The following is a 143249-nucleotide window of genomic DNA, read 5'->3' on the forward strand; positions in this document are numbered from 1 at the left end:
TCTTCAACATGTGAAATACACAAGATCCCCCTTAGTTCCTCAAAGCTAGCCATTAAAACTTAAACACACTTATTAAAACACCAAAGACAAAGCTGAACTAAACAACTAGGCTTCCCTTAATTACACAAAAGGGTAGACCATACCAAGACAAAGAGCAGGCCGACGATAAGGAAACCCGAACTCCACTTCGTCGGTGGGACAAAGAGATAACCGGTGGCTCAAAGACGACGCCGAACTACCTACGAACCTTGAAACAAGTCACCAAAGGTACCGAAGAAGAAACCCCCAATAGAAACCCTAACCTACCAAAACTCCGAACAAACCCGAATAATATGGATTTGTGGTAGACGAAACAGGTCTAATCAAGCGCAACCCTTTAGAGACTGCTCGCCGGCAATCTTATATGAGCAGCGACGCTCAGGTCACCGGCGGCAGGAGAAAATCACGGTGTGTGGGTGTGGCTCTGTTTTAAGGAGAGAAGGCAGAGCTTTTTTTAGAGAGAGAAAGTTGCGGTAACTATGGCAATTTAGTTTAAATTTTCTTACTTTGATAGCATGAAAAAATACCAATAGTCTTATTTAGGTCAAACTCAAATATAGATTTTTTTATTTTTTATTTTTTTTATCGAACGATTGAGAGAAAAAACTACAATTCGTAATTACAACATTGAAACAAGAAATCATAATGTATACGAAAAAATTGATCTTGAGAGGAAATACTACACTACGTAATAAACTAATAACTAATGACATTATCGAAAGTTCTAAGTGATGAAGAATAAAAAGAAAGTTGCAATTACATAACTGAATGAAGAGAAAAGAGAGCTTACCAGACTCTACGAATTGTTTTTTGAGAATTTCGATCTGAATTTCAAAGATTGAAATATTGTGTGTTTAGATTAGGCCTTATGGTCGATGAGCATATGTATTTATAGGGCTTTGTATGACACAATTTTGGTGAAGTTAAGTTCTTTTACAAGTCATACTAAGTTAAATTGGCTTAGGAAAACACGTTTTGTATTGCTGATCAAATTACCTTGATTATGGAATTGAAACAGATATATTATAAAATTGTAATAATTGGTTAAATGGGTATGATAATATTTATTTTTATTACGAAAAAGGATAAATATTATTCTTTCCAGTGTAGGATTATGTTATCCAATCAAATACAACATGTTAGTGGATTAGTTTGTTTGGCTTTATAAATATAATTAAACAGTTTATAACAAAATTGGAAAGAAAGAATTAAATTAATATTGATAGGTATTATATTTTGTTATACCTCGTATACTTATCAGAATAGGATTACAACTCTTGTAAACTACTATATATAGGAATCAATGATACACACTCCAATCTGAGGAGTTTTCCCGAAATCTAACAAATATATTGAATAAGAATATAGGAATACGCATATCATAGCCTCATAGGAGTATCTATTATAAGTATCACAAAGTTTAGTATCTTTGATCTTTCGTATTCCTAGATCGAGTTATCATCCATTTTGGGATTATATCTTGCTCGTTAAGTTGTAGGTTTTGGGATTATTATTGGATTAATTAATGACTATTTTTGTAAGGAAATTGGATAAATGACGTTAAAAGCAGCCTTAATTAGTTTAATATCTTCAAAAAATAAAGTTTAATTTAATTTCTTCTTAGATTTTTTTTCCCAAGGATTCAATTCCTTCTAGCTGGATATTATGAGTCGTGAGCTTTTTAATGTTGATTTGATTTGGAGACCCCCTTGAGACAGTGTTTATGAATATGCTAATACACATCAAATTGGATATTGCATTTTATTTAATTTTTGAGAAAACAATATGCAAATTAGTCAACCTTTGTTCTACGTTACTAATGCTCTATATATATAATCATTCCTTTTGTTGTATTCGTAATTCGTAACTATTATATGTACCTACCACAATGGCTTGCTCCTCTTTTGCACAAAAAATAAATAAATAAAACCTATTTGATCCCACAATCCCACTATTCCCACATGCTACAAGGCCTAGAACTTTGTAATATGCAAATCTTTCTATTAGGTCAGAATAAACATACCGGTACAGTAAATATGAAAGTTTATATGTTTTAGGCAATTTAGGACCTGTTCATATTTATTGAATTGAGTTGAACTGAACTGATTGGAGCTGAATTGAACTGAACTGAACTGATTAGAGCTGAACTGAACTGAACTGAAAAATTAAAATGCATAAAAATATATGAAAACGTTTATGAAAATTAATGATAATATATATAGTGGATTGTGAAAAATATAAAAGTGTTTTAAAAATAACTCTGTATTTTAAATTATTATATTTTAAATTATTAAATTTTTGTGTATTATATTTTAAATATATATATAAAAATAAAAAGTATTCTTCAATATTTTACTGTAGTCAATCGTTGCTTATTGTACTCTACATAATTTTGTTCGTTTACATGAATTAGGGATTCCATTCACGCACCAAGTTGAAGTCATGGGACCAACACAAGATCATACTATGTACGATGATAACAGAAAAGCAGCTAGGGATATTGTACGAAACCAAATAACTGATCAGATATGGGAGTCAATTCAGAGGAATGCCGAGGTAATGTAGCAACTTAATGAAGAAGAAGAAGACGAAGAACTAACCGATTATGAAAGCTAGTAACTGTTGTGTAGTACTCTCATTTTGTCAATGGGTTCAACTATAAAAAAACATGTGACCATTTTGAACGACGAATATAATTTAAAATAATAATAATAATAATAATAATAATTAATTATTATTATTATTATTATTATTTTATTAGTATTATTATTATTATTATTATTATTATTATTGTCGTTGTTGTAATATGCTAAAACATCTAAAACAAAAAAATTAATAACTGAGCTGAACTGAACTGAACTAACTGAACTGAACTGAACTGAACTGATTAGAGCTGAACTGAACTGAAATGATTGGAGCTGAACTGAACTGAAAATAAGTAAATATGAACATGCCCTTAATGGATTTAAATAAGGTTAGTGAGGAAATTGGAGTATTAAAAATTGTAAAATAAGATAGTGGGGTAATAAGGGCCTGTTCATATTTACTTATTTTCAGTTCAGTTCAGTTCAGTTCAGTTTAGCTCAGTTCAGTTCAGCTCAGTTCAGTTCAGTTTTATGCATTTTAATTTTTCAGTTCAATTCAGTTCAGTTCAGTTCAGTTATGTTCAGTTCAGCTCAGTTCAGTAAATATGAACATGCCCTAAGTTATTGAAAAGGAATAATAATAAAATAAAATAAAAATTAGTAGTGGATTTGAATGGGAACCTAAAAAGAAAAAAAATACTATATAATATTTAAAAGAGAAAAATACGAAATTACCAATAAACTAAAAGAAGCCGAAATGTTTTGTACACTAATCTATATATACGGGTAGGAATCTAATTCGTATATCTATACAAATACGGAAAGTTTTAAAAAAGGAAAGTTTATTATGTTATCTCCTTTTAATCACGTTAAGAGGAGATATTTTTACCGATTATTTCATTAATTATATATTAATTTTTAAAATTTTATTAGTTTATATTGATTATGTGATATTTTTAGAAAGCACATCAACAAAATAGGAATACAGACTTGTAATTAAGGGACAGAGGAAATTTTAATGTTTTATGGACCTCATAATTTGTGTAGCTTCATTGAAAAATATAAATACGAGTGCTTGTATTATCGACTTTATGGTTTGATGTTAGGTGCTGTAGGCTAAATGCTTCCTTAACCTGGATTACTCAATAGCCAAAATTAGTTAAAAAACCACCAATAGTTGAGACTTGAGAATATTAGTGTTGAGTTAAGATATAAAGTTGAGAGTTTTAATTGACATATTCGGTTGATAGTGATTATGGAAGATAATGGCGATCAATTTATAATTAGTTTTGCACATTTAATTTTATTAGGTATTAATTTAATTACATGAAGGAAGTTCAATGTTACCAATAATTTGATTCACTTTCAATAATACTTAACATCTATTCATCCCTTGTCCAGGCCATGATTGAGGCCATGCATTGTTTCTTCCTCTTAAATTTCATCACCACTTGACCGTAAGTGATACACTAATATACATACATATACATGATCGATAAATTACTACCTCCGTTACATATTATTTGTAAAGATTACACATTTTTCGTCTTTATTTTATGTTAAATCGTTGTAAATAATATGTAATAGAGGTAGTATAAAGGATATCACATGTTTGGAGATGGATTTATATTTGTCGACATATGTTCATTGACTTATGATTTCTTTTCCAAAAAATACTTGTATGTTTATCATATTAATTTATTATCAATAAACCACTTGATATAATGTTATCTACATCCTCCAAGTCTACGTAAGTAACGTAAAATTCTAAAGTCTAAATATAACCTGGTCTTTATCTAGTTTAGAACAGCACTTAAAAATTAAACGTGCACAAAGCCACCACCAAATTAGACCTTTTCTAAGCAATTATTATTCCTTTTTTATTTTGATAATATAAACAATTACCCTTATGGAGTATAATTTAATTAAACAGAACTATATAATATAATCTGACTAATCATTCTTAAGATGAACTTGTTTTTATAATAATTGTACAATTAATTAGGAACAGCTAGTAGCTTTAGTTTATTAGAGTCAAATTGTTAACCAAGCCATTTATTGGAATTTCATATATAAATGCATGTAACTTGTTAATGTTAGTTTCCATAATTAAAGCATAATTTCTTGCATCTTCTTCATTCATTATCTTCACCTCCAATTTCAATCTGGTTTTATTGTGTTGAAATAACGTTTATTCGAAAATGGCGGCAATGCCTCAAGCACAAGATCCTCCTTCAGTGATCAAATTCAACAACGAAAACAAGAAGCTTATTACCATCCTTAGCATGGATGGTGGTGGAGTTCGCGGTCTTATTCCTGCTATTATTGCAAGTTTTCTCGAGCAACAACTTCAAGAATGTCGTCTATTTTGCACTTTAAATGAACGTATGTATGTATCACACACGTCCAATACGATTATTCATGATAGAGTTATGCGAAAGAGAAAGTTCAATTTTTTTTAAAAAAAAAACAAAGGCTAAGTTATTGTGATCCATTACTACATTACTATTGATTAATTCTCTTGCAGATTTTATGTTAATTTATTTTATTTCAGTAATAAAAAAAAATTAAAGAAAAAATAATATCAATTAATTTGCATGAAACCAAAAAGAAAGTGTTGATGAAAAAATTTCAGATGTAATAAAATATCAATTTTGGTAGATAAAATTTTGTTTTGATAAATGTATTTTAGTTGTGGCGATGTTAAAAGCATTATAAGTCAACTATAGTTACGGATATTAAAGGTATAAGTCAACATAAATTTTTGTGATTGATAAGAATTGGTTTAATCTTTGAACAACAATTTAATCAGCAGAAAATAATTTTAATGTTTAGCTACAATAATTAATTAATAAGGCAATTCATTAGACAAGGATTTCTCAAAAAAAAAAAAAAAAAAAAAAATCATTAGACAAGGAAATGGAATATAATTTTATTTATATATGCATGCCTACTACTTTTAGAAAATATATTAGAATAAATTTATGTATGTACAATTATTTTGATGGAAATCGGTCTCACCAAAAAGGGAATATATTCACACTAAAATACTCCGTCTCTTAATACAAAACCTCTTTTTAACATTTATTACTCATTTTATAAAGAAAAAAAAAACTTTTAATTTAGGAACGGAGGGAGAATGATTTTATTAATTTATTTATTAATATTTTTTAAAAAAGAAATTGGACGGTGAAGATGCAAGATTAGCAGATTATTTTGATGTGATTGCTGGAACAAGTACTGGTGGTATAGTAGGTGCTATGTTAACAGCACCAGATGAAAATAATCGGCCTCTTTATGCTGCAAAGGATATCGTCCCTTTTTATCTAGAACACTCCCCTAAGATATTTCCACAAGAAAGGTGCGCGTTATAAAATTATTTGAACGTTTGAAATTTTACGCTATTCACATGCTACTCTCATGGTCTAATGTGTGCTCGCACTACTTGTATGTGTCATATTGATTGGTTTTCCTTTGGATGCATTGCAGCGGAGTATTTAGCTTTTTCAAATCAATGACAGGGCCTAAATATGATGGCATTTATCTGCATAATTTGCTGAGAAGAGATTTAAAAGAAATGAAGCTTCATCAGACTTTAACAAATCTCATTATTCCAGCTTTTGATATTAAGTTGCTCCAACCAATTATATTTTCTTCTTTCAAGGTTGGCTTGAATATTTTTGCTACTATTGTATTGTTCATGAGCATAATGCACATCATGTTTTCAGTGCTGTGTCCTTGAGTGCACAATTAACGATATTTTGTGATTCTTTAGATACCAGCTCAACCTTCTATTAATGCAAAGCTATCTGATATATGCATTGGTGGATCGGCTGCCCCAACATTTCTCCCCTCATATCAATTTGGAGATCCAAGTGTTAGGGAATTTAACCTTATTGATGGTGGAATTGTGGACAATAATCCGGTATAAAAACAACGAAACCTTTTTCATATTAATCTTGACTTATTGTATATTATACTAATGATTTAGGTTGCAATATAATTACATATAGAGTAGTTCAACATTATATAAGCTAAGTATGCACAATAACCAGAATGCATTAGGTGAGACAGACTTACAATAACTTATTGTGAGACATTAAAAGTTAATTAGTATAAATCGACACATTTAAGATTTTGACAATTAACAAATATTTTGGTTTTCTTTGTCCAGACTTTGATAGCTATGATTGAAGTGAGCAAACAAATGATAAAGGAAAACCCAAATGCTCACCGAATGCATGATGGAAGGTTGCTAGTGATTTCAATAGGAAGTGGATCAGCAAAAAATGAGGAAAAATATAATGCTAAAATGACAGCAAAATGGGGGCCTCTTTCTTGGATTATGAATGGTGGATCAACTCCTATTATAGATTGTCTCTTTGAATCTGGAGCTGATATGGTTGATCTTCACAATAATGTTCTTTTTCAGGCTACTCAAACTCAAGACAACTACATTCGTATTCAAGTAAGCAGATCGACGCATTACACTGTATCAGTAATAGCTTTATACACCATGAGGCACTCGTGTACACACGGATGATCACGAGCTTGCTGGTATACTAGTATAATATTTATACACCATACACCATGCACTTGAGTTTGGGCTGGTCTGGTCTGGTCTAGTCAAGTCGGGTCATTTTTTTGACACCACTCATGCATGTAACTTGAACTTAATGTGTTCATACACCATGCATCACACATTCACAAACATCATTTGATCATTGATAACATTCCTTTTTATGAAAACAGGATAATAGCTTAACAGGAGTAGCAACATCACTAGATGTATCAACAAAAAAGAACATGCAAAATCTGGTAAAAATTGGTCAAGAGTTGCTCAACAAACCAGCTTCACGAGTTGACCCTGAAACTGGATTTCTCGAAGCTATTCAAGACATGGGCACCAACGCAGAAGTTCTCACAAGGTTTAACCCTAGATATATTCCGAAAATTTTCAGTTCTTGTTATGTACTCGTACTTTGTATTGTATTAGATTAGATCACTGACGAAAATTGATAAACAAACCATCTTTTCTTGTTCGCTAATAGTCATATGCTTTAAGAAAAATTGGGACAATTAAATAAAGTTGTCAACTTTCTTGAATTGGTATTAATTCATAACTAGACAGCCGAAAGTAACCCTTATCTAAATCAAATCTTGTACTAATTATACGAGATTCATATCATCTGATAATTAATTTCGGACCAAGGAACAAATTATTGGTACGTGTACACCTATAACGTGTTATATAAAAATATTATACCTTAATATTACACCTTAACTCATGCATTCTTTAGCATAGATTTAGGGATTTAATTATATATTTATATCTAAAATTGTCAACTAATAGCTGGTAACATGTGCAGGCTGGCAAAACGACTCTCAGACAAAAGGAAATTCCGGAATACCCAAAAATTTGTCATTACAAAAGCACAACTGTAATATTTTTGTGTTTTTATTTAAATATTTATATTTTTTGAATTTACAGGATCTTACATAATTATCAATTACTTTGGAAAGACAAGATGTTTTCTAGCTGGTGTGTATGAACTTAAATCAAACCCCTTTAATTTTTCATTGAAAAGAGGTGTTTAACATTTAAAATATGTTATTAGAATTCCTTTTATCATTCCCTATCTAAACAGCCATTCGATACGGAAACATGAAAGGACGAAGATGAGAAGAGAGCAAAATGAAACTGAGATAATAACAGCCAGAATCATACACTGCCGAAGCACTTCTTTCTCAGAGTTACTTCTTGGTCTGCTGTGCACCAGCCAAACCAATGGCACAAATCACATCACAATTCAGATTTTGCAAGGCAGAAAGAGCTGACTTCAGTTATTAACTTTAATCTTCGAATTCCCACTTAAATTCTGAACTTGGAGCTTGACTTCCTGAGAAGAAAGCAGGAAAGATGTAAGATAGACTTTTTCGCATGCTGAAACAGATAATTAATTTACTAGGCTAGTATAGAAGAACAATGTTCACAGGATGTCATATAAGATGAGTGGCATAAGACAGCTTGGTGCTACACTACAAAACCAGTTCATATACAGCAATGCATAACAGTAATGTATAATCAGACGCCTGGCCAGGCAGCAAATAACATAAGCTTTCTTCAAAAGCCATCAGAAGATCATGTTGCAGATTGATTAGCAGATATCTAATATGATTGTAACATAATACTCTCTTTCTGCAAGCTTTCATTACTCAAGTCCTAAGCCTTGCACAATTAAAAGTTCCACAATACTCTCTTTCTGCAATTAAAAGTTCCAAGTAAGAATCACAGAAAGAGGAAGAATTAAAGCACTACAGAGTGATATTCGATGCATTTATCAATCCCATAAAAATAAAACTTTATGAAAGACAACGAAGTCAATTAAGTATTCTGTAGAAAGATTTGAATTTGAAAGAGAATCAGCAAAAATTCAGAAAATAGAACTCCAAAAGTCCAGACACTGAATACAATCAAATCAGAATAATGATCCACAAGTATCTTCCAGCAACTCCACAAATTAGTTTTCAAGTGCCAACAGCTATAGGAATTATAGGAAGTATGTTCAACCAATTTTAAAACAAAATCAGAAGCCAAAAGACAGTTGAAGAGATCACAAAGAAACTAGCAATCCTTCTAACCTTTTACAATGACGCAAGGTATCCACAGTGCCGGTGGCTGGTACACAAGCCTCCCATGACAAATGCCTGCCTATAAATTGCAAATTAAAATCGAATTAAGTACATAGGCAAGTAGTACATTCAAACAGCAACAAACAGGAGCATCTGGACCATGAAGTTATAAAATTTAACCTTGAGTCCCTCAGAATAGATGTAGGCATGTAGCTTCTGAGTCCTGACTCTAGAAATCATATATGGGTCTACAGCTACAGTACATCCACAAATTACGCTGCTGATTCGCCTACCTGTTAATAGTCCCCTTATTAATCCTAGGGACGAGAGAAGGAGAAATGGTAAGGCTAAAAAAAAAAAACAGAGAATCAGATATGAATATGGAGGGTGCCAGAAATGAAATAATCGTAAAGCTGTTTACCAAACTTAAACTATTCATACAAAAAAGAGTGAGCTATAGACTTTCAGAATGGAAACTTAATAGGGGCCTATACAAATCACTGAGATAGCAAGAAAACAAGACTGCAGTACAGAGATAAAGCCTAAAGATGCAAAGAATGGTCAAAACCTTCAAGAAGTTCCATTTTGAATTTCCAATCTGCTGGATTGCTCTTCAGCTTTCAAGCCATTTGAAGGCATTCAAACTTCCACCTATGTACCAAATTACCAATGTCACAATAGTGTAGTCACTCAGCAATCAATAAAGCATAACAACTTATTACTAATATGGATAATCAGTCGGCACCCAGCAACAACCTTCCTTCCCCCCCCCCCCCCCACCAACAAAAAAAAAGAAATAGAATAATTAAAATAGATTTGCTGCAAGCAAAAATAGGGGATGGAGTGTGGGAAGTCAGCTGAGTAGACACCCAACAGTTAAAAAAGCGGTTTTCGGAACATGCCTAGTTTAAGAGCTGAGAAAAAAATGTACATATTGAAGGTATCCCAGCCTCCCTCCTTTTTTTTTGTACCATACTGTATAGGTTTTTACTCTTTCATATTTGGTGAGACCACAATAACATACAGTACCTTTTAATTTCCCTTTTTCTGAGCCAGAAAAAGACTTGCCATGTCCGAAAATCCTTAGTAACAGAAGTGTATTAACACTGATCGCCCCTCAACGTAACAAAGAAAATCAGCTTCAAGTCCAGTAAGACAGGAAAAAGTGGGCAGCTTACTACATCACTAAGTGCATGAGACTTTTACTTTGAACCAGCACCTGAAATTATGTCATGGGCATCAAAACTTTGCAGTTAAGAATATTACAGAACATACAAATTCTGTAAGGCATAGAATTACTTTGATAGAAGCTTATCTTGGAGCAGGGGATCATAATTAGATACTAACTGAACCAACTTAAACTGCACAACTCCTTCAATTCCATCTCCTCAATTATCACCATGAGATATCTAGTCCATCTGTGTATCACCGTAACAAAGGGGAGTGTATCCTGCATCCTCCATATTAGAAGCTAACTTTGCCAGCATCTCATACACATACTCACCTTCTTGGTGCTTCCTATCCTTAGACACAAAATAGTTAACACGACCAAAAGTCTCTATCCAGCTGCAGCCAACTTCCTTCCTCTCACCTCTCTCTTGCATCTCTTTTCTGACTCTATCAGCAAGGTCCCAATACCCTTCATCTGAGTATAAGTTTGATAACAGTACATGGTATCCACTCCTACTATTTCTAGATTCCATATTGAGTAATTTATCGGCAACAATCTTTGCCAAATCATATTGTCTGTGAGTTTTGCAAGCTGCAAGAAGTGATCCCCAAGCTTGGATTGCACTACCTACCTCGCCCAATTGTTCAGCCAACTCAAAGGCCTCACTCAATCTTCCATCTCTTCCTAACATGTCCACCACACAAGAATAGTGCTCAATAGAAGGTTCAAGTCCATATTTTATCTCCATTGACTCCAGAATACTAAGACCTTCATCAACCAACCCAGCATAGCTGCATGCAGATAATACTGCAATGAAAGTGACTGCATCAGGTTTTACACCTGCACTCTGCATTTCATCGAATAAGGCAAGAGCTCTAGCTCCCATTCCATGTTGCCCATAGCCCAATATCATGTTAGTGTACGTAACAGGACTCTTAGTGGGAATCAAAGCAAACATGTTTTCAGCAGAAGCAATTGCCCCAAGCTTCGAATACATGTCTACTAAAGCAGTGCCAACAAACACATTTTGGTCTAGGGTGTGGCGGGTAGCAAAGGCATGGATTTGCTTACCCAATGCAATACTCCCAATTTGACTACAAGCTGGAAGAATAGATGCCATGGTAACCGCATTTGGAAGAACATTTCTCTTAAGCATCTGGCGAAATACAGCAAAAGCCTCTTCTATTAGCCCATTCTGTGTGTTACTAGATACCATGGAATTCCATGTTGCTTGATCTCTACTTAGCTCATCACTTATTTCAAATAGTAGTTGTGCCTTCTCTATTAAACCAGATTTAGCATACATATCTATTAGATAGCTGTCCATGCCCTGAAACTCAATGCCTTTCCTTATTAGATAAGCATGAGTCTGCTTCCCGATGAACTCACTTCTGAGATTTGATGCAGCTGAGAGTATGGCTATAACTGTTACTGCATCAACAACAAACCCCTGGTTCTGCATCTCATAAACAAGCATCAGTCCTTCATCATCCATCCCATTCTGCACAAGAGCCGTAATCATAGTATTCCATGACACAGCATCTCTTTCAGCCATCCCTTCAAAAACCTTAAAGGCTTCGTGAATATAATTACACCTTGAATACATAACAATAACTGCATTTAGTACAGTGACAGACAAAGTTGTTGGATTCTTCAATACTAGAGCATGCAGCTGCTGACCAATATTCATTTGCTGCATTTGTGAGACAGTGTTTAAAGCTGAAATATAACTAACATTATCTAGTGAAACATGCTCTGAACTAAGAGCCTCGACGAAAACATCAAGTGCCTCAATGTAACAGTTGTTCTGCAGATACCCACCAATCATGCTATTCCATACCTCAACATTCTTGTTCAAACACCCATCAAACAACTTCCTTGCTACATCAAGACAACCAATATCTGAGAACATAACAATTGCTGAGCTGACAGCATACAAGTCATCAACATATTCACCACCAAACTTGACAAGCATCCCATATAAAACATTGGCAAGCCTGTAATCACAAACACCCGAAACAGCCGGGAACACATTAACAAAGCTAACAGGGGTAGGTTTAATACCCATGATCATCATCAACCTAAAATACCTAACAGCCTCACCAAACCTCTCAGTTTTCACAAACCAAGAAATCAAAGTATTCCAAGCAACAACATCTTTCTTCTTCATAGTATTAAACACTCTACGAACAGGATCAACCTCGATATATTGCGAAACAACAGTACTAGCAAGACAAGTAGAGTACATATTCAACAAAGAATTATACACAATTCTACTAGCATGAATATGAGACCTTATAACATGACAATGAACAGCCTTACCAACCCTCAAATTCCGGGTATCAGCACAAGCCTTAAGAACAGAAGAGTATGTATAAGAATCACATTTAGTAGAAGAATTAGACCGCATTCGAGAATAAAACAAAAGGGCATCAAAGGGAAGATTGTTACAAATAAACCCAATAATTATAGTGTTCCAAACAACAGTAGTTGGTTTAGGCAATGCGTCGAACACTTGGCGGGCAATATGGGGTTGACCATCTCTGCAAAGTTGGCTTAAACGGGTACGAATTGTTGGGGTTTTAAGGGCTTTTTGGGGTTCATCAAGGGAAGGTAGAAGTGGATCTAAGAGAGAAAATTGTGAACTGGGAAGTTGCCTGTGAGATGAGAGATTGTTGGGTGGGAGTGGTAAGGGAAGTGGTAAGGATGAAGTAGACATGGGAGATGAAGTTTTGAGGTCTGGTTTTTGTTTCTGGGTTGAAATTTTTCTGAGTTTGAAGTTGCTTACTCCATTGATTGTTATGGTGTCTTCTTAGCTTGGGATTTTGTGAGCCTTAGCCAGTAGAGAGGTGTAGAATTGTGGATTAAGTGACTAGCTTATCCTTCCAAAATCTAATGTCTCTTCTTTTGGGACTACTGAAATTTTGAAGAATAATGAAGGTTAATTACTTGATTAGAAGGGGAGCCAAGCCAACTAGCCAAGCGCGAACTTGGCTTGCTCGACTCGATTCACAACTCAACCCAAGCTTGAACCTGTTGAGTTGGGAAATTATTATCTCGTTTTGAACTTGTGACCCGCTGAGTATAACTTGGTCAAAATTGACATGTGCCAACCTGAGCTTGGATTTGTCGAGATTAGAAATTTTAAAATTGACGATGTGGTATCTAAACTTGTTGAAACATGGAAATAATATGATAATCTGAATGAAAATTTATCAAAATTCACTCGTACTTGATTATCGAATCTATAATACCCAACACGTACCGAATCTCATGCAACCCAAAGTAACCTTTGCCAATTTGACCCCAGATTACTCAATCCGAACGTGTTTGAAGTTTGAACGACCCATTTACGACCACTAGCAAAAGGGCTGAAATCAAATACTGAGTAACTAGTACTACTTTAGTACTTTGCCACTTTAGGCTCTATCAAATGTTATGTTCTTCCCCCGCACGGCCGCGCCTCACCATTTCTGACTTGCAGGAGCTATCAAACACGACAGCAAACAAGCTCTGAGTTTCCATGATCAGGTCAGTTTCAAATCATTTAAAGGTCAAATCTTTCTTTCCAATTTCGTTTCTGGGTAACTTTAGGTTTTGCTCATTTCACCTGCTTTCAAGTATTTCTCTGTATATTATCATTCAAACACAAGGTTAAACCCTAAAACAGTTTAAATTAAGAACACCCTTTTATTAAATTTGCTTAATTCTCAAATTTTGCAATGAAAGTTTCTGGTTTGAGCAATTTTCCTCAATTCTAGGTAATTTAGCAAGAAAGAAACGGAATGTAATTCCAATTCCACATGGAACAATTCCTGAACCAAAAGGTCAAGACCTTGATTTTGTGAATGTAGCACATAGCCATCTTATACACTCTGATTGGGGAAAATTGGAGAAATTATCTAGTGGTTTTACCCCATTTAGATTTAAGCATGTATTGTTGAAGATTAAGAAGGATTATGTTCTTTCATATGAGTTTTATAAATGGGTTCAGCTCAAAAACCCTAAGTTTCACAACCTTGAAACTCATTCCATGATTCTCCATGTTTTGACCAAACACCGGAAATTTAAGTCTTCTCAGTCGATTATGAAGGATATACTGAGTTCGCGGTCTATTGATTTGCCACATAAGTTGTTTGAGGCTATATTGTACTCGTATCGATTGTGTGATTCGTCTGCTCTTGTGTTTGACTCGCTTTTTAAGACTCATGCCCATATGAAGAAGTTTAGGAATGCTACCGCGACCTTTTGCCACATGAAGGATTATGGGTTTCTTCCTACAATAGAGTCTTGTAATGCTTACATGAGTTCATTGCATAGTTTGAATCAGGAAAAAATTGCATTGGCTTTTTATAAGGAGATTCGGAAAAATGGAATTATGCCAAATGTTTATACTATGAACATGGTTATTTATGCTCATTGTAAGCTTGGTAGTTTGGAAAAGGCCTTGGAGGTGTTTCAGGATATGGCAAGTATGGGTATCTTTCCTACTGCAGCATCACATAATATACTTATGTCTGGGTATTGCAATAAGGGCCTCTTCACTTCTGCCGTGAAGCTAAAAGCCTTGATGGATAAGAACGGATTAAAGCCGGATAGTGTCACTTATAACACCCTCATCAATGGATTTTGCAAGCAAGGGAAATTGCATGACGCGAACAAGGTTTTTAGTGAGATGAAAGCTGCACGTGTGCCTCCAAATACTGTAACTTACAATACTTTCATAAATGGATATAGCCAGTGGGGTAATAGTGAGATGGGATATGAACTTTATGAAGAGATGCTGAAAGATGGGGTTAAGGTTGATATTGTGACGTATAATGCTTTGATATTGGGATTCTGCAAGGAGGGCAAGACTAAGAAAGCAGCCATTATGGTTAAAGAACTTGACAAGCAGAATTTAGCCCCAAATTCCTCAACCTATTCTGCTCTTATTTTAGGGCAGTGCAAGAGAAAAAATTCTGAACGTGCATTTCAATTGTACAAGAGTATGATAAGAAATGGTTGTTATCCAACTAGTAATACATTTGAGATTTTGATCTCTTCTTTCTGTCAGAATCGTGATTTTGATGGAGCAGTTCAGGTTCTGAGGGAAATGCTAGGGAGAAGTATGGCTCCTGGTCCAGAAATTCTCTCTGAGCTGTGCAATGGGCTTTGCCAAAATGGAAATGAAGATTTGGCCGTAAGCTTGCGCAATGAGGTGGAAGCTAGATGTCGTAGCTGAGGCTGAGGGGTTTTGGAGTCGCCACAAGGTTCTGTTGGAAGTCTGAAACAGAATGGCTTTACAGCCTTCACCTGATGAGCTCCACTTTTGAGGTTTAATACAAATACCTCTCTTCTGTTCCATTTGCTCTTATATTTATTTTGGCAGTTTTAAGTGTGAAACTACTTTTTCTAGGTGGATGAATAAAACTCAATGTCCCTCCTCACACTCACAAGGATGTATGATTATCGCATATTTCATAATATAACTATATTAAAGGATGAATCAAACCCTGTTGCCACCTAGTTCACATCTATCATACAAAATAAATAAAAAATAAAAATAAAAAAAGTGAAAGAAACATTGGAGTATGAAATGGATGAAAAGTTATACTAAATGAAATCCTCTGTTTGTGTCATTCTTAACAACATTTACTGATATTTATCATTATAGGACATTGGGAGTTTTCGATGTTGCATTGTAGAACTACTAGAGGTCCATTGAGGACCTTAATGTTCCCGGTGTCTATGTTAGGCAGGCAGTCGGGAGATTGTTACATGGCAAGTCTGTAAATGGATATAGCTCTACAACTGGGCTGACAAAGCAGGAGTTAATAGGAGTTGGTCTAAATCAACTCTTCTTATGGGATCTTCTTTGAGAAAACTTTGGCAGAGGGAGCTGATTTTAGAGTTCTTAGAGGATGAGTAGTGCTATTGTATAAGAACCATGATCATCGTAATCTCTAAGCAGTCTACCACAAGTTCACAACTCATCCGTCACCTATTGTTTAAGAACCATGCTCACCATCATTGGATTGTTACGAATCAACTGAGAGGTACAGCAGGCCGGCAGCGTGTTTACCATTTTATCTTTATCTTTTTACAAGGAGGATGGGGATGTACTCAATACCACCCCAATGTTAAAACTTAGAACTATCAAGAGGTGATTTTGATTATGACTTTGTAAGATGTTACAACTTTACTTATGTTATATTGTTACTGTAAAGTTAACCCTTCAAAGTTCATACTGGAAATACCCATATTGCATCAGACAAGAAATGAATGTAGCATGTATTGAATCGATACCAATCTTACATTACAATTGAAATGAAGGGAGATGTGTAGATCATACAAGACTCAAACTCCCAAACCTTACTACAAACTACCTAGCATCTCCGAATCGTTTTTTTTTTTTTTTTTTTTTTTTTGGCATAAAGAATTTGAACTAGCTACAAAATAATGATACTAACAAGTATGGCAGAGTAATTCATATAGCCAGCATTAGAAAACAAAAGGCCTAGAAATTTTGAGACTGCAAAAAATCAGAAAGGGTGACCCTAGAAATGGGATGACGATGATGATTATCCTTCTTTTTCTTGAACTGTTTAGATGTCATCTTCAAGACCTTCTTCCAACCCTGCATTCATCCAAACATAATAAGTTAACACCAATTATAAAACACTCTCCTTTCGGCTCGATTAACTTAGAGTCTCAGACAGTTACAGTTAAATCTCGTCTACATTACTATCTTTTGCGACTTCCAATACAATACTACCCAAATAGCTTAAGTGCAAAATCAAAGATCTTACCTTTTTGGAAGGAGGAGACTGAAACTCGGAAGAATCATTGTTACACTTCAACATCTTCTTCTTTTTCTTATTCTTCTGAATTTTAGCAGTTAAATTCAACCCAAAAGTACAAATCTTCTTCTTAATGTTACTAGACATTGAAATTTTCTCAAAAGAAAGCCTTCTATTCAAATCAGGGGACTTGGGGTTCAAACACGAAAGAGAAGTAAAACCAGGGACTAATGGGGACCAAATTGAGCTTTGCGAGTAGTCGAAACCGAAACCGGAATAATCAGGGTATTTGCTAAGAAGATTGTTTGACATTGAAGTATCTAAGTATTGAATTACTATTGCTTCTTTTTCTTTGAATTCGGGTTCTTTTAATTCTTCTTCCATTTTTTTATTTTTTTTTTGTTTTTTTTTTTTTTGCTTTTTGGGGTTTAATTTTTTACTTTTTTGAGGGTGTTTCATTTTTCTGCTTTTTGATTTTTGGTAGCCGTTGAATTGTTTGGGGTAGAAGATGAAGTGAGAAGTTGGTTGTTGAGGGATGAAACAGGGGAGTTGAGAGAAAAGGTTACCGTTAGAATCACGCCAAAATTGAGCAGTTAAAATATTTAAAAAGGCGGTGAGTTCATAATCTAGATTTTTTTTTTAGGAAATTCATGATCTAGCTTCTAGTACATCTGTACTTGCACAGTTGCATGAGATACACCCCGCTCAGGCTAATTAATTATATATTCCTACACTCTAGTGTAGGTAACATTACCTACACCCCCACTATCCACTTTCCCCAAACAACACACTATTATAGTTTACTTTTTACACCCCAAAAAAATAAAAGATAGAAGCATTGTTTTCTCTCTCTCCTAAAATTAGTATACACTTTTAATCTTCACTCTCCATTCTCTCTTATCAAAATTTGCAAAAATATTTACTTAAAAACTCGAAATTCTTTATAAAAATCAAGTGTGGTCTTTGATATAAGAGATGAAGTCACATAATTGCAAGGATATAAAATCAAATTGTAAGTTATTTTTGGAAGAAAAAAAGTGCAAACCCTAACTTTTTGCCATATTATTCAATTATTTTCAGTAAACATATTAAAATTTTGATAGTAGCTCTTGAATTCTTATACTTTTTTATCATAAAAGTGATTTAATATATATACACTCTTCTGTGTTGAATTAATTTATGGTGTGTTGTTTGATTACAACATTGTTGAACATAAAAATTGAAAACAGAGTTTAATTGTCCTTATTTTATGGATAATATTATCTATTTCGTAAAATTATATAAATGTAAATTTAGTTCATAGTGAAAATTATTTTTTTTATGAATGTTCAGTTTCATTTACATAAATGTTCATTTATATATTAGTAAGCGGTCATTCACATATTAATAAACGATCTACATAATGAATTCTAATAATCTCTTAATGATGTCTATTTTTGGCCGATTTCTTCACATATTTTCTATAGGTATAGTTAATTTAGTTCATAATGAAAACTATTTTTAATGCTCGTTTGACTTTTAACACTTGTTCATGTTCATATTGAAAAATGCTCATGTATATTTTAATAATTGTTCATTTTTATATTGCACTATATATGATCATTTGCTAATAATGGGTCCATATTTGTATGTGTAAATGTTTATTAATGGTTTAAAAATTAGATCTCTTATTACACAGGATAATTGTATAAGAAAATTGAAGACATCGATGTATATATTGAGAAAGGATATGTATTAAAAACAATACACAATAAAGATGATTTTATATATCTTTTATTTATATGAAATATATTAAATGACAATGTATTGAAATGGTAATTGAAGTTCATTTTTCTATTGATATTGTGTTTATATTTACAATAATATATGTTCATTTACATATGGGTAAATGTTCATTCACATATATATATGCAGATAATTATTTTAATAGATGTTTATTTAAATTTTATTAAATGTTCAATTGCACATTAAAAGATATTCATTCAAGTTTAATAATTGTTCATTTTTTATGTTGTAAAATGTTCTTTGAATATTAATACCACGCATTAAATATAAGAGACAATGTTCATTTTAATAGACAATTTTTGACATTTTGGAAGCTAAATAAATGCTTATTTCTATTTTATGAATTTCATTTTAATATTGGTAGCTAGATGATTTAAAACATCTAGTATGTAAGTTATATTTCTAATATTGATTGCTCTTCCTTATGAAAAGTAAACAAGTCGTTAATGGTCAATGATACAAAATTCAATGCTCATATTAGAAAAGCAATATCTTCATAAACAAAAAACCTAATGTTCAAACCGACTTCGTGATAGTCTTTCGATTGCCCAAACAATAATGTTCACTTTCGTGTTTATGAAACAATTACATATAATAGTATAGTTGTATGGAAATGCATTATTATTGCAATTAAATTGAATTTATTTTATATTGGATTTTTTTTTAACAACTCTTTATTTATGTAAATACAATTCTAAGATGTATGTATTTGCATACATCTTACTATAAAACTTACACATGGCTATTGAAATGAAAATTTCATGATACAAAAATGAACATATGTTGAAACATGAATAAACAAAAATGTACATTGGATGATGCAATAGTTCTAATAATAAAAATGTTTTAAACGCAACAATCCATATAAATAAATTTGCTCTCATTTTTATTGATTAAATATTCTTAAAATTCAATTTATAAAATATATTAATTTGAACAAAAACTCTTATATAAAAATGAACATTTAATGATTTATAAATGAACATTTACCAATACAGAAATGAACATATTACAAAAAAATTATAGAAAATTCATAAATGAAAAGAGGCGGGGGCGGGGCACGCGCGGAGGGGGGTGCAGGCAGTGTTCCCTGCCGTAGAGTGTAGGTAAAAATTTGTACCCTCAAGCCCCTCATTTTTAACTAGTCCCAACTCTCAAGTAGGATTGTGCATCGGCCCGCATCGAATTGGCCAGTTTTGCCCGAATTTAAACTAGATTGGACCATTTTATAATTCGTTAAAGTAATTTCATTTGAAAGTTAAGTTGTTTCATAGTAATATGAATCTCATTTGCTATATGATGATTTTAAATTGATTGATTCATAGTAACATACGCTACAAATTTACTTCTTTAGTTACAAGATTATATAATTGTATGTTTTGAAATTTTAAACTATTCATACATTTTCATTGATTATATTTTGTTATGTATACATATAAAAAAAATTAATAATCATGTGAAATTTTTTAAAAATCCTTTCGAAATCTAGTATCATAAATCTTTTGTTTTTTTTAATTTGTAAATAATAATTAAAGCTATTATAATGATATTCGGAATAAATGATTTGTAATGAAGTACAAGTAATTTTTTTTATTTTTTATTTTCTTTTCATGAATCAAATCCATTCTTTAATATACACTGCATAGCACACTGCACACCCATGAAGGGTCATGCCCACTGAAGGCATAACTCACAAGTCACAAACAACATCAAAATATTCCAAAATAGATTTATTCTAGTATATTGTACCATACTACTTTAGAGGAGATTTTTTTATGTGTTTAATGTACAAGAAAAGGCAAAAGAAAAAGGTAAAAATGGCCCTATTTTGAGTGAAATGCAAGCAATACATGAATCAATGAAAAATGGCAATTTCAATACTAGTATAATTTAGATGTAAGTTCTCCCATTTCAAGTAAGCACATATTCCAATCACCATGCTAGAGGATTTGCACATATTATATTCTCCATTACAGTAATTTAATTTTTCTCTATAAGGAGTGCCTTGGTCTTCTAATCCATTGCCTATTTGCCTTACACTCCTTAAGTTGATTTTAATAACAATGGCTGTCTTGTTTAGAGCACGTCCAACTCGTCCTAGCACTCTCGATTTTATCATCGTACTTGTGTCCATATTCGTATTTTCTCTCTTCAACATTTGCGGTATGATTCTTATTGTATATATTGAATTTTTCGATTTTGATTTATTGCTACGAATACCATGCATAAGTGTATCATGCCTTTCCTATGTAACATGATACAATTATTACGTTGGTAAGATTGTAAATTCATTATATCTTAAACAGATGATGTGGTATGACCTGAACTATCTTAGATGTGGTATGACCTTTGTAAGTTATAACTAACTTTTTTGTGAATTTTGATGAATTGATTGTAGATGCCGGAAGATTCCTAGAGAGATTTAAATTAATGACAGGATTGAAATTTTCATACTATCAAAATCCAGAGTCTGATACATTTGACCTACCAACACTTGATGCATATGATGATTCATGGTTAGCACCTTCACCCTTAGCTCCAACTCCCACAAATTTAATATTCAACCCACCAGACAACTCCCCTAGTCCAAGCCCATACGCAGCTCCTCCGATGTCGGGACCGCCTGTTAGCGAGGCCAGCCCAACTCCCGGCGGTCCGGTCGTGCTGCACCCTGGGCCTTCTCAGCTCTCATTACAGCCCGCTGGGCCTCCAAAACACGGTTGGGGCCAACCGGGCCATGAATACGCGGTTTGGTGTGTTGCTAGGCCCACAGTGCCTGAGACCATGCTCCAAAGGGCCATGGACTATGCTTGTGGAAATGGGGCTGATTGTGGGTCAGTTCAGCCCAATGGGCCTTGCTTTGTGCCCAACAATTTGGTGGCCCATGCTTCATATGCTTTTAATAGTTATTGGCAAAGGGTTAAGATTGCTGGTGGCACTTGTGATTTTGGTGGCACTGCTATGCTAATTACTGTTGATCCAAGTAAATATCTCAAATTCATTCTTAAATTAAAATCATATTATACATGAAATTATAAATTTTATGTTTTGAGTTTTGATTTGTGAAATAATGTTCTTTGCAGGTTTTAATGCATGTCATTTCATATATAATTGATCGATAGTTGATGACAAGGTCCGATACTTTCATATGTACTCAAGTATTTTTATTACAAAAGTATTTTCCTAGCACTTGAATTTAGTTTTTGTGTGACGATATAAAGTATGTAAACGTAATATAATTTACTGTTTTGTAACTTTACGGTCATCCTTTTAGCGAGTGATGGAAGTATTTGTACATGAGAAATAAAATAATAGATTTAACGATACAAATTATATGAGTCAAATCAAATAAAATTATAGTTATTTGATTTCATGTCAGATGGAGAATATGTTTGGACTTCTCTGAATAACTTTGATCATAATATCAAATTAGATCATATATTGTCGATTCTACATACGAGCGATAAGAAGGTAATAAGAGAGGTAGTAGGTTAAACAATTGACAAACTAATTGTTTTTATCGAGTTTTGCTAAGGAGACATTCACGACGAATCCACACACAAAAAAACAAGCCTACTTCGAGAATTATAGCTACAATTACAAATAGAAATAATAACACAGCATGGTATATATGGTCCAATAATTGATAATGGTGAATTTTTAATTTTAAGGACAAAAAAAAGTATATAAAATATAATCCTTGATTTAAGAAAATGGAGACAATCTAAATTACTATTCAACAATCAACACCACCTACCTAGAAGATGAGGCAAGGCACCAATTGTCAATAGAAAAGGGCAAACAAAATATTATCAAGGGTTTTGTCTTGTATCAATTTTACTTCAATTTTCAGAAAATATTGGTACATGTATATTCTATTAGGGAATAATCGATTGAACGACTTTTAAAATTAAGACGTGACCTTATCAAGTTGTCGAGTTTTATTTTCATATTTTCGTAACATTTACGATGAAATGGGTTGTTTTGTTCAATTATTATGGAGTATTGTTTAATTTTGTACTACTATAGTTATGACATTTAAAGAATATTGGATGTTTTGTAATCTATAAATGATGATACATACATGTTCTTCATTTTTAAATTTCTAAGGTTAAGAATTTAATAAAAGTTGACTACACAAAATAAAGTGTGAACTATTAAGAGAGTACGGTAGATGATGAGATGAGTTGAGCTGAGCTGAGCTGAGCTATATGGTGTTGCTCGACTAACGTATATCACTTACACTAAGCTAACATCCAAGCTAGAGTTGAGAATTTGGCTTTTTGAGCAAATTTTTGAAATCAATTGAGCTTAAAAATAGTTGTGTTTAGTTCATGAAAATCTGAAATTGTGTTCTTTTCTAAAATACTAAATACTCTGTATAATAAAATCTAATTTCAAAATATTTATTTTCTTGAATTACATAGAATATCATAAAGCGTCAATTCACCATTTCACTATCAGATCTCTACTAATCATCAGGTAAATTGTCAATTCGCCAAGCATGTCTAGTATACAATGAACTATGTACATAAACCCTTATCTAAATTCTCTTTGGCCGACAACCAAGCATGTCAAGTGTACAACTATACATGCAAAAACCCTTATCTGAATTCACTTATATTGTGAGATTATTATTAATACTTCGTACAATATATTATGAACATATATGATCATGTAAATAGCGATTTCTATATTTTTTAAGTACATGAGAGTGAGAAATAGCTCAAGTGGTTAGAGTTTCCCTCTCAATTTCAAGGGAGAATACACAAAATGACAAAGAAGAAGAGAAAAAAGGGAATCCAACCTCCCCTTAGCTAACAACCACTAAAATTATAGGAAAGTCAAGTGACTATTATTTTGTTCAATTTACATATTTGCATGGATATTTGTGTGCATTGGTGTTGCTTCACATGGCTTTAAGACTACAGTGATATGCTAAGTCACGGACTCTATTGTTCTTGTCTTTTAGATGCCATTAAAGGCACTAGCTAAAGTTCATATCTCAATTATTGAGAACATTTCACTAATTAAACTAGGGTGGCTAATGGGGCATATATATTTAGATATGTTTAGAGAGCTTTTTCGGTTTAGCCTTATGTCACAATTTTAATTATTGGTGATATTGGTGAGGGAAAACTTGTAAACAAATTAGAGATATAAATATCCTCACATACACTATTCGTAAGAGTTTATTAAAAGAGGCAATTAATATTAATGAGGGAAAATAAGTAAGAGTACATAAACATTTTAAAAAATATAATTGTCCAAACATTATTAATAAAAGTTATCTCAAACTTTTATAAATTATTAAAGGTACGGTCGTCGTAGACTCATAGGGAATTTGGGACTAGGGATATATTCTTTCCTTCTCAATTCATTTACCCCATTTTCCTTAAGATATTAAGGTTCGTTTATGGTGTATAATTTACTTACAATATTTCTTTTTAATAAAGAATTATACTTGAATTAGATCATGTGCTAATCCACCCATTTTTCAATCTCTACATACATTCAATTTAATTTGTTATCTATATATAAATTGTAATGACTAAGGGACACGTAAATTGAGATGGATTGGGTATTTCTTTTGTCAAATAATACTCCGTAGGGCAGTTCATTGATCCAAGATCGAAAATTAGAATTTTAAGAACCGAAAACTAAACCGACTAAGCTAGGACCAAATCCGGACCAGACCGAAAGAACCGGTCCAAAACCCGGACCGGACCGCTTTGGACCGATTTAAGAATTTTTTAAAAAAAAATTCTAATTTTTTAAGAATTTTATGAAAAACTAAAAAAAAGTAAAGGGAAATCTACACTTTTTTTTTGTATAATTAGTACAAAAAAGCTCATAAATTTAAAGTTTTTTAAGCTTATTAAGGATTATCTTAACCATTATCTAAAGTTTCGCGCATATTTCAATAAAAAAAACGGTCCAAACCAACACTGGTTTTAATAGGGTTTTGGCCCGAATCGGGCCGAAGACCGGAAAAATAAATTTCTAGACCCGAAAATTGGGAAAATAAATCCGATCCCGGGTCGGTCCGAGGTGATCCGCTCCATTTATTCGGTCCGGATCGATTTATGAAAACCCCTACTCCATACTAATTATTGGGTTAATTTTAAAATAGTAGTCTTCACTCTTGACTTGGTGAAACAAGAGTACCCCATTAGCAAAAAAATCCAAAAATTATCCAAGTTGTTGCCCGTCTTACTAATCCCTAGTCAATAAAATTGACAAAGCGTAATTAATCTCATATCAATATATCATTGTTCCATATAAATCCAATGACGGCAAGAAAAGGGGCTCTCAAAAGAGAATTTACTTCTTCTAACTTTTTTTTTTTTTTTTTTTTGGACAAGAGCAAATGTACATCACAGATAAAGCTAAGAAAACTATAACCATTTATCAAAACTAGGGCCAAATTTTAATTTGCTTCACACTAGCTAACGGATCCATTTTTACAGTGTTTGAATTGATATTAAAATCTCTATTTTTTTTACTCCGTTTTTTTTTTCCTTTAAAAAAGTGTGAGATAATTATTATGAATAATATTTTGACAACTATTACCCTCTAAAATATTTATTTATTATTTACCCTTATTACTTATTAATTGTTTTTTTTTTATTCTTAAGAATAGTATGTGGACATTTATCCTCTAAAAATATTTGTCTACATATTTTTTTCTCATTAATGTTTCCTCCATGAGGCAAAATTAAGAGAGTTTTCCGCACATAACTAGTATTAAGAAAAGTAAAAAGTTTTCAAGGGATTTGTAAGAAAGTGAAATTAATTGGTCGGTACAAATATGAGAGGTAAAAGCTGTAAAATTTTCTAAAAGTGTTATAAATAGAGCAAGTTACTTGCATAGATCCTAAGGCACTTATAGTAAACCTCCTACGTACGGAGTTAAAACTTTTTATCTTGTAAAATATCTACACTAAATATAACTATAAAAATAATCGTAAAACAAGTTTGCAAAAGTAGTATATAAAATACTCGATAAACAAAAGTTACTGAATACAAACCAGTCTAATATCGTGAGATGGATGAAGTGTAGTTTTATTTATAGGATTAGTGTAAAGTTCAAATATTAGCAAATCTTTCAACTAACTTTTTTTAACAGCCCCTATTAAAAAAATTCTTATATTATTTTCTTAGTATGTAGTAGTAGTAATGATAGAAGTGTCGATGATAACTGAACAAATTATTACAAAGTACATGACACAATATCATTTTAACACACCATATCATCATTTTAAGCAAAGATAGAAAGTTGGAGTAAAGTAACGTTAAATTTCTCTTATTATTTCTGTAAATTGGTAACAAACTTTTGTACTTGTAGAGTTACAGCTATACCTCACTCCCTCATTCATTCATCTTGTGACTAAATTTCACGTTGGATTTTCCTATAAGAAGGCCACTCTTATTCTCACTCTTATCATTCATTGGTCATTCTAAGCTCTCCAATATGGGACCATATTCATTACTTACTCTTTTCCTTCTTTTTAATTTTGGTACATTTTTCACTACTTTAGCATGCCCTTATTGCCCATATCAACCACCTCCTAAGCCACCCAAGCCAGCTTGTCCCCCTCCTGAGCATCCACCACACTCGAAACCGCCTCATCATTCGCCCTCCGGAAAGCCACCGAGCTACCCTCATAAACCACCTCACCATGATCAACCCCATAAACCACCTCATTCTCCCTCCGGAAAGCCGCCGAGCTATCCTCACAAACCTCCTCATCATCAACCACCCCATAAACCACCTCATCATCCCTACAAACCACCTAAGCCGCCTTCCTCGAAACCACCTCACCATCCTTACAAACCACCTTACACACCTAAACCTCCTACAGGTTCACCACCCAAGTCTCCTCCTTACACTCCTAAACCACCTCATCATACCCCTAAACCTCCTGTTGTAACCCCACCTTACACTCCTAAACCACCTCACACCCCTAAACCTCCTGTTGTGACCCCACCTTACACACCTAAACCTCCGGTTAGCCCACCACATTACCCGAAACCACCCGTTGTAAGCCCTCCATACAGCCCACCTTACACTCCTAAACCCCCCACTGTGAGCCCACCATACACACCAAAACCAAGCCCACCATATAGCCCACCCTACACGCCTAAACCGCCAAGTGTGAGCCCACCATACACACCAAAACCACCAAGTGTGAGCCCACCTTACACACCAAAACCACCAAGTGTTAGCCCACCATACACACCTAAACCACCAAGTGTGAGCCCACCCTACACACCAAAACCGAGCCCACCATATAGCCCACCCTACACACCGAAACCACCAAGTGTGAGCCCACCATATAGCCCACCCTACACACCAAAACCACCAAGTGTGAGCCCACCATACACACCCAAACCACCAAGTGTGAGCCCACCATACACACCCAAACCACCAAGTGTGAGCCCACCATACACACCAACACCACCAAGTGGTAGCCCACCATACACACCAACACCACCAAGTGGTAGCCCACCATACACACCAACACCACCAAGTGGTAGCCCACCTTACACACCAACACCACCAAGTGGTAGCCCACCATACACACCAACACCAACACCAACACCTCCAGTAGTAACCCCACCATACACACCAACACCACCAAGTGTAACCCCAAGTCCACCAACAACACCGGAAACACCATGCCCACCACCACCGCCTTCGAAACAACCAACATGCTCCATAGACTCCCTAAAGCTGAACGCATGTGTTGACGTGCTAGGAGGACTAATACACATTGGCATAGGAAGTGGTGCTAAGGATGCATGTTGTCCCGTGTTAGGTGGACTAGTTGGGTTAGATGCTGCTGTTTGTCTTTGCACCACAATTAGGGCTAAGCTTTTGAATATTAACGTTATTCTTCCTATTGCTCTTCAAGTTTTGGTTGATTGTGGCAAGACTCCTCCTCCTGGATTCCAATGTCCTGCTTATTAGTTCTTTCTTTTTCTTTTTTTAATGTCTTTCTAAGTGATTAAAGTTTTGGTGAATAATAAACTTTATGTTATAGTTTACACTAGTACGTGTTATTATGAGCGGTTATTTGACAATCTGTATCTTTAATTATTTATGAGGTTTGACGAGTTACGTGTAGTATGCCAAAAGGATTGGATTTTATCTATGATCAGATTAGTTGATCATCATGATAATCGACATTTTGATACGAATTCAACAACATCACACATTTGATACATATTATATATAACATACAAGAATTTATGAAGTAAATTTTAAACATAAATCACCAATATGGTCAAATTCTTATGAATAATAAGGGCTTGTTTGGTTCGCCTTATTTTTGCTGGTCTGATCTGATCAGAATATCAAATTTGATCAAACTTTGACCTTGAATTTACGATAATCTATACGGAATAAATGTATGAAGTGAAGTATTGTTAAAAATTCGTAATAATGTAAATTCAAAAAATATCGTAATAATGTGTATTTTTATTAATATGTAATTTTCACAATTTTTCATTATGAAATTAAAGATATTTAGCAATAAAAAACTGCACATAAAATGATGATCTGATCTGAACTTTTTTTTATTATTATTTGAACTTAATAAGTAGAAATAAGGTGAACTAAACAATACTATAAGTGTGAGGGCTTCAAAAAAAAAACTATAGGAAGGTATAATGTAGTACTTGTAGACTGGTAATATGGTACATAAGTAAAAGGATAATGGAACAAGTTTCATATATCAAGAAAGGTAAGGTAATACAAAAGTAAATGACTTTTGTATTGGTTAATTTGTATTATTATTCACGTGAGAGAATCTACAAATTAAATGTCAAGGGGTGTATGATTGAATTGCAAGGCAATATTGTTATCCTTTTTCTAGCCTAGGGTTTTACTTTTTTTCTTTTGAGGTATGATTGATTGAGCATTTGAGCATGATAATTATGGTATTGTGGAGTTTTAAGAGCATCACATGATTGAAGTTTCTCTATATATCAATGCTCACTCGCTTTCTAATAATTACACCATAATATCGACATGTCATTGTTCCTCTTTCTTGTAGTTATTTACGAGTTTTGTATATATAACATTTTTTTAAATGCTTTTGTATATAATAAGTACTCCCTCCGTTTTTAAATACTTGCTCCATTATCCTTTGTATATAATAAGTACTCCCTCCGTTTTTAAATACCTGCTCCATTATCCTTTGTATATAATAAGTACTCCCTCCGTTTTTAAATACTTGCTCCATTATCCTTTGTATATAATAAGTACTCCCTCCGTTTTTAAATACTTGCTCCATTATCCTTTGTATATAATAAGTACTCCCTCCGTTTTTAAATACTTGCTCCATTATCCTTTGTATATAATAAGTACTCCCTCCGTTTTTAAATACTTGCTCCATTATCCTTTGTATATAATAAGTACTCAGTGGTTAAATTTAACATTTTTTTTTATGTATATAATAAGTACTCCCTCCGTTAATATTTGTTACTCAGATGGTTAAATTTAACATTTTTTTTATGTACATACATAATACATTAAAGAACATATTGTATGATGTAAAAAACATATAGTTCAAGGTCAAAAAACATAATGATCAAACTCAATAAACATATATGTTGCGTTCTTTAATGTCTATAATGTTCTTTTTTTCGTCCATATTCTTTAAAATATACATAATGTTCTTTTTTTGATGCACCATACATCCAAGTGTACTGTAAAAATTTCAATGTTCATACACTTCAAAGTCAATATAACAAGTATGTTTAGTGTTTGTTATATATGGGCATATTATTATATTCAACCTATTACAACTATTAGAAAATTAGAAGTGAATTGAATTATCTAGTCATGTCCATGTGCGAGTAAATGCAACAAGTAACAACCGAAGAAAATTTTGGATACAAAAGGCGCACAAAAAGTGTCAAGAGGTAACTTTTGAGTAATGGAGTATGACCCTAATAAACAGCATCATTCAACAAGCCCAAAATATTAGGGACCAGTCCTTGTCCAAATAACTTGGGCCTCCCAGCACCATGCCATATATTTATCATTTTTATGGACCAAACTGCCTAGTCCGGTCCATTTTCATCAAAAAAAGCACTTTTTTTTTTTTTTTTTTTTTTTTTTTTTTTTACACACAAAAAAAGAAAACAAAATAATAGCTCCTCGCATATAAAATATCAAGTATGTTGAAGATTGACCCGATTTGTAATACTTATGTCCAATCACAACTTGATTTGAGTGTATCTTCGACCCTTGATTTTGTGAGAAATCGACTTCTTAGATCATTATTACATATATATTTATAACGGGGATTTTCATGGTTTTAGTATATGTTGAACTTTAAAGACATCCCTTGGAGCTATAGAATGAAAGAAGCTAAGACGGTTGTGTATTGTACATGATTTAATTTAGTCGGAGTTGTCTAGCTTACCTTTCACAAAACTATGTTCATGTAGATCATCCCATTTATGATTAAAAAAAATAAGTACACTCCTGATTACCCAATCCCTATTCTTTAAACAGCCCAATCATTTGATTCAAACATAACCTTATCTGAGCTTGTCTCTACACGACTAATACCTTGCACAAGGGCAAATTAGTAGTTTTTCGTATGCATACTAACAACATAAAGTTGGTCTCACCATCGCATTACTTCAATAAAAAAAAAATGTTAGGGCAGATTGGACTTAACTTCATTTTACAAGAATAACAATTAAATTGACATAAACTATATAGATTGTTTATAACATAGAGTCGCATATTCTAATTTATCAAATTAGACACCGAATTGTGCTAGGATTTCAAATCCTTACATCCTACAAGGATAAGGGTAAAAATTACCGTATTTTCGTTATTACAAAGTTACAAATCAACACATAAGTTTTTTTTTTTTTAAATTTTTTTTAAAGAGCTACAAGGTCAAGTGATAAAATCCCAAAATTGAGAGAAAAGCTTTAACCACTCAATTTAACCCTTACCCTCGCAGTCTCGCCAAACATAAGAAAATGAGAAAATATGGTTTAGACTTTAGAAGCTCGGACTAATCAAACCCAGGTCAGACTAATCAAACCCATTCCTAAAAGTCCGTTGTAAGAAACACAAAACTAAACTAGGGTCCCAAAAAATTTCATTCTTCTTCGCACTTCACCTGTTCGACTTCTCTCACCTTGTTCTCTCCTTCCTTCGTAAGATCGCCGTCGATCTATCAAAAATGGTTAGAGGATCGCTCAAAAACCTCCTTTCTAAATCTCTCTCCTTCGCCGGAAAATGGCCGCAGCAGCAGCAGCAGCTCCGCCGTCTCAACATCCACGAGTATCAGGTATATCGCTTTGTTCGTCAATCATTTCTAATTTTTATTTGGATTTGTAATGATTTTAATCAGTGTTATTAGGTATTTGTTGATTTTAATTTTGTTTTGTTAATTCCATTTTTGTAATTTTCAAGAGTTTTCATATCTATTTTGGATGTATAAATGTAAGGAATTGAAGATATTAAATATATTGCGTAGTTGAATACAAGTTTGAATGTTGAATTTTGAGCTTGTGTACTTCAATGGATGATGTTGATTTGTATTTTGGGATGTTATGTTTATTTATTTTTGTAATTTGTAATACGAAGTATATGTTTGCAATTTTTAAGATTTTTCTATAACCTTTTGGATGGATTAATGGAAATGATGTATAAAAATGTGGTTAGTTTCAGCAAATTGAGCGAAATAAGCTAGGGGAAAACCTAATTTAGTCGAACCGTGTGCTTTACTGGTGCTGAATGTGGGTAGATAACGATTTATGAATAACAATGATGATGATGATGATGATTTGTTCCCGTTGTGTGTTTGTGTACGTGCGCGATTGTGAATGCAGGGTGCTGAGCTCATGAGCAAGTATGGTGTCAATGTTCCTAAAGGAGTTGCCGTATCTTCTGTTGACGAAGTTCAAAAAGCCATCAAAGAATCTTTTGCAGGCCAGGATGAGGTAAGCTCTATGATTTTTATAGCCTTTTAGTCGAGAGTTGATTTCAGTATGCTTTGTGTTTGTCTGTTTGGATATGTTTATGCAATACGGAGTAGTACTTTGGTTTTGGGGGTGGAGGTTGCTATTGAGCTACTTGGGGATCCATCTATTTATGTCGAGAGTTGATTTCAGTATGCTTTGTGTTTGTCTGTTTGGATATGTTTATGCAATACGGAGTAGTACTTTGGTTTTGGGGGTGGAGGTTGCTATTGAGCTACTTGGGGATCCATCTATTTATGTTGTGTGCAAAGCTGAAGTTTTCAACCTCTTATATTCGCTTTGAGTAGTGTCATTGTTTTAACAACATCAACATTATTCAACAGGCTTCTACTGTGGACAGGGTGAAGGGTGGTTATATTATTCAGTTTGTCCCTATTTTTTTGTATATGCCTCCACAACTCCACTTATATTTTGTGGTCACTTTCTTTTCCCTTTTCTTACATACCCTTCCTTGATCCCTAAGTTCATTCCAGATCATGACATAGATAGGCGCATGTTGTGTAGGTGGATTTGTAAAATAATAGATAATCTTGAAGCACATTACAATTACTTGTTTTTGCGATGTACGTAGTATCTTGCAACGTTGCCATAATTTGGAGGCTGAGGAAGTTTAGGATGTTGAATTGTTACTTTGTTAGTTGATTGATTTCTATGTTAATTTTTCACGTCATTCTGGTTGTGAGGCCCTGATATAAATCATTCTATAATAAAATGGATTTCCTTTATTCTGGTGTAGGTGGTTGTTAAAAGTCAAATTCTTGCTGGTGGACGTGGATTAGGAACATTTAAAAATGGGTTAAAAGGTGGAGTTCACATTGTTAAGACAGATCAAGCTGCAGACATAGCTGGTACACACTAGCCCCCTTATTTTTCATTTACATGACCTATTACTTATTTGTGCTTTTGTCTTGTTAGTATGCATTTTGTTGTTTGTTGGAACATCTCCATTTTTGCATCTCATATGTTTCTTTATGTAAACACAGAAGAAGTGATTTACTTATGTGAAATTTATGTCAGTTGAATTCTACACTGCATCTATACCTTGATTATGGGTTTGGGATGATTTCATAGCATTGACCAGTCGTGTGATACTTTTTTATATAGTATATTAAAGCCTATCTATAGCTTATTAAAACATCTATAATTTGTCATGCTGGAGCATGGAGTCATTTTATTTATATATTTAAAGGAGCTACTTGAGTTCGATGCATGATTTTCATTTACTTAAGTTTGGCTGGAGTAGATAACATCCCTGTTTCTTATCTTTGGGAATCAAGATTATCTGTAGTTTTACTTATTGGATGGCTATATGGCATTTAATTTATCTTTTGAAAATCTGTGGAATTACTTATGCCTTTAATTTATCTTTTGATTCTTTTGATTTTAGATATTTTACATACGCTCTAATTATTTCCAGGAAAGATGCTTGGTCAGATATTGGTCACCAAACAAAGTGGGCCTCAGGGAAAACCTGTTAACAAGGTAAAGTTTTATCAACATCTTGGTCTCTAGAATGGGCTGAGGAGCTCTTGGATATATGAGAAGCTAATATGGTTGTTGAAATTTCATTTTAGTAAACTATCTCAGATTCTCAGACATTTAATTCTTTGATTTTTTATGCGCTCTTTTCCTGCTCTTGCCCCCTTCCTTCACCTATGTTTTCTGTCTTCTACATCTGATTTTCATTTTATGACTATGCACAATTTTGTTCGGTTATAACTATGTCATTTATTAACTTCTGCCAATCCCCTGTCCCTATATGTTTGCTTTAATTACCTTAATGGTCCGGTCCGTGCCTTTAAGGCTTTAAGTTTGCCCCATAACACAAATGGTTATATGTCTCACACCAACCACATTTGATCCCACAACTTTTCTCTCTCATCAACTCTTCCCAACCCCCCCCCCCAAAAAAAAAAAAAAAAAAAAAAAAATCTTCCCTATGGGGCAAAAATAAGGGACGGAGGGAGTAGTACATTGGTTGTCGATTTTATTATTCTCAGTTTTTGACAAGGAAGTGCTTCTTTTATTTGTGCTATGGACTGATTGATAACTTTAAAACTTGAAGGCAATGCATTCTTTGTTGTTTTCTCTGTTTTTGCCTTACTTAGAGTGTGGCACATGCCGATGGCACTACACAAAATCTAGGCACATAATATATACTTATTTATGTTGATATATATAATATAGTAAGCTAGGGGATATATATATTAGCTGTGCTATGTTCTCGATTTATAGGTTAATGTTGTTACAGTGTTAGACTCTAAGCAAAGTAGAGTCACTAGAGTGCTTAAAAGATATGCGAGCTTCTGTATTATTTAATTTTCCAATGTATACTTGTCCTCCCAGGTGGTATAATATGTTTAAAATGTCTATTTCATTGCATGTGAAGAGGGAGTAATTTTGTTTTCTTTGAACAATGATGGAGTCATGGAATCAGTTCATATTTTTTACAGTTTGATTTATTTCGATGAAATCTTGATCATTCAGTCATTATTATTTTGGATGGCTTTATCAGTCCTGACTCTGAAATCTGAATTGTCCTTCACTGAGCATTTCATATAGTTATTTTTTTATTTTATTTTATTATTATTATTATTATTATTATTATTTATTTTTTTTTTTTTTTTTTTTTTTTTTTTAACTTTAATGAACTAATTTTTCATTTCTTTCATCACCTGATTGAACCATCTCACTCTTTTAGTTTGTTACTGTCATGAACTGATTTTTGTCTATTAGCACTGATGTTTTATAAGAATTATAACATTATTTGCTGACAACATTTCAAGAACTATGAGTGTTTTTGATGAACATTCCTGTTGATTATTCTGCACTTGTGCTAATATTAGCTGTATTACGAAAAATTTAGGGTTCGTTTGGCATCACTGTAGTTTTCAGTATTTTGGTTTTTTGTTTTTCAAAATCATATATTATATGTCATATAATGAATCAAAAATTATTCAAACTTATCAAAATCATAATAATTTTGAAAACTAACAACATAAAAGTGAAAAAACATTTTTCTTGTTTCCTGTTTTTGGTTTTTAGTTTTCAAAAAAACTGAAAACTGAAAACAAAAAACAATGCCAAACAAGCCCTTTATCTTTCTGTTTATTTTGTATCCATGCTTTCAAATTTTCTGATGTAGTAGTTTTGCTACAGCCTACTGGTCTCTACTCTACAGTTGGATTATTGTATTTCTTGATCTCATAATTTACCTCCTGCATAAACAGCTTTATTTGTGTGAAAAGATGTCGCTGACTAATGAAGTGTACTTTGCCATCACGCTTGATCGTACTACTCTTGGTCCTGTATGTCCCTGAACTTTCTTCATTTCCTTAGAATATACAGTTATACACTGTTGCATAAAATGTCTTAAAGCACTTGTGTTATACTCGTATAATTTTAACTGGGATCCTCTTGATTGTTTTTCCTTCTTGTGTTCCCTATTTGTAGCTTATAATTGCTTGCAGCAAAGGAGGAACAAGTATTGAAGACCTTGCTGAAAAGTATCCTGACATGATCATCAAGGTGCTGATACAATTGTTTTATTTTTATCCTTATATGGCTATCCTTGTGCCAAAATTTGTAATAATTTTGTAATTTTTCTGGTTAAGGTACCTATTGACGTTTTCAAAGGTATTACGGATGAAGATGCTGCTAAGGTTGTTGATGGTCTCGCTCTCAAGTCGGCTGATAAGCAGGCTTCCATTGAACAAGTGAAGAACTTATATAAGCTTTTCTGTGAATGTGATTGCACCATGCTGGAGGTATGCACAAATACATTTTATATATAGCTGCTTGTAATTCTAAGGCTATATTCTTTACATGCTTATTCTCTTTTTTTGGACAGATCAATCCTCTTGCAGAAACTTCTGACAACCAATTGGTTGCTGCTGATGCTAAACTCAATTTTGATGACAATGCTGCATTTCGTCAGAAAGAGATATTTGCTCTACGCGACACATCACAAGAGGATCCTCGCGAGGTTTGTTTCAAGAATCATTAGCTATTATCTATTCAGCATAATTTATTGATTTATTCATTGTCCTTTCTGCAGCATAGATGAAATGGCCTGTTAGAAGTTTCAAATTAACTGCTACAGTTGACTGTATCTCATAAATTTTTTATTTTGCTTAATATATAGTATTGAATTATTCCTTGGCTGTTTGTTGATGTACTTCCTTTTATGTTTATTCCAGTGTGCACTTGTATAGCAAGATCTTTCCAAATTGTTTCTATGCAGATTTGTGCTTTTTAGAAGTTGGTTACTTGCTTATGTGGGAACTGACTAAACTACTTCAGCAATTGTTTTATTGTTTATCTTTCTGAATTTACCTTATTGTAACTGCCCTTTAAAGATTTGGAATATGCTCATTTTCGAATGAAGTGTATCCATCAAGATTATAGTTATACACTGGATTTATAGATTGGGGGGAAGCATGTATTTTTTAGGGTCATTGGTTTGCTACCTTTCATTATTTCTTGTGTGTCATGCTAGATTGCAGTTTTGTGCTTATTCATCCTAATGACACATTCCTTTTTCTGGATTATCTAATTTTGAGTGGGACGGGCAGCCTTTTATTTATTTATTACTACGTAGTAAATATGTTTTTACATTATGTTGTTCACTTGTCCTGTTTATTGCCATGCATCTACTAACTCTTCTCTTATATCTTTTGTTACTATGGGGAAACCAGTTAGTGTTTCTGTGTTATATGATGTCTGATTAGCTTAATTTTTTTATTTTTGAGGGGGCTTCTAACGGTATGACATAAATTCCCCACTTGTTTGGCAGGTTGCTGCTGCCAAAGCTGATTTGAACTATATTGGTCTGGATGGAGAGATTGGTTGCATGGTCAATGGAGCTGGGTTGGCTATGGCCACAATGGATATTATTAAGTTGCATGGAGGAACACCTGCCAACTTTTTAGATGTCGGTGGCAGTGCTTCTGAAAATCAGGTAAATGGTTTATTTGATATATAAAGAACCACAAAGGGCAGTGAAATAGATGAGATTCAATCTTAGGTCTTGGGGTACCATACTACCATTTATTTTTTGTGGGAGTAGGGTGGATAAATTGGTTTAGATGGCTGTCGTTGTTACTGCATGAACTCTTTGTCTAGTTATTAATTACTAATGTGTGGAACAGGTAGTTGAGGCATTTAAGATATTGACTTCTGATGAGAGAGTAAAGGCAATTATGGTGAACATTTTTGGAGGAATCATGAAGTGTGATGTTATAGCCAGTGGGATCGTAAATGCTGCAAAACAGGTAAAATTTCAAACAAAAAACCTTTTTATTTTTATATTTGATACGTCTGACACCATTTTGGAAGCTGTATTGATTCAAGAAATTTTGCCACCCTGATGTACTAATAATACCCGTGTGGCTGTGATCTGATCCCTATTCCCAAGTACTAGATGGGCTGTAGCCTGTAGAAGAGAGGTCTTGAAACTCACCACATAGACGATATATTAATCCTTTGTAGTTGGTGTAAAAATGAACCACATTAGGATGAAAGGAGAAATGCAGGTGGTTGACTTTGTGTATAGATTTAGATAGGTTTGTTTGTAATTAGCATGACTTCAAGATTTGACAGTTGGAACCCTTTTTAGTTTATGTAGTAGCCTTTTACAAGATCCTGAACCAGTTTGAGTTAAGTTTACCCCCCCCCCCAACAGTGGTAGGATCTTTACCTGGCAGTTTTAGTTGTCTTGTCTTTGCCCAATGCAAATAGAATGTTACCCAAGAATTGGCCATATATGGCCTTTTGTAAGGCTGCTTCTTTTGAAGCTCTGATAATATACTACTTTATACTGAGCACTGGACAAGATTTTCCTGTTCCTGGTAGGATATGTCATTGTCTTATTCTGTAAATGCATTTTCATTTTCATCAAAATATCCATGATATATTTTCGGCAAATTATGAATTTTCTGATCTTTATTAGTGTTGGTGATCATGGACTAGAGCTGTTATACGTGATGTTAGGTGAAGGCTCAAAAAATGCTAAATTTTCTTGTTCAATGTATTGTTTCTCTACAAATAGGTTGCTATCTTGAAACATGCTTTTGAAGCTAACTTCATCTCATATTTGAATAGGTCTCGTTGAAGGTACCGTTGGTTGTTCGGCTTGAAGGGACAAATGTTGACCAGGGAAAGAGAATATTGAAGGTAAATTGATCTTGCTTTTTTAGATATATTTTCGTTTTTATTTTCTGAAACATTGAAGCAATTGGGGATTTGTATCCTTTTCGGGTGATCATGAATGAACTTTTATTTGCAGGAGAGTAATATGACCATCATTACAGCTGAAGACCTCGATGATGCAGCTGAAAAGGCTGTGAAAGCAGCTTCCAGTTGAGAGTTTTTCTTGATCTCCATAGTCTGACTTGGTTTCTACATGATTTCCAAGAACTTTTTTTTGAATGTCAGCTCCAATTTTGGTGGAGAAAAATTGCATATAAATTGGCATTGGCACTTGTGAGGTATAAATTTGACAAGGAGAATCTCACAAGGATACGAGTTCTCTCAAATTTTTCTCGTGGTTGTGTTAGTAACAGGCATATATCTGTATCTTTTTCAACCTTTTGTACCCCCCAGGCATCAACTTAATTGTAAAGATGAAACGAAGGGGTGTTTGCCTCGCCGACCAGGTGTTGTGAGTTTGATTCAGGACTCCATTGCATCTGAATAAATTGACATTTTAATGATTCAAGAAAGACATTCTTAGCAAATGGTGTAAAACTTTTACGGGGATTTGAGAGGAGTTTGCCATATTTTAAGGAAAGAGTTCTTACGATGCCAGCGTATTGCTACTGCTTACTAATGCCCACAAGTAGTAAGTGAATGGTGAAGATATCCCAACCCCAGTTTCCTCAGTTCCTCGAAGGCATGGAACCATCGTGGGCTTCTTTTCCAAATCGTACCATGACTGTTCCTGTTCATGGGAGGATCTTTAATCCACCATGAAAGGCATGAACCATCTCAAATCTAACCGTTTAAGTAGTTATTTAAGCACAAAAAGCCTTCTTATCCAGACCTCTCTCTCTTCCACCACAACAACCAGCCCAGTCATAAATCAAACTTACCGCCTTATTTCTTCAGGGCCACTAGAGGTGCTGCCTCCTTTTCCCTGTACTCCTTGGTGGCGCTTAGAAAATCCGGCTGCACTTTTCTGAAGACTTGGTATTTGTAAAACCTCATGTTGGTACAATTTTAATACCAAGTCTAAAATTACCAATGGACATTTGATATTGTCATTAGTGATGAGAGTAATTATAGGAGACTTCTCCATACTGTAATACATACATGCTTATACCAAGAGGAAAAAATAAACAAAATAGTTTATCACAGACCAGCAAAACCCAGATTGTGGGAGTAACCGAGTAATTCTACAGATTTACGGAGATGTACGTTATTACACAGATAAAAAGTGCATATTACAGCAACAGAAGCCCTTAAAATCTTGTGGCTTGGCTGCTTATCCTTTCACCCAGTGTGGGGAAAATGCCAAAATCAGACTACATACAAAAGGAGAATAGAGAGGCCGAGAGGGGGTGGGGATTAGGGCGCAAAATTGCATGTTCAACCTTGAATCTAAAACCACTTAACTTTGATGATTAAATTATCCTAAGCAATAACAATTTCCCTTTTCATGTCAAGGACCCTACACAGATTTTTTTGCTTATTTTGCTATCCATCAAGAACAAAAAACATCTACCAGAGTCCGTATTTCATTCTGTGCAGCTTGATCTCGAAACTAAACACAAGGCATGCGATGCTCCAACGGCAACAGAAAGAACATTGTGGGGCCCCAAGCCATCATCTTCCATCAGAAAGTTCACTTCAACAGGAGATGGATTTATCTCAGGTAACCCAGGAACCCCTAATTGAGAATCCTTTGCGTTTCCCCACATGAACAGCTTCCCTGTCGCTGTTTGAAAACATCAATGTCAGTTTCAGTATCACCGAAGCAGAAAACATGAAAGCGAATGGGCGTCTTTCTCTGGCCTCTATAGCTGAACATTAAAAAAAATTATAAAGCGCAAACAGATGACTCAAAACTGGAGTCTCCAAATACACAACCCACCTTCCCTTGAAAAACTAAAATTAAATCCACCAAGCACATATAAATATAAAGTCACATTGACTCGCTGATCAATTCCTGATTGGGACATTTCCAGGATCTCCCCATCAAAGATAACAATTCTTAAAGAACTTAAAAGTTAAACCTAACTTCCCAAAGTGTTAAATTTGCTTATTATTTCTGGACAAAAGCAAGTATCAGAGGAATGAGGAGTTCCACCTCTCCAATATCGAGTTAAAACAGAGGGGCAAAAGGGTTTGAGAGTTATTTTAGTTACTTTGAAATGCTTGTCAGCAAGGAGCCAAGGAAAAATGCAACCGTCTTAAGCAGTATAAGCACAACAACAAAATTTAATTGTACAAAGTATTCAGCTCAGGCCCACTCTTTTGCAAGTTATAACCCCCCACTTATCTCCCTTAGTCCTTGACCCCTGATAATATAAAAAGGAAGCGTATGCAAGTTATTACCTGTTACAGCTGCTGAAGCCGAGCCTCCACAGGCAATTGAGATAACACACTCGTCAGCCAGAGCCTCGATCATTGTAGGCACCTTCTGATTTTGGATAGAAGCATGACCCAGCTGACCGTGTCCACCGTGTCCCCATGAAAGCACCTTACCACCCTCTGGGATCAAATACTACATGTATTTAGATACTATAAAACAATATTTAGAAAACAAAAAGAGAAAAATTAGAGCGACATTATAGCAGCGTAAGATTCTTGAACTAACCAGTCAGAGCAAGAGAATGATATCCACCACAAGCTATTTGAACTACACGCATGTCTTCAAGGCTAGAATTAAGTCTTGGTTTCCAACTACCCACTTTATCACCTGTTCCAAGCTCATAGTTGAAATTGGCTGCCAGAACAAAACAAAAACATGTAATCTAACGATATGACGTATAGTGGCAGGCTAGCAGCAGGATCATAAGTTCTGAGCACATTAGGATTGTACATAAATTATATCAATGAGTACAAACAGTGAGCATTCAGTAATTTGCAACAGCTAGAATATCTGAAAATCATTTAGGTTTCTTCTTTTTCCTTTCGCCCTAAAAGAGAAAACAAATGTCACATACCAAACTTATACGGAGTATTCTATATTGTTCCCTTTTTAAATATAAAAAGAACTTTAATATTCGACTACGTAGAGATTGGACTAATTTTCATGAAAAAAGCATGTAATACTACTGAGTACTTCACATTATAAACCCAGTAAGATGGAGAACATCAATACAAGCCAGTTGAATGGACAGGACAGCAAACTAGCAAATTGAACACTTCAAGAACAGGAAAGACAGTGGAATACAAAGCAGGCATATTAAAGTATCCTTAACCAATTAACAGATGTATCTATGTCCATTGTAGCAAATCCAATGGTGAGCGAGCAGATAATGAAATCAAGAATGGACAATGCTTTCACTTTGATGGGAAATCTATAATAGAATAGCTATCAATAGAAAAAAATTGTGGATGTGTAGTGAATCATTAAAACTAGATCATAATAAAGAGTAATCTGAGTCCAAGATAATGTCATGTAACTTTCATCAGAAGTCATACAACTCTATATAACAGAATATGTAAATAACAATAGCCTGAAGTCATCTAGATGAGAAAAAAGAAATTACCTCCCCAACACCAAAGTTTCCCTTCTTCTGTCAGTGCCATTGTGAAAAAACCCCCACACGCCACAGCAGCAGCAGGAACCGGCATTCCTTTTACTTTGCCTGGGACGCTAAGCCCACCTGTTTGGTCAGGGCCACGTCCAGGACCGCGACCTAATCTACCGTCTCCTTCTTCTCGACCCCAAGTGTATATCTCACCTGTAATGAAGAATGAACATCAAGAGAGCACGTAAAAACTAAATCACAACCATGCCCTCTTTGCAGCTAGAAGCAAAGAAAAGCAAATTCAGATTATTCACTATCTAAAGAGAATTATCAAGATAGACAAATAAAGTGCATCGCTGTTTTTACGTACAAGTGGCAAACCTTGAAAATATCAAATGGGTCACATGTCAAATTAAAGTTATCAAATCAAGAAAGGAGAATCTATTGCAATACCTTAAATAAGATCTTGTGGACAAGGTATCATGCAAAATACAACCTCATATAACACTCCACAAAACTCAAACAAACAAAATAAATAATAAATAATGAGAAGACAGAACACATACATAGAAAAGGAGAAAATACAGCATAGCCCCAATAGAGCAACACAAGGTAAATTTTCTGCAAGCAATCAACACACCTGATTCAGAGACAGCAGCAGTATGTGTTCCACTAGTCGATATATGTTTAATTTTTTCTGTCCAAGGACCTTCAACTAGCTTAGGAATCAATTCCCTTGTGAAAACGGAATGACCAAGAGCACCAAAACCACCATAGCCCCTGCAAACTTCATTATTCAAAGGTAAAACCATCAAGCTTTGCAGAAATTAAAACAAACTCATCAGAGTTTGTAGAATCAAAACCAATTAATCTATGAAACACACTCCCTTTGTCTAGTGATGATTTAGGCCTTTTAACCCACCTAGGACTTGATGAAGTCATATCCAACAATTCAACAAAGCAAAAGAGTATAATTTGGCTTCATATTACAGTGGACCAAATAAAACTTATCAGTAACTACATGCAATTCTTAGTGTGAAGTAGCAAATTATGGTGCATTTCAGATCAACATCGATTGGAATTTGTAAACAAACCTCACTATTATTGCATGATTAAAATGGCAAACATTTAACCCAAGTACCCAACCAATCCCATACACCGGGCCCAACTTAGGTAGAACTAATGAACTCAAGAGCCTACTAGAGAAGTAAAACAAACTATATTCATTTTGTTGAAGAACTCTCCTATAATTGATCTCATATTTGGAAAAAAAAAAGTCCTCTAAACTCTAAAGTTGTCTGAACTACAACATCTATTGATGCGTGGAGAACTGGCACCAATTGATCCATCCAGATGATCTCAAAGATGTACAATTTATGCAAATCAAGTGAACATTTTGTAATAGAACTGAATATATAATTGAAAAAACTGTTGACATAACTAAAATTCTCTTTTTTCCTAGAACTGTTAGCCAACACAATCGCACAATCTTGATTTATTTTTGCATGTTAATCTCATGATCAACTGAACATTTCCCTGGTAACCATCACACAAACATCCAACATCATGAATTATAATCTTCACCCCATAATCCTACACTAAAACTAATACTTCATGGCTTCATGCAATTATCTTTTGTCCACTCTCCATATAGAATTTCATCAAACTAATCAACTCAATAAACCATTATATAAATCCAACACAAACTTCACTAGTTAGCTAATCATGATACAAGTAACAACAACAGTTCCAATTACTCTCAATTCTCTAACAACAACAATTCCAAGAACTTTCAGAGACGGAAACTACCAAAACTAACCACATAACAAACAACAATCAAGATAGAAAGAAAGAAAACTGACCAAGTAAAGATTTGTCCAAGAGAAGTGAGAGCAACAGAGTGAAGCCCACCAAGAGCCAAACCCTTAACACCACTCAAATGAGGATTCAAAGTAGGAACAAACACAGAATCTTCATGACCTAACCCTAATCTACCACCATCACCTTTACCCCAAACCCAGAACTGCCCATCAATCAACACCGCAGAATGAAACAACCCACATGAAATTCCGACCTCAACCCCCGATTTTTCCGGCAATGGAGGAGAGAGAGACCCAGGAGATAGAGGGAGACGAAACGAAGGAGGGACAATGAGGGAAGCAACTGGGGTTGGGTAAATGCGAGTTTGCTCGGTTCCACTGCCGAGTTGACCTGATGAACCTCGACCCCATGAGAGGAGTTGCAGGGAAACGGCGTCGTTTGAGGGGTTGGTGGGTTTGTAGAGAAGAGGAGGTTTCTTGGTGGTGGTTGGGGTGGTGGTGGGTTTTGGAGTGGTGAAGGATTTGAAGGTGAAGAAGGTTCGAGCATTGGTTATGCGGCGGTAAATGGTGCTGGAGATTGTCATTTGATTTGGGTTTAGGTGAAGTGACTAGTGAGTGAGTCTAGTGATTAGTGAGTGGGTTTTAGAAGTTTGATGACCCGATTCACCCTTTGGACTAATTTGGATTTGGGGCTTAATTTTTGTCGGTTTAATTCTCGTTTTCTTTCAATTGTTATTTTGAAATATTAAACATACACCAAGAATCAATGAGATCATAATGCTTTGTTTGTTTATTTAGTATCGCAAAAACAAAAAAAAAAGGATTGCATTTGTTTAGAGAAATGAAACTGTATATTTCAAAAAAAAAAAAAAAAAGAGAAATGAAACTTTATACCTTAGGGTTCGTTTGACATTGTTGTGGTTTTCTGTTTTTTGATTTTTTAAAAGTATATGATATAATCCCTATAATGAATCAAAAAATATTTAAACTTATTAAAATCATGATAATTTTAAAAACTGACAACTGAAAAGTGGAAACACCTTTTTCTTGTTTCCTGTTTTTGGTTTTCAAATAAATAAGAAATTGAAAACCAAAAATGATGCCAAACAAGCCCTTAATAATGAATACATATAGTCAAATACACTCAATTAAATTCACGGAAAATAATCTTTCAAAATAAGGTTGAGGGTTTATCCTCGTTATTTCATTAGTGACAATTTGAGTGTTTGAGAGTGGACTCATGCTCTCTAATTACAACAAAAATAATGCAATGGGAGTGAAGATACCTCAAATGGTTAGAATTCCCCTCCCAATTTCCGTAAAACATTTATTTTTACAACGTTTTTTCTGTATAACTAGTCAAATTATATACGGAGTAGACACTTGTAAAAAACGGAGTAATCCTTAATTCCTTATAACATTAACCAAATACTCCATATAAAGGTTTTGGTTATGGAGTACTACTTTGAAATGAATGAATAAAAAAGATTTTACCATAATTTAATTTTTTATTTTATTTTTTTATTTTTTAAATCCTGTCATTTTATCAAAGGTTGTTTAGGCAAACTATCCTCTTTCAACCTTCTTCAACATCTATCCTTCCCTCACTTCTCTGAGATATGAATTTTAACTTTCTACTGCGGAGTATCTACCATGCCATCAATCTTCCCATTTCTTGTATGAATTGAGTATTTGAGTGTGTCATGTACATCCTTCAGCAAAATTCTATCTTCTTGCTTAATTTGGGTAAGACCTTTCAACTATTTCATTTCAAGGTTCAATTTTTATTCTCTGTTGTTCAAATTACATTCAAACTCTGATAATTACAAAGAGGGATGTTGCCAATTTAATTAAATTTTGGTGGGTTTATTATATTTTCTTTTATTTATTTTTTGGGGTTGCGCTTTCAGGTGAGCTTAGAGAAGCGGCTGCAATGCCAGTAAATTCAATGGGTTGCATTTCATTGCCAATGGGGTTCATGCTTCAGGCATTTATTCAATATTTTGATAAATTTTTATTGCTTTTTTTTTGGAATTATTTGATGTATTAAATTTCATTTTTTTGGCAGTATAATTTGAAACTATGAGTAAATTTATTGTATACAATTACCTGCTAAAATTAAAAATTCACAGTACAGAACTACAAATTGTATGAATGATTTGTCTGTTGAGCAATTGAGATGTTGATTGTCTAAAATATGGGTATAATATGTAAAATAATTTGATTTATAGTAAAGATTACTAAGGAGTAATATCGAAATTTATGTTAATTGGGCAATTTTTTTGTGTGTAATCTTTATCTGTGTTGCAATTTTCATGTCAATTCATTTTGTTATTGGCATTAATACAGTATATTTATGTATATTATTGTCATTTATAAATTTCAGACACCTGCTATTGGAGTTGTTTCTAATGTGAGAAGAAAGAATGAGCAAAAATTGGTTTTAGTATCGAGGCGACGAAATTATGTTAATAATGCTCTCTCAGCTTCACAGATAGAGAGAGACAATATTGTGGAAGAAGACACTAAATTTAAGTCTTCATTTGACAAGTATTCAAAGGCGATGGAGTCTATTAGGACTGATAGAGAGAAGAAGAAAGTTAAGGGAGGGAGTGCCCCTGGAAAGAAGCAGACTGATGTTGCATTCAGTAAAGATGTTCTACAGCACCGTAAACGGGGTGACACTGTTCAAGAAACGTGGCTTAGAAAGTCGGATTCTAAGGAAGGAGATAGACGCTCTGAAAGGTTTAAAGGAGTTGCTGTAAAGAAAAAGGTGGGTGGTAGGGTTCAAGCAAGAAGCAATGTTGCATTCAGTAAAGATGTCCCACAGCAACGAAAACGGGGTGAGACTATTCAAGAAACGTGGCTTAGAAGGTCAGTTTCTATGGAAGGAGATAAATTCCCTGAAAAGTTTGAAGGAGGTGTTGAAAAGAAAGAGGTGGGTGGTAGGGTTCAAGCAAGAAGGAATGTTGAATTTAGTAAAGATGTTCCACAGCTTCAGAAACGGGGAGAGACGGTTCAAAAAACATGGCTTAAAAGGTCGGATTCTAAGGAAGGAGATAAATGCTCTGAAAGTATTGAAGGAGTTGCTAAAAAGAAAGAGGTGGGTGGTAAGGTTCAAGCAAGAAGCAACGTGTCATTCAGTAAAGATGTTCCGCAGCTTCAAAAACGGGGTGAGACTTTTCAAAAAACATGGCTTAAAAGGTCGGATTCTAAGGAAGAAGATAAATTCTCTGAAAGTTATGAAGGAGTTAGTAAAAAGAAAGAGGTGGGCAGTAAGGTTCAAGCAAGAAGCAATGTGGCATTCAGTAAAGATGTTCCACAGCATCAGAAACAGGGCGAGACTGTTCTAAAAAAGTGGATTAATAGGTCGGATCCTAAGGAAGGAGGTAAATCCTTTAAAAGGTTTGAAGGAGTTTCTGAAAAGAAAGAGGTGGGTAAAAGTGTTCAAGCAAGAAGCAGTGTAGGACCACAGAAAGAGTTGAGCTATGTAGGACCAAAAACTGGTTTAAGCAAGAAACTTGATGTGGACACCACTGCTTCTACAAGGACTAAGTTCATTAAAGAGAAGAGCATGCCAGTGAACGAGACGAGTGTTGATGATGATTTGGGAATGGAAAGTTTTATCTTCCAACAGCCTGAGTTGCTAAATAGTGATCTGGATGGGCCGCGAGTTTCAAAGATGATAATGGATGAAAGGATAGAGAATCTTGCTATATGGTTGGTATTTGAACTTCAGCACACTGGCATATAAATATTCTTTTATGCGTATGCTAGATTTTTTGTGCTAGTCTAGGTGCTTGAATGATCTCAAAATGCAATTTTAACTTAGCCCTTCCTATGATTTGGGGAATACTTTACATCTCTTGTTGTCAAAGTTGTACAAATCTATAAAATTACATTCTCCTTTCCCCAACCAAACCCTGGACCTTTGCATGTGATGTGAAGATATATTAGTAGATATGTCATCTCTAGTGTGGGTGGGGTAGGTTGGGGGGGGGGGGGTAACAACATGCAAGTCATATGCTTTCTCTGGCAATCATATCTAGGGGTTCCTCCATTTATGTGAATATGTGGGCACTCTTCTTGTCCCCCATCCAAAGAGGAGAAACTCGGAGTCTCGGAGAGCATGGGGAGTGAAAGGAAAATATAAGGAAAGTTTGGGATATCATATACTGCATTGAACTTCAAATTTCATGCCCCTTAGTAGTTAGCATCTGGCATGATTGGCCAAATGCTCTATGTAGTTAGTTTTTGTGAGTAGTGGGTTGTGTTGTATTTTTTGCTTATGTTATTACCTCTATATGTGCTTTATCTAGAAATAGTTGATAACATATTTTGTTTTCCTACCAGTTTAAATGATGCTAATACGGACATGCCAGAGTGGATGTTTGCTAAGACGATGAGAAGTGCTAGAATTAGATATTCTGATCATTCTATGTTTAAGGTTATTCAGATATTGGGTAAATATGGAAATTGGCGAAGGGTGCTGCAATTAATTGATTGGCTTCAAATGCAAGAGCGCTACAACTCCAATAATATCAGGTTTGTTTCTCACCAAGTCTCCATTATTTAAAGAGTAACGGTTAAGCAAGATGCCAATAAGATTTTGGAATTTGTAAAAAAAATCCCTGTTTTACCCCTTTTCTTTTCCCAAAAAAGGCTAGGAAATCTAATTATATTTTGGCCCTTAGGTCCATCATGAATTATTTTCGATTTAAGCTTCTCTCTTGAATGTGATCATGAGAAAGGGCCTTTAATCTCCTCTTTCTTTTAGAATACATGATGGAAGAGCTTCTTTGAATATGCTGCAATTCAATTATAGTTGATAGCCATAGCGGCGAGTAGGGGTCATTAAAAATGAAATTGAAAAAACTGTTCTAAATGTTCCCATTCTTTGTGAGAGGAAATTAACAGTGGTAAAGCATCTATTAGTTTTCCTTGTTTTGTTTGGTTATTGTTTCTGTTACTTCCCTTCTCTAGTTTCTTTACAAGATGACTTGTTGATATCAGTTTCAAACATATGTTTTTTTTGGGCCTTGGTGTCTCTTTGTACAAGCACAGGCATTCTGCATTAGTTTGCACTTTGCAGATTACTGTGGCTAATGTCAGATTTGTCATATGCACAACATATATCTGATACCGAAATTTACTTCTGTTAAATCATGCTTTTAATTTTAGATATGTCTACACAGCTGCACTGGGTGTGCTTGGGAAAGCAAGACGACCTGTGGAAGCACTAAATCTGTTTTGCACGATGCAGGTAATTATTTTTTTATGATTAAGCTCCCAGTGTACCCGCCCCTCCACCCCCAAAGTTGTGATATTGGATTGTAGTTTAAAATAATTTCTTCAGTATAGGGTAAATATTGACTGACACTTGTATTTTACTGCAGCGACACAAGACTACTTATCCTGACATTGTGACTTATCGCTCAATTGCTGTTACTCTTGGGCAAGTTGGTCATATGAAGGAACTTTTTGAAGTAATTGACAGCATGAGATCTATGCCAAAGAACTTCAAGATTGAAGATAATGATGATTGGGATCCACGGCTTGAGCCCGACATTGTTATTTACCATGCTGTAAGTACACTAGCTAAGAGTAGAAATTATTTGTTTCTCTTGTTCTACTTGTAGTAGACCATCCTCATCAAAATTGGCATCTAAGATATATATGTTGAAATGTTGGTTGTTAAAACAAGAAGATTAGTGATGAGTTGTAATTTGTCAATTAAAGGGGGTGTGTGGCAAAGAAAGAGAGTTTTGATGACAGCATGATATGAAAAGGAGATGAAGTTAGCTTAAATTGCTTTGGTTTGAATTTAAATACCAGGTTTTGAACGGTTGTGTTAAGAGCAAACAATGGGAAGGAGCGGTATGGGTTTTGCAGAAATTGGAAGAAATTGGTCAAAAGCCAACAAGCACAACATACGGACTTGCTATGGAGGTAAAATATCTTTGCCCCATTTTACCTCATGAAATCATCTTAAACTATTGTGCAAATATTCTGTGAGTTCAATTCTTTCTTTCTTTCTTTCTTGGCTAGTATAGTTGTTTCAATAGCATATGGCTTGGGATCTTCTCTTTTTGTTGTTATCGTGGAGGCAGTAAATCAATTTAGGTCTTTTTTCTTAAAAAAAATGTGTTAACTGATTTTCCATGTCAAACATGACAAGGAGGTTGCAATTATTCCCATACATGCATGTGCTCCCATTTGTCTTTGTTGAGCACACAGATATACCTGCAATATTTTGATGTCTTCAGATTGATAACATAGCTGATTACTGTAACCTTGAACCAGGTTATGTTAGCATGTGGAAAGTACGACTTGGTCTATGAGTACTTTAAGGAAGTGCAACGATTTACTGTCCCTAGTGCTTTAACATATAGAGGTATAGCCTACCATCTATTTTATAGTATTTCTTGGATTTTTACCTTATGACTTATTTAGTTATCACTTTGCAGTTCTTGTTAATACTCTTTGGAAAGAAGGTAAACCAGATGAGGCTATTGCAGTTGTTCAAGACATGGAATATCAGGGACGAGTAGGTCCAGCCAGTCTTTATTATGACCTCGCCCGTTGTCTCTGTAGTGTGGGAAGGTGTGAAGAAGCTTTGATGCAAGTATGTAATAGTTTACATCGTATATTTCATCCCACATTCGTTTCTACTATACTCCATTCTGCATTAAGAGGTTGAATTTTTTTTAAGTACTAAACATATTCTCATAATGGTACTGATTTAGGAATATAGTCATATACATACATATTGACTCCTATGATATACTAAGCCCCTGATAGCCAAAAAAAATAATGCAAGTTTGTGCAGCACAGAGATGTTAGACACTGTCTACCTCCTATGCTATATTGACTCCCTGATAGCAAAAATAATCATGCAAGTTTTGTGACACATCACAGGTCGACAAGATATGTAAAGTTGCTAGTAAACCTCTGGTGGTGACTTTTACTGGTTTAATCCAAGCCTGTTTATCCAGTAAAAATATTCATGATGCGACATACATCTTCAATTATATGCAAAAGTATTGTTCCCCAAATACTGCAACTTGTAACATTATGCTTAAAGCATATCTTGGATATGGGATGTTTGATGAGGCTAAAGAGATCTTTCAAAAAATGATACAAAGTGGAAAGGAAAGCAGAAAAATCAGGAGCGGGATTGTTCCTGATGTCAGTACATTTAATACAATGCTAGAAGCTTGTATCCGAGAGGAAAGATGGGATGATTTCGAGTATGCATATGAGCAGATGCTGCTGCATCGACATCCTTTCAATACCAAGCGGCATCTTTGGATGGTCTTAAAAGCTTCTGCTTCTGGAAAGGTATATCTGTAGCCCACATCTCTCTTTCTCAATAAATTCTTCTACTTGACTTTCAAATTAACTTCACAAATTGTGGATTCCTTAGGTTGAAACAGTTGAAGCAACATGGAGGCACTTGGTGCAAGCTGATCATATCCCGCCACCAAAACTCATTAAAGAAAGGTTTAGATTAAAAATGGAGAATGACAATCTAGTCGAAGCAGTTTCAAGCGTTGCTTGCCATCCTTCTAGTCATCAGCAGTCATTCTCAAAGGAGGCATGGTTAAAGTTATTCGAGGAAAATGCACATTGTTTCAAGAAAGAAGCTCTTGAGCACTTGATATCTGAGGTGAACAACTTTCTCACCAAGAGCGAGACACCAAACCTCATTTTCCAGAATCTGCTCGACTCTTGCACGGAATTTGTTAAGGATGACAACTTAGTAGCTAGTTCAACTTGAATAGACAAAGCCCTTGTAAAATTTCGATGTTAGGATTTCCCTTGTTTTAGAGGAAGATGTTCGACATTATAGTTAATTACTTGTATTGATTTTATTTGTAGTATCTAACATGCTCAAATTTTGTAAAATGGGAGAATAAAATTTGTAGATATGTCGTAAAGGTTCGAGCATGTTAGTCATGTACTCATCTTCTTACTTACCCACAATTCAAATATATAATTGTACTACTGGGGAGCATCTTCAAATTTTTTTGTTCATAGTTTTTTAACTACATAAGAAACATGTATATTCATTTTTCCAAGCTGTGTAAAACTCATTTGCACCTACTCCGAATAACTGAAATGGCTACCCAACTAGAGTTGAGTCATTTGCTCAATTGCACATATAATCGACATGAATTAATTGATAATTTTCTTCACCAATTTAAAATAAAAAACACGTTTTCTCCTGTGTACAACTCATTATTATCACGTACATGTCCATTATCCAATCGACATCCGTACTTAAAGCCGGATTCAAAGTTGGTGAGGGAGATCAGAATAACTCAAACTCGACCTAATTCATCTCACTTATCATATATATTGAGTACGATCTGAAATCAAATCACACCTAGACTTGTTGACTCGAACTGTCAGCTCTTTAGCTCACCAACAAAATAAACCAAAACAAAAAGGCCAACAAAAAAAAAAAAATTGGCGCGCAGAATTCCCCAAAACCCCCAAAATCCACAATCACAACAAAGGAGAGAGAAAAACAAAGTAAAAATGGCAGACAATAGTAAGATGGAAAATCTCCTTAACATGGGGTTTTCCGAAGAACTCGCCGCCCAAGCTCTTGCCGCAACCGGCGGCGATTCCACCGTCAAAGCCACCGAATGGCTTCTCTCTCAACCTCAATCTCGCCTTAAAGCCCCACCTTCGCAATCGATTTCGCAACCCCAGCAACAATCCCAGCTAAAATTGAACAAATTCTTCCTTTCAAACTCCTCCAAACCCCCTTGTACTCAAACCCCAGAAACCCCACAAATTTCCCCCTCTCAAAAACGCCCCAAACTCTCTGTTACCTCTTCTTCTTCAACCCCAATTGACGCTAAACCTTCTGAACCCTTATCGGAGCGAATGCGCCCACGATTTGTTGATGAAATTGTAGGCCAAGACCATATTCTAGGACCCAATTCGTTCCTTAGTTCAGCTGTTAAGTGTAATCGTTTGCCCTCTATTGTGTTATGGGGTCCTCCTGGTACTGGGAAGACCTCCATTGCTAAGGCTCTTGTTAATTCCTGTTCTTGCTCTTATAAGTTTGTTTCGCTTTCTGCGGTGTCTGCTGGTGTTAAGGATGTTAGGGAGGCTGTTGAGGGTGAGGGTGCTAGGAGATTGAGGGATAAAATTGGTGGTGGAAAAAGGACTGTTCTTTTTGTTGATGAAGTTCATAGGTTTAATAAGTCTCAACAGGATTCATTTTTGCCTGTGATTGAGGATGGAAGTATTGTGTTTATTGGGGCTACTACTGAGAACCCTTCTTTTCATTTGGTTACCCCTTTGTTGTCTAGGTGTAGGGTACTTACTCTTAATCAATTGCAATGTTGTGAAATTGAGAAGTTGTTGAAAAGGGCTGTTGGTGATTTGGAAAAAGGGTTGTCATTGAGTGTTGGGAGGAAGGTTGAGGTTGAACACGAGGCAATTGAGCTTTTGGGTTCACAGTCTGATGGGGATGCTAGAGTGGCTTTGAATGCACTTGAAGTTTGTGCTACCACGGCATTGGGCCGTGTTCCGGGGAAAGGTCAATCTTCAGTGGAAAGTGAGGGTAGGAGTTGTGATTTGGATGATGTGATGGTTGTTAATGTGGAGGATGTGAAGGAAATTATGCAGTGTAAACATCTTGCTTATGATAAGGCAGGGGAGGAGCATTATAACTTGATTAGCGCGTTGATTAAGTCTATGAGAGGGAGTGATGCAAATGCAGCTATATATTGGCTTGCTAGGATGTTGGAAGGAGGAGAACAACCACTCTACATTGCTAGAAGGTTGGTTGTGTTTGCGAGTGAGGATGTTGGATTGGCTGACCCTAATGCACTCTTGCAAGCCGTGGCTTGCCATCAGGCTTGTCATATTATTGGGATGCCTGAGTGCAGGTTGAATCTTGCACAATGTGTTGCTTATTTAGCATTGGTTCCAAAGTCAGTGGCTACTTACAAGGCGATAAATGAGGCAATGAGGGTGGTGAAGGAATCGATTGGGGGGAACGAAGGGGTGCCCTTGCATCTCAGGAATGCACCAACGAAGTTAATGGGAGACCTTGGATATGGTAAAGGATACATTTATACCCCTGAGAATCCTACAGCACCACAGAGTTTTCTACCGCCTTCGCTCCTTGGTAAGAAGTTTCTTGAGAGGCCACCTTCCGACACCTGAGAAGCTGTCAAGGCCATTAATTAATCTTTTGTTAAACCCATCTGATTGTTGTTCTAGTCCTTGATCTTTTACTGGCTAGGTTGTGGGTACATTTTGTGTTGTTCAATGGTATAACCAAACGTGCAGCGGCAACTTTTGTTTCACTGTGTATATATTAGATGGATAGTATTTTGTTAGCATCAGATTGTGATATACTACGTATATTGAATGGAATCCAGGAAGAAGTTTTTGGTAACACTATTTTTGAGTATTTGAAGTCATTCAGGCATGAAAGAAAAATGAATTTTATAACATGAATGCCTACCAAAAATAAAAAAATAACTCAAGTGGTGACGTTCATTTTGATGTTCAGAGTCAGCGGTGCAAATTCTTCATTTCCTAAGAATCTTGTCAATATACACGAAAATGAGCATTTAGTGTAAATAATTCCTACAATTTAATGAGAATTTTCAAGGCTATCTAAAGTTTTACAAACAATAAACATTGTAATGAGAATATTACAGTAAAAGTGCATCAAGGTTCCGTTTGCCTTCAGGGCCTTTGGTGTACCATGATTTAACAAAATCTCCATACAGAACTTCCTTGTACCGAGGTCCAGACTTTGCCACAAGCTCTGGAGCGGGGGATATTCTTCTTGTTTTGGCAGGGTCATGAAAGGTGGCCACTGACAACCGTGCTCTATTTGAATTGGTCACTGCTCGATGTACAGAACTCTTGTACTCTCCATTAGTAATGACCTACAAGAACCATATCATACGGTATAAACCAGACATTAGAGCTATTTTGACAAATCAGTCACATGAAGAAGACAGAATATGCCAGCCTAAAATAGTAATTCGATCATTTTGTTCTGACATAATCATTGTTGAGGAAGAGGGATGAAATGAAGGCAAAGAACAACTGTACTAGTGAATTTTCTACTATCATTAGCTCCACCCATTCCCTCATAAAGCTACAATTTTGAAAAAGATTTGGTGCATGCAAATAAATGCAATCATATGTGCAGGTTTTTAGATCATGTCTAAACTTAATTAAATGATACCACAACCCTATGCAATAGTGTAACAGTTGAAGCTCATAGTGAAATAGCATAATCCCGAACTCCCATCTCAATGTAATACGAAGTAAGAATTCAGAAGAGCTCCATAGATTCATATCCTATTACAAGTCTCCAGGTACAAGGTAACAGAACAATCCCAATACATTAGGCTCATGTCTACACTCCACAAGTATACTGCTGTATTTGACAAACCAAGCAAACATCCACTAAGCAAGTGCAACCAATGATGCAAAATACTTGGTATGAAATGCATAAGAATAGGGAAACTGAGGAAGGAATGAGTGCATGGACAATAGGTGCAGAAGCATATCAGGAAGGATGAAAGAGAGGCACCTCGGTTTGATCTGCTAGGATCACAACAATGGCATCAGATAACGGTTGTACAATGACCCATTCTCCATCTTTGAAGACTTCCAGGCCACCAACATCATCCTGGATAAGTAAAGTTACAGCACCCATATCAGAATGAGCCTGCAGTCCTAGCGTGAGCTCTGGCTGAGGGCAAGGTGGGTAATAGCTGACAGTAATATTCTGGTAGAACTCGCCCACAGCATCTTCAATACATGAAGATGGTAGACCAAGACTTTCGGAGATCAGAGCCATGAGCTTCTGAGCAAGCAATTTCATCTGTTCACTGTATTCTTCCACCACATTTCTGGCCAAATACATTTATTTCCAAGTCAATATTGATCAATGATCACCATATGTCAATAAATACTACACAAAGTTTGAGCTAACATTTACATTCACTATCTACAAACTTCATTGTTTTAGTAGACATAACAATAATTCAATAGTCCACAGAAGTTTCATTCTTTGCCACACTATAAATTTGGACTAGTCTAGACCTTGGAGAAATTAGTTTGTCTCAAAATATGTTATTCCCTCAAATCTTCCCAACAAAACCAAAAGATTCAAAAGTCTCGGGCTTTCGACTATAAATCGAATTAACTACAAGTCTCTAGCACAATTTCCTTCAATTATGTTCAGGCAAAGATACACCCTCACTAAACTTGCCTTTGCATTAACAATAAGGACATTAGTAACACACAACCACCTTAAATTTCATGATCTTTTCCACTAAACCTGATTTCAATCTCTAATTTCACAAACCACAATTTCTTTAAAAAACTAAAACATCACATAAATTTCATCAAAATCAAACAAAATTACATAAATTACCTATAATTAGGAGGATGAATGGGCCAACGAGAAGGATCCCTCCTAGAAAGAGGAAAAGTATGATGATCAAAATAATCCCTCCAATCCAAAACAGTATCATCCTTCTCACTAACAAGCATCCGACTTCCATACCCTTCAGAAGCAGCAGAACCCTGATCACAACCATACTTAAGCTTCTCAGAAACATCTAGATCCTCAAAGAAGGATGATCCAACAGTGCGCATTTGATCAAGGAGGGTATTGGGGACGCCATGATTGATTAGATTGAAAGCACCCCAGTTACGGCAAGCAGAGGATAATTGAGGAAGGAGAGTTTGGGAGGAGAGAGAAAGGTCGATGAGAGGGATTGTGGGGGTGGTGGAAGATGGTGGTTTGTGGTGGTTGGTTGGGCGGAGTTCTGGTGGTTGGATGTATTCTGGTGGGAGGATTTTGGATTGTGACAAGGTTTGAACTTGGGTGGGTGATTCTCCGGTGACCTCCATTGAAGAGAGGATTTGAGGGTATTTGATGAGTAGAGTTGTATATTTTTATGCAGTTGTATCAGCATATTAGTATGTTGATAGAGGAGAGGGAGCAAAAGAACTCGCCATTCAAATGATTCAATAGCCAACCTTGTAATTAAAAAAAAGGCAAAAGCTAATGGATGTCCCGAGACGTTGGATAAGATAATTAAAAGTAAAGATACTCCCTCTGTTTTTTTTTATATGCATCACTTTCCTTTTATGGGTGTTTTTTTTTTTATATGCATCACTTTTATATTTGGTAAAGTTATACTATATTTTATTATTTCTCTCTCTTACTTTAAATCTCACTCAAATTATTTTATCATTTCTCCCTCTTCTATGTCCCCACTTAAATAATAAAATATCTATTCTCTCTCACATATTTTCTCTTTCATGGTCCACATCATACTTTTATTATAATAATTTATTCACCCACTCACAATATTATATTTATCTCCTAAAACTTTGTGCATTCTCAAGTGATGCATATAAAAAAAATGGAGGGAGTATTTAATTAAAATGAGCCCTAGTTACAACGATTATTGCGTAATTTTGTCAAGCCTACCCAAATTAATACTCCGTACCACTTTAGAAAGCATTTAATGCTTATCCAACATTAAGGGGCATTTGTTAGTAAGATCCTTAAAAACATTAAAGCAAAATGCTAAAAGAAATGACAATATTTTTACACATTGTTAAAAGTAGTAGTCAGTGAATAAACGTTCACTGCAATTTTATTTATTTTTTCATTCCCTTTCTGCTATTCAATTTATAATTAAATAAATACTCCCACCGTTTTTAAATACTTGCTCCACTTTTCCTTTCCGTCCGTTTTTATATACTTGCTCCATTTCTTTTTATGGAAAGCTTTTACAATATTTAATCATTTCTCACACTTAGTGGACCCAACATAATAATCTCTCTCCTCCTATTCTTCCACTACTTTTGCTTTTTATAATTTTTTATTTTCTCAATTACCCCACTACCTCCATATTTTATTACTATATCCAATTTCTCCTAAAACTCCGCACATAGAGAAATGGAGCAAATATTTAAAAACGGAGGGAGTACATAAAAATTAATCGTATATGATACTTGGATAGTTGTATGTTGTAAAATTTGGAAAAATATATCAAAAGTCCTATATCAATTGTAAGGAGACAAATTTGCAACATATACAGCCTATGGCGATATCAATAATAATTAGTCTCAGCCTAGCTCAGTTTGCAATTTGCAGAAATAAGTTTTATAGCTACTACAAACTATTGACGAAAATAAGATTCAAAAACAGCTATCAAAATAAGAAAACAAGAAACTAATGTCATTTTCATACAAGATACAACCCATAATTTGCTAAACTTCCCAACAAAAAAGTCACAAACAGCCATAAATGGCCACGGCGAGCTTTCCACTGTATCTGACTACACTATATACACCATGAATTTCCTGCACGGATATACTCCAATGACTTTACAACAAAAGCTATGGCGTGGAGACGCTAGAAAACAGTAAATACGAATATGAGGACCTTGATATAATTACTAATAATTTTTACTAATTAGAAAATGTAAAAACTCCTGTGTGAACTATGTTGTTGCAGTGAAGAACTGATGATACATCAGTGGAGCTCCGAATGATCCAGGCCGGATTTCAAAACCAAGAAACCACTTGAAACAGCATCTCTTGAACGGATCATAACTTTGAAGAGACTATACTTGGCCGGAATCTGGTAGATGAACAAAAGTAAGAGGCGTGAGAGGCATCTATCCCCAGACCGTCAAAACCTTGGAAACTTGAAAGGTTAGGAAACAAAGTTTCTAGTATGATTGCTTGGTGGGGCAATCTGATGCCTTGTGTCCACTTTTCCCACAATTGAAGCACGCACCACCAAACCTGTAAAAAGGCGAACAAATCAATGCGTCAAGGTAAAACACCAAGGAAGGCGACATAAGTGGAGATCAATAGCATAGTACCGAAAGAGGCACAAGGCCACACAACTAACAACTAACATGTGTACAATCAGCAGAAATGACAGATGTTGCAATGAAATTTTTTCGCAGAAATTTAAAATCTTTGATCTTCATTTTCACATATAGAACAACAGTACTACTTTCCAATCTTCCATTTTACAGAATTTATGTTTACTTCATAGCAAGCAGGATTTTATTCTTTCAACACTAGAAATATGGCCAAGGGCTTCCAAGTTCAACTATTGTCTTTCAAAAATATCCTTGTTGGAACTTAGAACTGAAACAATGTAATTTGGACTTTTCGGAGGATACCAAACAGGCTCTGCTTTCTTAGCTCTAGTATCGCATTGGCTTTGCACGGGCATTCATGTTTCACAAATATTGTGCATATAGTGCAAAAACAGGAGCCATCTTGACTTAAAAAGAAAATTAAATGAAACAAACTAGACCCCAAAACTATTCATATCCCAAAATTACAGAAGTAAGATATACCTGTCCCTGCTTCCAAATGATGATGGTGATGACCTGTTTGATCGTCTAGCGCCACCACCAATCAGCCAATCATCCCCACTGCTTCTTGAGTTTGAGGACCACCTGCTGCTAGAATCATCTCCACCGCTTCTTGAATTTGAAGACCACCTGTTGTTGCTAGATCTGGAAGAGCTTCGACCACCACGCCTAAATGAACTGTTGTCATTGTCACCAAAATCGAAGTCTTGACTCTTACCCCAACCACGGGGACTTCGTGATCCTCTTCCACCCATACCTCCACGGCCACCTCGATCTCTGCCAAATCTTCCGTAGTTGTCACTTGGAGGCCCATCATCTTGCAGTGCAGGCAACTGTAAATTACAGCAAGTATGATAAGAATAAAACATCATTCTTCAGAATAAAGACACGGTTTTGTATTCCAACATGGTTGCCTTTGATTTAACTATCAGGAACTTTTAAAGGTAAACAATAAGTATGTTAGAAAATCTTTATAACCTTGGTAATCTTGGATAGTGAATTTCCAGGAGGTAATTCTTGACTCAATAGCTGCTTTGCAATTTCCTCAGGCAGATCAAAAACAGCGCCTTGAGCCTGAAAGACAAACAAACACCAATATCAACTAAAAAATCTATCCGGACATTCCTACAAAGAAATGAATATTGTGTATTACTCACACTCTCATCAGCAATTAACTGTATTTTTCCGATTTCATCCGCAGCAGCTGGATAAACATCAGATAGAAATCCCATAACAGATCTAGCAGACATGAATCCTCTTGCAACACTGGGATCACGCGTCAATTGCAATGTTATCCACCCCTGAAACAGAAAATTCAATGTTGAATGAAAAATTTGGTTCTTAAATTTGATTTCACATTTATACTTTGTACTTTCTCGAATCTTTTTTGTTGAACCCACTTTTCAAAATCGTCTGTTCTTTTATGTCTTCCCACTTTACTTTATTTGATTCAATCATACAATCTTAACCCACTATAATTGCACCTTTACACACACTATCTCATACTTTATTCACCCTCACCCACAATTTTACACACTTTTATATAATCCTACTTTATTTTACAGTTTTACACCCAATTGCCTTCAAAAGAACAAAGGTAGTAAATACAAGCATGCTTGCTGAAATTTGTGCGGTTAACTTTCTAAACATAAGAAAGCCAAAGTTTGTACTTTTCATACTTTGATTAACGTATCTAGTTCAAATCAAAGTTTATCAATTACCTGCTCATGACTAAGAAGAGATTTTGATGACGGAGGTTGGGCAAATCCGCTCATATGAGCTAATGCAGCTGCCAGAGCTACAGTTCCTTGCTCGTCAAGCAATTTCTGGGCAGTGGGAGTAAAGAATTCAATGCACTCGGAATGAACCCCACCCAGAGTGGCTACAACCTGATCAACAGACGATGCCAAGATCTCATCAACTGAAGGTGGGGTTATATACTCAAACTTACACCCTACATCCCTTTCAATAGATCGAACTGTTCTTCTCTGGTTGCTAGTGTACATTAAAATGGCTGTGCCTAACTTCCCTGCTCTCCCAGTACGACCAGAACGATGCACAAAAGTCTCAGAATCATTCGGCAGTTCATAATGAATAACCTACAGGAGGAAAGTAGCCAATAATTATCATTGAGAAAAAAAATGGAGAGAAGAAAACATGAGAGGTACATTGGTTAAAGAGATCCAGAAGGTTATAAAAGGTACAGCATATTCACGTGAGCATTCCCAAAAAATTATATAAAAAAGTAGGAATCTTCGAACTGTCTAGTTGCCTAAACGCAAACCCAGGCAAATTGCTCAAGGCAAAATGTCAAAAAATGTATAGAAAGCAGTGTACCTACGCTTAATTGCAAAAGGATATAAAAAAACTAGTACAGAAAAACTCCTAATCAAAATTTTTAACAAAAAAGAAAAAAAAAATCAACATTGAACTAACCAGGTCAACATTCGGTATATCAAGACCACGTGCAGCAACGTCTGTCGCTACTAGCACAGCGAATTTTCCTTGTCGAAAGCCATTCAATGTCCTCTCACGTTGGTGCTGAGATATATCTCCATGCAATGCTTCTGAAGAAATAATACTTGACAGTGCCAAAGATACTTCATCAGCATCTCGTTTGGTCTGTGTGAACACAATGGTCTTACCACCCTTTGCATACACCTGCAAGGCACATGACAAAAAAAAAACATATATATATAAGTTGTAAAATATAATATAAAATGCCAAAAACTGGAAACTGAGAGCCTATAGATCTGAAACGATCCCAGACCACAGCTACATAAACTTTTCATAGATTATACCATGAACATGAAATCACGTATATTGCACAAGCAAATGCGAACATTTGGAACCTTCATGGAATATACCATGAAAGTTGACCCGCAATAGAATTAGGGCTTTTATGACGTCAAATTTACCAAAATGTACCCAGAGCCTACATCTTTACAGAGATGCAAAAACACATGTTCCCATGGGCACACAAATACTACCACATAACTGAAGCAAGTAAACCATGACTTCACCAGTTATATGATCAGTACTTTAGAGTAAAATTGCAAAATGAATAATGTGTCACCGTGGGAAATAAATTGATATCAGCACATGATATAAGAGAGCTAAAATTTACAGAAGGGACTATAGAAACCAACTGACTAAGACCAAATGAACAAGTTCCGCCTTGAATCTTACCATGATAACATCGCTAAGGATAGTACGCTTCGAAGTTGCAGTAGTTGAAATTGCATACATTTTAATCCCTTCAGCTAACTTCTCATCCTGCTCACCAACCTAAAGAAAAGTTTATCCAAAACATAAAGACCAAGTCAGGATTTATCTCAACTAGAAAGCATCAACATACCCACAAATGTATAATATACAAAAGGTATAAGCCAAATGAACTCTTCGCTCAAAAACATGCAATGGTCTTATTTCAATTTTCAGTGACAAATTAATGACATAATTTAACTTCATATTAAAATAAGAAAGAGATGCTAGTTTATAATTCAGAACTTATTGCATGGGTTATGTGTACTTATGGCTAAAGGCTTGGCTTTTTTTAACTCAACAAAACATAGATTTCCAGAGTAGCACCTGGACCAAACAATTAATGTTTCTTTTACTTTTTGTTTGGGTGTGAGAGCAAGGGAGGAGGAAAGTGCATGGCAGTAACGCCCCACTCCTTTAACAATCAGTATAATGTAACTACTCTTTCAACCCTTAAACCATATCCATGACACCTATACCCATAGATGAAACATATGTGACACATAATATATTTGCTATGATGCTCAAAGTTGGATTTACAAAAATGAAGATTAAAATTCATGAGATTAATCTCTCAAAGGTAAAATATTTCATCCTATGAATCTCTATTGCCCACGTACAAGATCAAAGCAAGAATAAAATTCCTAAAATTTATCACGATAGATATCTCTCCAACATTATTATTATGCAAAACATCTGCAAAAACACAAGTAAAGTTCACACAAACTAACTTCTACAGACTTCATTATATTGAAAAAATCTCTTGCTGTCAATAACTAAGTGCACAATGCCACAACTGATATTTGTAGTCAATTACAATTGGAGCAAAAGGCAGACTGCATAATACAAAGAGCCAGACAAGATGTCAACACATAACATAGAGATGCATTCAATATTTCAATTACGCAAAGATAACAACAGGGTAGCTTCAAGGTAAAGATGAAAAAGGAAATTACCAAATCAATTGTCAGAGGACTGTTCAAATATTTCCTGGACAATTTTTTCACCCAGGTAGGCATAGTTGCCGAGAAAAGCATGCTTTGCCTTTGAGCTGGAAGTTTTTCCAATATAACCTCCACATCTTCCTCAAACCCAACAGCGAGCATTTGGTCAGCTTCATCAAGAACCAAAAATTCAACTTCCCCCAGTCTGAGGCTGTTACTGGAGACCAAGTCAATAATTCTACCCGGAGTTCCCACCACCACATCAACTCCACGGGAAAGAGAATTCTGCTGTGCACTATAAGACACACCTCCATAAACACAAACAGTGTTCAAGTAAGGTGCAGATTCTTTCATTTCCTTCTCAACTTGCCTTGCCAACTCTCTGGTTGGAGCTAGAACTAAAACTCTTGGAAGTCGTCCACGCCTAGATTCCCAAAAAAATAAAAAATTCAGTGATCTCAATTCATTAATATGTTTAAGTAGATGAGTCATTTATATGATAATTACCTTTGAGAACCTCTTTCGTCATCCTCTTCAGTAATCCGTTTGAGTATTGGAATACCAAAAGCCAAAGTCTTTCCTGTCCCAGTCTTTGCTCGAGCGATGATATCTTTGCCTTCCAGAGCAGGAATCAGCACAGCTCGCTAAAAATAAGCAAATATATTTAAAAAACAAATAATATACCAAATAAATGTTACAAAGGGCACTAGCAGATAATTGAAATTTTAAGAGATGTAGCGAACCACAAATTCCTATTCTTGTCAGAAGTTACTAATTTATACTAATAATTGTATATTATAAGAAAGTATGAAGACTACATGACAAGTAACTTCGGGATTAGAAACGTCTCATTAGGTACAAAACCATTAACTTAGATAGTGTGTAGTAAATGATTTACTGGTCAAGACTAAGCTTCCCACTTCCACACCGAATATGAGATTGAATTACCTGAAGCACAGCATTAAGAGCCACCACAAGATAGTTTACTGACTAATGCATATTAACCCTTTTTAATACTATGCACTACCTGAGATGCACTCTATCTAATACACTGTCAAGTATTAAGTAGTAAGCACTACCACATGTAACAAATTTGACAAACAAAAAAAAAAAAACTATACCTCATCTGAGTTTAAATTTTTCTTAGTAAATCCTTTACTATATACTTGTAGTTAAAATATATGAAAGTTCCACTCAATTAAGAGCTCAAATTTCCATAGGCATTAATGAAAATATACTTCCAACCTGATAGTTGGTCCAAAGTATTGTTCTTATTTTCTAACCTGTTCTTCCTACCTGATGATACTATATACTTTACACATTCATTAGTATTTTACCAAAGCACCAATTTGCTCCACTCCTTTCATATGTAAGGACCTCTACAAATTACAGTTCCCTTTCCTCACTTATATATATTGCAGAATATAAAACCCAATTCAACCAACAATGGAATGAGCACAAACACAGCCTATAACCTATAAAACCAACTCTCAAAAATAGCCTACTCTACGATATTCAGCTAAGTAGGTTAAAGTCTTGGACGACAACTCTCGAGACCTAATATCAAATCACGTATACATCACTACCCTTTGCAACTACCTATACAACAACCCTCCTACACTCAGCCTACTATACACCGTAAACTGAGTAACACAAAGCTAGTTAAATTTCATTACAAGCAACAAATATGCATAAAATAGCTTAATTACCCACATAAAATTATTCAAAATTCTCAAACAATTCACATTATAAATTAAAATTTAAAACAAAAAAAAAGGGATAGAAAAAATAATAAACCTGAATTGGGAAGAGTTGGGTAATGCCTCGTTTGGCAAGAGAATCAACAAGTCTTTGAGGAAGCCCCAATTTCGAAACATCAAGTTCATCCGCACTAATTTCAGAACCTTCAATTTCACTCTCACCTTCACTCTCAAACTCTAATTCACTCCCTTCATCAAACTCCTCTTCAAAAGAACCCTTAGAAAAATCCCCAGCAATTCCTTTAAAAGCCTCCTCACTCAACACGGAGTTAGGAGTAGCAATTGCAGCAGACACCCACCTCAAATTCCTCGGTTTCGAAGCGGAAAACGGGAGAGAAAGTGCAGGAGAAATACAAAACTTAGTGGTGGTTTGAACAGAAGAAGGGGTTTGGTAAAGTACTGAAGAAACCCCAACAATTGAAGCAGAAGCCATTGTTGATAAAGATTGAAGCTTTGGGTTAATGGGTGAAAATGGGTGTGTTCTTCTTCTTCTTCTTCCTGCTGAAGTTGCAGGAGAAGAGGAGAGAAATGGAGGGAGGAAGAGAGAAGAAGAAGATAGGGTGGGAAGAGAAGAGAAAGAGAAAAGAGGGGTTTGGAGTGATAAGGCAAAGTAGTGGCTTTATAATGTATGAATGTATGGTTTTGCATAACTCCACATCGGTGGGTTTTGGGTTTTACACTTGCATACAATTACAATACACAAGTTGAGATTTTTGTACCAAGTGCAAACAAAATTTTGGGATGTTTTTACCTAAAATATCTACTTTATCGAGTGTGAAATACGGGGTGGAGGAGTACTAGAATGGTAGAGTTACCAAAAATAATACGGAATATGTATAGAGTTGGGCATGGATCGAGTCGTACAGACTCATGTGTTGTGTCAGCGTGTCTCGTGCTCAAGCGAATGTTGCTTGGAATGAGACAAGAAAAAGTTGTGTTAGGTAGAATTCATGTTGATTTTTTATGAACCAGGCCTATGCATGACCCGACCTTCATGTTCGGTCATACCATGTATGTAACCCCCTTACTGATGCATTTATAGTTGTTATTTAGTAAAAAAAAATAAAAAAAGCCTAATGTTGGTCAGACCGTAGTGTATTGAAAATGGCATTCATGCATGACCCTTGCCTACAAAGCGTGTCTCTTATACAGTCAAGTCATTTATGTGTCAATGTCCTTATGTAGACCTACTCCATGCTCAACTTCAAACATGCACATAGTCATTTTGATGTATCAAGCAGTATAATGATACATGTACATAACAACCAATTTCAAAATGCATTTTCTTTAATAAAAAATCAAATCAAATTAAAACATGAATAATTCATTGGTGGTAAGTTTTACATTTGTGATAGCAAGTATAACACCTAATTAAGATGTTAAATGTCTATATCAAAGTTAACATGTTGCTACTTTAAATTCTAATGTTCAATTTAGTTTTTGGACAGAAATAAATAAATAAATAAAAACTAACTCAATAATCTTTCACAAAAGATTCAAGTTGAAAAATAAATTTACCCACCTAAACCAAATTGATTTGCAAGGGGCTAAATCTCAAGGAATAGAATCAAATTAAAACCATGGGTTATTTGAATGAGCTTGGTGACAAATTTATCATAGGTGTAGGGTAATTATATTGATATTGCAATTTTACTGATTAATAACCACCCAAATGCTTATTTTCGTGCACTTCGTATTTACTTTTCTAATGAGACATGGGAAAATTTGAGAAACCTATACTCTTTAATAATAGAATAAGTAACGAATACTTGGGTAGATATAAGTACACCCTTCTTCTCACTTAAACTCTATTAAGTTAACTTCAAAGAAGGAATTTGTTTCAAGGAACTATCTATACTATCTTCACCCAACACATTAAATATATACATATTAATTTTGAAATTCTAAATTGTTTTTTGCTTCTACCCCCCAACTCCCCCATGAAAAATTTCTACATTTTCCTAAGTTAAAAAAAAAATAAAAAAACATTGAATGGATATTATTCTACTTAGATATATAAAAATCTACTTAGATATATAAAGTTGAATACTTGGATTAGTAGAAACTTCATAATGAAAGGCCCCTCAAGTAAATTTGGTAGTTGCTACATTGTATTATTTATAAAGTACATTGATCACTCTAACAAAATTTGATACAATTACAATAAGGAATTACAATTATATTTATACTAAAACATAAAATATTAAATATCAGTTTAAATGATTTATAAACTCTTAAATATAGATGTAAGTACTAGGTTAAAATCCCGTGCTATACACGGTTGTTAAATATTTTTTACAATAATACTACACATATAAAATATATATAAGATATGCAGAAATATTTCATTTGGGTATATATGGATTATGTGTCAAATTGGAAAGAAAATCTTATAATGTGTAAATAGTTTATTTATTGAGTTTACAAAATAAAACATTAAAAAAAAAGGAGGGAAATTTTTTCACAAGTTAATGACAAGTGTCATTTGTTATTCGCTTTTAGTATAAGTTAATAGATAGATTATGATAACATAAATTAATAATATTTTTTTTAAAAAAAATTGTTCAGGATTGAAAAGAAACAATAGAAATACAATTCAACATCTATATCTATACTTCTATACTTTGTATTTAAAAACACAAACGATCATCCTCATCATGCCACATGTAAATTATATTTTTCACCAATGTCACATGTCATCTCATTTTACCTTCTACTAGGGGAGCCAACGCGCGCGATGCGCGCGGTATGGCTAGCCAATGTCTAAAAGTTATATCGGCTTGTCTTTACACCTTTGGTATGCGGTTGATTTAGTTGCATGTATAAATCGTTTTAGTAGTTTGTAGTCTTGTACATTTTACATAGTTACGAACATATATGAAATGATATATGAAATCTTAAGTACTTTTAAATTATTAAACTTAAGTGTAGTGAACCTTTAGAAAATATAACAGGTTTGATGTTCGCCTGCTAGAGTATGAGAAACAACAAAGCATCTATAAAATGTCTCGCCTCAATAGATCAAAATGCATGATAACTTATATGCTACAATTTACATATAGTAGTGTAGTAAGAACATCACATAAAAAAAACAAAAAAAACAAAAAAAAACCATCACATAGTGTGCATGTATAATATGAAACATTGATCACATGTTCTTTCTTTGTGGTAAATTATACTATGTATAAGAGTAAAGCTCATAAACCAAAAGTATCGTTTCACACTTGTAAATGAATCGAAGTAACAAATTTTTTCATTGTAAACAAATAAAACAAATGGGTTATAAATGAAATATGTTGCTTCCAAATGGCCTAATAAAATGACTTTTGGTTTCTCATCCCAAGCTTAGATCCAACATAATCAGCATCGGCCACTAAGCTGTTGGATTCGATAGTAAGAAAACTGTAGTAGTTTCTGTCAGGAAGCCAGTTGCTAGTGAATTTGAACCTTCTAGAAGAGTGAGATCATGTACGACCATACTTCAGAGGGATTATAGGCAGAATAAGATTCTCACTCATTGACTTCAATATTCCTACAATTCAGTGAGCAGTTTCTTTAATCACTATAATCCTACAGAATAAACAATTTCCATCAAATTTAGTTATGCACAACAAGGACCAAAGTTAAAATTAATGTAAAACTAAAATGTTGCTTTGATAATAATATTTATAAAGGTTAGCAAATCCTAGAATAATTAAAACCCAAAAATATAAAGAATGTGCACTTATCAGGTTATCATAGTGGTCTCGATTCATTTGAGAATTGGTCTAAAGTCGATAGTGTCATTAACCTCGTCTAAGTTTCAGAATAATTAGAACACATGAGGGAGAATATTCTATTTAACATTATTTATGAGCATCTTATATTAAATTAGTTCTTTATACAATTGTGTTGGCAAATACCATAGTTAGACTAATGAATTAATAAATCATCTAAGCTTTAAAACACATGATTCTACAAATAAAAGTCACAAAGACATTGGTTTTAGATAAACCAATACTAAACATCCACTTTTTTTGTAAGATTTCCAGACAATCAACATGAAGTGCAAAAGTGATAATGTGTGACTACCTTTCAAATTTCAATACATTGAAGCCATGACTCTCACTCTCAGATTATTAAGCCTCTTAATCAGATTTTCAATATCATTAACTTTCAATACCAAATCTAGCAGCAATACCTCTTAAATAGAGACCCTTGGGAGAGGATTAGAGGATATATGAACCTTAATGAAATAAGGATGTTCGACCCGTCAATTTCCAACAAAATAATTTTGTTTATTAGACCTTCTTGACGTCTAGCCTAAGCAACTTGTCCCAAAATAGTTCAGAGGAAGATAATTAATGAGATGGAATTAGGAAAGTCTTTGACCTATCTTGTTTTCATCAAAACTCTAGAAGACATCAGAAGCAAGCACCATTACGAAGGTGGAAGTAAGAGGAAATCACAGAAAACGAACAGAGACAAGAGTAAGTAATTAACACTAATGGGGGTAGATAAGTAAAATAACATTTTAAGGGGCATATATGTCCTAACACTATTCATAACAGTATTTTTCCACTTTTTATAAGGTAGGGATATCTATACCTATACTTAGTTATTAGTATTTAAAAACACAAACCATTATCCGCATCATGCCACATGTAAATTATATTTTTCACCAATGTCACATATCATCTCATTTAACCTTTCTCAAATTAAAAAAAAAATACACTAGCTTTAATTCAATACATGAATGAATATTTGGTTCACTTTCCCCCAACTTAATATCAATAACAATTACATTCAATTTTTACCCCTTTTTATCTTTTATAAACTATTCATTTTCCAATAAAAAAACATATTATAAAATTAAAAATTATATTATATACCTATAAACAATCCGTGCATTGCACGGGACAGAAGGCTAGTTAAAATTAACAATAATAGCAATTAGGCATGCAAATTAGATTATTCACAGGTTGGATTGGAGCACAGGGGATTGGAGGTGCAAGCATTTAATAAAAACCAATTCTCAACATTACAATACTTTAAATTTTTTTTGTATTCATCTCCAATTTTTGTTTTTTCTTTCAATAATTTCATACCTAACTTACCAAGATTGATCACCAAATTTCACTTAATTGAAGTTGGCAATGCCATAAGCCAAAATTATTGGCGACCCCAAACAAAAACACAACATAATAAAAGATTTTATTTTTACCCGCATCTTATAATCGGTTATTTTCAATTGCACATACCAACCAAATTTTATTAACAATTCCGCTAACCACAACAACAAATTTATCACAAATGTTAGCCAAAACACACCTGCAATCACATTTGTACCAATAACACCACATCTCGAGTAATCCATTTTTTATTTAACTTTAACTCTCAAATTGAGAGTGAGGGGTAACTCAAGTGGTTCGAGCTTCTCTCCCGGTTTCAGGAAATCCTAAGATCGATTTTCAACCCGTCTTTACGACGCTCTAAACAACAACAACAACAAAAAATAAATTTCTTTTTTTTTTTTTTAAAAAAAAAAAAAAAAAAAAAAAAACACTTTAACTCCCAAATTGCCTTTCTACAATCTCAATATTTCTTGCAAATTAATTAATCACCCTACAAGAAAGTATAGCCTATAATGTTGGCAAAATCATTCCTTTCTCTAACGCTAACTCTTCTCTTCCTTCATCTCTCTCCATTTCCTCCATTGTTATTCAGAAGCCGCCATTTTTGTGCTCTTTGCTTCTTCTTACTCCTTTTCTTCGAGATCTACTATTTCTCTCTCCTCCATTTTAGGTAACCGTCGTTAATTATGACTTTCGTAATTGCAGTTTTTTTCGTAGATATTATCGCTTAAATTTCGGTGAATTTTGGCTAATTTTTTGAATTTAATTGCGAATTTTGTATTTTTTTTTAATTTTTTGTTTCCTCGATCAAGTATTGAATTCGGTATCTCAGTGTTTGTTTAAATTTGTGATGATTTCATTTGTTTTGCCCTAATCTGATTATGCTTGTAATTTGATTTCGTTTTCCAGTTTTATGATCAGAAATTCTAGGGTTTAGTACCGACGCTTGATTTTGAATTGATTGTGTTGTTTCAGATTTAGGAACTAGCACAGCAATGCGAAGTGCGGGAGTATTGAGTAGAATTATTTGAGGATTTTGTATGTATTTTATTATATTATCTTTGAATTATTTTGCATTATTGGCTTGTTTAGACTAATTATTGGAAGTCAGGTGTCAATATTGATATTTTTTGGTAACTGAATCTTTTCAGTTGGTGTAAATTGTTGCTAAAGAAGAGAAAAATGGTTCTAATATACTATCTGATTGTTGCATTGCCGTGCACAATCGGAGCGATTGCTCTCGCGATCTTTCACATATACCGGCATCTTACAAATTACACTGAACCTACCTTTCAAAGATATATAGTTCGTATCATCTTCATGGTTCCGGTAAGTGTCAACAATTCTGTTTTATTCTTTGTTCAGCTTTGTCTTGTGATTGGTGACGTCGTGGTAGTGTCGTAGCAATGTTAACTACTGAAGTTACGCTTATTATGGTTTTCTTTGGAAGTTTGTCTGATTAGTGTATTTGGCTACATTTATTGTATCAATGTTTATTATAGTGATTGCAACTTCAGATACTTACATTCTGTTTGGTAAGTGTTAGTAAATGGTGGTAATGAGACTTTGTGCTTAGATTTGTATGAAAATTCAATGTCCAACTATTGTCATGCTATTTTACCCCTAATTTCTATTGCCATCTACTACCTTTTGGGGTGGTATTGTGGTAATGGGTAGTAAAGGACTTGTATGAAGGATACACAAGTTTGGGGATAAAACTGCATTACTTTTGACATGCTATTTCGCTTGCCAAATATTACTTAAATTCATTCCCATTATCTCTATCTATAACCGGTACACCGGTACCAAACGGGACGTAAGCTCTTTGTTACATTGGAGTTTGTAGGGATTCTGTTTTTCATCAGGTAATGTTATTCACTATCGAAAATGTAGCTTGTCCTCCGGCATGCCATGTTTTAATGTACGCTTTTTTTGTAAACCCTTTTACAAATGCTCTGCATGTCTGTAAAGTAGTAAGATTCTCTAGAGTTTGGAACATATTATACACATAGATTGATAGGTTACATGCAGAGTTTAGAAGTTTGTTCATCAATCACATAAATTGGGAAGGATTTGTGAGTGAATCTTTGCTCCTGAGATGTAGTGGCTAAAGAAAGTTCATTATATAGTTGATGTAATAACTAATACTTTTGTTTAATGTTTGAGGTGGTCAATTTGACATTACAGTGTGGTTCTTTCTGCTGACTAATTCTTGTCCTTTTATCCAAACTGCTTGTCATGCTTAACATAACCTAGTGCAAACTTTACTACTCTTAAAACGGATTACACAATATGTGGCTGGTTGGACTTTCTTTGATTCCCTTAATTATGCTTCTCACAAAGGAGTTACACTTTGCGTGCTTACTTTGTGTGCTTGGTAACATGGAGTCATCTGTTCTGTCAATGTGGGATCCCAGTTGTGGGACCTATTGATTGAAGTGAAAAGTTTAGAGGATTTGTCTGGGCATTTATTTGGAGCACTGTGATGTTTGGTGGCTTTGGGAGGAACTGGGGGAAGTTTGTATTGATGACAATGCTTTGATTATAGTTTATAATGAATGTTGCAACCTTTTGGATTGGAGATAGGATAACTGGATAGGCATAGGGAATCTTATCGTTTACTTATATCTCATTTGGTCTTGCATGTGGGGACTTAAGGTAATTGGTATGTTCTTTAGTATCATTAGTTCGCCTTGTGTCTTTTGTATTCATGAGCTTGGCCACAGTGAATGCATTAAAGGTTTGATATTTGGGTCTTAGAATTAATTTCACAAGAAGATTGATGTATTTATGTATAGTCTACATTCGAAATTTGACTAGGCTATAGAATTGTTGGATTGCGAGTAGTTTCTGAATGTTCTAATTTTTCTTATAGGTCAGGTCATATGTTGTCATGATTATAATTTACCATATTTTCTAATGAATTCCCTCATAAGTGGTGTCATTTCCATGTTTTTTGCTTTTAGTTGGTTTTACTCCTTAAAGTTTAATGGCCCAAGGTCAACCAACACCTGTTGAAGCTATTTGCTTTTGTTGATGTATTGTCTGTTTTCCATGTGCATGTGTCTTTTCCAAGGATAGTTAACCTTGTGGACTAATGAACTTTCGTTTTATTAGTTACAAGTTGACCCCCCCCCCCCCCTCTTTCTTCTCTCCCCAAACCCCAGCCTTTCAGCTTAGCATTAATACTGGATTAATCATGCATACTTCCATGTTCTCTGCTCCTTTTTTACCTCGTTATACTAATATTGTACAAGCCTAACATCACTGTGTTACTTTTGTGCACAGGTTTACGCATTAATGTCTTTCTTGGCCTTGATCATGCGTGATAGAGCCATATATTTTAATTCTCTAAGAGAAATGTAAGTATGGAGGATACCATCTTTCACTTTTGGGCTCTTAGTGCTGCTCTCACTCTGTTGCTTTTGCTATAACCTGTTTTATGTCCTTGATCTTGTTAAATTGTTTTATGGTTTTGTTTGCTTCAGTGGCGGAGCTAGAAATTTCCAATCGGGGGGGGGGGGGGACAAATGGACAATTGTACAGTTTGACAAAAATGTTAGAAAAAACCAATATTTGAACACTAATGGTTAAATTGTTAAAGTTTTACAACTTAAAAACTTCAAAATACTGTACTAAGTCTAAAAATCCAACATCATATACCAATTCGTCCAAAAATATTTGTTTATAATTATTATTATATTTTTTTTTTGAAGAATTCGAGCATAAGATAAGACAGTTAATGGGATTTGATCCCGCGTTCAATGGGAATGACAAGCTTTACGACCATGCCTTAAACCATTGCTCCATGTCACTTGCCATTGGATAATATTGCGCGCAAAAAATATTTTTCTGATTTTTTTATAAAGTGGGGGAACAGCTGTCCCCCCTTGTCCCATGCTGGCTCCGCCAGTGGTTTGCTTGATCAAAATGAAATTTAAAGTATAAACCTTTTACATGTAACATTTTTAGAGTTGATATGGAAGTCTAATGAATGTCATTGTATTAGATTAATTTGTAGCCGTTAGAACAGATAGGGTTTTGTGGCTTCTTCCTTTAAAGACTTAGAGGAAATGTAAAAAATGATCAAGACATGTTGCACTATATTTTCTTAATATGTATAACAATCACACGAAGATGTCAGTAGACAGGAATTGCAAATTTTTGGTTCTAGGCTTCAGCTGATCAGTATAGTTTAATCTTCATTAATACGTACCAAGGGATTTAGTTAGAACCTCTGACCTGTGCTGGATACAGGATGAGTCTACAAATACGGATTCAGTATTAGATTCCAGACCAGTGTGTGTAGGCGGCAATTCGGGTCAGCAGGTTGAATTCGGGTTAATTTTGGGGTGTGCTTAAAAACTATCGTGTAAAAGTTAATATTATTACAAAATTTGATGCTTGGATCAAATTGGGTTGTTCGGGTTCAATTCAGGGTTTGGGTTTTGCACAGTAATTTCAGGTCGGTTTAGGGATTGTCAAAGCATGACTTTGTTGTTTCTAGTCTCTTTATTCTTTACTAAATGCTTCTAACTTCACTTGTGCCATGGTTCACTTTGTTTTCTTTTATGCTATCCAGCAAATATTTAAGCTTGTGTTTGTTTGATTGTAAGTTAAATTTTTTGTGTTTGTTGTTCCAGATATGAAGCATGGGTTATATACAATTTCTTATCCCTCTGCTTGGCGTGGGTTGGTGGACCTGGGGCCGTTGTGCTAAGTTTGAGTGGACGAGTTTTAAAGCCCTCAATGTGTTTGATGACGTGTTGCTTTCCACCGATACCGTTGGATGGGTGAGTAATCGTATTATGTGATGGAGTTTCTTCTTTTATTCCTTATTCATTGCAATAGTTTGTTTTTGGAACAAGAACAATAGTAATGTATCATTAATTGCAATATGTAATTAACGTATATGCTGCCAGTGCTGGAGATAAGGAAAGATACAGCTTATTTATTTGTAATCATTTAGAGTTTCGCTGGTTTAAGCCAATGATGCACTATTGCTGCCTATAGTGGCTTTATAGTTATATATAATCTGTAATGGTGAGTTTTGATAGAAATGGATTTATTTCGTGTTGTTGATGACTTGTTTTTGTACAGGCGTTTCATACGAAGGTGTAAGCAAGGGTGCCTGCAGTTTGTTATTTTGAAACCAATTTTGGTTGCTGTCACATTTATTCTTTATTCAAAGGGAAAATATGCAGATGGAGATTTCAGTGCAAATCAATCTTACCTCTATTTCACCATTATTTATACTATCTCGTATTCTGTTGCTCTCTATGCTCTGGTCTTGTTTTACGTGGCATGCCGAGATCTGCTCCAGCCTTTCAATCCTGTTCCCAAATTTGTTTTGATAAAGTCTGTTGTTTTCTTAACATATTGGCAGGTATTACTATTTCTCTGATAGTACAGTTTTATAATTGCTCAGAAATATTCCCTAATTTTTTTGATAAATGTTTGCTTCTTGGTCAAGGGTGGAATGAGGAGCTAGACTGCCAACATTTTTTTGTTGGGGGTTGGGGTGGGGAGGTATGAGGATCCAGCCCATTTAACCTATTTTCTGCCTTTGATTTATGCAACAGAAGTAGATCCTCCCCTCAGGATCTGTTGAAATTTGTATGATAGATTGCAAAGGTGTTTTTGAGGATCATGCTGATTAGGATTGGGATTCAACGACTTAAAAAAGGCTAAAAGGAAATCATGTGTATTGCTCCATGTGATGCTCTGGTTTGCTTGTTAATTGAACCTGCATTCTTGTCGGCATAGTTAGCTGGTCCAATACATGGTTGAAGTAGGCTCAACATTTGTGCTGGTTGTGATACTTTTGTTATACTTTGCTACTTGATTAATATACCGTTGTTGGGAAATGGAGGTGTATAAAAGTGTGATAAATGGGAGAAAGCTAGGATATAATTTGATAAAATACACTAAATGCTCTGTTGTCTGTCCGTTTCTTAAATTGTTTTGACTTAAGTTTTACTATGCGAAGGAGCATCACCTTTTTAACTACACGATACTCCAAACAGCTTTACCAAATGACTTTTTTAAAAAAAAATAAAAATAAATTATGTGTGTGTGTGTGTAAATGTGCGTGTATATAAATGTGTGTGTGTGTATATATATATATATATATGAAATTCTAATATTTTTTGGAATTATGATATACTTCGTATGTATGATTGTTCATTTTCTCACTACGTACTGTTGCCTTTTGCAGGGTGTCTTGGTTTTTCTTGCTGCCAAGTCTAAATTCATAAAAAATGCTGAGGATGCTGCTGACGTCCAAAATTTCATTATTTGTGTTGAGATGCTCATGGCTGCCATAGGTCACTTTTATGCATTCCCTTACAAGGAGTATGCTGGTGCAAATATAGGCGTCTCTCCTGGTCTCACAGGAAGCCTTGCACATGCGGTGAAATTGAATGACTTTTATCATGATACAGTTCATCAGGTGAGTTATTTTTGTGTTTTTTGCGACTAATTGTGACAAACCTAAAGAATTTTGTAACAAATGGCAAAATCAAGCATTGCTAGGAATCCTGAGGGCTGAGGTTTTGCTGAAGTACTTAGCGAAACCTTTTCCCCCCTTTAGATTAATCTTGATGCAAGCTGATGGATGTTGTCAATTTTAAGTTCCTTAATTTTGATATACTTGATGAATGTCTATAATTTAGCTTTTAAGCGAGTTTAGTCCTGCTTGGATCAATTGATGTAGTTCCAGAACTCCTATATATTTTCAAACAATGAGGTTACGTGTATTGGAGGATTCAAAGATTTAAATTGATTGAAATCAAATTTATCTGTAAGAGGGGGGGTGTCGCTTTCTTTTGTGATTTCTGCATATGCTGTGGCAACTGATTTCTGTATTCAATCAATGTTGCAGTTTGCCCCAACTTATCATGAGTATGTGCTTTATAACCATGGTGAGGGTGAAGAAGGGCCAAGGAAGTATAGATCACGTACTTTTGTACCTACCGGACAGGAGATGGATGCTGTCAGAAGAAATAAACACATGTTTGGGAACAAGCTGGATGATATTCAACTTTCTAGTCAGTCATCCTCTGGTGTGAGCAGTCCTGAGAATCCTGTGATTGGCCACAATTCAAACCCAGAGAAGATGAACACTTCTCTTCTTGTCGATACTTCAAATTCTGTAGCAGTTCCGTATGATATGACTCTTATCGATCTAGACCTTTCCAGTTACCCTTCAAATGTTCCTTCAGTTGATGAGACGACGAAAAGGTGACATGTCTGAAGCTGCCTGCAGGTAGGTAGCCAGAATGTCTTGTTGTAAACACCTTCGTTTTGAGACAAAAACCATCAATGACAGAAATGGTGTGAATATTTACATGAAAGCTTGCATGGTATTTGTCACAAAGGATTGTTTCACTGCATGTACCTTCTGCTACTGTGTTTTATGGTCTTTGAGCTTTGTTTGTCCACGCTTTTCTTCAACGAGGCTCCTGTGGTATTTTTCAGATCAGTGTGTTAGATGTAGATCTCTTGCACCGCGCTAGGTCTTCATGGTTTATCGCCATTTGTCTTTGCCCATACGACTTTCTGAATTGACATTGTGAAGTGTAAATGATAGGTAGACTTGTATTAAAATCCCTTTTAGATCTCAAAGTTTTTTGTACTCCTGATATTGTTGATTTTTAAGGATTGATCTTAGATATTAATACACAAATTACGTTATGTAAGATTCAGCGAAAAACTATTTAATTTAAGTAGTTCGTATTTGTTCGTACAAGTAATATATTGCTCGACAATTAGAGACATGGCAATGCTAAAAACTGCAATACCTGGAATAGGAATTTGTCAATAATCTACCTATCATTTCTTTTTTGCCCGTTTTATAATAATTGCAAAACTTTTCTTATTTGGTAAAAATCCACTATTATTCAATTTATTATCTCTCTTACTAAGAGCAAGTTTAGCCCCAAGTCTTAAGACTTAGGGTGACATCCTCATTTTGAGTCTTAAGACTTATGCTTAAGACTTTTCCCATTTTTCTTCAAAAATCTCGAGCAAGTCTCAAGTTGAGTCTTGAAATTTCACGACTCAACTTAAGACTTGAGATTGGGACCCACTTCACCCACCTCAATTTTATTTTTATTATCTCTTTTTTTTTTTTACACTTTTCTACATATAATATGTCAAATGTTTAAAGTCTTAGGGCTAAAGTGATAAATTTGTGTAAGTCTTAGTGAGTCTTAACAAGAATTTGATGACGTCATTTTTAATAGGGACCACCAAAAATGATGTTTTCCAAGTCTTAAGACTTGGGGCTAAACTTGCTCTAACCCACTTTCACAAATATTTTAGTAATTCTCTCTTCTACCAACCTCACTTACACTAGGCATTTGTGCAACCTCCTTTGTTGCACATAATAATAATTAGAGGGAGTACATTTTTTTTCTTTTTCTTATTAAAGCCTACAAGTCTACTCTATATTTTCTTAAATCCTATGTACACTCCTTACCCATGCGATTAATACGAAACGGAGGGAGTATTAGTCAAGGTATTATAAAAAATTTAAAAATAATGGGAAGTGTACATTTCTTACTTATTGAACATGATTTCAATTTAATTCGTTTGCGCCGCTCTCAAAGTTCATAATAACTTATTAACCTTCATTGGACTTAGAGCTGGATTCTTCCTGTTGTAGGCCTTGTTTTTGTGACTCTAAATTAGGTGTATAATTAATTTATTTTCTCAAATAAAGTTACTCCCAGCACATTTGTGTGCCACTAGTTACGTCAGCCGGACTGAAGGGATAAAGTAATCCCTATAATATTAACCAAGTCATTCCTGTAATATTAATTGAGTAAACCCTTAACACTGAGCAAATAACCCCGTAATCTCCTATGACACTGACGAAGTAATTCAGTAACACCGACTAAATAACCCTTATAATTAACACTAACAAAGTAACGCCTATAAATTCATAATAATTGGCCACGTAGTGTGACCAGCCACGTCAAAATTTGTGATGATTAGGCATGACCATTATGCATATTTGTATATGTTACTGTCTTATTGACAATTGTGGGTCATTTTTGTTGCATATTTGAAAAATTGAGGTGCTACATGAGTTGTCGTAGATGGCCATTAAAGCATTACTAGTTGGTTGATGTTATCATGTCGATCTTACTAGATTAGTTCCAAAGGAATGTCATTACAGCCATCTAAATCTCTTATTTGCACCACTAAAATAAAAATAAAGAAAAAATTTAATTCACATATGCTTTGATGCTAATCAAGCTTTTCAATAAGATCTCGATTTTAAGGGGTTGATTCTTTATCCTTTGTTAGACGGCCTGATAAATTTTTAATCTTCATTTCTTAGTTTCTCGAGCATTATTTTTGTACTATTTAACTTTTTTAAAGATTACTAGAAAGTTTATTATTAACATTTTAATTTAATTTGTAAGAAGTAACTTCTATTGTATTTTGTACAGTATAACTTATTCCCGTCACACTAACCATACAAGAATTTGCGTTGTATGTTTTTCAATTAAATTATAATCTTAATTTTATTGGTTTTGCTTAGTTTGACCTAATCGATCGAAGACTAAGTCTATTCAAACAGAGAAAGTACTATTTTTTCAATAAATCGAAATGGATCCAAAAAGGTCGTTATATAGTCATACAAATGACATTCATACAAATGAGTAAATGACATTCATACAAAAAGAGCTATACAACTCAATCTAACTCTATTTGGCAGAATACGTTCGATGGGAAAATAACAAAAACGATGTACCAAACATAGACATTAAACATTTGGAGCAAATTTTTATTATCTTGTTTCGTCATTCCTTAATTTATTTTACTACTTGATATATTTTTAAAAAATTTCATCTATCACACGTTTAATGCTTTCTATTTCTCATTGAATAAACCATACATACCCGAGGTCCTTCTTAAATACATTATTCCCGTCACAACATATTTAGATGATTAGATGTGCCTACCGATATTTTCCAAGTCAACTGAAAACATTGACCAAATTTTCAAGAAATTTCTCCCATTTACCTCATTTATCTAAAATTGTATTTTTTTTTTATTAGAAAAACTAGGAATTTAAAAGGTTACCTAGAGCTTGTTTTCTTCAGCTTATTTTCAGTTCAGTTTCTAATTTCCTTTTCTCATAAAATATTCAGTTCAGTTTCCAATTTCCTTCTCTCATAAAATATTCAGTTCAGTACAATTTAGCTTAGTTCAGTAAATGAAAACATACCCATAGTATCAACTTTCTAAATTTATCCTTATCATTTAGCAAACGCTTATGAGGACTTGTTAGTTGTTACGTCAAGTTAGATTCTGTATTATAAACTTAAATGCGACTTGAAGTTTAACAAGTGTTATGTTCATTTGACAACCCGTACTTCATTAAAAGCAAGTTTAACAAGTATTAATGTACGTTCCATAGACAACTCATACTTCTATTAACAACAAAAGAAGTCAAAAACATATTTATTTTGACTTTCATATCATTAATAATTAAGATGGCTTAATTAAGCATCTACTTAAATAATTTTCTTTCAAATTGAAGTCACTTTAACTCATGTTTATCATCCCAAAATCAAAAGATTTTTGCGTCTCTTATCTTCTAAACCTTTCCATGCATGCATGCATGTATAACTTTTATTTTCCTACCAATAATACATCAAAAGCCTATCAAAGATTGGTGATGAATTTTTTAGCTTTTTTTTATGATATATACATGACCTTATTGCATGTATTTTGAATTATTAGTTTGGTTGGAAACAATTACATAACAACTTTAAATTAAAGAAAGATATCTCAAGAAAGACCCTTTTATGATTTTATCACGTAATACTAAAGATAGTTACATGAGTTTTTCGTACGTTCACGCAATTGAGTTGCTTAGTATGTATATCTACATATTATTTGATCTATTTCCTAGATAAGGTTACCTATGTCTCTCCTTTTAATTACTTTCTCTTGCTCGTCCGACTTTTAAGTGCCATGCATTACGTTATTTACGTATACTAACTCACAAATCTAATTTAACTTAATCTCGTTAATCTGTTCATGATACTCTACTTATAATCCAACAAAACTTATACGAATTGAAGTATAAATCATTTACGGAGTACTTTATAACATTTTTGAGAAATAGTGAATTAGTGATCAGTTTGTTTTAAAGTGACTTATTACATTATGGAAAGAATATATTATGAGTAACAATTTTTTTTTTTTTTGGACGAACCATGCTATTTAATAATTTTCGAAAATCTAACGCAATTCAAAAGTGACAGCCATATAAAAAATACTTGTAATTATCTTAGTTCTCAACATTACATAAAAGGCATATACTTTCTCTGTTCTTTTTTACTTGAATAGTTTCTTTTATCACGTTTGTTAATGTAAAACTTTAGCTAATTATAACTTTAATTTTCATAAGTAAAAATTATATATAAAAGGTGGATATTATGATAATACTTATTTAGACGAATTCAAAAATATCCTACATGAATATATTTTTCCTTATATAAACATATTATTTAAGACGATCAAAAGAATGGTGATAAATAGTGTAAAAGTCAAAGCGCATCCAGTAAAAAGCAACTAATGAATTACTATGTATATGATATGGTTGGTTAGTTCCATTTCACATGCATCAACTTTTTACACAAGTACTATATTAGTTGTATAAAGGAGACTATAATTAGAAAATGAGAGTTGACTGTAGGAACCTAACTGAGTAGGTAAGCAACGCTTATCCTCTCAAATTTTAAAGCCATCAGACATTCACACCTTTTGGTAACTTCAGAAAAAGTGGTAAAGATTAATGGAAAAAAAATGAACTTGAATTTTATGTTTCTCATTATGAAGTAATTGAGTGTTCAAATTATAATTATCTACTTATACAAAAATATGGTGTACTACTAGAATTCTACAACAGCCTGATAAAAAATTCGTAATACACTAGTACATTGTAATAACTTGCAAGTTGCAACACTCACAAAAATAAATTAAAAATCAAATGAACAGAACAGAGTTTCAAATTGAATTAATTAAGAATAATACAGTAGATATTATAATCGAGTTGACAATATAATTGAGATAAAATCTAATTTATGAGTAAATAATATAACACATCATTTTTTGTTGTTTTATGAATACAAGATTAATATTTGTACCAATAACATTTCTTGTTGATGCAATATATATTTTTAAAATAATTTGGGAATAAGATAAGGCATCAATAATTAAAAGAAGACATTTAACATCACTGACTTTGTTCTCATTTGATCTGCTCAACTTATATTTTAGTAAAACTTACATGCCAAATTATTGGAAGTAAGCAGGGTATTATACTTTATTTTCCGTATAAATTCCAGGTCACAAATTAATTATTAATTCGTAGATTTCATTGCCAAGCTTTGACAACCACCACAATACATTTATACATCCATTACCTTTTTTTTTTTTTTTTTTTTTTTTAAAGAACAATACATTCATTACTAGGGTCTATTCTAATACGTTTATTTTCAGTTCAGTTCATTTCAGCTGAGTTCAGTCTATGAGAACATGCCCTTAGTAGCTAATCCTTTTTTTAAAAAAAAAAATATTATTTTTATTCAAATGAGGAAATACAGCCAAAGAAAAAGAAAGAACATAAACCAAAGCAAACAACTAATAGCACAAAACAAAAAAGAGAAAGGGGAACTACGGTGGGACTAAGCGTGACCAAGCCACACCTCTTGTATCCTCATATTGTCTTCATGTTGAAATTTCTAATATTGTCGTCTTCATATTGAAACTTCTATAATACAAAGTACTCCGTTTAATTTTATCAAAACTAGTCTGGTAGAAGTTTACTCGATAGAACTATTGAATTTGGCTAAGATGTGACAACTGAGTTATTTGGATCGTATGGTTTATTTGATTGTGAATTGTACGTATTGTTTGTTATATATGTGATGGTACGGTTTAAGTGGTTGTATTTGGCTCATTAGTCAATTGAGTAGCATATATGGATTGTGTGATTTTCCATTTGAGTTTAATTGCTTTAATTTTCTAGTCATATAAGGTTAATTTCCATTCGAGTTTAAATGATCTTGTAGTTTAAACTCTACTTCAATTTTAAGTCAAATAAAAAACATCAATAATTTGAGTCAACTTTTTAGTTTTTTCTAGGTTTGCTTAAAGATGCATCTTCTTTCTTACATCTCATTGCATATTTGTAAGATACAAATAAACAAGCCAATCTCGTCATTTGTAAATGTTTTACTACTATGCATGGGTTGATTGTACATACAATGCAAGTAACCTCTTTGACTAAAAACAAGGAGCTTTTAATTTATTTCCTATAGAACTTCAGTGCTACTCAATTGTCAATTTAATTAATCTAAATAAACCGAACTAATTTCATATGATGAAGTTTATACATGCATGCCATTTGTATTCAAGACATATCTATAATTTTTTCGGAATTTTGTTGCGTGAATGTATGAGTAGTGGTGTCAGTTTGAGTGTTTGAGTTGGGTTTAGTAAGATTGAGCCGGATTAAAATCTATTTTAAACTGGAGTAATAATAATCAAAATCAAATATTTTTCGGATTAGTTTCTTAAATCAAATCAGATATGATTTTAACACCTAAATAGGAGGTCACATTATAATTATTACTATGTACGTACAATAAAAGATATTTACTGTTCATTTAGGTTGAAAGCAAAAAGAATTGTAACTAATCAACGTAAGGCACGTGAATTCCGTTTGCCCCACGTACATGGTCGTTATAATTAACGTAGAAAATATGACATTTGCTTGTGTTGTTGTTTAATCTTATCAAACACCACTTTTCCAACAAAAAAGAAAAACATAAATTTAGTATGGATTTTCAAGATAAAACTTCTTTTAAAGATGAGATCTCCATCTCAAATCATGTTAGTAATTAAAGCCATCAAGAAAATGGTTGCGAGTGGAAATTCGTTTTCAACAACTTTTAAATTTGGGTAGAGAGTACAACTTTAATGATCAATTTTAGTTAGGGGTGGGACTTTTCAAATCGAACCGTGAAACCGCCCGTTACCGAACCGAACCATCACGGACCGATCCGTTTATAAACCGATAAATATAAACCGAAAACCGAACTGAACCGTTCAATATCAAACCGAAACCGAATTGAACCGCTCAATGTCAACCCGTTACGGACCGTAAACCGATAACAAACCAAACTGCGCAAATCCGAACCGAAACGAAACCGAACCGAATGGTTTATAAACCCGTTAATGACCCGAACCGTTTATAAACCGAAACCGTTTAAACCGAAAAAAAACCGTTTAAACCGAACCATTTGTAACCCGCTAACCGTTTAAACCGACCCGTTTATGAACCGAAACCGTTTAAACCGCACGTATAAACCGAACCGTTATAATCCGCTAACCGTCTAAACTGAACTGCCATAACCCGTTAAACCGTTAAAATCGAACTGTTTTCGAATCGCAACCTGTTTAAACTGATCCGATTACAAACTGCTTAACTCAAATTGAATTATTTACAACCTAAATGGCTAAATAGTAAATACAATTAATGTTAATAAATGTAGATATAATCAAACGGCTTAGGTTTATACAAAGGTTTATATCACCTAAATCTAGGCCAACGACATAATTAATATCGTTTTAGATTACTTATTTATTTTAATTACAAGATATATCATTTGTATCATTTTCATTCCAGTAATAATGCTAGTCCACCCAAATTATCTTCATTGTTCCTTGATATTCATGATCAACCAATAACACTCAAAGCCTCAAAGGTAACATAAGATTGGAGATGTATGAGATTGCGTTACACAAGTGGCATAAGCATTAGAATATTATTGTACTAGTCAATAAGGCGTACAATCATTCACATTATCACTTTATAAAACTTTCTTATACAAGTATTTTGTAAAGGGGAGGACTAAAATGTTTATAAAACACATTTTTTTAGTTTTTCTTATATTAAACCAGATATTAAGTAAAAGAATTTTAATAAATACGGAGGCATCCCAAATCTGTAGCCACAATTATTTCATAACATTACCACAAATCCAGCAGATAAATAGCATTGAAATTAGAGTAATATCAACAAGCAATTAAAAAAAGTCACCATTTTCATTGATTAAAATTCCCAAATTCACAATACATATACCAATACATAATGAAACTACTATCACTACTACCCAGATTAGATTTCAGATTTATCAACTGAAACATCATCAAGTTTAGGGTTGCAAAAAATGATACATTATAAGATGAAGGGAGGAGTGAGAATGTGAGTGATTTGGGAGCAGAATCTTGAAGCAGCAGCACAGCACCCAAGAGCAGAGGAAATAGCAGCAACAAGCAGGAACCAGCACACGGAATAACAGATCAGCAACTTATCATAAGCAAGGAATAATATAAGCAGAAGAGACTCAGCAGGAACTTATTTTTGTTTTTCAAAATTGCTCTCAGATTTACGTTTATCGTATCGTCACTGAGCAATGGCTGTTTTAACTTAAAACTTGAAATATGCTGCCAGCAAGTACATATACATTGAAGTCTCAACATAAATGACAAGGGCAACGATGATTCAAGAAAAATTAAAACAGCAGCAACAAAACTTATCTTAAATTCATAACACAAAAGGCAGCAACACAGCACCTCAAGCTGGCAGGAGGCAGGAACCAGCTCATACAGGCAACAATATAGGCAATAACAACTCAGCAGAGACAACAACCAAAAGGCAAAAGCACTACCAGCAGGCAGCAGCTCATAACAAGTTCAAGCAACTTCAAAATTATAGCTTTTGTTTTTTTAAAATTGCTCTCAGATTTACATCACTGAGCAATGGTTGTTTTAACAAAAACTTAAGAAATGCTGCCAGCAAGTACCAAAATACATTTAACTATTTAAGTATCAACATAAATGACAAGGGCAACGATTTTAAAAGTCTTGAAAAATGCTGCCAGCAAGTCTGAAAATAAATGACAAGGGCAACGATTTTAAAAGTCTTGAAAAATGCTGCCAGCAAGTCTGAAAATAAATGACAAGGGCAACGATTTTTCAAGATAAAATAAACCACAATGAGACACAAATACCAGTTATGCAGATGAAGCACTTTCGGCTTCAATCTCTTTACCAATAAGGAGGACGTCTTCCTCAACATCCGCTTGATAACCACGACACCAATTTTGGGTGGTAACCAATGCCTCAACATTCTTTGGCAAAAGTTTACCCCTATATCCTCAAAAATAAAAAAAGCATACATAAGAAAAGCTTAAACTTTTTCAAAAGTTTCCAATGAAATTATGAACCTATAAATAAACATGAGATGTTTATTTTACTAGCCCTAAACTAGCATTTATTTTATGCACATAACTGCAGAAAGTGACACAATTTGGTCTTTTGTTAGGTAAAAAAGCCAATAACCACATAATCTGAACAACCCATCATCATTACTTTTAAATCGAGCATAATAAACAACAAAACAGCACAAATATACCATTTTCCCGTAAAAAACAAAAATACAATCTGATTAGGGGATTTTTATCCACCAAGCGCCGTTTGACAAGTGGACCAACCAGGTTCCGCCACGCGTCCTCCACGGACCACTTAAGACACGCCACGTGTCCACCCATGCCAAATGGGACAACCGGCCATCAAGGCCCATTTCAGTCTAGAAGCCCGATCGGCCCTAGGTTTACCTTAAACCTAGAGAGTTGCACGCTTCCCAAGGCTATAAATACTCGATTAATCCTCATTAATCAAAGGACCGAATAATTAACGGAACGGAGGAGAAACATTACGGAACACACTAATAACCGGCTGATCTCGCTAGCAAAGCAGATTACCTACATTAAATACTCTCACCTAGAGAGACCTTATTAATTTAATTTCTGTATTAACTACTCCTTAATCAGGTACTAACTTGACCGTTGGAGGCGGAGCTCTCAGGAGTCTCCGTTATTTTGCAGGTACAGGCGTCCGGTTCCAGTCTCGGAATTGTAGCTCTCCCGCAGGACATCAGAAAACCCCAAAACATTTGGCGCCGTCTGTGGGGAGAGTACTTCAGAGATGGCATCCAAGTCTGTACCGACCCCAGAAGAGAGGCGTCCCCTAGACGACCCTCAAGTTCAGTCGGACCATGATACCGAAAGTGAATTTGAAGTTGAAACTCATACAGCTCCAGACGGGACCCTAAGGGCCCGCCGTACCCGTCATACTGAAATAAGGGAACGGGAGTATCTTCAAACAGGAAGCGAGCCAGCAGGCGCACCGCTTGCTCGGCAACAGCCGACTGATGGGTCTGCTCCGATCACAAGGAACGAACTCATGACCTTCATGAGGGGATTCAAGGGAGAGATCCAAGAGTTGATCAACAAAAAACCGCCTGCTTCAGTCAAAGAGCAGGCGGCCAAAAAACCTTCCACTTCACTGAAGAGGAAGCCAGTTCAAGGGCGAGAGGCGACTCCCCATCCTAAATCTAAGAAGCGGGAGCCGTCTGCTCTTGATTTCACAAAACTCCGTTATCCTACGGGAAATAGGAAACCGGTTCGTCATATTCAGGCGGACGGGTCAAGGCAAACGTTCACAGATGCTCGGCACCTGCTAGAGCAGAAGAAGAGTGACCGATTATCAGAGTCGGCTTCTACTTCAAATTTTCAGGACAGTTTGCGAAATGCCTCGATGAGGCCAACTCAGTCGTACCATGAGAGTCAGTCAGGCGGCACCTCCCGTCAGTCTGGCTTTCATAGTGCGCAGGCGGTACCAAATTTGCCATTTGTGCCGCAACAACAATATTTTATGCAGCCACCTCCATTTGGTGGACCTGCAGCAAAAAACGTCCAACCTATGGACTGGCAGCTACGGCTGCTTAGACTTGGTGAACAGCCGTCGGCCTTCTCCAAGGAAATTACTGAAGCCGCTCAGCCGGCCAAAGTAAAAAATGTTTTAGTAGGCGCCTATGATGGCACTACTAACCCGGAAGACCATCTGATGGCATTCACCAACCTGATGTACCTTCAAGGGTTGGATGATCCCACTTGGTGCAAGTGTTTCCCAGCAACTCTCAAGGGAATTGCACAGCAATGGTTCGGCAACCTGCCGACTGGTTGTGTAAACAGTTTCAGGACGCTTGCTTACTTATTTGCCTCCAACTTTGCAATGAACATCCCTGCGAAGAAAACGACCCTTGATTTGGGAACAATTCAGCAGGGTGAAAAGGAGGGGCTTCGTTCCTACATCAGGCGGTTCAACCTGATGAGAATACAGATTCAAGGGTTACCGGATGAGGTAGCTTATACTGACTTTTTTAGAGGTCTCAAAGACGGGTCTACCTTCAAATTTGATTTAGTTCGAAAAAGGGTGGCGACTCTTCAAGAGGCCTTGATTGAAGCAGAAGCCTATATACAGGCGACTGATCTGTGTACAATGAAACAGTCGGACGGGAAGAGGTTCGACAATAGAGAAGGACGACAGAAACAGTCGTCCAACAAAGATGAAAAAAGAAAAGGGGTCTGGGCGGCTGATTCCTCTAAACAGCCGGCCAAGAAGAAAAAGGAATTCAAACCATACTCCCCAAAGTATGTGTTTAACAAGGATAACCAGTTTATCCTAAAAGAAATAAAGGGACGGCTCTCAATTGAGAAACCGCTCCCCATGAAGGGTTCTGCGAGCAACCGGAACCAAGACAAAATCTGTGCTTATCATGATGACATTGGTCATCACACCAACGACTGCACTAGTCTCATGCGGTACCTAGACCGCTTGGCTGATCAAGGTGATCTTGACACTTATGTCAAGAAATCTACGGGGAATACTTCCTCAAAAAAGCAGTCGGCCAAAAAGAATCAACAGGCCGACAGTTCCGATACAGATGATGCAGTCGTCTACACCATTGCAGGCGGCTTCTCAGGAGGCGGCCCCACTATTAGGGGCAACAAAGATAATATAAGGCGGTTAGATGTAAATTCCGTTCACCAAGAACGACCGTCCAAATATACATTTCCTGAGATTGTCATCACTGAAGAGGATCTAGGAGGAATAAGGGGGCCGCATGACGACCCTCTCGTTATTGAATGTAAAGTGGCCAACCAGAGAGTTGGTCGAATCCTCATAGATACTGGGAGCTCTTCAGATCTCATCAGCAGCAAATGTCTGTCAAAACTGAAATATCAGACGGACTGCATACATCCGGCCTCCCACCCTTTAATAGGGTTTGGAGGAGGAGTCGTCCACCCACTGGGACGAGTTGATCTACCCGTCCGCCTGGGCGAAAAAGGGGAAGGACGACACATGGTAGTCCGATTCCTAGTTGTAGAGGAACTCTCTGCCTACAACATGATTCTGGGTCGCCCAACCCTGAATAGTGCCAAGGCTGTTATAATCCCGTCACTTATGCTGCTTAAGTTTGAAAGGGACAATGGAACAGTCGGCTCCCTAAGGGGAGATCAGAGGATGGCCCGAGAGTGCTATCTCTCGGATGTCAAACCCACTGCTAAGGCCACTGGGTCAAGTGGAGAAAAAACAGACCTTGACAATGTCAAGGAAAGTGCGCCTGTTCAAGAAACAGGCGACAGAAAAAGAAAGGCGTCCCAGACAGAGTCTGCCAGAAAGGCAAGAAAATAGCAATCATTGGCAGAGGACCGGCCGGATGAGTTCCGCCCTCAGCCGGCTGGTGAGCATACGGACCTGATATTAGACGACTCCTGCCCTGACCGAACAGTCAAAGTTGGGACGACTGCTCTGAGAAACCTTGGTGATGACTTTCACAACCTGTTGAAAGAATACAAGGACATCTTTGCATTTGAAGTCCATGAAATGCCAGGCATTAGTCCTGATCTGGCAGTACACAAACTCGCTGTGGATCCGAAAAAGAAGCCGGTACGGCAAAAGAAGCGGAACCATGGTGAAGAAAGAGGTCAGGCGGCCGCCGCCGAAGTCAAAAAATTACTTGATGCAGGGTTCATTCGGCAATGTTACTTCCCAGATTGGGTTGCAAATGTGGTACTTGTTAAAAAGCCGAATGGCACCTGGCGAATGTGTGTAGACTACACAGACTTGAACAAGGCGTGCCCCAAAGACAGTTACCCTCTGCCCAAAATTGATAACCTGGTCGACTCAACAGCCGGCCATGCCTTGATGAGTTTTATGGACGCCTATTCTGGTTTTCATCAAATTCCTTTGTGGAAGAAAGATCAGGAGAAGACGGCCTTCGTCACTGATCAGGGATTATACTGTTATACGGTCATGCCGTTTGGTCTTAAGAATGCCCCGGCTACATTCCAACGAATGATAAACACAGTGTTCTTTGATCAGATTGGGAGAAACGTCGAGGCATACATTGATGATATGATTGTTAAGACTAAACTTCAGAAAGATCATCTGACGGACCTCCGAGAAACTTTCGCCACACTCAGGCGGCACCATGTCATGCTCAATCCCAAGAAATGTGTATTTGGAGTTGAGTGGGAAATTTCTCGGATTCCTTATCAACCAGAGAGGAATAGAGGCGAACCCTGAGAAGGTACAGGCGGTCGTTGACATGCAGTCGCCTCGTACCGTCCGAGAGGTTCAGAAGTTAACAGGTTGTCTGGCGGCCTTGGGAAGATTTCTAAGCCGATCAGGCGACAAATGCCTATACTTTTTCCAGGCAATTAAGAAAAAGGCAAGGTTTGAATGGGGGCCGGATGCTGAGGCCGCCTTCCAGAAATTAAAGGTTCACTTGCATTCCTTGCCAAGGCTGGTCAGCCCTTTGCCCAAAGAAAATCTCTACATGTACCTGGCCGTCTCTGATCATGCGTTAAGCGCGGTGCTCCTTGCTGAAAGGGACGGCTGTCAACTTCCGGTCTACTTTGTCAGTCACGTACTGAAAAATGCCGAGTTGAGGTATCCCCTAGTGGAGAAATTTGGTCTTGCACTCTTCATGGCTGTTAAAAAATTGAAGCCCTACTTTCTGGCACATGCAGTCGTCGTGTATACCGACCAACCGATCAAACGGCCCCTTACCACCATGGAGTCCTCCGGACGAATGATCAAATGGGCCATAGAAATGCAGAGTCTCGAAGTTACTTTCGAGCCTAGAAAAGCAGTGAAGGGGCAAGCCTTTGCTGACTTTATTGTAGAGATGACTCGTCCTCCTGACTCTCAAGTTCCAGACCAAGTCTGGAAGGTATATGTGGACGGAAGCTCTACTTCAAACGGTTGTGGAGCAGGCGTCGTATGTCAATCTCCAGAGGGCGACAGGTTCGAGTATGCTCTACGCTTCAGTTTCCAGGCTTCAAACAATGAGGCAGAATATGAAGCTTTACTAGCCGGGATCCGCATGTGTAAGGCGGCCGGGGCAAGGAAAATAGACGCCTGTTCTGATTCACAACTGATAGTGAGTCAGTACAATGGCGAATACGAAGCAACACATCCGGCCATGATCAAATATTTACAGGCGGTCCGACAAGCAGTCGGCTCCCTTGAGGATTTCCATCTGATCCAAGTACCGAGATCAGAAAACAACCAGGCAGATGCACTCTCGAAATTAGCATCATCCGCCTCCTCCGATACTCCTCGAACTGTGTTTTGGGAAGTAATGGAGAAGAGAAGCATCGAGGAAAATCCTATTGGAATTCTAGACAGAAGCTCAACCTGGATGGATTCAATCAGGGCATATCTGACAAACGGTACACTGCCGGATGATCCTCAACAGGCGGCATCACTGAAAAAACGAGCCTCCTGTTTTGAAATGATACAGGGGGAACTGCACAAGAGGGGGCACCTTCAACCCTTCTTAAAGTGTGTTACTCCTGAAAAGGGACGAGAGATACTAGATGATCTTCACTCTGGTTTCTGTGCTTCCCATATAGGTGGTAGGATGCTTGCTCAAAGGGCAAGGCGGCAGGGCTACTTTTGGCCTACTTTGGAAGCAGATGCAATGGAGATGGTGAAAAAATGTGACAAGTGCCAAAGGTTTGGCAAATTAATTCACCGTCCGGCTACTGACCTCACTACCATTCACAGCCCACTACCGTTTGCTAAGTGGGGCATGGACATTCTGGGTCCATATACGCCTGCTACAGGCGGCAGAAGGTATATACTTGTTGCCGTTGACTACTTCACTAAATGGGTAGAGGCGGAGGCTGTAAAGGGAATCAAGACGAAAGATGTAATTTCATTCATTTGGAAAAACGTCATCACTCGGTTCGGGGTTCCCATGTCTATGGTTTTTGATAATGGTCCCCAATTTGAGACGCCTGTTCTCAAAAGCTGGTTGGGAGACCAAGGAATTGGACATTACTTTGCATCTGTCGGCCGTCCACAAGCAAACGGCCAGGTAGAAGCCTTTAATAAAATCATCTCAGACGGTCTCAAGAAAAAAATTGAACGAGCAGGCGGCCTATGGGCAGATGAACTACCACATGTTCTTTGGGCCATTAGGACGACTGAAAAAGGGGCGACTGGAGAAACTCCATTCCTCCTAACTTATGGTGCAGAAGCTGTTCTTCCAATAGAACACTACGAGCCGACTCTTCGAGTAATGCTATATGACGAAGAGGCAAACTGGGAAGCTATGCGCCTGGCATTAGACTCACCTCCTGAAAAGAGGGGCAATGCTGTTTTGCGCCATGAAATCTACCGCCTGAGAATGACTAGATCATACAACAAAAAAGTGCACAGGCGTCCACTCAAAGTAGGGGACTTTGTACTTAGAAAAATGGAAGCAGTTGGTAGGGCTAACGAGTCTGGCAAACTAACTCCCAACTGGGAAGGACCCTACCGAATCTATGCGGAAGTCAGGGACGGTACCTACCGTCTGGAAACACCAGACGGACAACCGTTGCCTCGAACTTGGAATGTAGATAACCTTAAGAAATATTTCTTTTGAATGATGTAAAGTAAAGAGCTACTTAAAAAAGTTGGCACTTACTATTCAATTTTGTATTACGAGGGGCATGCCGTCTGTACCTTTACAGTCGGCTACTCTCCATTGAGTTTCACTCTTTATCTTTACAGGGGCATGCCGTCTGTTCCATTACAGTCGGCTACTCTCCCTCGAGTATTTTACTCACAATACTTAGCTAAAAAGTTTAGGGCCTGGCCGATCCTGTAACTAACAGGCGGCTACCCTTCTTTTACTTAGCACATACGTTCACCAAGAACATACCAAGGCCACTGGCCGAATGATCAGACCAGGCGCCTAGTCAACTGATCTAACTTTTAAAAACTAATCCGACCTGTCCCAACATTATAGCAGGCGTCCGGCGGCATCCATTCGGATGAAATTCGTCGCAGAGAGCAGCTCCCTTTTGGGTGGAACATTGTTCTATAAACTAATTACACGGCACCTATACGACTGTCCCAAAGGGCAACCACGTAGCCGTTTTTGAGACAAGGATAACTCTATCACTAACCAAACCAGTGGTAGCAGTTGACATCTGAGTCAGATGACCGCCTGTATTACTTGGGATAAATGCAGGGGGTACCTATTGAGTTAATAGCCAACAAACATTGGCGAATCAAGGGGTCTAGCCGGCCTACGCCGCCTGGTACCTCTACTTCTCAAACAAAAGTGACGGCGACTGAGTAACTCCAAAGTTAACTCATAGTCACTCCTTCAAATTTGGTATGGAACCTAAAAAGTTTGAGTCGTCCGCCTGTTTTATACAAACAAGGGCACTCGAACCCCTATTCCTACTGGATAACCTATTGAGTAAATAGCCAACAAACATTGGTAAATCAAGGGGTCTAGCCGGCCTACGCCGCCTGATACCTTTACTACTCAATCAAGATTGTGACGAAGACTAAGTAACTCCTATGTTAACTTAATAGTCACTCAAACTTAGTACTGAGCCTAAAAGGTACGAGTCGTCCACTTGTTTTTAATAAACAAAGGCTCTCAACCAATACTCTTGCTAGGTTAACAAATAACAAATTAGAGGCCAACATTGGCAATAAAGGGAAACAACCGGTACCCGCCGCTTGTTTTCCTACTTAAATTCCTTGGCTACTTGGTAATTCTATTTACTTGGTCAAATTGAATAAAGAGTTCGAATACCGATTGATTAAATGGCCGACTGATCATCTATCCCGGAAACAGACAACAGTCGTCCAGGGGCATAGGCGGCATACTTACTATTTGTACCTGTCTTAACGTTCGGCCATACACAACAGTCTGTCTAGTGAGCAAATTTCAAATACTTAGACAAATTTGAACAAAAACAAAAAATTTGATTAAAATGAGCCGGCCATAAAAGACCAGCAGAATATTCAAAACCCCGGCCCCCTGGCCGGGTAATTACAAAGCAAACGGCACGCAGGCCGTGAAAAGAAAAAATATACTTAAAGCTTAAGAAGGGGGCAGTTCAGTATCAGCAGCAGCCGCCTGGTCAGCACTCTTCTTGCTGGACTCGGCCTTCGCTGCATCATCTTTTGATGCCTTTCCCCCAAGTGGCACAAGCGCCACAACAGGCTCTTCCTCCTCCAACGCAACGTCCATCGCCTCTTCTTCAGCAGCCGCCAGGATCTGTTGATTATATATTTCCGAACACTGGCGGTACGTTCTTTCCCATGAGGCAAAGTCGGCACTGGGGAACAGTCGTTCCCAGGTCATGCGTTGGATTTGGGCGGAGTCTTCCACCATCTCCCGGACGAGCTCTTGTTTTTCTTGCTCGGCCTTGTCCGAGAGCTCTTGGGTAAGACTCTTCTCCTGGTTCACCAGGCGTTCTTTTACGTTAGCCAAAGATTTCTCCATGGCTTCGTAAGAGTGCATTTTCTGGCGAAGGGGTTTCAGCTCGGCTTTAAATTTGGTGACGGTCCCCTCCAGCTCGTCAACCTTCTTTTGGGCCGCCTCTAGCTGAGCCCGAACAGCGGCGGTCGCCTGCGCCTGATAATAAAGAAGATCAATGGTCAGTACTTCATTTTGGGCAATTTGAAACATTGCTTTATCACAGCTGGAGGCGGCCATAGCCTTTGCGGCCTTTACCTCTTTGTTTTTCCGATCAATCGGCTTGCGAAGGCTGTTGACTCGGAGCAGGGCCTAAGTACAAAGAAAAACAGGCGTCAGTTTCCAATCATAAGGGTTAACAGGCGTCCTGGAACTTCAAAAGGGTATACCTCAGCTAGGATCCCCGAAATTCCATCGAGGTCAAGGGTGCCGGCACCCTTGACCGCCTCCCTGTCAGAGGGAGGAACTACTTTAACCATTGACTTGGCTACCTCAACCAAGTCAAGTCCCTGGGGGCCGGCTGCATTAAGCAGAAGGAAAAACAAGTTAGACCTAATCAAGAAGGAAGCAAGAGTGAGTTTTTACAAGCAAGTGTCCATACATCTAGGCGGCCCCGCCTGGGTTTTTGAAGAAGTGGCCGGCTGCTTCTCAGCCGCCACTACTGTTTTCCTGGAAGACCCAGGAGAGCTTGCAACAGTCGTTCTCCGGGCCTTGGGGTCCGGCTGTTGCGAGGAAGAAGCCCTTGGAGTGCCAGACTGAAAACAGAAAGAGTTAGTATATGCATAATACAACTTAAAGGGGAAGAGTTTTCAAAGCTTACCAAGGGTGCCTCCTTGCTGGGGGAGTCGGCGTACGACTGCTTCATTAGCGAAACCCGCAGCATGGCCGCCGCAGTCTTAGATGCTGTTATTTTACTCATGGCGTCGGCTGAAAGAAATAAACAGCAAAGTTAGTAAAAATCCCAAGTAAACAAGGCGTGAGAAAACAGAGTATTCGTCAGGCCGGCTACCTCTAGAGCACCGACTGCCGAGGCCACAGGCGGCCAAGAAGTACTCATCATAGAGCCACTTGAAGCTCGGGACGCAGTGTAGGGGTACTTGCTCTCGTACCCCTGAAGTAGAGTTCACCCTAGTCTCTACTTTGAAGAGTCCTTTGTCTAGGATCTCTCTTTTAGCCTTTGGGGGAACAGGCGGCATGCTGCGGCCGCCTGCAAGAAGAGGCGGATCCCTGTTCCACTTGTTAAAACGTTTGTTCAGCTCCGTGTCTGAACTCTCGATAATAAGGAAGGTGTTCCGCCAATCCTTCCATTTGTTTGCCTTACCTCTCGTCATGAGGTAACCCCTGTGGCTTGTTAGTTGATACCAGCCGGTACCTCCCGACTTAGGGGTCCGGCTGAGATAGTTCATGTGGGCGAAAGCCTCAAAACTTGGCTCCACCCCGTTCAGTTCGCACCCGGCCACATAGCCGAGTACGTTTACCCAAGAGTTGGGGGCTAACTGCCATAACCCCAGATCATACCCATCTAAAATCCGCTGAACAGCCGGATGTAATGGGAAGCGCAGACCAGCTTTGATGGCCGCCACATAGCAGCCAAAACAGCCGTCACCATAGCTGGTACCAGCCGGCCAGACGACAGTATCTTCTGGATCCGGCACAAACAGTAAATACTCCGGGCTCATTTTGTGGTTAGCAATAAAGCTCGCCACGTTGTCTCGCATGGTTGCGATCCGGCCCCGGGGCACCCTGCAGTAGTAGGGGGTGTTTTCCTCTCTGTAAGAGGCGGACGGCTCTGCCCAATTATCCCCCTTCTCCACTGCATGGGAACTTCTCGCCTCTTGTAGGCGGTTATGTTTTTCTTCTGAGTCAGAAGAACTATGGTCAGAAGAACTATGGTCAGAAGAGCTGGAATCGGACTCGTCCCCTGACGAGTCCGAAGAGGACGACTCCTCCCCTCTCCTAGAGGGGCCCGCCTCCTCTCCCTTAGAAGGAGCAGAAGGTAAATTAGACATGTCCACGGTTAGATGAGAAGGGAACACCTTGGTCCCTCTCTCAGAACTGTCAGCTTGACAGTCGCCTCGTTCCACATCTGGCGCCTGGTCAGATGTTTCGCTAAGGAGTACCCTTTGGGAGGAGCCGTCTGAGTTTGATATTCTAGCAGTCTTTTTTGTTCTGGCCATCACGTTCTGCATAGACACAGATTCAGTCGGACTTTGTATAAAGGGCAAAGATGGGTCCAGAAAAGGGCAGGCGGCACTCCTAGTCCTAGATTCAGCCGTCCCCGGTGACCGGCTGATCACTAACTTAGGGCGTGTCGTGTGCTTCCATGGTGCCATTTCAAAAAATAAAAAGAAAATTAAGAGTAAGAGAACTGAGTTACCTGAACGGATGACAGTTGATGAAGTCCTGAAAGTTCGGGTCAGTCGGCTTGTCAGAACAGGCGGTAGGCAGAAAAAGTCCGAAAATGTCAGAGCAAGTTCAGGGGTCCGAATGTTCTCGCAAAAGTTCTCAAATGTGAAAATGACCGAAGTCAGCACTTCCTTTTATAGGCAAAATGAGAAGGCGAAGGGTCGCTTCCGAATTCAAATTTGGGCGGGAGAGTCTCCCGGCCGTCTGCAAGGTGACACCTGTAACGGGCCGTCGCCTGTCACCGTGCGACGCCTGTCACAGGCGACACGTGACCAGTCGCGTGCCACCTGTGAGGGGCAAATGATTAGGGGATTTTTATCCACCAAGCGCCGTTTGACAAGTGGACCAACCAGGTTCCGCCACGCGTCCTCCACGGACCACTTAAGACACGCCACGTGTCCACCCATGCCAAATGGGACAACCGGCCATCAAGGCCCATTTCAGTCTAGAAGCCCGATCGGCCCTAGGTTTACCTTAAACCTAGAGAGTTGCACGCTTCCCAAGGCTATAAATACTCGATTAATCCTCATTAATCAAAGGACCGAATAATTAACGGAACAGAGGAGAAACATTACGGAACACACTAATAACCGGCTGATCTCGCTAGCAAAGCAGATTACCTACATTAAATACTCTCACCTAGAGAGACCTTATTACTTTAATTTCTGTATTAACTACTCCTTAATCAGGTACTAACTTGACCGTTGGAGGCGGAGCTCTCAGGAGTCTCCGTTATTTTGCAGGTACAGGCGTCCGGTTCCAGTCTCGGAATTGTAGCTCTCCCGCAGGACATCAGAAAACCCCAAAACACAATCAACAACAGATTTTAGGCATATTTCGACTATATTCAAGCAAGAACAACAACAATAATCAATACAAAAACAGAAAAACTGTATTAAAAAAAACGAAAAGGAAAAAGTAATTACCTTTGACGGCTTGAAGGAGATTTGAAGATGGAGAACTGCCTGAACTGGAGATCAAAAGAAAAAATCAAGAATGTAGATTATCAGAACTTGAAATAAAAAAAAAAAACCGAAACGAAAACGAAAAAAATCGAAAAAATTAACAAAAAAGTTACCTTGAGGTTTGACGGCTTGAAGGAGAGGAAGATTTGAAAAAAAAAAAAAAAAAAAAAACGAGAATGGAAAAGTTAGAAATCAGAACTTTGGATCCAAAACAAAAATGAAACGAAAACAAAAACCCTAAATAAAAAAAGTAAAAAACCGAAACGAAAACGAAAAAAATCAAAACGAAAACAACAAAAATTAACAAATAATTACCTTAAGGTTTGACGGCTTGAAGGAGAGGAAGATTTGGAAAACAAACGAGAATGGAAAAGTCAGAAATCAGAACTTAGATCCAAAACAAAAATGAAACGAAAACAAAAACCCTAAATAAACAAACCGAAACAAAAACGAAAAAAATCAAAACGAAAACAACAAAAATTAACAAAAAATTACCTTGAGTTTTGAACTTTTGACGGCTTGAAGCCTTCAAATTGAAGGAGAGGAAGATTTAAAAAAACAAAAAAACGAGAATGTAAAGCGAGAAATCAGAAATGTAGATCCAAAACACAAATGAAACGAAAACAAAAACCCTAATTAGGATTTTTAAAAGTTGAGAAGTTGAGCTTGAGATTCTTGAAAATTTCAGAACGAAAGAGTGAGAAACTGAGAAGTTAGAGAAAGAAACTATGAGTGAGTAAAACGGCTGAATGGTTGATAGAGTGGGTTTTTTTTCTAGGTTTAGGTTTTACTTGTTCAGTTGATCTAACCGTCCATATTCAATCTCAACATCTAACCGTTTATTTTTTTTTTTTTTTTTTTTTGTAGATTCCAGAATATTCATCTAGATCTAACGGTCTAGATTTTTCTTTGTGCTTTTCTAGGTCTTTTTGACCGTTTTTTTAATTATTTATTATTATTATTATTTTGAGGGATTATTATTATTATTATTGTTAGTATAATTATTTGTTAATATTATTATTATTACTAGTATACTACTACTATTATTATAGTATTATTATAATTATTATTATTATTTATTATTATTTATTATTATTATTATTATTATTATTATTATTATTATTAGTTTATTACTTATAAGTTATAAATTGTAAGAAACGCAAATGTTTCAAAATTGAAATTGATTCAATACGACATAGTTAATGACTTAATGAGTTAATGCACATCAATATCTGACATCTCTATATGTATATTATATATATCTGTGAGTCTGTGACTGTATATCAGTATATATATATAATAAACTAATAATAACTTAATAAGTAATACTAATAACTAATAAAGTAATGAAAATCTAACCATTGTTTTTCATGGGCATTCAATCTAACCGTTGTATATTTGACTATTCGTACATTAGTATTGCATAATGATTTCATCACCACTTTAATTAGTGATTTCGTGATTTCGTCCATTTAACTTATTAAGTTGTTTGAGTTAATAATCTAAATAAAGTAACAAACTAAATAACGAATCCATTTAATCTCGTGTAAGTTATAATTTATAAAAAATGCAATGTTTGGAAATGGAAATTGATTCAATACGATATTGTTAATGTATATGTAATTATAGATTAATTATTATGTATATCATATCGTACGAATGTACGGTTGGTATCATTATCATACTATCATAAGTATCATTGCCTCATTGAATTATTGGTATGTACTACAATCGATAAACATATTTACATATCTGATCATTAAAACTTAAAAGTTTAAAACACTTGTTGATCAATCTAATTGAATACTTGTACATTCTTAATTATCGATTTATCGTATTATAAGTATCAACTCATTAAATCATGGTCATGACGCGATCTTTAAAACAATCATGAATTCATGACCCAAACCGCTTATAAACCGAACCGACATGATCCAAACCGTTCATAAACCGAACCAATTGAACTGTGTAAACCCTCCACTAAACCGACCCATTTCAAACTGAACCGACATGATTCGCACCGTTTATAAACCGAACCGATATTGACCCGGGTAAACCCGCCCCTAAACCGACCCATTTCAAACCAAACCGGCTTGATCCAAACCGTTTGTAAACCGAACTGACATTGACCCGGGTAAACCCGCCCCCTTAACCAACCCGTATCAAACCGAACCAACATAATCCGAATCGTTTATAAACCGACCCGCTTATGACCCAAACCGAATTTAAACCGCAAAGAAATAAACCGAAACCAAACCGAGCCGTGACTAACCCAAACCGAACCAAACCGACCCGCCAGCTAAACTAAACCGTTTCAATCCGAACCGCTTCAAACCGAAACCGACTCAAACCGAGGTTAAACCGAACCGTCAGACCGAAGTCCCACCCCTAATTTTAGTTGTTTTCAATACTACTAGGAAAAGCACCATATTCAGGGGCGGAAGATAGTAGGGGCCAAAGGGGGCCAAGGTCCCCCTCAAGTGAATTGCTTTACATTGGTAATATTTGGATTTTAGTACAAGTAAAAGTATAAAAAATTCATGTGGCCCCCGCCAAACAAATAAAAAAAAATTAATACAAAACCAAACTCACACTTTATGTACTAATATTAACGCATGTGATGAGTTTGGTACTTGATATTTCTAGATTCTACTATATTATATTGTTAGATAAGACAAAATATAAATATTGCAACTAAATAAAAATAAAAGATAAAAAAATTATCTAATAAAAAAATAACAACTTGCAAACATTACAATTCACTTCAACACAAAATTACAAAAGGAAAGCAGTGAAAACCCCCAAAGTGACGAAACAAACAGTACATATCACCATTGAAGTTTCTTGCTTGTTGTTGTTGATTTTCCTTATTTCAGGTAATTTAATTATCAATTTCTACTTAATCTTGTTTGTTTACTTCAATTTTCATTTTAATTACAGGTTTAGTGTGTTGAATAAATAGTTAGAGTGAGATTTTGAATTAGAAATTTTGGGGTTTAATACTCTAATTGTATATGTAAATCAGTAAATGTGTAAATCCAAACAATTATATAAAATTATGAATAATTAGAATAATTAATACAATTGCAATTATACTTGACATATTGCCCAATAATCATTAGATTTGATTATGCTTTTTTTGCTGTTAATTTTTGTAATTTAGGAATGACAAAGAGGACTATCACTTCTTATTTTCTTCCACAAAAAAAGGGCAGGGGTGATGAAGATATACCTGTTGTTGAGCCAAATCAGCCAATTATCATTGATAATGAAGAAGTCGAACGTAATATTAATAATGACAATGTTGATGAGCAAATGCCGAATGAAGAAGGTATTGGTCTTGATTTTTTAATGCGTGATCCTGGGTTGCGTAAGCAAATTGAGACATATGATTCAGATGAAAAAGATTTGATTAGGAGATCTTACATTGATTTTGGGCCATATCAACCTAAACTTGATAATTATCCATACTCTGGTTCCGAAAAACACCCACGTAGGTTCCAAAAAAGTTGGTTTGTGAAGTTTCCTTGGTTAGAGTATTCTCCCACAATGGATGCTGCTTATTGTTTCTATTGCTTTCTTTTTGCTAAAAAGTCTCTTGGAAGATGTGGTTCGGATACATTCACATTGAAGGGCTTTAAAAATTGGAAGAAAGTAAATAATGGGAAGGATTGTGCATTTTTGTGTCACATGGGGAAAGATTCCAATTCTGCTCATAACTTTTCAACAAAGTGTTATTTTAATCTCAAAAATCAATCCGCTCACATTGAGAAAGTAGTAGAGAAAGTAACTGCAGAGGAGATTGTCAAGAATCGTTTACGCCTTAAGACATCAATAGATGCTGTTAAATGGTTAACTTTCCAAGCTTGTGCATTTAGAGGGCATGATGAACGTTCTAGTTCAATTAATCAAGGGAACTTCTTGGAGATGCTAAAACTTTTAGCATTATATAATAAAGATGTTGATTCGGTTATTTTGGATAATGCCCCAAAGAATGCCAAATACACTTCTCCACTAATCCAAAAGGAGATTCTACATGTTTATGCAAGAAAAGTGCAAAATAGTATACGTGAGGAAATTGGTGATGCAAAGTTTTGTTTGATTGTTGATGAGTCTAGGGACATTTCTAAGAAAGAACAAATGGCATTAGTAGTGAGATATGTTGATAGAAGTGGATTGGTAAGAGAGCGATTTTTGGATTTGGTCCATGTCAAAGACACTACATCAAAAACATTAAAAAGGGAAATTTGTGCTGTCTTGTCTCATCATAACCTTAACCTTCAAAATATTAGAGGTCAAGGGTATGACGGTGCAAGTAATATGCGTGGAGAGTGGAATGGGTTACAAGCTTTATTTATGAAGGAGTGTCCTTATGCCTATTACATTCATTGTTTGGCACATCAACTACAACTAGCTTTTGTTGCTGCATCTAGGGAAGTGCCACAGATTCATACTTTCTTTCAACAATTGATTTTTGTTGTTAATGTGGTCACTAGCTCTTCAAAGCGACATGACGAGTTACAAGCAACTCAATTGGCTGAAATTGAACATCTAGTTGAGATTGAGGGGCTTGAGACGGGAAAAGGTCTCAATCAAATCGGTACATTACAACGACCAGGTGATACTAGATGGAGCTCGCATTACAAGTCAATATCTAGTTTGTTAAGAATGTATTGTGCTACTCGCTTAGTTCTTGCTAACATAGCTAGTGAAGGAACAACTTATGCTCACAGAGGAGATGCTCTTAATGGAGTTAAGTTGTTAATGTCATTTGAATTCGTATTTAACATACATGTTGTGAAGGAGATTATGGCCATCACCGATGGACTTTGTCAAGCACTACAATTGAAGACCCAAGATATTGTAAATGCAATGCATTTAGTTTTCACTACAAAGACATTACTTCAAACTTTAAGGAATGATGGGTGGGAGAGTTTGCTACATAATGTTAAAGTTTTTTGTGAGAAAAATGGTGTTACAGTTCCCGACATGGACTCTCCTTATGTTGATGTGCTTAAATCTATAAGGCAACAATCAAGACAAAAAGACAATGTGACAATGGAACATCACTATAGAGTTGATATATTTATGGCTGCTATAGATCGTCAATTGCAAGAGCTAAACGCAAGATTTAGTGAGCGAGCTACTGAACTTCTCATTTTAAGTGCGGCCTTGAATCCAAGAGATGGTTACAAGTCATTCAATATAGAGCATATTTTCAAGCTAGCTCGAGATTTTTATCCTATTGATTTCACAGAACATGAGAAAGATCATTTGAGTTATGAATTGCAACATTATTGGCTTGATATTCCTATTCATCCAGTGTTGAAGAACTTAACTACTCTTGGTGATTTATGTCAAGGATTAGTGACTACAGAAAAAATAAAAGATTATCCTCTTGTTTCAAGGTTAATTCGTCTCGTATTAACTCTTCCAGCATCTACTGCAACAACCGAGAGAGCTTTTTCAGCCATGAAGATAGTGAAAACAAACCTTCGAAGTAAGATGGAGGACGATTTTTTGAAGGACTACTTAATAGTGTATATAGAAAAGGAGATAGCGGAAACACTTAGTGAAGATGCCATCATTGATGCTTTTTATATGATGAAAGAGAGACGAGCACAACTAAATGATATAAGATAAATGATAAGGTATGTTTTTCTTCATGTAGTACTATGGTAATTTTTTTGGAATATGTTCTATAACTCTATATTCATTGCTTATATAAAATATATTTTTGTTGTTGTGATATGTGGATTAATAAATTGATGTGTGAAAATGTTCATTATTTTTATCGTCATCGTAGTTCCCTTTACTTTGGCCCCCGTTAAATAAAATTCCTGGTTCCGCCCCTGACCATATTATTGTTTAGCCGATCGCGCGAGCTGGAGGCTGTTCGGCCTAAAATTGAGAATTTACTTTACTTTAAAATATGAAATTTGTAGAATATATAATTATATACATATATACTAAGAGAGTCATATGCTGTATAAAATAGCACCGATCAGCCAATCTATACGTAAAAATAATCTATTTACACTTAATTGATAGTAGAAGTACATCAATTCTAATTTTTATGCATCATTATCCATACTATGTGACTTATAACCAAAATTAGCTAAATGATTTGACAAAACTCTTAACTTATATATCAAGAAATACAACTTTGAGTATGTTAGTCATGATAAAGGTGGCTACAACCTAAATTAGTAATAAGAACCCTCTAAACTAAAAACGAAAGAAAAGTAGGAAAACGTATGAATAAAGAAGTCAATTTTTGGCTTTATTTTCTCCTAGCTACCCATGTGTACCATCAACCATCCCTTACCACATTAAAAGTTGAATAAAAACACTTCCAAACTCCATTAAATAGTCTTTAAAACCCCCTAAATCCTCTCCGATTCCCAACCCCTCTTTATATTCTCTTCCAAGTAACCCCACCTCCCCTCTAAGATAAATAAATACTTGTAAATAACATTTTTTTTTAAAAAAATAAAATAAAATAATATATAAAAATATATTTTATAGCCTCGACTCATAATATTTTTCCATTTTTCCTTTTAGTATATTCCAAAAGGATTTTCATATTTTTGTTATTATTTTAAGAACTTACTTTTATTCTCTAAACCATTTATATTCAAAGAAATTAATACAGTATTGATTAATTAATCATGTAATATTTCAAATATTCACTTCAGCTTAATTTCAGTTCAGTTCAATTTAGTTCAGCTTCAATCTATTCAGTTCAATTCAGCTCCTAATTTTCTTCTCTCATAAAAAAAAATTAATTTCAGCTCTATTCAGTTCAGCTAAGTTCATCTTCAATCGGTTCAGTTCAATAAATACGAATAACTCTCGTAAAAAAATTCACAATAAAAAAAAAAGCAAGGAATAAAAAATTATAAAATATTAATAAAAAAAATCTTCCAAGATTTTATTTCTATAAAAAAAAAATCAAAATAATTTAATATAAAAATATTAAAAACCTTCTTTATAATAACTCTTCAAGTCCTCAACTATCCCATATAAAAAGACACATATCCCCATAATAAATATATACTCTCCATTCCTCCCCACCAATAATCCATGTTGTTCCTCTTCTTCATAAATTCTTCTTTCTTCTTCTCCTAAAAAATTAAACCTCCATTTTATTTTATTCTTCTTTCATATTTTCATGGTAGAAAAAACCATGACCCAATTAGCTCCAATATTCCGAACCGAATCCGGAACCTGGTACCAAACCAACGGTGAACTCCAAACCAACTACTTAGAAAAAAGGCAACTCTTCCTTAGAAGCTACCAATTTAGTAGGAAGCAAAGTTTGGGTGACAGGCTCAAGAGATCATTGGTTCGGGTTAAAAGACTTGTTTGGGTTCGCGCTAAGTCGGTCCGGAGACTTCCTAAGGTGGTTTGGTCTGGTCTTAGGTTTGCTCTTTATAATAAAAGAAGAAGGTTGTTTAAGCTCCTTAATCAGTATTATTACTACAATAATAATACTATTGATAAAAATAGTAAATTTTTTAAGAATTTCAAGTATGAGCTTTTTCATAGATCTAATGTTAGTCTTCCTCCTTGTTTCTGGTAGAAATATTATTATTTGGACTGACCCTTTTTTTTTAAGTATATGTTTGTAGTTGGGGGAGGGATTTTTTATTAATTTTTTATTAGTAGTTTTAGTAATATTAGTAGTAATTTTTGTTCTTTTTTTTTTCGTTTCTTTGTAAAAAAATCTTTATTAGCTCTCTATATATGATAATTTGACGATTTTTTTTTCTTTTATTAATATGGATCGGAGTAGTAAAATTTGTTTGTAACATAATATCGAAGAAAAATTAACATTCAAAGTTCAAGCTCGAAAAGAAGATGGGTATTTTCCTCTTTGAACATGTTTTTTATGTAATTATGTGAGTAATTAGTTTTGTATTAGTTAGAGTAATACGTAGTATAATCTCATTCTTTCTTAATTAATCAAGGCATTTTTGTTGGATTTTATTTTATTTATTTCCTAAATTTTGTTAGTTGTTGTTTTCTTTCTTAATCAAGGAATACTACTCCTACTAGTTGGGAGTACTACATGTTAGTCCCTTGGTATGAATTCGATGGTTGGTTTTAATTTGGTCCGTTGATTTATGTACTTGAGGTTACTTTATTAAATTTGAGGAAATTATGATCCTATAAAATTTGGGAGTAATTATATGCTATTATATCTCTTTAATTAATTCAATAAATGTATTAGAATCATGACTACTATTGGTCATTTGGTCAACGCAGTTGTAGGCTTACAAACAGCTTTCTCAAATTTTTTAGTACACCGTACTTGTAGCTTAATTGTTAAGTTGTAACCTCTTTGTTTCTTTTTCTTTTTCTCTTTTTATTTTAATATGGAGTAAGTTACAAGAGTTTTCTTTGTTTTTGTATTGGTTTTTGTTATACTTCATAATTCAGTATACATGCATGAAACTTTCAGTTATCTACACTAGGATGAAAGCTTAGGGGCTGTTCTTATTGACTGAACTGAGCTGAACTAAAATGAAATGAATATTTTATAAGAGAAGGAAATTAGGAGCTAAACTGAACTGAATTTCAACGTATGAGAACAGACCCTTAGTTTTTACTTTGGTTTTGGATCAACTAATAGGCTCGAATACAATCTCAAATATAAACTCAGCTCGATCTTTATATTTTGAGTTCAATTTATTTTATAACAGTTCAATACGATCTAATATGACTTAAAAAGCAACAAAAGAAACTCTTTATATTTGGAAATAGATTCATGAATATAGAGTGCAATGTGACTTTTTATTATTTATAGAGACTCATATAAGCAAAGTTTGTAATAATTGTCAACCTAGGGATACAAAATTAGATGAGTAAAAGTCTCAAAAGACTCATACAAATAAATATAATATTAATAATAATAATCCCTCTAATCCAAGGTACTTAAGCCGTTAATCAAATAAAATTACAAAAATTAATGTACCTAAATTTGTTTAAGTAAGATGAGAAAATTTGATTATAGTAGTGGTGGGTAAGTAAAGTAGAAAAAGTCATACAGGGAACCGTGAGTCATACTTTTACTACGACTTCCTTTAACTTTTGTAATTTTTTAAATATACACGTATTATTGGCTTACCTGTTTTGGAGGGTGTAAAACTTTGAATTTGCGCCAAATCTTCAATTTCAATGTCCTTTTTTTTAGCTCAAAGATGATTTGCTAAGGTTAGAGTATCTTGCTGTTTACCAGGCTGTTTGACGTGTAAAAGATAGTTTGTGGTTTTCTTTGCTGTGAATTGTGATCCTGCCTACATCACATTATTTGATGTTAGTTGTAGCAAGGACTTCGAGTCGATTATAGGCTAGACTGAGGCACTAGTCATGTTGGGGAAGCGATTAGAACCCTTGACCATTGGTAGACAAGTTAACGTTCCAATCACTAAACTACTACGGAGCAGTAAGTTTGAGCAATATAATTCACTTTGTATTTTATCTGGTAGGGCACGTGCCTTAACAGGACATACAATGGCCATTGGTTATGTAAGACGTGGGCCTCTTACTCTTCCGGTTTTCCATTTACCTCAATATGTTTGGTCGCAGATACTAAACCAAAAGTACCGTGATGATTAAGATCAAATTAGGGTTATTTTTCCTAACAATAAAATAATGGCTCGGTTGAACACTTGAACCACACATATATTAGACCTTTGAGATGTAATGCAGAGTTGGATTGGGCTTCAGGCTATATTGGGTCGGCCTTTATGCAAGATGAGTGGAATCCAAAACTTGGTGATTAGCTAAAAATGTATGAAAATCAAAAAATTACATGTGCTAAGACTGCTAACCTTTTTTTCATTTTGCATCTAAAAAGCATTTGAAATCATTACTTTCTCGATCAAATAGCCACCTTAGTACTTTTACGGCTACTTGAAATCTAGTTGCATTTTATTTTGTGTAAGTCCACAATTTGTCGAATAGGATCCTATTCTTTTAGATCGACTTATTTTTAGGACTTGTTATCTTCAACTTATTTCAGATACTTATTACTTATTTCTTAATAAATTCATATTAGATCCGAAAGATTCAGATCAGACCAGATCAAAACTTTTGATTATCATTTACTTATTGCTAAATATCTTTAATTGCATATTAAATTTTTTTTATAAAAATTACATATTTAAAAAATTCATAATGAGACAAATCTAACGAGATCCATTTTGATAATATTTTTCTTTATAGATTAGTATTAAAATGCGGTCAAAGTTTATTCAAAATGTTAAATCAGTTCAGACCAAACCAGATCAGAAAAATTCATATCAGACCTTAAAAAATTCAGACCAGATCCACTTTTTTCAGATGAAGAGAACAAGTCCTTAATTCAATTAAATTTAGCTTAGCTTAATTCATTATTCTACTTTAATTTAGTATAGTTTAGTTCAGTTCAATCTAACAATTTAGCTACAAAAAAAACGAGACTTAAATAGAGTTAGGGTTTTGTGCCGTTTCAAAATAACTGTACCACTATTTATTTTCATTTTTTAACTATCTAGAGGAAAATAAAATATAAAATCATGTAATAACCCATCAAATATGAAACTTGCTTGATTTATTCTCCTCGGCTAAAAAGCCAACCGAAGGTAATAATAGGGTTGTCAAATTGCAGCCTTACAAGAGTGATAAAATTAAGAAAAATGTTATACATATCCCTTAGGGTTACAAATAAGCATTAAATTTACATTCGAAAATCGTAAAAAGTTAAGAAATCATAATTATACTGATTTACGCGTGTTTTTGTCATAAATTTCTAATTTTATACAATTTTCAAGAGTGTATTTAATGCTTATATAACAATACCCTAAAATTAAATGTCGTAAATTAGTTTAATGTATGTCTCCAATCCACCAATACTGAAGAATTGGCAAAATAAGGTCAAAATTCTTGACATACCAAGCATCGAAATTTATAACGTACTCTTGACTTTAATGAAAACCATGTATTCATGTTCATTAATTTAGATCACGGATTTCCTCCTTTTATTCTTGCTCTCAAATTTCTGAAGTCATGAAAAGTACAAGGGTTCACGGAATCAAGGGGACTTGTAACTTACAATAACCTAATTGCATGCGCATTATTTGTGCCTCTTATGTACATATTACATAGTTATTCATAGCTAATTTTCAGATTTTATTTGGTGAGAAATAGTTAAAATTTTGGGTGAGTATAAAATTATATCAACAATACAAATTATTATAGTGCTATGTATACTTTTTCTACATAACAAGTATTTCATAATGTACACTAAGGATGAATCCGACAACTTTTTACATAATAACATTCAATTTCTGTGTAAAAAAAAAAATCTTTTTCATTTGTTTCAGTAGCAAATATAATGGTCAGAGTAGAGTATGTAGACAAAGTGAAATGATATTTTTACAATCTCGCCTTTCATTTATATTCTCATTACTCTTACGGCAATTATATGGTTCATAGCTTAAAAATCCAAAATAAATTTACAGAGCTTTTGTATTTGCCTTGAGTAATATTGTGATTTGTGACCAGCTTATTAGATCATTATCTCCTGGTTAAAACTTTGCTGGTACTTGGCACATGATATATTTAATTTATTCTAGTTGCTCTCATTCAGCCCAAATTATTAGACCTAGTCTTTAATCGCCCCAATGGCCAAAGCCCAATTCGTCGTAGTCCACTTGAGGCCTGACATGTAGAGTTTTTTTTTTTTTTTTTTTTTTTTTTTTTTTTTTTTTTTTAAGAGAAACACAACTCACAAGTAGGGGTGAGCATGGAACGGGTACCCGTACCGTTAGTACTAACGGTTCGGGTACCCGATAACCAAAATCACTAAAAAGTGATACCCATAACCAAAACCGATAAGTTTGGGTATCCGAAATTCGGGTACCCGGACTTTCGGATCGGTTATTGGGTACCCAATAAGATATCCAATAATGATAATTAAACTTAATTATGTAGTTATTATGATACGTAGTATAATTTACAACTAATTAAAAACAATACCATATAATCTTGAACAAATTATTAATAATATTACTAATCATTGATATTATAAAGTGATTATATATGAAGTAAAGTAAAAGTTTAGATTTATATTAATAGATTTAAGTTGGGAAAAAAAGCAAAAAAAAATGCTTATCGGATCGAATCGGATAACCGTTAATTTTAAAATGATACCCATAACCATACCCGATAACAAATTATCGGTACGGTACCCGAACCGTTATAGTTATCGGATCTGGTACCCTAATTTTCGGAACGGTTACGGATTAGTTTTTTGGTTTTTTGGGTAGTTTTGCTTAGCCCTACTCACAAGGGTAGGGGCAGTAAGGTGGAGAATCGATCTTAGGATCTGACATTTACATTTGCGTAGTACTGCGTATAACACTTCCTTCATCGTTTTTTATGTGTAACACTTTCTTAAATGAAAATACTACTCATTATATATATATATATATATATTTTGTCATCTATAACACTCTCTACTAGAGCTGTCAATTCGGATAAATGGATCGGGCTTGAGTCGGGTTTAATTCAGGTTTTCACGGGTTAAAACAGGTTAGGGTAATTCTCGGGTTCGGTTCAAGTTAATTAATAATTTGCGGGTTAGAATCAGGTTGGGTCATTCTCGGAGTTTGAGTCGGTTCGGCTAAAGTCAATAATTTGCGGGTTATAATCAAGTTGGGTAATTTCCAAACCGGGTCATTCTCGGATTCAAGTCGGGTTATGTTCAAGTCAATAATTTGCAAGTTAGAATCAGGTCGGGTCATTTCCAAGTCAGGTCATAATCAGATTCAACTAATTATAAATAAATAATTATCATTTTTATCAAGCTAATTATTTCCTTTGACTGTAATATATATGGCAATATACTAGGGAACTATAATTTATAATTTAGGAAGATAATTATCTCCTTTGACCATACAACAAATATATACTATATTTAACTCTTAAATTTGAGGATGATGCTCCTTCTTTTGCTGGCCTGAACCGACTTGGTCTCCCAAGACAAAATGCTTTGATGAACAATCATAAGTTGTTCTAAATTGCATTTAAGGTGATTTGAAATCGGGTCAGGAACAATTTGGATTGAATTTATGTCGGGTCAATAACAAGTCATGTTAATTTCGAGTCGAGTTAGTAACACATCAGGTTGAATTTTTGGGTTGGGTAAGTAATAGGTTAGGTAAAATTCGGGTTGGGTCAATAACAAGTCAGGTTGAATTTGGGTCAGGTCAATAACAAGTTAGGTTTATAACAGGTTGGGTTAAATTTGAGTCGGGTTAGGAACGAGTCGGGTTGAATTCAGATCAGGTTAGTAACAAGTCGGTTTAATTTCGGGTTTTGACGGGTTAAAACGGGTTTGGGTCAATTTCGGTTCAATTCGAGTTATGTGCAAGCTAATTAAATTGGCCGTTGTAAACCGGTAAATCGATGCAAGTTGTAAACCAGTAATTAGGCTTTTTGAAAGCAAATTGAATGGTTCCACACCCCCAATTGGACTCCCGGAAGGCATTAAGGACCATGCTAAACATTTCAGCATTTTTTATTTTCGGGTGAAAAAAGTAAAAAAAAAATCAAAAAATGAAGGTTAATATATCCACGTTTTTTGAGAAATTTTGGAGGTTTCGGGGTCCGGTGTCGAAAAGTCTTGAAATTATGTTGGATACATCTCGGGATCATATAATTTCGTTTGAAACCATATATGATCATTATTTGTTGTCATAATTTTCGTGGTAGGCTTGAATTAATGAAATCGGTGCAAGTTGTAAATCGGTAAATTGGTTGTTTAAAGGAAAATTGGATGGTTCCACCCACCCAATTAGACTCCCGGAGGATATTACGGACCATGGTAAACATTTCGGCAATTTTTTTTTCAGGGCGAAAAAAATTAAAAAAATTCAAAATTGAAGGCTAATATCCATGCTTTTTGAGAAATTTTGGAAGTTTCGGGGCCCGGTGTAGAAAAGTATTAATATTTTAGGGGATACATCTTGGGGTCATATAATGTCATTTGGGACCATATATGATCATTATATGTTGTCATAAATGTTCGTAGTAGGCTTGAGTTAATGAAATTCGTGCAAGTTGTAAACCGGTAATTAAATTGGTCGTTTAAAGGCAAATTGGATGGTTCCATCAACCTAATTGGACTGCTGGCCTGGAGGGTATTAGGGACCATAGTAAACACTTCGGAAACTTTTTAATTCCGGGTGAAAAAAGTCAAATAATTCCAAAATTAAAGACTAATATCCACGTTTTTTGAGAAATTTTGGAGGTTTCGAGACCCGGTGTCGAAAGGTCTTGAAATTTTAAGAAATACACCTCGGGGTCATATAATGTTGTTTGGAACCATATATGATCATTATTTGTTGTCATAAATGTTCATGGTAGGCTTGATTTAATGAAATCGGTGCAAGTTATAAACCGGTAAATTGGTCGTTTAAAGGCAAATATGATGGTTCCACCCACCAAATGGGAATCCCGAACGGTATTAGGGACCATAGTAAACATATCGGTAATTTTTATTTCCAGGCGAAAAAAAAGTCAAAAAATTCTCAAATTTGAAGGCTATATCCATGCTTTTTGAGAAATTTTGGAGGTTTCGGGGCCCAATATCGAAAAGCTTTGAGATTCTAGACAATAAATATCGAGGTCATATAATGTTGTTTGGAACAATATATGATCACTATTTGTTGTCATAAATGTTCGTGGTAGGCTTGAGTTAATGAAATCGGTGCAAGTTGTAAACCGGTAAATTGGTCATTTAAAGGCAAATAGGATGGTTCCACCACCCAATTGGACTCCCGGATGGTATTATGGACCATGGTAAACATTTCGAAAATTTTTATTTCCGGGCGAAAAAAATTAAAAAAATTCCAAAATTGAAGGCTAATATCCACGCTTTTTGAGAAATTTTTGAGGTTTCGGGGCCCGGTGTCGAAAAACCTTTAGATTTTAGGGGATAAATCTCGGGGTCATATAATGCCGTTTGGAATCATATATGATCATTATATGTTGTCATAAATATTTGTGATAGGTTTGAGTTAATGAAATCGACGCAAGTTGTAAATCGGTAAATTGGTCGTTTAAAGGCAAATTGGATGATTCCACCCATCCAGTTGAACTCCCAGAGGGTATTAGAGACCATGGTAAACATTTCAGCAATTTTTTATTTCCGGGCGAAAAAAAGTTAAAAAAATTCAAAAATTAAAGGCTATCCATACTTTTTGAGAATTTTTGGAGTCTTCGGGGCCCGGTGTCGAAAAGTTTTGAAATTTTAGGGATATGTCGTTTGGAACCATATTTGATCATTATTTGTTGTCATAAATGTTGGTAGTAGGCTTGAATTAATGAAATCGGTGTAAGTTGTAAAACAATAAATTGGTCGTTTAAAGACAAATTGGACTGTTCCACCCAGCCAATTGGACTCCCGGAGGTTATTTGAAACCATGGTAAACATTTCGGTAATTTTTATTTTCGGGTAAAAATAAGTAAAAAATTCCAAAATTGAAAGTAAATATCCACGTTTTTTGAGAAATTTTAGAGGTTTCAGGTAGACCTGTCAATTCGGGTAAACGGGTCGGGTTAGGGTCTGTAAGAGTGGGTCGGGTCAACTCGGATCGGTCAAGTCCGGTCAATTCGGATTAATTCCATAACCTATGCGGGTCGGGTTTGGGTTGGGCCATGCTTGATTCGCGTCACGTCAGGTCATACTTCTTATCGGGTTTGGGTCGGGTTAATAACAGGTCGGGTTACATTCGAGTCGATTGAACAATAGGTCGGGTTTAATTCGGGTTTTCACGCACTAAAAACAGGTTAGGGTAATTCTCGGGTTCAGTTCAAGTGAATAATTTGCGGGTTAGAATCAGGTCGGGTCATTCTCGGGTTTGAGTCGGGTTCGATTTTAGTCAATAATTTGCGGGTTATAATCAGGTCGGGTCGTTATCGGGTTCAAGTCGGGTTCGATTCAAGTTAATAATTTGGGCGTTATAATCAGGTTGGGTCATTTCCAAGTCGGGTCATTCTTGGAGTCAAGGCAGGTTATGTTCAAGTCAATAATTTGCAGGTTACAATCAGGTCGGGTCATTTCCAAGTCAGGTTATATTCGGGTTCAACTAACTATAAATAAATAATTATCATTTTTATTAAGCTAATTATTTCCTTTGACTATAATATATATGGCAATATACTAGGGAACTATAATTTATAATTTAGGAAGATAATTATCTCCTTTGACCATACAACAAATATATACTACTTCCTCCGTTCTTTTTTTATTGCACCATGAGGGATTTCACGCTTGCCAATGCATTTTTTTAGCTATTAATATCTTAAATTATACTTTTGTAAAAATTATTAAAATTTGATATTTGAAAAAAATATTTCGAGACGAATCTAACTAGATCCCACATGACTATATTTTTCCAAATGAGTAAATCACAAATGATAGTCAAAGAAGATTAAGTGAATAGTGTAAAAGTCCTAATGCAAATGGTGCAATCAAATAAAAACGGAGGAAGTATATTTAACTCTTAAATTTGAGGATGATGCTCCTTCTATTGCTGACCTGGACCGATTTGGTCTTCCTAGACAAAATGCTTTGATGAACAATAATAAGGTGGTCTAAATTGCATTTAAGGTGATTTGAAATCGGGTCAGGAACAATTTAGGTTGAATTTAGGTCGAGTCAATAATAAGTCGTGTTGATTTCGAGTCGGGTTAGTAACAGTTCAGATTGATTTTTTGAGTCAGGTTAATAATAGGTATGGTAAAATTCGGGTCGGGTCAATAACAAGTCGGGTTGAATATGGGTCAGGTCAATAAACAAGTCGGGTTGATTTTGGGTCGGGTTTTAACAGGTTGAGTTAAATTCGGGTCGGGTTAGGAATGGGTCGGGTTGAATTCAGGTCAGGTTAGTAAAAAGTCGGGTTAAATTCGGGTTTTGACGGGTTAAAACGGGTTTGGGTCAATTTCGATTCAAGTCGGGTCGGGTTCAAGTCAATAATTACAGGTTACATTCGGGTCGGGTCATCTCCGGGTCAGTTCATATTCGGGTTCGGAACTCATATACTCGGGTCTAGGGTTGGTTTCAGGTCGAGTCAGGTCGGGTTTGGGTCACCATTTTTTTGGTTCAGATGGGTCGGTTAACAATCGGGTTTGAGTCGGTATTTCGGATCGGGTCAACTTTTGACATCTCTACTCTCTACACCAATCTTTAATCAAAGGTTTGTAGGCGTTTGTTATTATATACATCCAGTGTACAGTACACCCAAGGTTGCTTACTCCTATTTTGATGATTAAAGTAAAATACTACATATATAGTTATTGGTCTATTGGGATATTATGAGATATTAGGAGATAATAGTGAATATATTTTGTTATATGATAATATTGTAGAGAATATTTGGGTATATCTTGACCTTGTCCTCCAAGTATACCTAGGTTATTTATATTGTATGTGGCCGTTCATAATGAATGAGAAATACAGAGAGAATTATTCATTATATTTTATCATGGTATCAAGAGCTTAGGTTTGATCCAATAATAATTTACTAGAGATTGCAATTATACGTAATATTCATTATTACGCATAACCTTTAGAGATTATGAGAGTTCACAAACATCATTTAATTTTTTTTTTCTCAAAGCACCTGTGAGTGACTATTATTTGTGATTCCATTGATGGATGGTGATCAGAATTTGGTGAAGGCCGCACACGTTGATGTGGGTGGTCTTGCGGGAGTGACTTCAATTCAAGTTCAACAATTGTTGGACTACTTGACATCCATTAAATCCAAGTTTCATGATAAAAATGATTTGGGTTGGATAATAGATACATGTGCCTCGAATCATGTAACATGTGATTTGTCTCTTTTGACCAATGTGAGCCATTGTCCGGTGGGATTTCCGGATGGAAAAAATGCTAACGCATCAAAAATTGGATCGGTGATATTGCAAGGGGGTTTAAAAATCGACAATGTTCTTTATGTACCCCAATTAAATTGCAATTTAATTTCGGTGACTCAATTGAGTGACGAATCTAATTGTATTATGCAATTTACTAACAAACTTTGTGTTATACAGGACCTCACAACGAGGAATGTGATTGGAGCAGGTGAACGAGTAGATGGACTTTATTATTTTCGGGGTGTTTCTATGGTGAAGGCGATAAAGATAGACGGGGATCATTCCACAGAGTTGTGGCATAAACGATTGGGGCATCCTTCGGGAAAAGTATTTCAACAGCTTCCATTTGTGAGTCGTAGTAGTACTAAATTTAAATCATGTGATGTGTGTCCTCGGGCAAAACAACATAGGAGTAGTTTCCCTTTGAGTTAAAATAAAGCAAGCCGAATTTTTGAGCTTGTTCACTTAGATTTATGGGGGCCTTACAAGACTCCATCGTCTTGTGGTGCCCATTATTTTTTGACTATAGTAGATGATTACTCTAGGGGTGTGTGGACTTATTTGTTAAGAAATAAAACGGAAGTTGAGTATATGTTTCTTAATTTTGTTGCGATTGTTCGACGTCAATTTTCTCAAGAAATTAAAGTGGTCCGTAGTGATAATGGTACGGAATTCAATTCCTTGAAAGAGTATTTTTTTGACAATGGGATTTATTTTGAGACCTCATGTGTGGGCACGCCTCAACAAAATGGGCGTGTTGAGAGAAAACATCAACATATTTTGAATGTTGCTAGAGCCTTACGATTTCAAGCAAATTTACCTTTAAAATTTTGGGGGGAGTGTGTGCCAGCGGCATGTCATTTAATTAATAGAACTCCTTCTCGATTGCTTGATTATAAAACCCCTTGTGACGTGTTATTTGGCAAACCACCTTCATATGAGTATATTCGGGTGTTTGGGTGTTTGTGTTATGCGCACAATCTAAAAACTAAGGGTGATAAGTTTGCGAGTTGAAGCCGAAAGTGTGTATTTATAGGATATCCTTTTGGGAAAAAGGGGTGGAAGGTTTATCATTTAGAGACCCAAGAAATTTTTGTTTCAAGGGATGTGATTTTTAATGAGAGTGAATTCCCGTTCATTGCTTCTAGTATGAACAAATATTTGATGAATGCCTCGTTGCCTCGTGATGTTGGGAATTATGATGTTGGGAGTGTGAGTGATGATGAGTGGTGTGTGGCAGAGAATGTGGATTGTGAAGCGCATGATGCGGTGCAAGAGGGAGATGTGAGAGATGATGGTGTTGCGGGGTCAGCAGGGGGATCCGCAACTGGGCTGCGGCAAGAGCCCACACACCGCGACCAGGCTGCGGAGGAGCCTGCCAGCCCCTCTTCCGTGAGCTTTGGTGCGGCAAATGAGAGCAGCAGCCTGCAACTGTCCATTGGGCAGCAGGCTGGCAGTGACCACTCTGCTCAGGTTGAGTAGCAAGGTGTGCAACAAGGGGATCGAAGCAACATAGCAAGGGAAACCGAGGCCTTGGGTAAAGGCATGAGACCGAAAATTCCGAATGTGAAACTCCGCGAATATGTGACACACACAATCAGAAATAAAAGTCCATCTACATCAACTCATAGTTCACCTGCGACACCGCTTTCCTCAGGTACTGTTTATTCTATTACACATTGTATTGACACTCACCGATTCTCTGCAAAACATAGAAAATATATTGCAGCGATCACAGGAGGAAATGAGCCTAAGAGTTTAAGGAAGCCATGAAGCATGAGGGTTGGAGAAAAGCTATGGCCGAGGAGATAGCTGCTCTTGAAGCACAAGGGACTTGGGTCCTTGAAAAATTACCACCAGGGAAGAAGGCACTAGGAAGCAAGTGGGTATACAAGGAGAAATATGATGAGCATGGTAATCTACAACGATTAAAAGCTAGATTGATAATTTTTGGCAATCATCAGGTTGAAGGTTTGGACTACACTGAGACATTTGCACCTGTGGCAAAGATGGTGACAATGCGAACATTTCTTGCCGTAGCTGCAGTGAAAAATTGGGAAGTGCATCAGATGGACGTCCACAATGCATTTCTACATGGTGACTTGGAGGAAGAGGTATACATGAAAATTCCCCCTGGTTTTGATAAAAACAACTCTGACAAAGTTTGCAGGATGAAAAAATCTATATATGGTCTCAAGCAGGCTCCCCGATGTTGGTTTGCAAAGCTAGCCACAGCTTTAAAATCTTATGGCTTTAAACAGTCATATTATGATTATTCTCTATTTACTCTGACAAAGGGAAAGATGCAGCTTAATGTGTTAGTATATGTCGATGATTTAATTATTGCAGGGAATGATAAATCTGCTATGATTAACTTTAAGTCATACTTGGGAAATTGCTTTAAGATGAAAGATCTTGGAGTGTTGAAATACTTTTTGGGGCTAGAGGTAGCCCGGAATGCACAGGGAATATTTATGTGTCAGAGGAAATATGTGATTGACATTATTTCTGAGGCTGGTTTACTAGATGCTAAACCTGCAGAGTTCCCTATGGAACAAAATCACAAGTTGGCTTTGGCTTAGGGAGAGTTTTTTCATGATGTGGAGAAATATCGTCATCTCATAGGCCGACTGATTTATTTGTCTGTTACGAGACCGGATTTAGCATATTCTGTTCATATTTTATCACAGTTTATGCAAAATCCCAGGATTGCTCATTGGGAAACAGCTCTGCGAGTTGTTAGATATTTGAAGAAGAGTCCGGGACAGGGAATTTTATTGAGATCTGATAGTGCTTTACAGTTGGAAGGTTGGTGTGATTCAGATTGGGCAGGTTGTCCTCTTTCTAGACGATCCTTGAGTGGTTGGTTTGTGCTTCTTGGTTTGTCCCCAGTGTCATGGAAAACTAAGAAACAACCTACTGTTGCTCTTTCTTCATCAGAAGCAGAATATCGTTGTATGAATGCAACGACTTGTAAATTAAAGTGGTTGAAACGGCTTCTTGGTGACTTAGGTGTTAAACATGAGAATGGGATGCACCTTTATTGCGACAGTCAGTCAGCGTTATATATTGCGCAGAATCCAGTGTTTCATGAACGAACAAAACATATTGAATCTGATTGTCATTTTGTTCGGGATGCGATTACAGATGGGACGATTATACCTTCGTATGTTCCTACGACGGTACAGTTAGCTGACATTTTTACAAAGGCTTTGGGAAAAGCTAAGTTCGAGTTTCTTCTTCGCAAGTTGGGCATTTGTGACCCGTATGCTCCAACTTGAGGGGGGGTATTGGGATATTATGAGATATTAATTAAGAGATAATAGTGAATATATTTTGTTATACGATAATATTGTAGAGAATATTTGGGTATATCTTGTCCTTGTCCTCCAAGTATACCTAGGTTATTTATATTGTATGTGGCCGTTCATATTGAATGAGAAATACAGAGAGAATTATTCATTATATTTTATCATGATCTTTTAATTATCAAATGGACAAAAAATTAACCTTAGCACATCTTACATCCGAGTGTAAAAAATAATTTTCAATCTTTGATCAACTAACATTGTTCTCTAATCTTTAGGGCCTGTTTACATTTACTGAGTTGAGCTGAACTGAACTGTTCAGATCTAAACTGAACTGAGCTGAGCTAAAATGAATATTTTATGAGAGAAGAAAATTAAGAGCTGAACTAAACTAAAATTAAGATGAAATAAACAGACCCTTAATATGTTAAATAACTTATTTTTCTCCCTTAATTACTAGCCTCATATTGGGAGGCATGTTCAAATCGTCATACACTTAACTACCTACAAGTCTACAACAATGCTATTGCTAAACCTAAATAATAAACATCCAACGTCAAAATATAAAATAATAATGCCTACAACATCACTACATAATAGGATAAACTCATAGAAGTCATATAGACTTGTAGAGTAGGTATATTATGGCCGCATATATTTTAGAATGACAGTTTTAAATTCTTTCGGCTACGTTTTTAGATACAGTCCAAAAATGTATCACTCTAAAATCGATTCTAATTGATACTTGATATTCATATGCATCCATTTTCTAACATTATTATTTTTGTAACCCTTGATATATTATACTATATATTATAACTCTTTTTTTAAAAAATCTTTTGAGTTTGTCCTTAATGGTGATGAATGACTTAGATGCATTTAATTTAGTTTCTTTTGCGGCTTACCAATTTATCTAGCTTCGTCTAGTTCATTGGATATGCAAGATGGATCTCCCTTTTTATTATCATTATTACTAAATTAATTAGGGAATCAAGTTAATGTGTCTTGATCCAAAATAGACAAAGTAGACTACTTAATTCATGGAATTGACCAAATGATGGAATTAACTTCTGTGAATATATATGCCTTTTTTTATATTTGTTAGAAAATTAACTTTTATAAAGAAGATTTTTAAATATATCTAGCTAGCTGGTTTATATGCTTAAATTAATTTTGTATTTTGAGGTATGTATAGTGTGATATTAGTAGCATAATTAAATCTTTTTTTAATTTAAAGGGTTATTAGGTGACAAGTGACCTTTTTTAGACAATGCAACTTAAGTCGCCAATTTGATGTTTATATGTGACAATGCAATTTAAGTTGCTGATTTGATGTTTATACACATATACATAAAAAGAAATTAAATTGTCATACATACAAGGACATTTTAACGATTCTACGCACTCCCTATAGCTAGATGCTTTGCCCACTCAACAATTTTCACACTTATTTGAACAATGTAGGCCATTAATGATTTAGGACCTGTTCTGATTTACTAACCGAAATGAGTTAAATTGAATTGATCTTATTGGAGCTAAAATGAATTGAACTGAATAGAGCTGAAATGAATTGTTTATGAGAAAAGGAAATTAGGAATTGAACTGAACTGGTTGGAGTTGAACTGAATTGAACTAACTGAAATTAAGCTGAAGAGAATAGAATCGACAAACTTCAAACTTCTAGAATCGACAAACTAACTACTTTTAAATCGACAAACTTCTATAAAAAAAAAATTATGTTCAAATCATTTTAATTCGTAAAATAGAATCCGTAATTAGAATACATATGTCCTAAGCTATATTTTGTTTATAACCATATAAGATAACTATAATTTTTCTTTAAAAAAAAAAAAAAAAAAAAAAAAAAAAAAAAAAAAAAAAACTCTATATGTTTAACTACATGTTAGGTGATAATTTGACAAACACCTAGTTTATCACAACCTTAATTATCAAATATGCTAAAACGATTTGCCAATCATTGCTATACCATAGAAAAGCTAATCAAACGATATATACAACATACACTCGTCTTCTAATAATTAGAAGAAGCTAGCTAACTAACTAGCAATCCTAGCTAGCTCATAAGTTTATTTGCTACATTAATATAAAACAAAAAGACAAAAATCTCAACCTCACTAGAAGATACATAAATACACACAATGATTTTACAAGATCAATGATTGCACATGCCACCAAATATTATTCTCTTTCTTTCTAATAAAATCATTCCCATATAAATAAATTCACAACTAGGCAAAATAATAATAAAAGAATAATTTCTTTAATAATTATAAAAAAAAAATAAAAAAATCAATTATAATAATTAAAAGAATAATTAGAGATCGAGAGACTCCACAACACATGGCTAGCACTTGTATGCCATTACATAAATCAACCTGTGGTGTGGCATGCAACACCGCATACATACATGCATGGCCTCTCCCAAGCTTATATATCGTACATTCTTACTCTAATGTCTGCCCTTTGTAATACTCAACTTGCAACATTACAGGACTAAGGCCATGTGTTATACCTATGAAAGAATCTTATGCTTATTATTAGTTCTTTTTGTCTCATCTGATGAATCTATTATATGTATTGTGATTGCATATAACAACGTCATTTATCCTGTATGCGAAAGAAAAACATACATAACGATGGTCATATGGGTATGTAACATCTCAGATCAATTCATATATCTTATATTTGTATTGTAAAGAGGAAATCCTACGTATATAATTAACGATCGATGAACTTCTGGTATAATATTGGGTAATATTACATATCGAAGTATCTTATATGTTGTGTATACATTATATAGTGACTTATATAGTTATGTAGTTATGTATGTCACCTATGAATGTTTGAATAAAATATTTCAAGGTTATCTAAAGTAAAATAGATCTTAAACTCATAATTAGTTTCATTACTCATACCTAAAAAGGTGATTGTTATAAAGTGTATCTTGATCTAGTCGTTGTGCATTATTGCTCATTAATTAGGGTATGAAGAAATAGATTTGTTTCATGTGTTTGGACTTAGGGTTATAATATTATTCTTTCAAGTGTATGAGCTACTCATCTAACCGTTTGCTTTAATTTTTCTCTTTTTTCTCTCTAAAAGAATTCAAATAAGAAGAATATAGAAGAACAGGGAGAGAATTATACAAATGACTTTATAATAATGTCTGATAGGATCGAGTATATAAGTATATTCGATAAATTCTCAACGAGAGAAGATTAAATAACTTTTTTAATTATTATTCTCGCTCTATCCAGACTTAAGCAAAACTTATAAAAACCACCATTAAATTAACGTATACAAAAACTTGTTCTACTATTCATCTAATGTATACTATCTTCATAATTGTAATTAATCTAATCATTGTTTGGAAAACTCACTTCTTGAAATGTTTATATTATAAAGTTGGAAGAATAAAATTAGGTCTTAAGATTATATTTAATTTTTTTAGACATGGGATACAACATCAACATATACAAGTAATTAAAATAAATTCTATAAATTCTTGGTAAGATTTAACTTATTACTCAAATAAACAAGGACCGTATTAAACAATCGGAATATTATGAGTAGGATAGAAAGAGAAGTTGTGAATAAAAACAAGCAACCAAAAATATTTTCTTGTTGTGTATATATAACAGTATATACAACTAGAAAACTACCAATATAATCCACTTTTCTAGGACTTCAAAAATAATTTATGTTTTTTTTTTTTTTTTTTGTTTGTCTTCATGTATATTGTATGGTCTAAAAAAATAATCTAAAATCAACAACTCTAGCATCAGTTATTAAAAATGCACTGTATCTATAAATCTAAAATACTCAAAATTTTCATATTCATAATTTTATTAAATTCATAATAAATAATTTATTATGCTTATAACTGCATAACCAGCTCCTTTTCTGACAACCATTTTGTCACCTTATAGTAGTATTTCCTTATATATATATGAACCCAACAAAATCTTAATCTATCATACATTATTACATATTCTCATCTCTACTAAAATAAATTATTAATAACTCTTTTTTCCTCTCATTATTTTCTCACCATTATCATCATCAAGTTCATATGATGATTAAGCAAATGAAGCTTCAAGATCTAAGGGCACGACGTCGATACGAGAAGCTACTAAGAGATGATGATTATGATGACAAAGAGAAGCTCATTGCTCCAATGAGTAGGGCAATAGTATCACCAAGAAGGAGAAGTTTTTGGGTGAAGAAAATGAATGGAAAATTTATTAAGGGAGTTAAGATTTCAAGGTGTAGGAAAATTAATTGGAAAAGGTTTTCTTGTTGGGTTGTTTTTCCTAGAAAGATTGCTAGGATTTATAGTGAAGTTGTAAAGAGATTGATTGAATTGGATGGTAGTAGCTTAATTTTTGCTACTACTTGGGGAATTCCTTCTCTTCGTCTCTCTTGTTGATAGAATACTAAGTTAGACTGTCTTCATGTTAATGCACGAGATATATCTAATTTGCAAAGATATCAATCTTGTGAAAGGTTTTTTTTTTTTTTTTTTTTTTCTTTCTTTCTTTTTTATATACCATCTTTTATTTTAATCTCTTTGTGGTTTCTTCTTTGTAATGTAGGGAAAATGAGAAAACTAAAAAAAAAATATATATATTATTTGAAAATTGTATTTTGGGTTAGGAAAATAAAGAAAATAATAGTTATTTTCTTTATTATGAAATTTAAAAATGGGTTATTGATGAAATGCAATTATATTAATGTCAAACTATGGCTATATAATGCTCAATATAATTAGTAATTAATCTAATTATGTCTTGACAATGATTGACCTTGATAATACTAGTTTATGACCATGGCTTGAACGTTCTACTCCAACTTGGATTTTCAAGGACTTGTCCATTAATATATAATTCAATCTATTTATCATGAAATTAAATTCATGATTGATCAGTGAGAAAATTAAACTATGTTCAATTTACTTTTTTTGTGTATACTATATGAGAATTTTGCTACATTAAGGATTTGTATTTTTAAATGATTGATGTATTGTCTCAAATAATACTCGTATATGCTCCGTATTATTATGTAATATTCTTTTGCATAACTATTGAAAAAAATGTGAAGAAATTAAATTTGTTTTGCATAATTTGTACTACGTACATGCTGCAGTAATATATGTAGAATTTTGAGTTACTACATATATAATGCAAATATGCATGCAATGTTTTCTTTATTTAGTTGGACCAAGCTAGGTTGCTCAAAAATGGACATGGATATAATATAAACTCAAAAGTGGGGAATTTTGTGAAAGTTTTCAATAGAATATAAACCAATGTAATCTAATTTAATGTTCCTTTAAGAAGTAAAAAGAAAAAAAAAAATGTAATAATGAGTATAGTTATTGAAAAGTTCATCAAAATAGTAATGAAACATTCATGAGTAAGTCAAATATCAACTAATCAGGCTTGAGTTTAAACTATGAGTGAGGGATACCGGAAAACTCAAGTGGTTAGAGCTTCGTTTCTAGTTCTAGGAGATCCTGATGTCGATTCTCATCATCCACCTTGTGACTCTCTAAACACCAAACACAATTATGAGTCACACCTAATAAGCCTACAATGAGGTACACATTTAAAGATTAGTCGATCGATTAGATAATCAGTCAAAGGAGTGCACAATTGCACAAACTGCTAATATTATGACTGTTTTGCATAGCAATCGCCTATATATGCATGTTTAGCAAGGTAATTATTGTTAGCACCAAAAATGAATTTGACATTTGCTGAACTTTTGATTAACTAGTTTCTATTGCGATCAACTCAACTTATTTGCTAAACTTAAATTACTTTTTTAGAACAAAAATTACCTTTTTTATTCAACCATTAACATTATATTATAAACAAATTTATAGTTTACATGTCATTCCAGTGCACTTGAGTTGAGTGGGGTAAGTGATGTTGAATTTGATCTTGTTTAGGGTAAAATTACCCATGACAAATGGACCAATCCGGACCTGCCACGTGTCCACCACGTGGGCCAATCAGCGTCCGCCACTTGTCACCCTAATAGGTCCAACATGGACTAATCAGGTCACATCATGTTGGCCCATTATCCGCCAACCTGGAAAACGGCCATCGCAGGCCCAATTCCCGAGGCAAGCCCAATCAGTCTTAGGTTTTCCCAGAAAACCTAGTATTGGGCACATACTTCGAGGCTATATAAACATGTCATTAGCCTCCATATTCAACAGAATGACTCTCACCTAGAGAAGTCTAAACACATTGATCACTCCTCCCCTAGAGGAACCAGATCTCCCCCCTTTAATTTCCGCATTTATTACTCCTCAAACAAGTACTAACTTGACCGTTGGAGGCGGAGCTCTCAGGAGTCTCCGTTATTTTGCAGGTACAGGCGGCCGGTTCCAGTCTTGGTGTTGTAACTCTCCCGCAGGACATCAGAAAACCCCAAAACATTTGGCGCCGTCTGTGGGGAGAGTACTTCTGAGATGGCATCCACGTCTGTACCGACTCTTGAAGAGAGGCGTCCCCTAGACGACCCTCAAGATCAGTCGGACCATGATACCGACGAAGAATATGAAGTTGAGACTCACACGGCCCCTGACGGGTCCCTCAGAGCTCGACGCACCCGAAAGGAAGGAACGGGGAGCCTGCCTGGCTAAATCAACAGGCGGCCGAGGGATCTGCCCCTATAACCCGGAATGAACTCATGGCCCTCATGAGTACTTTCAAGGGAAAGATCCAAGAGCTTGTCAATAAAAAGGCTACCGCTCCACCAAAGGAACAGTCGGCCAGATCAAACCACTCCCAGTTGAAGTTACATGCGCCTCGCATGAAACTACTGGGTACAACCGGCAATATACCAACCTCCGAGCATCCGACCAGGCGGCCAACTACTGCAGGCGTCATACGGCCGAATGCAAAGAGTCAGACGGTCAAGCTTGTAAGCTATTTATTATTATCATATCATTATTATGATGAAAAAAAAAAAAAAAAAAAAAAAAAAAAAAAAAGAGGGGGAGCCGCCTAACTTAGTGGTAATATGTATGGCAAAGCTCCACTTAAGAGCCTTAGGTGGCAATCCACTACAATAATTAAAGCTGAGAAATTTGTACATTAGAGAGGTGTGTCAGGAAGTGTGGCATTTGCAATTTGACGCCTGCTTTCATTAGGGGGCAACCCACTACAACAATTAAAGAGACAAGTACATTAGAGAGAAGCTTGAACATGCGGCACCCCAATGTCGAGCCTCAAGCTAGCAGGAAATATAACAACCGCAATAAAACCAACCATGATTAGCAAAACAGCCGGCTAATTCATAAAAGTAGCCGGCAGTATCACAAGCATAGCCAACAAGCCTCCCAACTCCACATAAACAAGCGGCAATTATGTGCCAAGCTAACTCTAAAATACACGGCCAAATGCCGAGTTCGAGGCGAAAAGGTTTCAACTCCATGAAAACAAAGCAATCTTCGAATTTTGTTAGACAATGCATAATAAGCAAGTCAACCGGCACTATGTGGATAGCTCAGACACTGGGCAAATAATACAGTCGGCCATCTTTACGCATTTCGTTGTGTATCCAGCAAACTAGCAACCGGCTATTATGGTGGAATGTGGAAACAACCGGCTGTATAAACATTTAGCTTCCTGAGCATTCGTCCATTCAACGCCAAAGCTTCGAATGAGATTAAATGTATGAGCATACATGCGGCTTCCTCTATGCTACAAGCTGGCTGCCAGTGGTCAGGGGCTACTTAAATCACCAACGCACTTAAACAGCCGGCCATCACAACGATTTTGGCTAAGTACGTCAACATGCTAAAAACAGCCGGTCAGGTATCTTAAACTTGGCTGTGTTGGGATGAGGTGAACAGTCGGCTAACTCTAAGCATTTGGTGGTACATTTGGCAAACAAGCAATCACATGTACAGCCTGGAGGTAAGAAAGCTTCGTAAAAAGCCGAAAGAGGCGGCAGCAGCTGCAATAAACAGACGGCCATGTTTAAAGATGAAGCAGGCGGCACCTGCCCAGCAAACAGCCGTAACCACCGGCTTATGTATGTGATAGTCTTGAATTTGACTCTAAAAACAAGCGGCTGTCTCAACAGTCGCATGAATATTCGGCTATTCGGTGCCGAAATTTGAATACAATGACTTCATTTCAAAAGCATATAGCCTACACACGCGTGTATGTCTCAATTCTTGCGAGCTGCTAGGAGAATATCAGCCAAGATTATGAGCAGCCGGGTGTGGCCATGCTTGTTTCAAACATCAGCAAGCACGTAAAAGCCCACCTTTAATCAGCCGGTCATTAAATCCATTCAATGTGCAAGGCTGAGTATAAGCAGACGGCATGGCACATTATCTTGGAGAGTTTAGCACATGGAGGAGTATTTGAATGGGCAAATACTTGAAGAAGCAGGCGGCATGTCTTGCCCAACTTTGTGATGGGTGGCATGATTGGCTAAACTTGTAATAACAAGCGACATATCAAACGAAGCCATCATGATTACAAACCAACCCAAGTTTGTTTGAACTACACCATCAAGACAAAAGCAAGGCAGCCGGTCACAAAACAAGCTAAGTCAATGGTCTCAACCGACACTCAATAATCCTACAAACGGCAGCCAAGCAAGCGGCATCCACAGCAAACGCATCAAGCCATGCGTGAGATAACATGGGTCTTCATGTTTTTCAGATCACTTTGGTCTAAATAATGCCCAGCGGGATCAAGCAAAATCAACTAGCTCGAGCTTGAGCAGCTGACCTTAATAACAAAGCATCTCCTGCCTTTAATGAGAGCAGGCGGCCATACGCAAAGCTCCATTGTGCTCGGTTTACTTCAGGTTCAAAGCAAGAGAAACAATAACGGCCCGACATGCGAGCATATTTATGATCTTTGCTATTTTGATAGAACCAGCCGGTAACATTCAAGCTCACAAGCAGCCAGCCACCCGCCATCTATACAGGCGGCTCTCGCTACCATCACAAGTCAGGCTATACGGCAATTAAAAACAGCCGGCACATCACGGCAGAACCAGCCGGCCTTTGAAATCATCGACAAAGTACAAGGTGGAGCATGGGCACCTATGATTAAAGCATCCGACAGTAGCACAAGCAAGGGGCGAAAGCCGTATGTTTGATAGACTCCTTGCTGAGTGGAAAACTGAAGATGAATTAGAAACACAAGCGGCATAATAAGCCACCTGTGAATATGCAAGCTATATACAAGTGGCTCGGCAATAGACAGGCGGCATGCCAAATGATTATTGAAAACACCCCCTCGTATCTTGGTGCTATGAGAGAGCCAGCTCTCTTTGATCAACCACCAAAGGAGACCGACACCATGCTTGGCCGGATGTGAAGCTTGAGCAGGCGGCATGTAAAGCGTCGTAGCTCAAGCAGCCGGCCTCAAAACCCAAAGAGTAGCCGATTGCTTGTTCATTGCAAGCATGTGAGGGGCTTGACGCCTTGCATATCGTATAAAACTTGCCGCATGATTGTTCAGGAAGTCTCATCTTATGTGTGAGTTGTCACCATAAGCACATTATCATTATTATGATTGCAAGTAAAAAAAAAAAAAAAAAAAAAAAACCTAAGGTTAGTAAAACCGGCTGTTTAGGCGGCACCCTACTGAAGACCGTCCTCCACTTATTTGTGTGACAATCTATCAAGCATGCTGAAGACCGTCCTCCACTTGATACTGATTCAGAGGGGCATGCCACTTGTACCTTTACAGTCGGCTACTCTCCATTGAGTTTTTTCACTCTATCTTCAGAGGGGCATGCCGTCTGTACCTTTACAGTCGGCTACTCTCCATTGAGTTTTTTCACTCTATCTTCAGAGGGGCATGCCGTCTGTTCCTTTACAGTCGGCTACTCTCCATTGAGTTTTTTCACTCTATCTTCAGAGGGGCATGCCGTCTGTTCCTTTACAGTCGGCTACTCTCCATTGAGTATTTTACTCACAATACTTAGCTAAAAAGATTAGGGCCTGGCCGACCCTGTGCCTAACAGGCGGCTACCCTTCTTTGACTTAGCACCTACGTTCACCAAGAACTTACCAAGGCCACCGGCCGAATGATCAGACCAGGCGCCAAGCCACCTGATCAATTTACAAATCTAATACGACCTGTCCCAACATCATAGCAGGCGTCCGACGGCATCCCTCCGGATGAAATTCGTCGCAGAGAGCAGCTCCCTTTTGGGTGGAACATTGTTCTATAAACTAACTACACGGCACCTATACGACTGTCCCCAAGGGCAACCACGTAGCCGTTTTTGAGACAAGGATAACTCTATCACTAACCAAACCAGTGGTAGCAGTTGACATCTGAGTCAGATGACCGCCTGTATTACTTGGGATAAATGCAGGGGGTACCTCTTGAGTTAATAGCCAACAAACATTGGCGAATCAAGGGGATCAGCCGGCCTCCGCCGCCTGGTACCTCTACTACTCAAGCTAGAGTGTGACGGAGACTGAGTAACTCCTAAGTTAACTCATAGTCACTCTCTCAAACTTAGTATGGAGCCTAAAAGGTATGAGGAGTCCGCCTGTTTTTTGGAAAACAGAGGTACTCGACCACTATTCATACTAGGTTGGCTACACTTAAAGCTGCCGTCTGTAACCTAACAGGCGTAGCTACTTTGGTTGGACGTCCTGTCTGACGCCTGCTTCTATGCAGTCACCAAAGCAGACGACCAGCCATCCCCCAACAAAATAAGCTAAGTACCAAACTTAGTATATTGAATCAAAGGAGGCCAACGCCCGAATAATGCTAAACGCTTACCCCTTATGCAATAGTTGACAGTCCACCTGATCAGGGGCTATCTGCATAGTAGGGCAAAGAATCGGCATCTGTCTAGTTCGGCGGCAATCATTATTATGATTGATTAACTTTGAAAATGTCATACCGCCCAAGGTATCAAAATTTTCTAAGTTAATCAAATCCATCTCCCATTAGAACTAGACAAGATGCCGACCTAGCAAAGCTTCGAGGGTCTAACTTTCGAAAGGAGCAATCCCTCCTGGAAAGAGAAATTACTCCTTCCGAGGGGCAAATGTTTAGGGTAAAATTACCCATGACAAATGGACCAATCCGGACCTGCCACGTGTCCACCACGTGGGCCAATCAGCGTCCGCCACTTGTCACCCTAATAGGTCCAACATGGACTAATCAGGTCACATCATGTTGGCCCATTATCCGCCAACCTGGAAAACGGCCATCGCAGGCCCAATTCCCGAGGCAAGCCCAATCAGTCTTAGGTTTTCCCAGAAAACCTAGTATTGGGCACATACTTCGAGGCTATATAAACATGTCATTAGCCTCCATATTCAACAGAATGACTCTCACCTAGAGAAGTCTAAACACATTGATCACTCCTCCCCTAGAGGAACCAGATCTCCCCCCTTTAATTTCCGCATTTATTACTCCTCAAACAAGTACTAACTTGACCGTTGGAGGCGGAGCTCTCAGGAGTCTCCGTTATTTTGCAGGTACAGGCGGCCGGTTCCAGTCTTGGTGTTGTAACTCTCCCGCAGGACATCAGAAAACCCCAAAACAGATCTCATGTCTTGTATATCAAATTTCAATAAATTACCCCCTCTGATTCTTTTTGGTTTTTCCATTTGAAATCTTTGACACCATTTAAAGGATTAGAATATCTTATAATTTGCTCTCGATAAACAAAGTATAAAAACTTAGCTAGCATAATCATGTTAAGTCTTATTTGGTTCGACTCAATAAAAAATTTATTGACAAATCACAACATAACTAGTTCGCGTTCTCAAATCACAACACATATTTGTGGATGATAGAAAAATAACAAATTTGAGACAGAAACAAAAAGAAAAGCGCTAGGCCCTTAGTGTGATGGCCTGGTCTGATAAATGTGGCTGAATGTCCAAACGTGTGGACCCTCATTGGGCCCATGACGCTAAGGAAGGATAGAATTGAGTCTCCTTCTTTGTTATCAAGGATATGACATAATGAGCTAAGTTAATTTGGACTTATGTACAAGTTTAAGAACAAAATATAGCCGACTTTAATATAAGGCTATATCCAAAATGTTTAGGGCCCAAAATAAGGATATTTCAATTAGTATTATGTGCAACATGGTGCACCTAGAAATAGGTGCATCACTCTTATACTTTTGAATATTTAGTGAAAAAAATTTGAACATTTTACAAAAATATGAACATCTAGTAAAAAAAAATATGAACACGTCACAAAAAATGAACATAAACATGCAATTTTTATGTTCATATTTTATAAAGAAATGTTCATTTTGTATACAGTAAATGTTCAGTTTATATTACAAAACTATTGAATTATTACGAGTCAGACAAACTTCTTTCAAAATTTGTTTGACTTGAAATAATTCAAAATTTGTGATTGTTCATATTTTTTTACTAAATGTTCAAAATTTGTTATTGTTCATATTTTTTTACTAAATGTTCAAAAGTATATGTGTGGTGCATTGCGATTGTTCAGATTTTTTTATACTAAATGTTCAAAATTTGCGATGTTCAGAGTTTTTTACTAAATGTTCAAAATTCACGATTGTTCAGATTTTTTTACTAAATGTTCAAAATTTGCGATGTTCAGATTTTTTTACTAAATGTTCAAAATTCGCGATTGTTCAGATTTTTTTACTAAATGTTCAAAAGTGTAGGTGTGATGCATTGCGATTGTTCAGATTTTTTAACTAAATGTTTAAAATTTGCGATGTTCAGATATTTTTACTACATGTTCCAAATTTGCAATTGTTCAGATTTTTTTACTAAATGTTCAAAAGTATAGGCGTGGTGCACCTATTTCTAGGTGCACCATGGTGCATCTTAAAATTTGCGAGGATATTTATATTACGTATATGCATTGGACACGTTATCCAAATTGTGATGTTTTTGCTAGGTTAATGTTATCGGTTTAATAGGATTCTTTTGATTCTTAAATATTCTCTCCGTGTTTTAATAAGTATTGTACTTTAACTAATCAAGCATGTTCAGACACGGTTTTGACCATTAATTTTCTAAATATATTAATAAAATTATAGAAAAAATAAAATTACGAAAATATACATTATAATGAATCCAACAATGTAATATACGACAATAACATTTGTTTTTTATATACTAGTAAACTAATTAAGTCAAAATCATTATGTGAATAATGAAAAAGTCAAAGTGTAAAACTTATCAAAACACGGATTAAGTATCATTCATTTTGGATTGTTTTGTGAAATTCTTACAAAATTATTTTTAATTTTTTTTTCTTTTCATTTGGACAAAATAAATTGTTATTTTACCTTATGCACTTCAAAGCTAGCATTATTCTTACTACTTCGTAGTAACTTGATAGGATCAATTCATCATGTTTTAAGAGACTCCTCTTCTCTCAAGTATGTGTAGATAGAGGGGCTCAAATTTATAACCTCGAGTCATATAGTGAGTTTTCCACCATCATTTTCACATTCCGCCATGTAAGTTTGGTTATTAAATTAACATGCATGAGTAATCCATAAATATAAGTAAGATGTATTGAAACAAACCAAACAATATTTAAATTTCTGTTTGAAATAGATTTGTATCATTGTCTGTATTCTGTATTGCATGGTTTGGCACAAACTGAACTTACTCTTCAGGAAAAAAAAAAAGAAAAAAAAAAGTGGGGATTATTATTATATTATTATTATAAATAATTGTGAGCAAAAAATAAAATAAAAACTTCACCAAATACAAGAAAGAATAACCAAAAAGTTTTAAAAGGCTAGTGATAAGTTTAATGGGGATTATTATTATATGATTCTGCAAAATTATTGACATGATTAAAGACTAACTAAAAAATGTCTAAAATTAAAGGAAAAGCGTGCACTTCTGAAATCACGATAAATGGTTGATTCAAAACCAGCTTCTATGAAATTAAACCCCACCTTACAAAACTTTAATGATTCTTGTTAAGAATAATTGAAGCAGACAATCATATAAAGCTAGTTAAAAGTAGTTTGTTTTGATTTTATTATAATTTTGTCGTAAAAAGCAATTTTAAAGTTATTGCTCATTCGAATTTGAATATTTAAAATCATAAACAAACATATGTGATACATAGTTGTTGCTAGTTAAATTAGAAAGTAATTTTTTTATTTTTTGGGCCTTTCTAATTAAGGAACAATTTGAAAAACATAGCTAGACTATTCATCTATTTGGATCATACTTGATAGTTGATAAAAAATGCATTATTTATGCATTTCATAATGTATTTAATTACTTGATTGGGTTGTCTCAATGACATAAACCGATTCATAGAATGTACTAGTTAATCACTGAGATATGTGAACACATACTATATCGGTTCTAATCATCTTCAATTTGGTTGTCAAAATAGAATAAAAACACATCTTCAATTCAAAAAAACTCATTAGTCGTCTAGTATATTTCCTTATACATACCCCTTCGATTAAGACAGAAAACTTAAATGGAATACAACTAACGCTACCAAAACATGACAATAATCTCTAATGGTGAATTGGTGACCTATCATTACTTAATTAGTTGATCTTATGAGTTCAAAGAATTAATTTGTTAGTTAGGAGAGACTGAAAAAGACACTTTATGCAAATAGAAATTATATTAGTACATGTAAGCTGATAAAAAAAAAAAATACTAATAAATAGAATAAAAAATCAACAATCACATAAACAAAGATTAATTAACGTTTACTCGTTTAGTAAGGGAAAAAACTAAGGATGCATAAATTCCATAGTTAAATTGTACTCATTAATTATTATGAATACATACCACTTACTGCAAAATTACAACATAATTAAATTAAACTAACTAATTAAAAAGAAATCAAATTTACGTCATTTACATTATAAACATAGCATATATAATTAAACACTAATTGACTAATAACGAGGAAGTCCAGTTAAGCTACCTTTAGCAACAAAACCAGCAAGAAAATTTATGTAAGAACCCTTAACACAAAAATTACGAGAAACAAGCTGAAGTTTACTTCTTTTAAACAACTTTGTTGAACGAACGAGATCTTTACCTTTCTTCTCCTTAAACCATAACTTCATGTTACTAATATTGTTGTTAATCTTCGCGTTAATATTCCTCGAATTATTTGCATGATTATGATTAATACCTTCATAAAAATTTTCTGGCTCTTCAACAATTGTTGATAATTTGGTGTTGAGAATTTCTCCAATACCCTTTTGAGAATCTGTTCTTAGGGCTTTTTTACTTGTACATGGAACAGCAATTATCCACCCTAATCTTCTATTATTAGACATAATTAATAATTTTGTTTAATTTTCTCTAATTTAATTTTTTTGGGGGGGGTGGCTAATAAAATGAAATGAAAAATGTGTTGAGAAGGAAGTTATAATGATGTTTGGTTATATGGAGAAAATTTATGTGAAGATGCAAAAAAAGTGGGTGACTTTACAGCGAAGTGTATCAATAAGTTAGTGATAAGGTTCTTAAATTAAGGGTTTGTGTACCTACCAAACCTAACTAGAAGGTGGTGTATTTATATAATGCATGTGTTTAGAGTTAAGTACGTACTATATGCTACAATCCTCCTGTCCCATTTGTTGGACATGGACCCGTTGTTTTAATGTACTATGGGTGCATATACGGAAAAACTATATCAGCACTATTTAAAATGTTTAACTTGTCACGTTTTCTAAATCTGTGTTAATAATAATAAATAAGCCATTATTTAAGAATTGAATGAAAGATATATTATCATGATTTTTGATAATCCTTTGCTTTTAATTTTTGTAGATCAACATTTTACGTATCCTTTCGTGGTACAAAATGGTCACTCTTTGGTACTTTTCCTCTGATTAGATCATGACAATATATATAATACATGAATATATAAAATGGTTTAGTTTCTATTATACAGAACAAAGTTTTTCTTACATAAAATTTAAAACCTATTGTTTAAATTAAGAGTGATTATTGATTAATACAAATCTTATTATTTTAATTATATATGTTGAGGCCAAAAACATAAAGCTTCGACCCTTTAATTAAAGGTGGAATGTCACAAGCAAGCAATGATTCCTAAGTACTAACCCCCACTTTAGGTAACTGTTATTAGAGTTGTAAAAAGCTGACCCGACCCGAAATACCGACCCTAACCCTAACCCGTCTGAACTCGAAAAAATGGTGACCCGAACTCAACCTGAAACCAACCCTAGACCCGAGTTGACCCTAGTATTTGAGACCCGAACCCGACCATGACCCGACCTAGAGAGGACCCGACCCGAATGTGACCCGTAAATTATTGACCTGAACCGAACCCGACTTGAATCCGAGAATGACCCAAACCCGATTTAACCCGTCAAAACCCGAATTCAACCCGACCCGAGGTCAACCCAACCCGTTCCTAACTCGACCTGTTACAAACCTGACCCGAAATCAACCCGACTTGTTATTGTCCCGACCCAAATTCAATCCGACTTCTTATTGACCTGACCCGAATTTAAACTCGACCTATTACTAACCCGAATTTTAGGATTTAGGAGTTTTTAGGATAAAAAGAGTACTCCGTATTGACTATTGAGTTTCAGGCTTTTTTTTCAATTTATTAACATGGATTCCAATTATAAAACAAAAGTGGCCTTTCTCATCTTACTTGACTTATCTCTTACAGAATCCTCGTCAAAGAAAAACTGACTGGACAACAGCCACAAAAAAAAAAATAAAAAAAAATAATGATTGATCTTAGTATATTAAGGAAGGTTGCACTCTAAAAGCGAGATTGACGAAATTTTCCACCATGAAATCTCTATTGTGATTGATTTTATTTTTCCTAATTATCTTCAACTTCCTATATGAGCAATGATCTATATGAGGACATGAGGTGATAAAGTATTAGAGTAGCTGTGACTCTCTGAGCTGTCAATGATTTTTAAACGTATTTGAGGCAATATGAGGTGAGTGAGGTGAGTCGGTGATAGTGATTTTGTCTAATTAAATCAGCCAAATGTTTTTTTTTTTTTTCCTTCTAAATTTATCTTATAAATAAACTTTTTTTTTTTTAATAGCAAAAACATTTCATTAATTAAAAGTCATATGACATCTAAAATAAAGATTCGACGTTAACAAATACATAAAATTATAACCCGTAAATAAACTTCAAAGTAAACTTCCATATAACTACTTATATTTTTTTTTTCAAATTTTAGAATTCGCTTGTTTATTTTAATATTTTTTAAAATGTTTTAAATTATGCAATTGATTTGGAGCTTTACAAAAAAAAAATTAAAAAATTTTATTAACTTGAACCGAACCCGACTTGAAAATGACCCGACTTGATTATAACCCGCAAATTATTGACTTGAACCGAACCCGACTCGAACCCGATAATGACCCGACCTGATTATAACCCGTAAATAATTGACTTGAACCGAACCCGAACAGGACCCTAACTCGTTTAAACCCGTAAAAACCCGAATGTAACCCGACCTGTTTTTTACCCGACCCGAATATAAACCGACCTTTTATTGACCCGACCTAAAACCCGACAAAATGTATGACCCGACGTGACCCGACTCAAGCATGACCCAACCCGAACCCGACCCGCATAGGTCCCGACATTAACCCGTACTGACCCGACCCGACCCGAGATGACCCGACCTACACTAACCCGACTCAAACCCGACCCATTTACCCGAATTGACAGCTCTAACTGTTATGCGCCTTCCTTATATATGTAAAATGACTTGTACCATGTCAAGTGTCAACTTTGTTCCATCCTTCAGATGAGATGTTTAGTTCCTAATTTCCTTCTCTCAGATGAGATGTTACGTACATATACCACAACCCTGGTATATTTAGAATTAGGCTTGGGAAAGGTCGTGACGGATCTTAGACCTAAATATAGAAAAGGATTAATTTTTAAAACGTTGGACTCGTGCTATTTACATAATATTTAAGGCAATTACGTAGTACTTCGTATAATAGTGAAAACTAAATTGTGAAAGAGGATGATTCCATTTCTCCGACCAGAGACTACGCGCTAAGCTACGCCTCCTAGAATCTTGGCTGCTTCAATGAGCATATATTAATGCCATTATTAATCTAAGTACTTTTATGTGTTATTTGAACACAGTCGTAAGCACAGACATATCTATTCAATTGTCACTTCGACCAACCAAATTATACGCATCATTCTTCGAAGAAAGAGTGATATCGAATTAAGAACAAACGACCATGCATTTATTAATGAATTGCACCTTCCTAGACAAAGTTTTTAATTTGCTAAATATCTCACCCCGCCCTACCATTATTTGTTCATCTTACAATCACTACCAATCGTGAATGTCGGTGCTACTAATTGTACCGACATTCACTATTGTAAACAGTTTACAAGTACAATGATATGATATCAGAAGCTGATAGAAAACCACAGAGGATAAATAAAAAAGACAGGATTTTATAAATAACACTCCCTCTATTTCATATGGAGTATAAAATAATTTGTTAGTATTATAATTTATTACTCCGTATAATTATTATTATTATCATCATTACTCTGTATTATTTTTGGAGAATAAAAAAATGTAATTACAACTACCACAACTCTCATGTTGTGAATCTTGTGATTGATCATTGAGCCAAGCACTACTCAATACTCATAGACCATAGACCACCATCATTTTTGAAAAAAAAAAAATTGAAGATGGCCCAATAAGTCAAGTAGTAAACTCGGCCCATTTGATGGAATTATTGGGCTTTTGTCAGGCCCATGCCTGAAATACAAGCCCAATAGTACGAAAAACTATTCTGAAGAAGGCGGGAAAAAAAATACGGACTATAGTTGAGCCGCGGCACAAAAAGAGGAGAGAGAAAAGGAGAGTGTGAAGTACGAAGAAGAAGCAAATTTCAGCAATTACAGATTTTGTTTATTTCAAATGGGAATTAAGGTTTGAATTTAATCTTTTTTATCATAAGTTTTCCTAATTTTGAACCCTAAATTTCTAATTTTGTTTTTGTTTTTTGGTTGAATAATTGAAAATTAAAATTAGGGTTTAACGAAGTTGCTGGCGGATAATGCACCCAAATGCATGAAAGAGCAGAAATTTGAGAGCTATTTTAATCGGAAAATCGCTATTGATGCTAGCATGAGCATCTATCAATTCCTTGTTTGTTCCTTTTTTCTTTTTTTTTTTTCAATTTTCTTTTAAAATTCGATTCTCATTTTTTGGGTTTTATTGATTTTAATATTTTTGTAAAAAAATTAATAAATTGTGTTGTTAATTGTTGTAGATTGTGGTTGGGAGAACTGGAACTGAGATGCTTACAAATGAGGCTGGTGAAGTTACAAGGTATTACTATCTTATTTCAAGAATGACCCTTTTTTGTTTTCTTTTTTCTTTTAATTAATTAAATTATTATCATGATATAATGATTGTTTATCTGGCGCCTGTATGGATGTGGGTATGGGAGTGGACTGGGGCGGGAAAGCTGATGTATGATGGTAAGCGCTGTGCTTGATTTTTAAGGTGATGAAGTAATGGCAATAAGGATGTTCATGTTATAGACCTAAGTTTGTACTTGTAGATGATTGCATTAATTATGCCACTACTTTACATGATTCACCCAAACTAACTTGGTAGGGTCGAATATGTTCGGCCTAAACAAAGTTCCCTTGGATAGATCAAATTGTTGCTTCCATTCTATTACTCTGGAACAAAAGTGGACTAGTTTAATGTGATATTTGATGTTGTCCGTTAGAAATTTTAGCTCAAAATGTTGCCGTCTAGTGGTTATTCGAACTATGTTGAAAATAGATAGTTGATTCGAGTCATTGGTTCACTTAAGGGGCATTTGGTTCAGGATAACGGAAACGTAGTGGAAAGGAAACAAATAAGAGGGGGGAAAGGAATCAAATAACTATTACCTTTTCATTTGTTTGGTTTAACCATGGAAAGGAGAGAAATAGGAATTTTGTAATTGAGGGTAAGGGTATTCGCAACCCTAAGTTTTTTAGAGGTAACAAAGGAGGGGTAACCATTACCCTTAGGTAATGGTAATTGTTACCATGCCTTCTAACCAAACACACAGTAACGATATCGGTTTAGTTGGATCCGTTTCCACTCCAAAAAAATACACTAGCCAAACGTCACCTTAATGTTTTCTAATATATATATATATATATATATATATATATATATATATATATAGACACACACACACATTTTTTTTTTTTTAATTTAGTGTTGATTTTTCTACTTTAAGTAATTTGTGTTTTCAATGATTCTGCACCCAGTCACTTGCAGGGGATGTTTTCACGGACCATAAGGCTTCTTGAAGCTGGAATTAAGCCTGTGTAAGTTCTCCCATGCATTTGTGCTCTTTTTGGATATTTTTGAGCAAATACAGTTTCATGTAACTGTAAATCATAGACTGAAAACGTGATATGAAGACAATGTTGCTATGTGACAAATGGCTTGCACTGTTAATGATCATGTTTCTTTTATTTGATTCGAGTGAAATTTTTTCCTTCCAGTTACGTCTTTGATGGACCACCACCTGATTTGAAGAAACAAGAACTTGCTAAACGGTATGGGTGCTCTTTATTTGTTATTTGATCAGATCTCAGCACAGTGATATTATTGATTCGAATCCTTTAATTGGACTCTGCATGATAGTTATGCCAAACGAGCTGATGCCACTGAGGATTTGACAGAGGCCATTGAGGTATATTGCTGCAAATTATTACTTCGTCAAATAACAATTTTTCAACATCTAAATGTGCTACAAACTGCCTCTATTTTTCCTGGTGGGCTATTAAATTTCTTCTTTAACCATATATCTGGTGAAATTATTGATGCAGAAAGGCGATAAAGATAGTATTGAGAAGTTCAGTAAACGGACTGTGAAGGTACATCTCTTTCTCTATTTAAAAGTGCTGTTAGTGCAAGCTGCATCCTGCAGGGATCCAATTTTATTACTTGTTGGTATAGTTGCTATTAATAAATCAGAAGTCTTTGGATCTTGCCGTGGTTTCTTATTTGGTTCAAGTTCAGTAGGGGGTGTGGGGGCTGGTATTTATGTTGCATTGTATTAAGATGTTCCATGACTACTTGAAAAATACGTAGGCAGAAATGCAAATAGTTTATCAAACTTTGTCACTTTGTAGCTGAATTTGTTTGTGTTTCCTTCTCAGCGGTAAGATCATTCATTGTCTCAAAATGATCAGAACCACTCAAAAGATCACCTGTACGATGAAGAATTTCTTAATTTAAGTATTTTAATATCTATATATAAGGCAATTACTTAGAAGTTTAGATATCAATCCTTCCCATTAGAAAGGATTCATTATTGATTATCTTGAACCAAACTTGCATGGGTGAGCAAATCTCTGGACTCTAGTTTATTATGGAGGGCATATCTACAGGGATTGTCTTATTCTTGATTGTTTCAGCAATAACACCCAGCAATGATGTGTAAGTCTCCTCTTTCTGTTGTAACTTTAATACTACCTCTACATTGTTGCAGGTGACGAAACAACACAATGATGACTGCAAAAAATTACTAGGATTAATGGGAGTACCTGTGGTTGAGGTGATTCTCTTAGTTTTTAAATTGCTTATTGTGTCATACTTTGTCCATTCTTATGTAAGCAAGATTTCTTTTCTGGTTTTGCAGGCTCCTTCTGAAGCAGAGGCACAGTGTGCCGCACTTTGCATATCTGGAAAAGTATGTAATACTTCCGTATTTTAATATGATCTTCCCCTCTTCCCCTAAATGATTGTGTTTGAATGAAGAGAAGCATCATACGTACCATGTTATTATAGGTTATTGTATATTCAGTGCTGTTGGTTTTAAATTTTTAATTAGCATAATCTCATGGACAATGCTTTGTTCTTTTTTTGCCTTTCCAGGTTTATGCTGTGGCTTCTGAAGATATGGATTCTTTAACCTTTGGAGCTCCTAAATTTCTCCGTCATTTGATGGATCCAAGCTCAAAAAAAATTCCAGTCATGGAATTTGAAACAGCTAAGGTTGGGGACCATGTAACTGTTGGGGTTCATTTTAAGTTGTTAGGCTGAGTCCTCTATTTACAGTATCTCTGATTCAGGTCTTGGAGGAGCTTAGTCTTACAATGGATCAATTCATTGATTTGTGCATTCTTTCTGGATGTGATTACTGTGAGAGTATTAAAGGTAACTAGAGACACTTTTGAACTCATTTATATATTATTACAGTGATAATTGTCTTGCTGTATGAATGTAGAATAAAATGTATGACTCTTGTATTTGAGTTGTTTCTGTATTAAGGATTAAATAACCAAAAGGTTATCAAATTGACATCTTAATAAAACAAAAATGTGCTATACCATGCATCCACTCTTCTTGGTTTCACTGGGAAGTGGGACTTCTATATGTAAAGTTTTATTCAGGAAAAATCTTTTGAATTATGAGTTACATAAGCTTGTTTATCTTGGAAACTTGAAGTATTCTAGAATCTATTATTCTTATAGATTTTCCTGACGAGGGAGTTTAGTTAGCTGTTGATGGTGGTGAGGTTTCTTGCAGTTTTTTTTTATCTTCATGAGACACAAATACACAGATAATTTCACTTTGTCTTTTGGGAAGGTAATGTCCTGAAGTGGTTGGCAGTGATCTTGGAGAACTTCAGTGCTAGTGGTATGCCCTGGGTTTGGGGACCCAACAAAGCGCTATTGCCTGAGGTGTGTTATGTTTGGATAATGACGAGAGTCATGAGACGTGCAACCACTAGTTTTGTATTTTACGAGGCTTTCTTTAACAGAACCAGCTCTTTAGTATGGAGGGTTTGTGTCTGTATTCGTGGTGTTATCGGTTGATCCTATCGCCATTGTGGAGTATTTGTTAGGAATGAGGGATGGAAGGAGTAGTGGCTCCTCTACCCCCTCTCCCCTCCGTGAATGTGTGATTTGGTTGGAGAGAAATGACTAGATCTTCTGAATCGGGGCCATTATTAATTTCCTTCTTAGCAAAGATTATCTAGTGAAGGGAATGTAATGTCTTGCATATTGCTTTGAGAGCCGTGTTCTTTGCTTCAAAAGAAAAAGATACAGTGGATCGTTGAGCTAAGTTTGATATCGTAGAGGCACAATTTATTTTATTATTATTTTTTTTAGGGGGGGGGGGATATGAGGACAATTTAATATGGTAATTATGATTGTTTATCTTTTTTTTTTTTGGTAAAGAATGCTTCTTGCCCAGAAGTTTTTCTCGTTTTGTAGTTAGTAATTGAAATCTAACTTGCAGGTATTGGTGGACTGACTGCATTGAAGCTCATTCGTCAGCATGGATCTATTGAGAATATACTAGAAAACATAAATAAAGAGAGGTACATTTGAATCCCGTGCCTTGAACTTCCAAAATCTCATTCATTATTATTTTATTTCTAGTTTAATGATTTTCACGGACATGTTTTATGCTAATTGGGTTGTTGTTACTACAAGCTCTCTAGCCTTTTTGATTGTGTTAATCCTTGATTTAATAATTTATTCAGCTAAATTGTCCTGATATTTTGGTTCTGCTGGTGAAAGTATAGTGGTTATATCCTTATCTTGCTTACTTTTATTTCACTGATTACTGATAAGCAACCTTTAAAATAATAGGAATTCCATGGAGACATTGCAGTGTAAACACATCCAAAGAAGATTAGAATTTCTCAGTTTTTTTTTCTTTTTCTTTTTCCCTTCTCATTCTTGATTTTTATAATTTTATGGATACTTGTTACTTCCAGACGCTATATATGCCGAAATATGGTTAATGTGGTCTTTCAATTACCCTGAGATCCTTTTTTTTAGAGTACTTTGCCTGGTAGGTGTCTAAAAACAGGATTGCTTTATCATATATAATTCATAATTATGTATTGTTAAATGTGGCTGTCTCTGTTTTTCTTTTCATGATCTGGTCTGGTAATATTCAGTGCTAAATTTAAGTATTTATGTGCAGGTACCAAATACCTGAAGATTGGCCCTATCAGGAGGCCAGACGGTTATTTAAAGAGCCTCTAGTGCATCCTGGAAACGAGGAGCCTGAGCTCAAGTGGAGCTCTCCTGATGAGGAGGTTGACTTTTATTTTATTATTTTTTTAGTATTAGTTTTTTTTTTTATTCTTTTCAGTAAGAAGTTGCTCTAAAAGGTTGTCTTTTTCTTTTTAGGGTTTGGTGAACTTTTTAGTGAAGGAGAATGGCTTTAATATCGATAGAGTAACAAAGGTAATCTTTGTCTCCAGGAGTGTTTCTATTTATCTGGTTAAGCATGCAATTATGATCCATTACAAAGTAAATAGTATTAGTTTAATTCCTTTTTAATCTCTTTTTTTAGGCAATTGAAAAAATTAAGG

At 35.4% G+C, this 143249-nt stretch overlaps 14 protein-coding genes and 1 pseudogene across 18 annotated transcripts in view; 10 read left to right on the forward strand and 5 right to left on the reverse strand.

Moving 5' to 3' along the window:
• Positions 1 to 4825: 4825 nt before the first annotated feature.
• LOC110681761 (patatin-like protein 1) lies at positions 4826 to 8297 on the forward strand. The gene is made up of 7 exons (XM_021857885.1): positions 4826 to 5017; positions 5804 to 5985; positions 6114 to 6288; positions 6400 to 6549; positions 6799 to 7092; positions 7377 to 7552; positions 7994 to 8297. The coding sequence occupies exons 1-7, from the start codon at positions 4826 to 4828 to the stop codon at positions 8067 to 8069; spliced, it is 1245 nt and encodes a 414-aa protein (XP_021713577.1). The 3' UTR covers positions 8070 to 8297.
• A 1600-nt stretch (positions 8298 to 9897) lies between these two features.
• LOC110681955 (pentatricopeptide repeat-containing protein At3g22150, chloroplastic-like) lies at positions 9898 to 13385 on the reverse strand. Its single transcript, XM_021858143.1, has 3 exons — positions 10557 to 13385; positions 10287 to 10476; positions 9898 to 9908 (listed from the first exon to the last, which is right to left on the reverse strand). Exon 1 carries the CDS (start codon positions 13145 to 13147, stop codon positions 10667 to 10669), a length of 2481 nt encoding a protein of 826 aa, XP_021713835.1. The 5' UTR covers positions 13148 to 13385; the 3' UTR covers positions 9898 to 9908; positions 10287 to 10476; positions 10557 to 10666.
• A 325-nt stretch (positions 13386 to 13710) lies between these two features.
• Positions 13711 to 16713, forward strand: LOC110681956 (pentatricopeptide repeat-containing protein At4g26680, mitochondrial-like). The gene is given in 3 exon segments (XM_021858145.1): positions 13711 to 14174; positions 14177 to 15744; positions 16085 to 16713. Coding segments are annotated over 2 exon segments (1500 nt in total). The 5' UTR covers positions 13711 to 14150; the 3' UTR covers positions 15653 to 15744; positions 16085 to 16713.
• LOC110681957 lies at positions 16685 to 18098 on the reverse strand. The gene is made up of 2 exons (XM_021858146.1): positions 17220 to 18098; positions 16685 to 17047 (listed from the first exon to the last, which is right to left on the reverse strand). The coding sequence occupies exons 1-2, from the start codon at positions 17667 to 17669 to the stop codon at positions 16928 to 16930; spliced, it is 570 nt and encodes a 189-aa protein (XP_021713838.1). The 5' UTR covers positions 17670 to 18098; the 3' UTR covers positions 16685 to 16927.
• Positions 18099 to 20908: 2810 nt separating this feature from the next.
• On the forward strand, positions 20909 to 22354 carry LOC110681686 (glucan endo-1,3-beta-glucosidase 12-like). Its single transcript, XM_021857823.1, has 3 exons — positions 20909 to 21158; positions 21394 to 21978; positions 22079 to 22354. Exons 1-3 carry the CDS (start codon positions 21059 to 21061, stop codon positions 22108 to 22110), a joined length of 717 nt encoding a protein of 238 aa, XP_021713515.1. The 5' UTR covers positions 20909 to 21058; the 3' UTR covers positions 22111 to 22354.
• Positions 22355 to 26428: 4074 nt separating this feature from the next.
• Positions 26429 to 28181, forward strand: LOC110681958 (36.4 kDa proline-rich protein-like). Its single transcript, XM_021858147.1, has 2 exons — positions 26429 to 27364; positions 27398 to 28181. Exons 1-2 carry the CDS (start codon positions 26470 to 26472, stop codon positions 27967 to 27969), a joined length of 1467 nt encoding a protein of 488 aa, XP_021713839.1. The 5' UTR covers positions 26429 to 26469; the 3' UTR covers positions 27970 to 28181.
• A 2916-nt stretch (positions 28182 to 31097) lies between these two features.
• On the forward strand, positions 31098 to 38752 carry LOC110681960 (succinate--CoA ligase [ADP-forming] subunit beta, mitochondrial). The gene is made up of 12 exons (XM_021858150.1): positions 31098 to 31321; positions 31866 to 31976; positions 32752 to 32863; positions 33433 to 33497; positions 35246 to 35323; positions 35469 to 35543; positions 35630 to 35782; positions 35866 to 36000; positions 36811 to 36975; positions 37166 to 37288; positions 38118 to 38189; positions 38302 to 38752. The coding sequence occupies exons 1-12, from the start codon at positions 31214 to 31216 to the stop codon at positions 38377 to 38379; spliced, it is 1275 nt and encodes a 424-aa protein (XP_021713842.1). The 5' UTR covers positions 31098 to 31213; the 3' UTR covers positions 38380 to 38752.
• Positions 38753 to 39370: 618 nt separating this feature from the next.
• On the reverse strand, positions 39371 to 44489 carry LOC110681959 (ultraviolet-B receptor UVR8-like). Of its 2 annotated transcripts, none has more exons than XM_021858149.1 (6): positions 43576 to 44489; positions 42354 to 42493; positions 41732 to 41926; positions 40834 to 40935; positions 40572 to 40727; positions 39371 to 39951 (listed from the first exon to the last, which is right to left on the reverse strand). In XM_021858149.1, the coding sequence occupies exons 1-6, from the start codon at positions 44115 to 44117 to the stop codon at positions 39752 to 39754; spliced, it is 1335 nt and encodes a 444-aa protein (XP_021713841.1). In that variant the 5' UTR covers positions 44118 to 44489; the 3' UTR covers positions 39371 to 39751. The 2 variants fall into 2 exon arrangements, with proteins under 2 accessions (XP_021713841.1, XP_021713840.1); XM_021858148.1 differs by having other exon boundaries at positions 40834 to 40962.
• A 421-nt stretch (positions 44490 to 44910) lies between these two features.
• Positions 44911 to 51550, forward strand: LOC110681961 (pentatricopeptide repeat-containing protein At1g30610, chloroplastic-like). Its single transcript, XM_021858151.1, has 11 exons — positions 44911 to 45279; positions 45444 to 45520; positions 45920 to 47253; positions 47887 to 48078; positions 48715 to 48796; positions 48930 to 49118; positions 49369 to 49482; positions 49837 to 49927; positions 50001 to 50158; positions 50452 to 50874; positions 50960 to 51550. Exons 1-11 carry the CDS (start codon positions 45237 to 45239, stop codon positions 51311 to 51313), a joined length of 3057 nt encoding a protein of 1018 aa, XP_021713843.1. The 5' UTR covers positions 44911 to 45236; the 3' UTR covers positions 51314 to 51550.
• Positions 51551 to 51637: 87 nt separating this feature from the next.
• Positions 51638 to 53950, forward strand: LOC110681962 (annotated as a pseudogene).
• Positions 53951 to 54063: 113 nt separating this feature from the next.
• LOC110681963 (probable 2-oxoglutarate-dependent dioxygenase At5g05600) lies at positions 54064 to 56584 on the reverse strand. Its single transcript, XM_021858152.1, has 3 exons — positions 55967 to 56584; positions 55118 to 55439; positions 54064 to 54461 (listed from the first exon to the last, which is right to left on the reverse strand). The coding sequence occupies exons 1-3, from the start codon at positions 56446 to 56448 to the stop codon at positions 54222 to 54224; spliced, it is 1044 nt and encodes a 347-aa protein (XP_021713844.1). The 5' UTR covers positions 56449 to 56584; the 3' UTR covers positions 54064 to 54221.
• A 1078-nt stretch (positions 56585 to 57662) lies between these two features.
• On the reverse strand, positions 57663 to 64997 carry LOC110681964 (DEAD-box ATP-dependent RNA helicase 3, chloroplastic-like). The gene is made up of 10 exons (XM_021858153.1): positions 64454 to 64997; positions 63164 to 63300; positions 62669 to 63080; positions 61638 to 61736; positions 60885 to 61109; positions 60170 to 60547; positions 59606 to 59749; positions 59427 to 59522; positions 58932 to 59281; positions 57663 to 58362 (listed from the first exon to the last, which is right to left on the reverse strand). Exons 1-10 carry the CDS (start codon positions 64847 to 64849, stop codon positions 58287 to 58289), a joined length of 2313 nt encoding a protein of 770 aa, XP_021713845.1. The 5' UTR covers positions 64850 to 64997; the 3' UTR covers positions 57663 to 58286.
• A 4794-nt stretch (positions 64998 to 69791) lies between these two features.
• LOC110681965 (transmembrane protein 184A-like) lies at positions 69792 to 77230 on the forward strand. 2 transcript variants are annotated; one of them, XM_021858155.1, is made up of 8 exons: positions 70060 to 70200; positions 70506 to 70568; positions 70682 to 70859; positions 72819 to 72892; positions 74174 to 74323; positions 74631 to 74916; positions 75748 to 75981; positions 76414 to 77230. In XM_021858155.1, the coding sequence occupies exons 3-8, from the start codon at positions 70713 to 70715 to the stop codon at positions 76774 to 76776; spliced, it is 1254 nt and encodes a 417-aa protein (XP_021713847.1). In that variant the 5' UTR covers positions 70060 to 70200; positions 70506 to 70568; positions 70682 to 70712; the 3' UTR covers positions 76777 to 77230. The 2 variants fall into 2 exon arrangements, with proteins under 2 accessions (XP_021713846.1, XP_021713847.1); XM_021858154.1 differs by lacking the exon at positions 70506 to 70568 and having other exon boundaries at positions 69792 to 70200.
• Positions 77231 to 100787: 23557 nt separating this feature from the next.
• Positions 100788 to 103265, forward strand: LOC110681762 (zinc finger MYM-type protein 1-like). The gene has a single exon (XM_021857886.1). It carries the CDS (start codon positions 100788 to 100790, stop codon positions 103263 to 103265), a length of 2478 nt encoding a protein of 825 aa, XP_021713578.1.
• A 34402-nt stretch (positions 103266 to 137667) lies between these two features.
• The window catches only part of LOC110681967 (flap endonuclease 1), a 9505-nt gene continuing 3923 nt past the window's right edge, over positions 137668 to 143249 (forward strand). For all 3 annotated transcript variants that reach the window (XM_021858157.1, XM_021858158.1, XM_021858156.1), the window contains exons 1-15: positions 137668 to 137824; positions 137927 to 138043; positions 138168 to 138226; positions 139171 to 139230; positions 139411 to 139464; positions 139553 to 139601; positions 139738 to 139785; positions 140403 to 140468; positions 140553 to 140603; positions 140789 to 140908; positions 140986 to 141070; positions 142160 to 142241; positions 142856 to 142970; positions 143065 to 143121; positions 143231 to 143249. The exon at positions 143231 to 143249 is cut by the window's right edge and continues 28 nt beyond it. In XM_021858157.1, the coding sequence (XP_021713849.1) occupies positions 137813 to 137824; positions 137927 to 138043; positions 138168 to 138226; positions 139171 to 139230; positions 139411 to 139464; positions 139553 to 139601; positions 139738 to 139785; positions 140403 to 140468; positions 140553 to 140603; positions 140789 to 140908; positions 140986 to 141070; positions 142160 to 142241; positions 142856 to 142970; positions 143065 to 143121; positions 143231 to 143249 (994 nt within the window). In that variant the 5' untranslated portion in view covers positions 137668 to 137812. The remainder of the gene's footprint in view (positions 137825 to 137926; positions 138044 to 138167; positions 138227 to 139170; positions 139231 to 139410; positions 139465 to 139552; positions 139602 to 139737; positions 139786 to 140402; positions 140469 to 140552; positions 140604 to 140788; positions 140909 to 140985; positions 141071 to 142159; positions 142242 to 142855; positions 142971 to 143064; positions 143122 to 143230) is intronic.

This window comes from Chenopodium quinoa, unplaced genomic scaffold (genome assembly GCF_001683475.1).
Source record: "Chenopodium quinoa cultivar QQ74 unplaced genomic scaffold, ASM168347v1, whole genome shotgun sequence".
Classification (NCBI taxonomy): Eukaryota; Viridiplantae; Streptophyta; class Magnoliopsida; order Caryophyllales; family Amaranthaceae; genus Chenopodium; species Chenopodium quinoa.

Excerpts from the sequence above, each read along its gene's own strand:
- LOC110681963 (XM_021858152.1), bottom strand. The coding sequence starts at position 56,448 with ATGGAGGTCACCGGAGAATCACCCACCCAAGTTCAAACCTTGTCACAA. Across the intron at positions 55,440-55,966 it reads ATTCATCCTCCTAATTATAG|AAATGTGGTGGAAGAATACA; the intron begins GTAATTTATGTA and ends GTATTTGGCCAG. Across the intron at positions 54,462-55,117 it reads TCCTAGCAGATCAAACCGAG|GTCATTACTAATGGAGAGTA; the intron begins GTGCCTCTCTTT and ends TGGTTCTTGTAG.
- LOC110681957 (XM_021858146.1), bottom strand. The coding sequence starts at position 17,669 with ATGAAACACCCTCAAAAAAGTAAAAAATTAAACCCCAAAAAGCAAAAA. Across the intron at positions 17,048-17,219 it reads AGTCTCCTCCTTCCAAAAAG|GGTTGGAAGAAGGTCTTGAA; the intron begins GTAAGATCTTTG and ends GGATGAATGCAG.
- LOC110681964 (XM_021858153.1), bottom strand. The coding sequence starts at position 64,849 with ATGGCTTCTGCTTCAATTGTTGGGGTTTCTTCAGTACTTTACCAAACC. Across the intron at positions 61,737-62,668 it reads GTCCTCTGACAATTGATTTG|GTTGGTGAGCAGGATGAGAA; the intron begins GTAATTTCCTTT and ends ACTTTTCTTTAG. Across the intron at positions 60,548-60,884 it reads ATATACCGAATGTTGACCTG|GTTATTCATTATGAACTGCC; the intron begins GTTAGTTCAATG and ends TTCCTCCTGTAG.
- LOC110681960 (XM_021858150.1), top strand. The coding sequence starts at position 31,214 with ATGGTTAGAGGATCGCTCAAAAACCTCCTTTCTAAATCTCTCTCCTTC. Across the intron at positions 32,864-33,432 it reads TCAAGCTGCAGACATAGCTG|GAAAGATGCTTGGTCAGATA; the intron begins GTACACACTAGC and ends AATTATTTCCAG. Across the intron at positions 37,289-38,117 it reads TCGTAAATGCTGCAAAACAG|GTCTCGTTGAAGGTACCGTT; the intron begins GTAAAATTTCAA and ends ATATTTGAATAG.
- LOC110681762 (XM_021857886.1), top strand. The coding sequence starts at position 100,788 with ATGACAAAGAGGACTATCACTTCTTATTTTCTTCCACAAAAAAAGGGC.
- LOC110681955 (XM_021858143.1), bottom strand. The coding sequence starts at position 13,147 with ATGTCTACTTCATCCTTACCACTTCCCTTACCACTCCCACCCAACAAT.
- LOC110681761 (XM_021857885.1), top strand. The coding sequence starts at position 4,826 with ATGGCGGCAATGCCTCAAGCACAAGATCCTCCTTCAGTGATCAAATTC. Across the intron at positions 5,986-6,113 it reads AAGATATTTCCACAAGAAAG|CGGAGTATTTAGCTTTTTCA; the intron begins GTGCGCGTTATA and ends GATGCATTGCAG. Across the intron at positions 7,093-7,376 it reads ACAACTACATTCGTATTCAA|GATAATAGCTTAACAGGAGT; the intron begins GTAAGCAGATCG and ends TTATGAAAACAG.
- LOC110681959 (XM_021858148.1), bottom strand. The coding sequence starts at position 44,117 with ATGACAATCTCCAGCACCATTTACCGCCGCATAACCAATGCTCGAACC. Across the intron at positions 42,494-43,575 it reads CTTGGACAAATCTTTACTTG|GGGCTATGGTGGTTTTGGTG; the intron begins GTCAGTTTTCTT and ends TGAAGTTTGCAG. Across the intron at positions 39,952-40,571 it reads GGCTTCAGCAGCTGTAACAG|CGACAGGGAAGCTGTTCATG; the intron begins GTAATAACTTGC and ends GTTTTCAAACAG.
- LOC110681961 (XM_021858151.1), top strand. The coding sequence starts at position 45,237 with ATGTACATCCTTCAGCAAAATTCTATCTTCTTGCTTAATTTGG. Across the intron at positions 47,254-47,886 it reads ATAGAGAATCTTGCTATATG|TTTAAATGATGCTAATACGG; the intron begins GTTGGTATTTGA and ends TTTTCCTACCAG. Across the intron at positions 48,797-48,929 it reads ATCTGTTTTGCACGATGCAG|CGACACAAGACTACTTATCC; the intron begins GTAATTATTTTT and ends ATTTTACTGCAG.
- LOC110681965 (XM_021858154.1), top strand. The coding sequence starts at position 70,043 with ATGTTGGCAAAATCATTCCTTTCTCTAACGCTAACTCTTCTCTTCCTT. Across the intron at positions 72,893-74,173 it reads TTTAATTCTCTAAGAGAAAT|ATATGAAGCATGGGTTATAT; the intron begins GTAAGTATGGAG and ends TTGTTGTTCCAG. Across the intron at positions 75,982-76,413 it reads ATCATGATACAGTTCATCAG|TTTGCCCCAACTTATCATGA; the intron begins GTGAGTTATTTT and ends TCAATGTTGCAG.
- LOC110681686 (XM_021857823.1), top strand. The coding sequence starts at position 21,059 with ATGGCTGTCTTGTTTAGAGCACGTCCAACTCGTCCTAGCACTCTCGAT. Across the intron at positions 21,159-21,393 it reads TTCTCTCTTCAACATTTGCG|ATGCCGGAAGATTCCTAGAG; the intron begins GTATGATTCTTA and ends AATTGATTGTAG. Across the intron at positions 21,979-22,078 it reads GCTAATTACTGTTGATCCAA|GTTTTAATGCATGTCATTTC; the intron begins GTAAATATCTCA and ends TGTTCTTTGCAG.
- LOC110681958 (XM_021858147.1), top strand. The coding sequence starts at position 26,470 with ATGGGACCATATTCATTACTTACTCTTTTCCTTCTTTTTAATTTTGGT. Across the intron at positions 27,365-27,397 it reads CTACACACCAAAACCACCAA|GTGTGAGCCCACCATACACA; the intron begins GTGTGAGCCCAC and ends CCAAACCACCAA.